The 112,620-nt window shown below is 42.3% G+C and overlaps 1 protein-coding gene across 1 annotated transcript; it reads right to left on the bottom strand.

Moving 5' to 3' along the window:
- Positions 1 to 2,005: 2,005 nt before the first annotated feature.
- rab18a (RAB18A, member RAS oncogene family) lies at positions 2,006 to 53,509 on the bottom strand. Its single transcript, XM_063042404.1, has 7 exons — positions 53,318 to 53,509; positions 49,616 to 49,671; positions 35,049 to 35,110; positions 13,196 to 13,268; positions 12,967 to 13,085; positions 7,844 to 7,910; positions 2,006 to 2,803 (listed from the first exon to the last, which is right to left on the bottom strand). Exons 1-7 carry the CDS (start codon positions 53,383 to 53,385, stop codon positions 2,628 to 2,630), a joined length of 621 nt encoding a protein of 206 aa, XP_062898474.1. The 5' UTR covers positions 53,386 to 53,509; the 3' UTR covers positions 2,006 to 2,627.
- Positions 53,510 to 112,620: the final 59,111 nt, after the last annotated feature.

The following is a 112,620-nucleotide window of genomic DNA, read 5'->3' as shown; positions in this document are numbered from 1 at the left end:
TTCAACATAAAAAGAGACCTATTCAGAGCAATCCTATTTCTCCACTAGATTCCCCTAATCTCCACAGATCCCACTTTGCTACATACTGAGTGGTAATTTACAGTAAACAATTGATCCACCAACCCTCACATCATTGGGCTAGGAGTGAAAACTAAAGATATGGGGAAAACACAAGTGGTCACAAGAAAATTATGTAAGCTCCACACAGACCGCACTAAACGTCCGGTTTGAACCTGCCTCACTGGAGTTGTAAGGCTCTACTGTGCCTCCAGTTTCTTTAACTGATTGCCAACTAAGTCTATGAATAGTTACCATGCTTGTAATTTGTATGGCAATGCAATCTTTGCAACTTCTTTCCAGTAACAAAGAACATTTAGACACCATGTGATGAAAAGAAATTGTAGGATGCTTTCAGTTTAATTTATGATTTTTGGTTACTGAATGATTCTGATGTCCAAAATATACAAATATACAACTCAATTTAACTGATTGAAACACTTTTGTGCATCTTGAACTTTACCATGAGGCAACTGCATCACTGTTGTTTTACACCTGTGGGAAACTACAGATTGAAATACATCTTGAGAAAATAATGTTCTGTTACCATGCTTAGTTCCTCAAATTGAGGAAATTTTATGTCCATGCAGTTGGTTCTGGAGAACTCAGGAGAGAAGCGGAGAAATTGGTTGGTGTGGTGGCTTGTAAATTAGCTTAACCCATATACCATTGTATCTCCAGCATTTAAAAATAAATGAACACATTTGTCTGGAAAATGTCAATTAGTTATGAAGAACAGAAACATTTAAAATTATTAAGAAAACAAGTATTTGGAAATTGCCTCCGATTTTTTATTTATATACAGTATATACTTTGATGTAATACCTTGTATCATTGTTGTAAAACTGTAAAATACTTATCCAAATTGTGCTCACACTATACTTGCATAATGTAATTTACAGCACTTTAATTTCTCATTCACTGCTCCCAATCTTCACATTTCTAATTGCAGTCATAATTAAACAGATAATTTAGCTTCTTTAAAACTTGGGAAATACCCTATACAAATTTAAGATAATCATTTCCTCTCCTCGTTCAGCAATCTTGCTCTGTCTCCCTGTTTTTTGAAGGTAAAGTCTCCAGAGGACAGTTCCAAATCGGCTGCCTGTCTGAAATAGAGACTAGCCTAGAAAAGTGCTGTTCACACTTGGAGTAATAGACAAATCTTGCACATTTAATTAACAATTGCTTATGCAGTAGAGGCCTTTAATAATAATGCCATTGTGAAGCACTTTGGCACATTTTAGTAAGTTACAGGCACTATATAAACAAAGCTTTATTTTTACATTTAATTTTCAACCTGCTCAATTCCAAATATTTAGCCTTTTATTTACCTTTGGAGATAACAAATGTTCTACCATAAAAAAAGATAGTTGTGCAGCTCATAAGATACAAGAGCAAAAATTAAACAGCACTGGGAATATTTCTTTAATTTCATTTTATGATAGCTACCTTTAAGCATTCAGCAAATATGTATAAGATAAAGCAATAAATAAACACTAGAAGCATGCAGTAACAACAGACTTTACATTTTAGTTTTGACTGAGCTTTAAGATCCCAGTCTCTACAATTCCTATTCAACCTTAAATCTACATTTCTTAAAAAACAATTTTCAGTATCACCACTTAAAAGAAAAATTACATAGATTGCATGAAAATGTAGCTTGCACAATACTTTCAGATATGTGAATATATAATAGTCGGGTTCTAAATGAATGAGACTGAACCGAAGTATTAACATACAAGGTAAAATAAAGCTAGAATGTTAGAAGCGTATTCTGGTAATTCGTTAAAGGATTAACTTCATAAACCACTGAGAAGCATTTTCAAATGATTCTAATCATTTGGTTATTATGGAAGATGATAGGTCTAATCTTTAGTGTCAGTAGAGTAAACTTTAAAAAAAAATCATATTTTTCAACAATTAATGTTACATGCCAATCATAATCTGTTTAACACAACTGTGGAAATGACAGCTAAAAAATACTGATGCTGTGAAAAAAACTCAGCAAGATTTTACCAGAACAATGTGAAACAGTAGTTTATGAAGAAACGCTGATACTTTAACATCTGATACAAATTTACTCTCGTGCAGTTATGCTTAGTCAGCTAGATTAACAGCAATGGAAATATAGTTATCTTAAAACATACCAAAATTTGCAAACCATATTAAATATTTGAGGCTGGGGTAAGGGAAATACAGCAATGTGGTTCAGCAATGAAGTGTGAAAATACAAGAAGAATTATTTTGAGTCTGCAGTGAATAGTCAGTTTCTAGATGAAGCTGGCCAGTATAAACACACACACATGAACTGTAACTCTCAATGATTAGAATTTTTAAATGTTATTTTCAAATTACAAGGAGATTTGACATTACAAGAGATGTGTTTCTGAACTCTAACTATGGATTTCAAAGATCTGTATGGCTACAACTGACTTAGCCTTGAGGAATTACAGGGACAGTTTTATACAACATGAACAAATTGTGCAAACTGCAATGTCAACTCTAGAGTTTATACAAATGATTCACCAATTATTTAAAATTGGCTTAAAGCAACTGCATCAAGAGTCTTACAGTACTGAACAATATCCACCACAAGAACCTCCACTATTAGCATCAGATGAGTCCGATAACCTAAGTTTACTATTTTGACTTTCACTCTCCCACAATCCGGGTGTCTGAATAATCTTTTCAACGAGTTCTTCAAATGCACACTGCACACCATCACGCGTCTTTGCACTTGACTCTGCAAAATGTTTTAAAATAGTTTAGAGAAAATGTGGTGTGCTATGAAATCAAGACAAACAATAAAAAGACTGGAGGAAAGGATGCTGAATTGAATCACTACTCATCAATTCATGATGCATTACATTCATTTCAGATTTTTAAGTTTTTAAAAAATCTGCAAAAGCATAACTTATTTAGACTTACAATAATCAATTTAAAATTGAAAATAAACCAATTAATTAATGATAGAGTCTTAAAACCCAAACATACTACCCAAACACAAATACAAAAATGTTCAAAAGGAGGACATTTTGAAAATAAAACAGTACAGCACAATACAGGCCCTTTGGCCCACAATGTTGTGCAAACCCTCAAACCCTGCTCCCATATAACCCCCCACCTTAATTTCCTCCATATACCTGTCCAGTAGTCGCTTAAATTTCACAAGTGTATTTGCCTCCACCACTGACTCAGGCAGTGCATTCCAGGCACCAACCACTCTCTGAGTAAAACACCTTCCTCTAATACACCCCTTGAACTTCCCACCCCTTACCTTAGCCACGTCCTCTTGTATTGAGCAGTGATGCCCTGGGGAAGAGGTGCTGGCTGTCCACTCTACCTATTCCTCTTAATATCTTGTATACCTCTATCATGTCTCCTCTCATCCTCCTTCTCTCCAGAGTAAAGCCCTAGCTCCCTTAATCTCTGATCATAATGCATACTCTCTAAACCAGGCAGCATCCTGGTAAATCTCCTCTGTACCCTTTCCAATGCTTCCACATCCTTCCTATAGTGAGGTGACCAGAACTGGACACAGTACTCCAAGTGTGGCCGAACCAGAGTTTTACAGAGCTGCATCATTACCCCATGACTCTTAAACTCTATCCCTCAACTTATGAAAGTTAACACTCCATAAGCTTTCTAAACTACCCTATCTACCTGTGAGGCAACTTTCAGGGATCTGTGGACATGTACCCCCGATCCCTCTGCTCCTCCACACTTCCAAGTATCCTGCCATTTACTTTGTACTCTGCCTTGGAGTTTGTCCTTCCAAAGTGTACCACCTCACACTTCTCTGGGTTGAACTCCATCTGCCACTTCTCAGCCCACTTCTGCATCTTATCAATGTCTCTCTGCAATCTTCAACAATCCTCTACACTACCCACAACACCACCAACCTTTGTGTTGTCTGCAAACTTACCAATCCACCCTTCTATCGCCTCATCCAGGTTGTTAATAAAAATAATGAAAAGTAGATGTCCCAGAACCGATCCTTGTGGGACACCACTAGTCACAATCCTCCAATCCGAATGTATTCCCTCCACCATGACCCTCTGCTTTCTGCAGGCAAGCCAATTCTGAATCCACCTGGCCAAACTTCCCTGGATCCCATGCCTTCTGACTTTCTGAATAAGCCTACCATGTGGAACCTTGTCTAATGCCTTACTAAAATCCCTGTAGATCACATCCACTGCACTACCCTCATCTATATGCCTGGTCGCCTTCTCAAAGAACTCTATCAGGCTTGTTAGACACGATCTGCCCTTCACAAAGCCATGCTGACTGTCCCTGATCAGACCATGATTCTCTAAATGTCCACAGATCCTATCTCTAAGAATCTTTTCCTACAGCTTTCCCACCACTGATGTAAGGCTCACTGGTCTATAATTACCCAGACTATCCCTACTACCTTTTCTGAACAAGGGGGCAACATTAGCCTCCCTCCAATCCTCCGGTACCATTCCCGTGGACAACAAGGACATAAAGATCCTAGCCAGAGGCTCAGCAATCTCTTCCCTTGCCTCGTGGAGCAGCCTGGGGAATATTCCGTCAGGGCCCGGGGACTTAACCGTCCTAATGTACTTTAAGAACTCCAACACATTGTCTCCCTTAATATCAACATGCTCCAGAACATCAACCTCACTCATATTGTGCTCACCGTCATCAAGTTCCCTCTCATTGGTGAATACCGAAGAGAATTATTCATTGAGGACCTCGCTCACTTCCACAGCCTCAAGGCACATCTTCCCACCTTTATCTCTAATTGGTCCTACCTTCACTCCTGTCGTCCTTTTGTTCTTCACATAATTGAAGAATGCCTTGGGGTTTTCCTTTACCCTACTCGCCAAGGCCATCTCATGCCCCCTTCTTGCTCTCCTCAGCCCCTTCTTAAGCTCCTTTCTTGCTACGCTATATTCCTCAATAGACCCATCTGATCCTTGCTTCCTAAACCTCATGTATGCTGCCTTCTTCTACCTGACTAGATTCTCCACCTCACTTGTCACCCATGGTTCCTTCACCCTACCATTCTTTATCTTCCTCACCAGGCCAAGTTTATCCCCAATATTCTGCAAGAGATCCCTAAACATCGACCACATGACCATAGTACATTTCCCTGCAAAAACGTCATCCCAATTCACACCCACAAGTTCTAGCCTTATAGTCTCATAATTTGCCCTTCCCCAATTAAAAATTTTCCTGTCCTCTCTGATTCTGTCCTTTTCCATGATAATATTATTCAAGGCCAGGGAGCGGTGGTCACTGTCCCCCAGATGCTCACCCACTGAGAGATCTGTGACCTGACCCAGTTCATTACCTAATACTAGATCTAGTCGGTATTCCCCCTAGTCGGCCTGTCAACATACTCTGACAGGAATCCGTCCTGGACACACTTAACAAACTCTGCCCCATCTAAACCCTTGGAACTAATCAGGTGCCAATCAATATTAGGGAAGTTAAAGTCACCCATAACAACAACCCTGTTATTTTTGCACCTTTACAAAATCTGCTCTTCTGTATCTCTGCTGCTACCAGGGGGCCTATAGAAAACTCCCAGTAGAGTAACTGCGCCCGTCCTGTTCCTGACTTCTACCCATACTGACTCAAAATAGGATCCTGCTACATTTCATACCCTTTCTGTAGCTGTAATAGTATCCCTGACCAGTAATGCCACCCCTCCTCCCCTTCCCCCCCCCCTCTATCCCTTTTAAAGCACTGAAATCCAGGAATATTGAGAATCCATTCCTGCCCTGGTGCCAGCCAAATCTCTGTAATGGCCACTACATCATAATTCCATGTATGTATCCAAGCTCTCAGTTCATCACCTTTGCTCCTGATGCTTCTTGCATTGAAGTACACGTACTTTAGCCCTTCTACCTTACTATCTTTACACCCTTTATTCTGTTTCTCTTTCCTCAAAGCCTCTTTGTATGTTAGATCTGGCTTTACTCCATGCACTATACTTGCAGTTCTCGCATGACCTTTATTCTCCTCCACCTCACTATCTGCTCTAACACTCTGGTTCCCGTCCCCTGCAAAGTCTAGTTTAAACCCCCCAGAGCAGCACTAGCAAACCATCCCGCAAGGATGTTAGTCCCCCTCCAGTTCAGGTGCAACCCGTCCCGTCGGAACAGGTCCCACCTTCCCTGGAACAAGGATCTTATTTTCAGCATATGTTAATTTTTCTCTCTCTAATAGTTACTGAATGATTTTGTTAAAGCAAACAGCTCTGTTAAAATCTGGTTAGAGCACACTTGAAGTACTGCGTTCAGTTCTGGCCACCTCATTATAGGAAGTATGTGGAAGTTTTAGAAAAGGTGCAGAGGATGCTGCCTGCAAGTCTTCAGAGGATGGGTTAAGTGAGCCAAAGCTTTTTTTTTGGAATGAAAGAGGATGAGAAGCATCTTGATAGAAGTGTATCACATTATAAGAGGCATAAATAGAGGGGACAGCCAGAATATTTTATTAAGGATGATGATGGCTGGAGGATAGCAGTTTAAGGTTATGAGGAGGAAAATTTAAGGAAGTCAGAGGTAAGTATTTTTTAAAAAACACAGAATGGTAAATGCTTGGAATACACTGCCGGGATGGCTGAGTTCTGATACATTAAGAGACTCTTAGGCACATGAATTAAAAAAAAAAAAGGGTTTTGGGCTATGTAGGAGAGAGATGTTAGATTGATCATGGAGTAGGTTAATACAGGTAAGCAAAACATCATGGACAAAAAGGTTGGTTCTATGTCAGGCAAATAATCTCTTCCCCAATATGAGTAAGACAAAGGAGATGGTTCTTCCCTCAGGAGCAACTCATACAAAATGCTGGAGGAACTCCGCAGGCCAGACAGTATCTATGGAAAAGAGTAAACAGTTGATATTTCGGGCCAGGACTCATCATCAAGACCGCAAAGGAAAGGGAAAAGTCAGAGTATGGAGTTCTCCTCAGGGCAACTCACAGCATTCACACCCAACTTTACATCAGTGGTACAGCAGAGGAAACTGCAAGCAGTTTCAATCTCTTGGGAGTGACCATCTCACACAACCTCTCATGGTTCCAGAACATATTCTACACTATCAGTAAAGCTTACCAATGCTTCTACTTTCTGAGAAGGCTGAAGAGAGCTGGACTATGGATATCTATACTTGCATCATTCTACAGATGCGCAGTAGAGAGCACCCGAACCTGCTGCATCACCGCATGGTGTAGAAACTATACTGTGGCTTACAGGAAGGCTCTGTAATAGGTAGTCAAAACTGCTCAATGCATCTACCAGCACCAGCCTATCCACTATCAAAGACAGACAGACAGAAAGGTGCTGGGAGAGGGCTAGCAATATCTGTTTTTTCCACTCCCATCAGGGAGGAGGCTTCATAGCATCCATGCCAGGAACACTAGGTTCAAAAGCAGTACTTTACCCAAACAGCACGGCTGATCAACACCTCCACCCACTAACCCACTGGTCCACACCCCCCCACCACCACCACTACTTTATCATTTGTCAGTCACCTTATGACTGCTGTGCCTAGTGTCACTAAATGGACACATAACATTGCATATAACAATTTTATGCATTTATATTTATTGTGTTTCTTTTATATTATTGCATCCTATTATCTCATTGTGTTTTTTGTTGTACTGCATTGGATTTGGAGTAACAATTACTTTTGTTCTCCTTTACAGTGCACTGGAATTGGCATTAAACAATCTTGAATGTAAATGTATAATTTTAAAAAAGCTTTGAATGAAAGCCCTTCACTGGTTAAATTTTCTTCTGAAAACATACCTATGAATAACATGGAATGTTTCCTTGCAAACTTCAGCCCTTCATTCCGGTCCACTTCACGATTGTCCTTCAACAAAATAATTGTGTTAATAACCAAAATTACCACTTTTATAAATTTGTACACAGGGGAAAATCCACATTCTAACAAAAAGGTTGGAGGTTGGGAGAGAAAGATGGTGAAGAGTCTACTTTTAATTTTGCTGCAATACATTAAAAAGTCAGAGATGCATCACTTTGCAATGTAAATTGAAAGTTGTTGATAATTAACAGTTTTTGTTGCTTGATTAACTTGGAAAATATTGCAAAAGAAATGATAAACTAAAGCAAGAACTGAATAAAGATAGGTGGAGTCAGGCCAGAGGTTGATATTGATGTGGGGTAAAATGGGTTGGTGGAGTTCAATCCAGATAAATGGGAAGTGATATATTTTGGGAACACTAATGAGGCTGGGACATGAATGGCATATCAGTACAATGCACATAATTCCTATACCATTTGGAAGAATAAGATGTAATATTTTACAAACTTAACCAAATGAAATTCAAGCAATATCTTAAACTGAAAATGACTAAGAAATAGCTGCTAAATGATCCAGAGATTTTCAGTGGAAGAAATACAACTGTCAATGAATATTATGGCAGTTTCATACATTGAAGACAAAGCCTTCTGCTAAGAATTTGGGGAAAATAATTATATTCAAAGTCCTTAATGGCACCTGTTGATCTACAAAGGATTGTTAACTCTGCAGCTGCAGTTACATACCAGAGTAAAAAATAATTAATTTAAAATTCAACTATAAGTGTTCATGAGATCACCATTGCTTAAACTGGAGCTTAAGTATTCACTACAAAAACTCAAGTAAGGTATACAGTAGGGATGATTTCATTCCAAGCAAGGTAGTCAGGTGAGAACCTTCAGATAACCATTGCAGGAACTACTTTAATAAGTCCATATGCCTTGTAATGGTTTGCAAGAACAATTACCAAACAACACACCACTCAATTGAATAATATCTTGGAAATCTGAAATAAGATCGATAATCATTAAAAGTTTACAAAGAGTGCTGATCAAAATGCTAGCTCATCTATTCGACCAGGCATATCTGTATACTTCCAGCATTTCAAATCTGTTGGGTTTGCCAGTTTGAGAGTTGTTTGCAGCAGATGGATAAAGTGATAATCTTACAAGCTGCTGTGCTTCATTAAAAAAAGAAAGCAGTTCCACAATCCATCAATGGTCCCAATAAGGCTGAAGAATTTAATATGCCAGAATGGAAATGTTTTCCAATCAGGCAAGCTGAAAAGGAAAGCATCCAAAACAACAACACACTCCATGTAATCTCTTGGAAGTGAGTAACAAAATTTAACACCACATCACAATTCTTGTAAAAATGTTATATTTAAAGAAACAAACTTATAGTCTCCATCATACATTTTTAATTTGTTGAAAATATACTCATAAGCAAGCATGAGTATTTGGCTTGGTTAGTGGTAGAATCTTTTGCTGTCAGGATTTTACAACAAATAAAGTTTAGAATTTTAAAAGTATCCACTAGGTTTTTCAAATTTGAGAGTCCAGGAACTGAAGTCTTTGAAACTGTTTAGCCATTAAATGGAATTATGGTTGATCTTTGTCCTAATTCCATTTACCAACTCTCTCTCAATACCATTTAATAATTTCGGTTAATAAAAAGATCCATCAATCTCATTTTAATTCCTTTATAATGGTACTATCAAATAATTTGTTAGACCTACTTTCCCAAATAGTGGAAAAAAATCTAGGTGCACTCTCATTTGAATCCATCAAATCTTCTACTAGCATTTTAAATCCAGGGGATATGATCCTGGTCTATCAATCTGTCCTTGTAGTTTAACCTTTCGGTTCTTGGTACCATTCTGATGAATCTACACTGTGCTCACTTAAAGGTCATAACTCTTTCCTGAAGTACAAGGTCTAGTTAATCTCACCATAGCAATACCGAGTTATCAACTAGAATTTTATAAAAGCAATAAATTTTGTATAATTTATATGAGAGGATGAGAGGTGACCTGATAGAGGTGTATAAGATGATGAGAGGCTTTGATCGTGCGGATAGCCAGAGGCTTTTTCCCAGGGCTGAAATGGCTAACCTGAGGGGACATAGTTTTTAGGTGCTTGAAAGTAGGTACATGGAATGCACTGGCAGCGACGGTGGTAGAGGCAGATACAATACGGTTTTTTAAGAGACTCTTAGGTAGGTACATGGAGCTTAGAAAAATAGAGGGATATGCAGCAGGGAAACTCTAGGCAGATTCTAGAGTAGGTTACATGGTTGGTATACATTTTGGGCTGAAGGGCCTGTAATGTGCTGTAGCTTTCTATGTTCTACATTTTATTTCAGAAAACAGCAAAATAATAGCAGGGGAAAATCAATATCAGAAATTAATACAACAGCAAGGTGATCCCTGAGTGGTTTTGGCTGCTTCACTTATCTAACAACAGAAGACATGAAATCTAAAACAATGGAAGGAAACATTGAAAAGGTCTAATATATAAAGATATGCAACAAACCACAGAAAATCATTTTGGTTTATCTGGACACAAAAATCTCTCTATTCACTGACAGCCAGTTCACTAGCAAAATGTAGTATTCTTCCTTGCACACAGATTGCACTCTATAATGTACTGTGCACCATCTAGTGGTCTTGGCTTACAGTGTACTGGTAAAAGCACAATATGGGCAGATGGTTGCCTTGAAACAAATGAGAACTAAATTAAAATTCTACTTTTGATCCAATTTAAATACAAGTTCACTACACTAAAGGCTAACCAATTGCCAAATGAGAACATTAGAACAAGGAGTTACAAGAAATATATTCCAGTTCTACAATGGAAAGGGTACTTGAGGTAAAAATAATACTGGAAATACTCAGCAGATTAGGGAATAACTGGAGGAAGCCCATAATTTAAGCATATGATCTTTTATCAGAACTGATGACCTTTCATGGTTATGATGAAAGCCAATCAGCCTGAAACAGAGAGATAAAATGACAAATCACTTAATTTTATGTTGTGGATTTTTAAAATATGTACAATTATTAATCTCTGTAAAAACATGTGGTTTGATAAATAAAAGAACATTTTAAAGTAATGTTTTACATGTGTTACTATCAGTTTTTAATCAAGCAACTTGGTATTACTCAGGTTCCAATAATTAGCATAAACAGCAATAGGGTTGGATGGAGTGCTGAACTGTAACCTGCCACAGCTGCTGACTCAGATGCACAGTAGCCTCACTACTGCAGTTTGCCCAGCAGCTAAGCTTGAAGCTAGGGGGAAAAAAACTCTACTGACCGCAGAATATCTACATCATTACTGCACCACATCCATTCTCCTCTCTAGTTCAGTGGTCCCCACCCACCGGGCCGCAAAGCATGAGCTACCGGGCCGCGAGGAAACGATATGATTTGGCGATATGAGTCAGCTGCACCTTTCCTCATTCCCTGTCACGCCCACTGTTGAGCTTAAATGCACGCGAGGTCATCCATGTCAGCGCGGGAAGAAGATCAACTCCTCCAGCTTGCAAATGACGACGGGTTGAAAAGTATGTTTGACATAACATCTCTGCCGGCATTCTGGATCAAAGTCAAGGCTGAATATCCTGAGATAGCCACGGAAGCACTGAAAACGTTGCTACCATTTCCAACATATCTCTGCAATGAATGCAACGAAAACTAAATTGCGGAATAGACTGGACATGAGGAACGTCCTTCGAGTATCGCTGTCTCCCATCACTCCTCGATAGGACCGTGTTGTTGCAGGAAAACAAGCCCAGGGCTCCCACTGATTCAGCAATATTGGTGTGTTGCAATGATTTTATATGTTCATACGGGGAAAATATGTGCTGTGTGTTTAAAATCCAAACGTTACTTAAAATGTTATGATGCTATTGACATATAAGTGACTTATATAACCATATAACAATTACAGCATGGAAACAGGCCATCTCTGCCCTTCTAGTCCGTGCCGAACGCTACTCTCACCTAATTCCACCGACCTGCACTCAGCCCATAACCCTCCATTCCTTTCCTGTCTATATACCTATCCAATTTTTCTTTAAATGATAATATCGAACCTGCTTCTACCACTTCTACTGGGAGTTCGTTCAACACTTCAAGCTCCCCTGATAATTGGCTTATCACTATATTCATGCGAGGAAAATATGCGCTGTGTGTTTAATATTAAATTCATTAGATAAACCCTCTTAGAAACAAAATTGAGTGTATTAGCCACTTATCACCTATATTCCGCCCTGAACAGAATCGCCAAAAACTATTTGTAGAAAAAAAAATCGGCACGTACATGCATGCGCACCGGTGCCCACGGAAGGCTTCATGGTCATTGTAGTCTTTCTCGGGGTAAACACAACGTATTTGACTGCTACTCTTGTCTGTTGGCAACACTACCCTACCCCCCCTCCCCCCCGGGTCAGCTGGTCCGCAAGAATTTTGTCAATAATGAACTGGTGCGCATTGCAAAAAAGGTTGGGGACCCCTGCCCTAGTTGAACTGATCTAGTTGAGCTAGATCAGGAACAGAACCAAACTTCACAGTACTGGTAAAGAGTGGGAGTGTAAGTAATGGCATAGTGAGCATCTCCCACATCTTTGACTTGCTGATGTTTAACTGGCAAGGACTTCAGTAAGAACATTCTTCAGATTTCCAATGTTCCTCATTACCATTCCAGTCACTGCCTGTTATATTTACTGGCTCTGTATATATTCACATCAAACTCTTAGTCATCTATCTCACTTAAAAAAAAACTCTTCAGCAGGGATTATAATTAAGCTAACAGATAATAAAGAGCAGGGTTCAATGCTTGGATGAAGGAAAATAAGTTGGAATTGTTAGAATAAAAGAACCTGGAAAAACGTAGGACTGAATAATGTTACACAAATATAGATGGGCAAGTCCACAGATGGAAAGGTAATTAAATCCCATCATTTGAGGTAACATAATCAAGGCCCTTTCTGTTGGATTGTTCAAAAATTTTAATCTTCAATTATGATCATTGAGTTGATTTAAGTTAATTACAGATTTAAGAATAGATTGATTCAAAATATACAACTTTATTATATGACTTACTTTATCAATTTTGTTTCCAACTAACATTTTCACAATATCATTCCTTGTGCAATATGTCTCCAATTCATTCAACCAATTTTCTAGTCTTATAAAGGTCTCTCTTCTGGTCACATCATACACTGAAATGAAAAATAAACAAGTTTTCCAAACTTACAGATGCATTTAAGATTGAAGACAAAAAATTTCAAGTCATAAGACATGGACTGGATTTAAATAATTTTATCCATACCCAGGATAACACCTTGTGCGCCACGATAATAGCTAGGAGTCAAGGTCCTGAACCGCTCCTGTCCAGCAGTATCCTGAAAGTAATGAACAATGACATTTATTCTGAGGAATTTTGAATGAGTGTGCATGAAGAATAATAATTATATTATTACTTAGCTATCCATATATTCATTTTCAAGGTTTATATTGCTGGCATTATAAAATACTTTACAAACTTAGGTTTATTGCTGAATTTCTGGAAAAAAATGCCATTCATCGGTCTTAGCTACTTAAAATTTTCTTTCAATGCAGAGAACACAAGATTTTATCTATATATTAAATTGAATTTGATGAAGTACGAAACAGGAGTAAGCCATTCAGCCCTTCAAGTCTGCTCCACTATTCATTATGATCATTGCTATTCTTTCAACTCTGCACCAATTTACAGCACTTTTCCCATAGCTCTTGATTCCCTCAAAATGTTAAAACACCTTTGGAATTTTGAACTAAATATCTGAACATTCATAGCCTCAAGGGTTCACCTGCCACGCACCCCTCCCCCCAAACCAAGTGAAGAAATTCCTCCTATCAGTCCTCAACAGCCAATATCCTATTCTCAAACTGTGTCCCCATTCCTAGGCTCCTCCAGTGGGAAACATCTTCCCTGCATCTGGCCTTTAAGAATTTTGGATCTCTCAGCCTTCTATTGATAGTGATAGTCTATTCAGTCTTAACTCATTAATGCTAGCAAATGCTTGTCATACTTCCTCAATGTCAAATACACCTTTTCTTAGGTATTGTGACTAAAGGCTACTTGAACTCCACCTGGAGTTCTTCAAAATGGTAGATTACACATTATTTGAAAAATTAGTTCTTATAAATAGACAAATTTACCAGTTAGTCTATTGTGGAATTTTTTTTTGCCTGCTGCATTTAAATGTTTTGATTTCTTTAAAATTTGTGATCTCATTACTTGAAAGCATTTCTTGCCATATTTGAGAACCTGCCCTTGTTAATCAGATTCATCAAGTAAATTTTAAGAACTTTCTTGTAAGGAATGCTAATCTTAAAGTGCTTACATGCAGAACAGGCATTTTACTTAGAAAGTATTTACAAGTGTCTGAAAAAGACAATCTTGAAAAACTGTTTAGCAAAATCATTCCTGCATTCAGAGTGTAGGTAAGAAAAAAATCACAACGCTATTACAAGGTGGAAAGTTCTGATAAGCAAGGTTAGATTAAGTATGGAGGTGTGCCTTGAAATAAATTGATTATGCATGCTTCACAAACTGAAGACCTTCTCACTTAACTATAAAATCCACTATCATAAAACCTAATGGTTTCCACTGGTCACAGCAGCAACAGCATGAAGATTTCTGATCAGGCACAGGAGCAACAAATCTCAAAACTTAGCTGCAAGCGCCACCCTATGGCCAAAAGTGAGCAACCGTGAAAGTCAATGTAGATAAAAACCAGCCAAAAACAAAATCAATAACTTAACCTCACCCAAACAGCCAGTGGCATTATAAATATGCCCTAATAGAGGTTCCAAACTTATTTTTATAATATGAATTGCAACGGTAAAGATGGCATTGAGAAGGAAAATGGTCCAAAAGTTTATTAGAAGTAACTGGAGTGATGTGTGTAGCCGAGTTAAACCAAGAATTTTACTTGCAAGAACAAAAAACCTTTAAACCTAGGGATGGATGGATAGAAATGACATCTCTAGACTCCCTACAATTCAGAGAATAAAGGAATCCTGATAGTAATATATGTGGTTCCAGAATATGAAAGAAGATTTTAAAATATTAAGGCAAGGAAATCATTACAGCTAAGCTATTACATGTGATCTTAATTCCAACCAGTCCCAAGATTAAAGTGGAATTCAGCAACTGTATCCAGATTTTAAAATAGTCAAAGGAAATAAATATATGTGCAAAGATAAACAATAAAACAAATCATATTCTAAATCCAGAGCTGCAAGAAACTATTTCCTTTAATGTGCCTTGTATCTATACCAGGGGTATTAATTTTACAGAAAGAATTAGGGAACACCTTGTCAAAAGGTTCATAGGCATGGGGGTATGTACAGTGACATGCAGAAGTTTGGACACCCCTGGTCAAAATTTCTGTTACTGTGAATAGCTAGGCGAGTAAAAGATGAACTGATTTCCAAAAGGCATAAAGTTAAAGATGACACATCTCTTTAGTATTTTAAACAAGAAAACTTTCCATCTTTTACAGTTTCAAAATAACAAAAAAGGAAAAGGGCCCGAAGCAAAAGTTTGGGCACCCTGCATGGTCAGTACTTAGTAACATCCCCTTTGGCAAATATCACAGCTTGTAAATGCTTTCTGTAGCCAGCTAAGAGTCTTTCAATTCTTGTTTGGGGGATTTTCGCCCATTCTTCCTTGCAAAAGGTTTCGAGTTCTGTGAGATTGTTGGGTCGTCTTGCAAACACTGCTCTTTTGAGGTCTATCCACAGATTCTCGATGATGTTTAGGTCAGGGGACTGTGAGGGCCATGGCAAAACCTTCAGCTTGCACCTCTTGAGGTAGTCCATTGTGGATTTTGAGGTGTGTTTAGGACCATTATCCTGTTGTAGGAGCCATCCTCTTTTCAGCTTCGGCTTTTGTGCAGACGGTGTGATGTTTGCTTCCAGAATTTGCTGGTATTTAATTGAATTCATTCTTCCCTCTACCAGTAAATGTTCCCTGTGCGACTGGCTGCAACACAAGCCCAAGGCATGATCGATCTACCCCTGTGCTTAACAGTTGGAGAGGGGTTCTTTTCATGAAATTCTGCACCCTTTTTTCTCCAAACATACCTTTGCTCATTCCGGCCAAAAAGTTCTATTCAAAAGGTTCAAAGGAACATCTAAACAAGCCTAATGCATTTTGGAAACAAGTCCTGTGGACTGATGAAGTTAAAATAGAACTTTTTAGCCGCAATGAGCAAAGGTATGTTTGGAGGAAAAAGATGCAGAATTTCATGAAAAGAACCGCTCTCCAACTGTTGAGCACGGGGGTGGATCGATCATGCTTTGGGTTTGTGTTGCAGCCAGTGGCACAGGGAATATTTACTGGTAGAGGGAAGAATGAATTTAATTAAATACCAGCAAATTCTGGAAGCAAACATTACACCATCTGTAAAAAAAAAGCCGAAGATGAAAAGAGGATGGCTGTAAAAGATGGAAATAAAAAAGTTTTCTTGCTTAAAATGTTAAAGAAATGTGCCATCTTTAACTTTATGGTTTTTGGAAATCAGTTCATCTTCTACTCACTTAGTTGTTCACAGTAACAGAAATTTTGACCAGGGGTGCCCAAACTTTTGCATGGCAGTGTATATGGTTATATGGTGGGGGGTGGGGGAAGAAAAACGTGAAGCAATATTTTTTTGCGTTAAGTATTGTTATGATGCAGCACTCCCTATAAAGCAGGGGTCCCCAACCTTTTTTGCACCGTGGACCGGTTTAATATTGACAATATTCTTGCAGACCGGCCAACTGGGGTGGGTGTTCAAGTAGGGTTAAACTCACCTCAACATGCCTTTTACAGTTAGGGTTGCCAACTTTCTCCTTCCGAAATAAGGTACAGAAGTAGCAGTCAAATCCCAGGACACTTTACCCCAGGAAAGACTACCATGACCATGAAGCCTTGGGCGGGCACCTGTGTGCGCATGCGCGTACGTGCCGATTTTTTCCCCACAAATCAGTTCTGTCTTCATCTTCCTGACTATACTGTACATTAATTATTTCTACTTTATATAGGCTGTGTATTTCTCATATCATTCCTGCTTTTACTATATGTTAGTGTTATTTATTTTCTGTCTTATGTGTTATTTGGTATGATTTGTTAGGTTATACTCTGGGGTCTGGGAACGCTCAAAAATTTTTCCCATATAAACTAAAGGTAATTGCTTCTTTGCTTCACGCCATTTTGGCACAAAAGGTTTCATAGGAACACACTACCTTAGCTGGGGAAATACGGGACAAGGGCGGTCCCGTATGGGACAAACCAATTTAGCCTAATATACGGGATATCCCAGCAAATAAAGGGACAGTTGGCAACCCTATGTTCAAGTTCAACAGCGCGTGACAGGGAATGAGGAAAGGTGCAGCTGACTCATATCGTTCGCTCACAGCCCGGTAGCACACGCTTTGCGGCTAGGTACCGGTCCGCGGCCCGGTGTTTGGGGACCACTGCTATAAAAGAGTGACAATAGGATTACATTAATTCAAAAGACAAATGGATAGGCACTTAAAAAATAATCTGAAATAGCCTTTTTGCATGTCATAACTCCATGATTCTAATCTGTTCATACAATTAATTTTGCCAGTCAAAATTCTCATAATCAAATATTTAGCAATGATGACCTTTGACACAAGATAATGGCTTCAATTATATTATATTCCATACTTTGGTTGGGTAAGCTTCTTATCTAAAACAAATCATTGAGTTGATCTGTATAATCAGGAGAATTGCCCTAGCTCCAAGATAATCTAAATTGCTTAAATGAGCCAAAAAATTACATTAGAATTTTCTTACATTTTCAGAAAACCCCTGATGACTTCAATGCAGACCCACCAATAGTTCTGTAGATTTGCATCTGGGCTTATAATTGATCTTAATTTGGAGGCATTTCAGTGCTATAAATTGAATACCATGTTCATCTGCTCAGGAATCATATACTTGATACTCAGATAGCAATCAGTGAATGTTTGGTGTGGATCAATTTTGATGACATCAGAATTCCCTTCTTTTTGGTATACCCAAACCCCACATAATGCTACCCTGCATAGAGCTGATTTGTTATGATGCGGTTATTCAATTCATTAATGACATTTTTTGAAATGGCAAAAATTCATCCAAATAGTAATTAAGACTTTTCAAGAGCAGATGCTATTACGGAAAACATTCCATTAGCCAATGAGAGTGCTTTACATAGGTTCTGAGCCACTCACAGCCAATCATGAATTAATTCACGTTCTGCCTCCCGTGTGTGTAAACATTCTTGCTCCCTTGCCCACTTATTCCTTTTTTCTCCCCCCACCCATAATGTCTGCAAAACAACCTGCAACTTCCAGTGAGGGTAGTACATCTAAGACATTTAGGAAAAGCATTAACATGGATGTGAAACTGCAAGTGATATGGCAATTGGAAGCTGATGAGTGGAGTGTGGAAGAAGCTATAGCCAGAAGCACGCAACGACATTCTAGGATTTCAGGCAGAATCAGTCATCCAAAACATCACTGAACTGGCCAGTGAAGCAGGATTAGAGGATGTTAATGATGGGGATGTTGAAGAGTTATTGCATTCTCATGGGTGAGAGCCTTAATAATGAAGAGCTTTGAGAATTGGCAGAGCAACGCCTCCTGGGTGAATCTGAGGGCACGGATGGAGAACAGGAAACACCTGCAACAAACCTCACCACAAAGTTCCTCAGCACTAGCATCACCATGATCACACAAATCATGGACTAGTGCATGGATAATGACCCTGACTGGGAATGAAGCAATAAAGTTGTCTGAACATGATTTCCTGCTACCAGCAACTGTTTGGTCCCACAGCCTGGTTCCTCCTCTAACCACCACCCATTTCTCTCCACTGCTGCTGCTCCATTGAATATATAAAATAATATATCATACACCTCGGGTTTGATTTTTTTTCAAGCACACATTCTATTTACATAATGTTATAATGACCCCGCATAGCATTAATTTCCATAGCGCTCCACCTCAGAGGAACGCATCCTCAGCGTTAAATAGGGTCTGAATGTATTTTAAAAATCACATGAAGCAAAGTAGTAATTTAACTGGGACTCATTCTCATAATTTCCATTTAAACAGCCTCTATGTCCTTAAAATCAAAATAAATGTTGTCACTTCATAAAGACATGCTTGCAGTTTCATAATTGCGCTTCAATAACCTCCAGTTATTGACAGTTAAAATAACTCTTCCTCAAAGTAGAATTTAATTTAATGCTCAATCATAAAGCTACAATTATTTTACAAGAGTGGATAACAGAATCGCTCCTAAAAGATCAGGCAAGTCTTCTTCTGCTCTTTTTATGTATTTGATTTTGTGGTGCTGTTGTTATTCAGCTACATTACTGAGACTGGAAAATTTAGTCCACAGACTTTGATGGAAGTAGCAAAAAATACATTTTTTATTGTAATGGTATTAAGTGGAAACAAAAATAGAAAACATTTCTAACCACATTAATGATAAAGGAAGAGTGACCACAAGCATGAATGGCAAGAATGCTTCATTATCAGATGAACTCAACACCTTTGATGCACGCTTTGAAAGGAAGAACACAACTATAACTGTAAAGTTCCCTGCTGCACCTAATGACCCTGTGATCTCCATCTCAGAGGTCCATGTTAGACTATCTTTAAAGAAAGTGAACCCTCGCAAGGCAGAAGGTCCTGATGGAGTAACTGGTAAGGCTCTGAAAACCTGTGCCAACTAACTAGCAGGCGTATTCAAGGACATTTTCAACCACTCACTGCTATGGCCGGAAGTTCCCACTTGCTTCAAACAGGCAACAATTATACCAGTGCCCAAGAAGAATAATGTGGGCTGCCTTAATGACTATTGCCTGGTAGCACTCACATCGACAGTGATTAAATGCTTTGAGATGTCAGTCATGACTAGACTGAACTCCTGCCTCAGCAAAGGACGTGGACCCATTGCAATTTGCCTATCGCAACAAAAGGTCAATGGCAGACGCAATCTCAATGGCTCTCCACATGGCTTTAGACCACCTGGACAACTCGAACACCTACGTCCGGATGCTGTTCATCGACTATAGCTTAGCATTTGATACCATCATTCCAACAATCCTGATTGAGAAGTTGCAGAACCTGGGCCTCTGTTCTTCCCCTCTGCAACTGGATCCTTGACTTCCTAATCTGAAGACCACAATCTGTGCGAATTGGTGATAACATATCCTCCTCGCTGACGATCAACACTGGGGTACCTCAGAGGCGTGTGCTTAGCCCACTGCTCTACTCTCTATATACACATGACTGTGTGACTAGGTACAGCTCAAATTACATCCATAAATTTGCTGACAATTAAACCATTGTTGGTAGAATCTCAGGTGGTGACAAGAGGGCGCACAGGAGTGAGATATGCCAACTAGTGAAGTGATGCCACAACAACAACCACGCACTCAATGCCATTAAGACGAGAGAGCTGATTGTGGACTTCAGAAAGGGTAAAATGAAGGAATACATACCAAATCTCATAGAGGGATCAGCAGTGGAGAGTGTTCCTGGGTGTCAAGATCTCTGAGGATCTAACCTGGTCCCAACATATCGATGTAGTTATAAGCATAAGAAATAGGAGAAGGCCACCAAGTCTGTCCCGCCATTCAATAAGATCATGGCTGATCTGTCCGTATTTCAGCTCCATCTACCTGCCTTTTCCCCATAACCCTTAATTCCCCTATGTAAAAATCTATCTAACCGTATCTTAAATATATTTAGTGAAGAAGCCTCAACTGCTTCCCTGGGCAGAGAATTCCACAGATTCACCATTCTCTGGGAAAAACAGTTTCTCCTCATCTCCGTCCTAAATCTTCTCCCCTGAATCTTGAGGCAATGTCCCCTAGTTCTAGTCTCACCTACCAATGTAAACAACTTTCTACTTCTATCTTATCTATCCCTTTCAAAATTTTGTATGTTTCTATAAGATCCCCTCTCATTCTTCTGAATTCCAAAGAGTATAGTCCCAGGCAACTCAATCTTTCCTCATAAGTTAACCCCTTCATCTCTGGAATCAACCTGGTGAACCTCCTCTGCACTGCCTCCAAAGCCAGTGTATCCTTCCTCAAGTATGGAGACCAGAACTGCACACAATACTCCAGGTGCAGTCTCACCAGTACCCTGTATAGTTGCAGCATGAACTCCCTGCTCTTGAATTCAATCCCTCTAGTAATGAAGGCCAACATTCCATTTGCCTCCTTAATAACCTGTTGCACCTGCAAGCCAACTTTTTGCGATTTATGCACAAGCACTCCCAAGTCCCTCTGCACAACAGCATGCTGCAATTTTTCACTATTTAAATAATAATCTGCTCTTCTATTATTCCTTCCAAAGTGGATGATCACACATTTACTAATGTTGTACTCCATCTGCCGGACCTTGGCCCACTCACTTAACCTATCTATATCCCTCTGCAGACTCTCCACATCTTCTGTACAATTTGCTTTTCCACTCAGTTCAGTGTCATCAGCAAATTTTGCTACGCTACACTCAGTCCCCTCTTCCAAATCGTCAATGTAAATGGTAAACAGCTGCCAGCCCAGCACCGACCCCTGTGGCACCCCACTCACCACTGCCAACCGGAAAAACACTCATTTATACCAACTCTCTGCCTTCTATTGGTCAATCAATCCACTATCCATGCCAATACACTTCTTCCGACTCCATGCATCCGTAACTTATTTATAAGTCTCTTGCGTGGCACCTTATCGAACACCATATGGAAATCCAAGTATATGACATTCACCTGTTCCCCTCTATCCACTGCACTCATTATGTCCTCAAAGAACTCCAGTAAGTTTGTCAAACAGGACCTGCCCTTTCTGAATCCATGCTGCATCTGTCTAATGGACTGTTTAATAAAAATGGCAAGACAGCGGCTATACTTTATTAGGAGTTGGAAGAGATTTGGCATGTCAACAAATATACTCAAGAACTTCTATAGTTGTACCGTGGAGAGCATTCTGACAGGCTGCATCACTGTCTGGTACGGAGGGGCTACTGCACGGGACCAAAAGAAGCTGCAGAAGGTTGTAAATCTAGTCAGCTACATCTTGGGTACTAGGTACCAGCCTACAAAGTACCCAGGACATCTTTAGGGTGCGGTGTCTCAGAAAGGTAATATCCATTATTAAGGACCTCCAGCACCCAGGGCATGCTCTTTTCTCACTGTTACCACCAGGTAGGAGGTACAGAAACCTGAAGGCACACACTCAGCAATTCAGGAACAGCTTCTTTCCCTCTGCCATCTGATTCCTAAATGGACATTAAATCTTTGGGTACTACCTCACTTTGTTTTAATATACAGTATTTCTGTTTTTGCATAATTTTTAAAAATCTACTCAATATATGTAATTGATTTACTTGTTTATTTATTATTATCTTAATTTCTCTGCTAGATTATGTATTACATTGAACTGCTGCTGCTGCTAAGTTAACAAATTTCACGTCACACGCTGGTGATAATAAACCTGATTCTGAGAAACCAAGTCACCACTTTTCCTGCTGAAATGGAGGAAGCAAGAGTTGTCTTGCTGATACAACGAATACTAAAACTTGAAACATTAGATCATAGAAATTGATATAGACTTAGTCTCAGAAATTTGGTAAAGCTGCTACCAAATCTTGGACACACAAATCATCTAATTCAAATTAGGAACAATCGCAGATACATATGAACTGCTAAGTATGCGAGCCACTAGCTGGAACAGCATAATTCTGACCTTTCTGTTAGAAGAAATACTATTAGGGACATCCAATCTACTTCCATACATAACCTGTACACTCTCTGGGAGCAATACATATCTAAGCATGAAAGTAAGCTGATGTGTGAACTTGCTGATGATACCTGAAGGATCACTAAAACACTATATTGTCAAAGAAAATTACTGGACATTAATTAGGCTGCTTGTATTTCTCCTTGCTTTCTTCTCCAGTCAAATTATATATCCAGTATACCCATCCTTGAGTTTGTTCTTCAAAATGTGTAACATCTCTTTTGTAGATAATTCATAGGATGTAAAATCATGTGTAGAACAGCATTTCCCTACTGGCACATAGCAGTCAATTTTCTTCATGGATTACTGCAGATACTATAGTGACATAGTCCCACAGAGTTGTTCTACAGAGATATTCAGGGTTTTGCCCTAGCAGTATTTAAACCTTGAGAATATAGTCCCAAGGCAGGATGGCATGCATTTGACGTGGGACACTTGTGGTCCAATGCTGGATGTCGGGACCGCAGACCAACGTGGATGAGGGTTGTTGAAGAAGCTTGGACATATAACATTTAAGGTATGCCAATGGTGAACATTATGAATAGTTAAACAAATGGATTTAGTGCCAGTTAAACAAATTGGTTTCCCCAAATCTATCTAGGCTAGTAGAGAGAACACCATCAAACTGATCTATGCTTCGTAGGTGGCAAGAGGCTTCTGGGGAGCAGAGGGTTATTCAGTTGATGTCTATTTTTCTTAAATCTACTAAAATGGCAACAAGCCTTATCATGCCAGTTTAGAGTGCATGTGAAATCCATATATGACAGAAGCATTAACTTTTGAAAACCGCTGGATAAAGAAAACATTTCAAAAAGCTAGAGAATAAGCAATCGTGCTTGAGAGTCAAGTTAAAAGCCAACTTGGAACAAACTTCCCAAAAGACTGAACTTAAGATTTTTTAAAAATAAAATGTACAGGACATGGATGACACTAGGAAAGTCAACAACTGCCTTCAAGGAGATGATGATGAACTGACGTTGAGCCACTGCTGTCTTTTTGATGAAGGAATTTACTGCTGTGCTATTGGGGAAGGAATACCATCAGTTACAGCTACAAACAATAATATATTTTTGAGTCAGGATTTTCTACAATTTAGGGGGAGCCTGCATGCAATACAAACAAAATTTTAAATAAAATTCATTTTTTAATATTTTAGACATGGAATTTAATTTTAAAATAACATGCACTTCACTTGAAGTACTATAAAACCACAAATAAAATCACTAGCTTTGCCAGCAACTGATGGAATCTTCAGATATCTTTAAAGAGGCTAAATATATGTGATAAGCTAAAAAGATTCTGAATTTCTGAATACAAAATACACAAGCAGTTATTGAGAGATTTGCACAAGTAATATAGAATACTAAACTTGAAATGTACTGTAACCATATAATCTAAAAGATTGGTACTTACTGCTGTGCTAAAAATTCATACTGCAGTTGATGGATCAACAATCTTTTACATTTATGGCGTACATTCAGTGTTTACAGATGTGAATTATTATTGCTGATTGTGACCTCTCAGCAACTGCTTGTTGGAATTAATCAAATGATTTTGTATGAACTTGTCAAACTCAATTAAAGACATCAGGGAAAGCTCGATGCAAGAAAAAGTTACATCGCTTGCCAAAAAGACTAAAATGGCATGAATTATAGAAAATGGTTGTTCCAGTAGATTAAGTTTAGAATTTTGTTTACATACACAAGTAATTTCAAGCTTCACAACAGACCACATCAAGCATTTAAATTCTTTACAGTTTAGTATGTAAAATTCATGTCTGGAGTAAAATGATCCCAACGTAAAAGGTGAAGTAATAGTGACAAAGGAACAATTTTCCCCAAATGGTGAAAAGGAAAAATTGGCAGAAAGAAAGGAAAACCTATCATGCTTTCCCATGCAGAGTCAGTCATAGCTTAATCCAACAAATAAAACATTTGAATGATTTTCTGTGTTCTATGTACAAACAAAAATATTTCTTTGGAGTGAGGGAAATTAGCAAAGCAAAGATAAACACACAAAATGGAGCAACTCAGTATGTCAGATAGCATGACTGGGGTTGACACTTTGGACTGAGGTGGTCTGAGTTCCTCCAGCATTTTGTGTTTGTTGCTCTGGATTTCCAGCATCTGCAAAATCTTATGTCAGAGTAAAGACAAAAATACAAAGTAGAGGATAACTATTTTTAGCAAATGTTAAAAACGAAGACCTATAATTCACTGTAAAAGTGATAGAGATGATGAGCATCACAAGCTGGACTTTTGTGCTCCCTTTATCATAATGATGTGTTATAATATTATTGTAGCCTTCCAAGACTATGCAACAATGAATGAGTCAAAGGGTCATCGACATCTAAACAGATCCATCCACCAGAATTTCTTGCAGTCACTTAGAAAAACTAGCTTCGTGTTTGAAACGGGGCAATTTGCTTAAGCTATTGTTGATGTTGATGCTTCCATAAGTGATTAAAAGAAACTTTAAATTCTCTACATTTGCTGACATTTAATCATAATCCTGAAAGTAATGTGACGTTCTGGGTAGGGGTGCGGTTGACAGCCTGCCCCTGCATTCCTAATGACTAGCACTGTTTACTGTTCTTAAAATGCTTTTTTTGAGATTATGGTGGGAAGCTCCAGTTCATTTACTGTTACATTTTAGCTTGGGTTATATAGTTATTTGCTTGTGTATTTGTGGGTCACCCTAACTGTAACTGGGGTGTATGATGGTCACCTCCCCCGTATGTGTGAGACTGGTTGGGTTCACTCCCTGGGTCATGGTGCCCGCTCTGTTTTGTGTCTATCACAATAAAACCGTTATTGAGTGAAAGAGCTTCCTCGTCTGTCATTATAGACCAAATGCTCACCACAGCAAGAAAAATATTTCAAACTGGACAAAGTCATAAAATGAATGCAGCTAACTTACGGTTCTAATTGTACCTGGTGAATTATATTAAGATTGCCAATATATTTGTGATCCATTTTAAATGCATGCAAGTTTCTTAATCAGTGTTAAGTTATAAACACAACTGCAGATGCTGGAAACCCAAAGTAACACACACAAAATGCTGGAGGAACTCAGCAGGTCAGGGAGCATCAATGGAAATGAAGAAACAGTTAATGTTTCAGGCAGAGACCTTTCTTCAGGACTGGAGAGGAAGGGGGAAGATACCAGAATAAAAAGGTGTGGGGAGGGGAAGGCAGATAGCTAGAAGGCGATAGGTGAGGCCTGGTGGGCAGGGAAGGTAAAGGGTTGGAGAGGAAGGAATCTAACAGGAGAGGGGAGTGGACCATAGGAAAAAGGGAAGGAGGTGGGGACTCAGGGGGAGGTGATAGGCAGACAAAAAGAGGTAAGAAGCCAGAGTGGGGAATGGAAGAGGAGAGGAGGGGGAAGGAACTATTTTTATATACCGGAAGGAGAAACTGATATTCCTGCCATCAGGTTAGAGGCTACCCGGATGGAATATAAGCAATTGCTCCTCCACCGAGAGTGGTCTCATCTTGGCACAAGAGGCCACAGACCAACATGTCAGAATGGGAATAGGAATTAAAATGCTTGGCTACCAGGAATTTCTACCTTTGGCAGATGGTGTGAAGATGGTCGACGGAGTGGTGTCGCAATTTAGTACAGGTCTCATCAATGTAGAGGAGGTGCATCAAGAGAGGTGGACACAATAGACGACCCCAGCAGATTTGGACATGAAATACTGCCTCACCTGGAAATACCATTTGGGGGCCTGAACGTAGGTGAGAGAGGAGGTGAATGGCCAGGTATAGCACTTAGGCCACCTTCAGGAATAAATGCTGGGAGAAATTAATGGGGAGGAGTGAATGGACAGGGGAATCGCAGAGGGAGCGATCCTGTGGATAGTGGGGGTGGGGAAGGGGGGGTGAAGGTAAAGATGTTTGATGGTAGGATCAAATTTTTAGTTATAAATAATTATTTTCTAGAATTTCTCAGAACTCAATTCTTTGAATTTGACTTACAGCAATGAACTTATGGATTTTATTTTACAGATTTAATACTATGTGGATCATTTTTATTTACTCACTTCGTGTTGGTTCAGAGAATGAAGGGATATGAGGCAGAAGTGCATAAATTAAGGATAGGTCATCCATAATCTAATCGAATGACTACACAGACTCACAGAGCCGAATGGCATTATAGTTTTTATAATTGGTAGTTGTAATTTTCTGAGTCATTCCAAGATGTTTGGAGATAAAGCCTTCAAGCATACAACTTAATTTCAAGAAATGCTCTGCAAACTCTCTTGCACAACTGGATGTCATTATAAAAATATCACCTGTACTATTAACTTTTGAATTATGTTAGTCCCTTAAGAAAATGTTTTATGATCTGCTAATGATACATCGCTATGGAACTATGCTTGTCTCGTGCATTTAGATCAGTCCTGTTTAATTGCCCTTAAGCAGCAAATCAAACTTCCCCTAATATAAAGAGTATTGTCCTTGCCAGGTGCAAAAATAAGTCATGACCTTTTAGAAAAAGATATGTAACCTTCCCACAAGAGATCTATCTCATTGATGTATGCTAGAAACTCTGAAGAGTGGATAATCTTTCCTCCTCTGGGAAGAGCATCAGCTGATAAGACTCTAAATTATCTGCGCAGAAAGCCAATTGTGTTGTTAGCATTTATACTCAAAAGTAATTTTCTTGGCTTTGGCTCACATGCCTGCAAGAAATACTGATTGCATTCTCAATACCCACTTGCTAATTTACAAACTAGCAAAATGGCATTTTATACAGCTAGACACTTTGTCTATATACAAGTACAATGAAATAATACAATTCACACCCTATTCATGTATCTGAATCAATCATACCTTTGCCATAGCTTGCTCACTGTCCTCAAGATGCTTAATGTACAATTGGATCAATTGTGCGATCAGATCACAATGCCCTTTACCCTATTCAGGGATGTTCTGCCAGACAGCTTAAGTCATACTTCAACAGCTCCCCTTTGGATAACAGCATTCTTGTTTCACATTACAAATCAAATTGCCATGTTCTTGGAAAACAACCATGAGGAGGGAATTTTGCCAGCTCTCCTATGAATAGTGGCCAAGGCAGTTATTAGAGGCAATATTACATCTACAGAAAGAAATTAAATGTCTTGGCCTCACAAAACAAAAATCTGGAGGACTAAACCAGCTGGAGTCATCAAGAGTTCAAATTACTTAATTACAGGCTTGAATAGAGGATGTTCGGCTGATCATACAGGTCTGTCATTTAGTTCACAAATACTAATTATGAGCAAACAGTCTAAGCAAAACACTTTCTGGCACATGTATTGTGGAAAAAAGATCTAGTGGGACTACTTCACTGATACACTGTTAGGATAATCAGGCTACTACAGAATCCAAGGCAATCTCTATGGAATTTTAGTAATTCAATTGTATTTTAGCCTAATCTGTATCATGTGCTACTATAGCCATAAATTATTACTTTTAATTAAATTGGAAGTCACCAAAAGATACATATTGAATAGTATTCTCTCACTGGACAACCTCCAATAGACATAATGCAGACAGGGAAAGCCCCTAGTCCAGATCTATTCCCCAGGGTCTATGATAAATATTTGCTCCTGAACTGGCTCAGTTACTTACATGTGGTGATCCAAAATAGCAGCACTAACAATATTCGATCTTAGTCGGACTAGCAAAAGAATTACCTCCCAAATCCATGAAACACCTCCAAAAAAGGTGCTAAATACCAGTAAAAAAAAATAAAGCTCATTCTTAGAGACTTGTTTTATTGCTGAAGGTAAGAATAGGAAAAGAACATTGCAAATTAAAGCAAAAAAAGACACTAAAGAAAAAGCAAAAATTGGAACACTGAGGGTTAAAAACAGCAAGTAAGAGCAATAAATAAAACATAATTCTACTAAATTAGTGCAGACCTGTTTTGTGAAATGTACAGAAATTAAATTTGATGGAAACTTTGAACCACATTAGTTTATCAAGAACGGTTAAACAACTATTGTAGGTACAGAGTTCAGCAAGTGTTAAATTACACATCTTGGCTGTTGTTATTTTTTCACTATTTACTCACAATCTGCAAAGCAAGTATTTAACGTCCATTCCTAATTGCCTTTAGAACTGTGAGGATGAGCCTTTGGTTTGAGGCACTGAAATGAGCTTAATCCACTGGAGTCTGCAGCAAAATCGTTCTCAACTTTTCATCAGTTCAAATCTAACACTACAGTGCAAGACAACAAATTTACTATCAGTTACAATACAAAATAGGTCAAAAGAGGAAAAATAAGGAGGTAATGTTTATGGACCATTCAGAAATCTGATGGTACAAGGAAAAAAACTGCTCTGAAAATGTTGATTGTGGGTCTTCAGGCTTCTGTAGGTCCTCCCTGATGGCAGTAATAACAACAGGGCATGGATGCCACCTTCTTGAGCCAGTGCCTTTTGAAAATGTCCACCATGATGCCCGTGATGGAACTGACCATGTCTAAACCTTCTGCAGCTTCTTTCAACACTGTGATTGAAGCCTCTGTATCAAGCAGTGATTCAGCAGACAGACTGGTTCTCCCAGGAACAGTTGTCACAAAGCCCACATTAAGAAGTGCCTCCTGATTACTTGGCGAGTCTGGCTTCAGCTAGTACCCTACCACTGTCGGTGGCTCCCAGTAACATTAGTTCAGGAGGCAGTGATCATAATATGATGGGTCTCACTCTGCAGTTTAAAAGGGAGAAGATAAAATCAGATGTATCAGTAAAGGGGATTAGAGAGCCATAAGAGAGGAGCTTGCCATAATTGATTGGAAGTGGGCACTAGCATGGATGACAGCAGAACACCAATGGCTGAATTTTCTGGGGGCAATTTGTAAGATACAGGCTAATCACAAGGATGATGTATTTTTCTAAAGGAAGGACCTGGCTAACAAGTGAAGCCAACGACAGCATAAAAGGAAACGAAAGGGCATATAAAAAGCAAAAATTAGTGGGAAGTTACAGGATTGGGAAACTTAAATACCAACAGAAAGCAACTAAAAAAGCATTAAGGAGCAAAAAGATGAAATATGACGATTAGCTAATCAATAATATTAAAAATTGGAGCTTTTCAGATATATAAAGAATAAAAGAGAGGCGAGAATGGTTATACTAGACCATTGAAATATTACGCTGGATAGGTAGTAATGGGGTACAAAGAAATGGCAGATGAACTTAATAGTGTCACTCTTCACTGTGGAAGATACTAACAGTATGTCAGAAATTTGAGAGTGTCAAGGGATAGAGTGGGTGTGGTTGCTATTTTCTAAGGAGAAGGCCCTTGGGAAGCCAAAAGGCCTGAAGGTAAATAAATCACCTGGATCTGATGGGACTACATCCCAGGTTTTTGAAAAAGGTAGCTGAAGAGATTGTGGCGGCATTAGAAATTATCTTTCAAGAATGACTAGATTCTGGAACGGCTCTGGAGGAGTGGAAAACTGTAAATACCACTCCACTCTTTAGGAAGGTGGGGGGGTGGAGGCAGAAAAAAGGAAATTAAGGCCAGTTAGTCTCACCTCAGTGGTTGGGAAGACATTGGAGTCCATCATAAGGATGAGTTTTTGGGGTAATTGGAGATGCATGATAATAGACCAAACTAAGCAAAGTTTCCATAAGGGGAAATCTTGCCCGACAAATCTATTGCAATTTTTTGAAGAAATAATAGACAGGATAAACAAAGTTAGAGGATTTTGGATTTTCAGAAGGTATTTGAATTTATGTAAGGTGACATACATAAAGCTACTTAATAAGATAAGAGCCCACGGTATTACATGAAAGATGGATAGAAGATTGGTTTACTGGCAGGAGGCAAAGACTGGAAATAAAGGGGGCCTTTTCTGATTGTCTGCTGATGACTAGTGGTGTCCTGCAGGGGTCGGTACTGGGACTGCTTCTTTTCACATTATATGTTCATGATAATGGATGATGGAATTGATGGCTTGTGAGTAAGTTTTCAGATGATATGAAGATAGGTGAAGGGGCAGGTAGTGTTGAGGAAGTAAAGAGGTTACAGACACATAGATTAGGAGAATAAGCAAAGAAGTGGCAGATGGAATACAGTATTGAGAGTTATGGTCATGCACTTGCTAGAAGAAATAAAAGCATATAAATAAAATCTAGTAAAGTTTCAAGGAAGTGTTTTCTTCACACTGTAGATTGGCAAAAAACACAGTACTGTACAAAAAGCAAAGACATTAATATGTAGACTGCATGTGTAATATATTGCAGAAGTATTTCAGATTAACCCTAGAGGCAGAGATGTCAGTCTCAATAAATGTTATTGTAAATAAGTCACAACCCAGGTAGTGTAGCAGTTAGTGCAATTGCTTTACAGTGCCAGTGTTCACCGATCGAGGTTCGATTCCCACTGCTGTCAGCAAGTTGTTTGTACATTCTTCCCCGTGATTATGTGTGTTTCCTATGGCTACTCCAGTTTCTTCCCCAATTTCAAAGACGTACAGTTAGGTTAATGAGTTGCGGGCACACTATGTTGGCGCCAAAAGCATGGTGACACTTGCAGGCTGCCACCAGCAGAATTTTGGATTGTGTTGGTTGATTATGCAAAATGACCCATTTCAGTGTATGTTTCGATGTACATGTGACAAGTAAAGCTAATCTAATCTTCATCTCTTTTAGGTTAAAGGAGTTGTATCTATTACTCGTGTATGATGAGAAGAGCTAAGTAAAATTGTGACTGTTCTACAATATTGCCACAGGCAACTACAACAACAAAGGATTAAAACTGTTAAGGGAAATGAGGACACTAAGGCTATGTCCACACTACGCCAGATAATTTTGAAAACGCCAGTTTCGAGTAAAAATGACAGGCGTCCACACTAAGTATTTTTCAAAATATCTCCGTCCACATTAGGCGGATATTACGGCGAATCTCCTCCTACTGGGCACGCGCAGGACACACAGAAAACAAGCAAAGAGGAAATGGTATACTTGGTGCACGTTTGTCTAGTTACAGAGTAGAAAAACTTTAAAGGACTTGCTCTTGGCTTTCGCGCAGGAGGACTTAAAACTAAAAAAAATAATGGAGCATATGGAGGCAACCAACAGGGAGTTCATGGACAGTATGACCCAGCTGACGACGAACATTGAAAAACTGACCAACTCTGTTGCATTAACAAAGCACCTTGTTAAATGTATAAAATGTCTGCATCAGTGTTATCTTGTATTTCCATGCAATGTTACATTAGGCTGTTACACATTTATTGTCAGAGAAGTACTTGCATAAATAGGTAAACCACCTTCATAGAAGCAAGGACAGAAAACAGGGCAAAGTGAGTATACTTATTTATTCAGTAAGCTATAGGTCAAAGTATTTGGTGAGTACATTTCTAACCCTTCTGGCTTCAGTCTCGTTGCCATCTGTTCTGAAATTGTTAGGTGGTTGCTTTCAAGAAAACAACGAAATGCCGCGCTGCGGCTATCTGTTCCGGCACGTCATGACAGCATTTTTAAATAGTCAAAGAAGCTCACTTTACTATTTAACTCTCATGACGTTCACATCGACTGCGCGTTATAACAGCTTGTGCAGTACCAAGCAGAAGCAGAAAAAGCATTGTTGTGGTGTTGTCATGACAGCGTTTTTAAATCTCTCCGGTTACCCCGTACACACTACAACGGATATTAGGCCTTTTCAGATGTATTCACTCTGGAGATTGTTTCTGAAAATCTCCGTTTTCGGGGGATGATAACGCCGTTTCAGTGTGGACAGAAGGTCAAAACGAAAAAGCTTCATTTTCAAAATTATCCGGCGTAGTGTGAACGTACCCTAATGGTGTGAGTGCTGGAGACTCCCCGGACCACTCCATTATAACTGCTAGGTAATATTGTACATAGTTTTAAAAAGTAGTGACCGTTAACCAACAGAATTTGAATGTTATTTTAACTTAATAGTTATCTTTTATATTTAAGCTAAAATGACAGTGACCAAGGTTTGGCTAATCAGTACCAAGTTAACTTCTGTTTATAATTTCACTGTAAACTTAGTTTTAACGTTATCTGCTTTTGGCTCGTGACTGACTTGTAACTGTGCAATAATTAAAGTGACAGATTAAGCTACTAAGCATGAGGAATTTCAGAAAACACTGCAGTCGTGCAGTATGTGGGAGCACTTTGGACCAGATGACCAGATTCTTTTCCATAATCAAGAGGGAGATGTACTCTTACATTTCCAGTTTGTTTTACCTTGGCTACGTTCTCCACCAAGTTGTTGATGCTATTTATACAGGGAGACTTTGACCAGCACACCTCTGCTGCCTGGGATCATCACTCAGACTTATCCTTCCCTAAGGGTTCAGCAAAAGGGTCAATATAACTCACAAATACGATAGCCTTGGAAATATATCAATGGTCTAATTATCCCCAGGAAACTAAATGAAAGTATGAAAGTTGAGACTTAAGGACAGATGTACCACTCACGAAAAGGAGCAATACCAATTAAAGTTGTCTCAACAGAAACAAGTTCTTCATCCAGAGGGAAAGTAATGAAAAATAACGAAGCTGCATTAAACTCATAAGAAACTCCATTTACAATCATGAATATTTTCATCTACGTATATTACAAAGATGATGCAGGGGCACAGTACAAGCTTCAGAGAAAAGGATTTAATTGAACATGGGTCTTTTCCTGATGGGAATAAGCTCCATTAAGACTAAGGTATATTTTGACTCTAAATAAAAGTTAGAGAATGAGCAGCTGGAGGTCTCTGATTACAGAAGAGTTTGAAAAGATAATGGACAATGAGGTAAGCAGAGGCCAGAATGCACCCATACAGACACAGTCACCAATAAGTCATATTCAGGAGATTGGGGCTAAGAGGAATATTGCATCAGCCATGATGAAATGGCAGAGCAAACTCAATGGTCAAATGCTACTCCGATATCTTACAGTCTCAGCAGCTTTTGCTCAGTGGACTACACAGTACAACTACTACCACAAAACAGATCAGGCATTTAAGAATAGCTCTGGTAAACCATAAACCCTGGTAAACATTAAAAAAAGAACAGAAAGATAGACAAATGAGGTGGCATTGGTGAAGCTGCATAATTATATACTATAAATATTACTGAATTACATTAGCAAAATATCTGACTGTATAAAAAAAATTCAAGTTTTGATCCATTCAATTACAAGCTCTATGTAAAGTGAACTGAAATGAAAGGGGGGGGGGGGGAGAGAAGAGGTTGAAGTGCAGCAATTAAACTGTAAGACATTTGATGGTTGTTCCAAAACCATCGATATAGATTTAGCGCCACACACACAAAATGTTGGAGGAACTCCGCAGGCCAGGCAGCATCTATGGAAAAGAATAAACAGCCAACGTTTCAGGCTGAAGAATCCTGATGATGACTCTCGGTCTGAAATGTCAACTGTTTATTCTTTGCCACAGATGCTGCCTAGCCCAGTGAGTTCCTCCAGCATTTTGTGTGTGTTGCTTTGGATTTCCAGCATCTGCAGATTTTGTGTTTGTGAATATAAATTTAGAACAGCCATTCAAGGTACAAGCCAAGTGCAAGACAAATAATTTACCTTCAGGTGTGCATGTTGGAGGCATAGACCAAGCAACATCCAATGCCAGGGCAACAATACAAGTCAAGACATTTCCAGCAAAAGCTATTTCAGGAGTAGCTCAAAGATTTTAAAAAGGTTTCCAATCTAATCTTAAAGTAACAATTCCTAACCTATGTACCTCAAGCTTGACTTTTAAGAAACAGACCCTATTAAACAGGCGTTCTCAATGCTTAAGGGTTAAAATATGTGTATGCATTTGCTTACTCAAACAATACCATGCTCTCTTTTCTCTTTAATAGTCATGACCTCCAAGAATTTTGCTACGAAATTCTTTATGCATCTGCTGCCAGACTTAAGCCACTACATCTGAAGCTCATAAATCTCTTCCCTCTGTTCCCTCCTTTAAGGTGACTCCTTGCTACCATTCATGGCAAATGTTTTGATTACTAAAGGAACAATTTAGGGAAACTACCTCATGGCTTTTTCCAACATCATAAATGTACAAAGTAGACTCAATAAAGAGATCAAGGAAATTTTTTTGTAAACTTAGTAACATACCACTTAATTACAAAAAATAGGAGCCAGTGTGTTTTGCTTAGGGTAGCACTGTTTGCACTAATATTTAATTCAGAGTCATGATATTGCCTTTATGCACAAGTCTACAGAGTAATTTTAGGGACTCAGCTGCTTACTCTATTCCTCTAGAATTCACCTTTACCATGCTAGTCTATTTCCAGAGTTTAAGTGCAATTTAAAGACCTGTTATTCAAATTCTTTACTCACCCATATGGCAAGTTTTGCTTTATTTCCATCAACAGCAATTGTTTTCACTTTGAAGTCAACACCTACAAAAGAAAAAAATACTTAATTTCCAAAGCAGCATTTAGACAGGCAAGGGAATATGCAAAGAATGGAGAGATACAGATCATGTGCAGGTAGATAGGATTAGTATAATTTAGCATCATGGTCAGCTCAGATAGGCAGAAGCTTCAAGTTACTTTGGAATTTATCTGCAATCTGATCAACTTGCCCTGAATCTTTTTGCACCGTTCTTACTTAAAAGCACTTGTATTGAACCAAAGAATCCTGATATTTTATGGAATCATAACTTACTGTTCACCTTATGAAAACTCCCTCCCTCTATGTGCCTGTAAATTCCCCCCTCTCTAGATATATAATTTAGCAACTAAAATAAGGAATTTTCCAATGCGAACTAACATAATGCGAACATTATAGAGTTAAAATTGAACTACCATAGTGTATAACAATTTTGCAATATGCCCACAAACAGAATATCAGACTTGGCAGAACCAATATCAGGGATATGGTATAATGATGAACAGAATAACAACTATAAATGACTATACCTAGCCAAGTTAAATCTGTTTTCAGTTGTATTAAGTCATGTAATTTTGTTTGAATTGTGTTTTGTGGCAATTATGCAAGAACTGGTTAATAATGAAGGATATATGGCAACAGCTGTTGCTAACGCAAACGAATCTGAAAACAGACTTAAACATTTATTCAAGCACGTACAAACTCAGAGCCTTCAAACACTTATCTTCAGCTTAATACGTTTATCGAACAGGAATCAGACAGCAAGGAAGAAGCTCCTGTAAACACACTCTCATTGTCAAGGTGACTTATTTTTGTGAGCTGAAAGGTGACTGATGAAACCAAAATGGGGCCTAGAGTCTGTATAATATATAAGCTGGGTGGCAACTGATAGAAAGGTGGGTGGTAGTTTATGACACAGTGCAATCTTTCAACTATTTGTGCAGAGCTTTTGCTTGTTCCTGATGTATGAACTCAAAAGTTCTCATTCCAATCTGAACACTCCTTTCTTACTTTGAGCAAACGTGGAATCAGGGATTCCCAGGAGTCAGCTGGGATATTTCAAATTTTCCAGGGAGAACTTGAGAACATTGTTGAATGCTTTCCTCTATCCATCTGGTACCTGCTTCCCAAGGCAAAGCTCAGAATGTAGAGTATCTAGAGCTGCCTACGTTACTAGGGTCTCAGTGCTGGGAACATTTGTCTGAGAGAGGATGCTAATATCGATTCACTCATCTTTTCAATGGATCTGGTGGATTATATTAAGACAGCATAGACAATATCTCTCTGGTGCAGTGATCAGAAGTATAAAGGAGAGCAGAATTCAGGATTTGAATATTTATTTTTGTTCATCAGGAACAAAGGTAATGAACTGAGAGCTTGGATACAAACATGGAATTATGATATAGTGGCCATTACAGAGACTTGGCTGGCACCAGGGCAGGAATGGATTCTCAATATTCCTGGATTTCAGTGCTTTAAAAGGGATGGGGGAAGGGAGGAGGGGTGGCATTACTGGTCAGGGATACTATTACAGCTACAGAAAGGGTGAGTAATGCAGCAGGATCCTCTTTTGAGTCAGTATGGGTGGAAGTCAGGAACAGGAAGGGAAATGTTACTCTATTGGGGTATTCTATAGGCCCCCTGGTAGCAGCAGAGATACAGAAGAGCAGATTGGGAGGCCGATTTTGGAAAGGTGCAAAAATAACAGGGTTGTTATCATGGGTGACTTTAACTTCCCTAATATTGATTGGCACCTGATTCGTTCCAAGGGTTTAGGCACGGCAGAGTTTGTTAAGTGTGCCCAGGATGGATTCCTGTCACAGTACGTGGACAGGCTGACCAGGGGGAATGCCATACTAGATCTAGTACTTGGTAATGAACCGGGTCAGGTCACAGATCTCTCAGTGGGTGAGCATCTGGGGGACAGCGACCACCGCTCCCTGGCCTTGAGCATTATCATGGAAAAGGATAGAATTAGAGAGGATAGGAACATTTTTAATTGGGAAAGGGCAAATTATGAGGCTATAAGGCTAGAACTTGCGGGTGTGAATTGGGATGATGTTTTTGCAGGGAAATGTACTATGGACATGTGGTTGATGTTTAGAGATCCCTTGCAGGATGTTAGGGATAAATTTGTCCCGGTGAGGAAGATACAGAATGGTAGGGTGAAGGAACCATGGGTGACAAGTGAGGTGGAAAATCCAGTCAGGTGGAAGAAGGCAGCACACATGAGGTTTAGGAAGCAAGGATCAGATGGGTCTATTGAGGAATATAGGGAAGCAAGAAAGGAACTTAAGAAGGGGCTGAGAAGAGCAAGAAGGGGGTATGAGAAGGCCTTGGCAAGTAGGATGAAGGAAAACCCCAAGGCATTCTTCAATTATGTGAAGAAAAAAAGGATGACAGGAGTGGAGGTAGGACCAATTAGAGATAAAGGTGGGAAGATGTGCCTGGAGGCTGTGGAAGTGAGCGAGGTCCTCAATGAGTACTTCGGTATTCACCAATGAGAGGAAACTTGATCATGGTGAGGAAAATATTGGTGAGGAAAATATGAGTGAGGTTGATGTTCTGGAGGATGTTGATATTAAGGGAGAGGAGGTGTTGGAATTCTTAAAATACATTAGGACAGATAAGTCCCCGGGGCCTGACGGAATATTCCCCAATCTGCTCCATGAGGCGAGGGAAGAGATTGCTGAGCCTCTGGCTAGGATCTTTATGTCCTTGTTGTCCACAGGAATGGTACCGTAGGATTGGAGGGAGGCGAATGGTGTCCCCTTGTTCAAAAAAGGTAGTAGGGATAGTCCGGGTAATTACAGAACAGTGAGCCTTACATCTGTGGTGGGAAAGCTGTTGGAAAAGATTCTTAGAGATAGGATCTCTGGGCATTTAGAGAATCATGGTCTGATCAGGGACAGTCAGCATGGCTTTGTGAAAGGCAGATCGTGTCTAACAAGCCTGATAGAGTTCTTTGAGGAGGTGACCAGGCATATAGATGAGGGTAGTGCAGTGGATGTGATCTATATGGATTTTAGTAAGGCATTAGACAAGGTTCCACATGGTAGGCTTATTCAGAAAGTCAGAAGGCATGGGATCCAGGGAAGTTTGGCCAGGTGGATTCAGAATTGGCTTGCCTGCAGAAGGCAGAGGGTCGTGGTGGAGGGAGTACATTCAGATTGGAGGATTGTGACTGATGGTGTCCCACAAGGATCTGTTCTGGGACCTCTACTTTTCGTGATTTTTATTAACGACCTGGATGTGGGGGTAGAAGGGTGGGTTGGCAAGTTTGCAGACAACACAAAGGTTGGTGGTGTTGTAGATAGTGTAGAGGATTGTCAAAGATTGCAGAGAGACATTGATAGGATGCAGAAGTAGGCTGAGAAGTGGCAGATGGAGTTCAACCCAGAGAAGTGTGAGGTGGTGCACTTTGGAAGGACAAACTCCAAGGCAGAGTACAAAGTAAATGGCAGGATACTTGGTAGTGTGGAGGAGCAGAGGGGATCTGGGGGTACATGTCCACAGATCCCTGAAAGTTGCCTCATAGGTGGATAGGGTAGTTAAGAAAGCTTATGGGGTGTTAGCTTTCATAAGTCGAGGGACAGAGTTTAAGAGTCGCGATGTAATGATGCAGCTCTATAAAACTCTGGTTAGGCCACACTTGGAGTACTGTGTCCAGTACTGGTCACCTCACTATAGGAAGGATGTGAAAGCATTGAAAAGGGTACAGAGGAGATTTACCAGGATGCTGCCTGGTTTAGAAAGTATGCATTATGATCAGAGATTAAGGGAGCTAGGGCTTTACTCTTTGGAGAGAAGGAGGATGAGAGGAGACATGATAGAGGTGTACAAGATAATAAGAGGAATAGATAGAGTGGACAGCCAGCGCCTCTTCCCCAGGGCACCACTGCTCAATACAAGAGGACATGGCTTTAAGGTAAGGGGTGGAAAGTTCAAGGGGGATATTAGAGGAAGGTTTTTAACTCAGAGAGTGGTTGGTGCGTGGAATGCGCAGTATACTGAGTCAGTGGTGGAGGCAGATACACTAGTGAAGTTTAAGAGACTACTAGACAGGTACATGGAGGAATTTAAGGTGGGGGGTTATATGGGAGGCAGGGTTTGAGGGTCGGCACAACATTGTGGGCCGAAGGGCCTGTACTGTGCTGTACTATTCTATGTTCTATGTTATCACTGATATATGTTCTGAAATTTGATGCTTTATGGCAGTACAGCACAAGACATAAAAATTACTATAATTTACAAGAGAACCAAAAATAAATTGTGCAAAAGAGGTACTTTGAGGATTCATGAACAGTTAAGAAATCTGATGGGAGAGGGGAAGAAGCTGTTGTTAAAATGTTGAGAGTGCATCTTTAGGCTCCTGGATTTCCTCTACGGTGGGAGTAATGAGATAGTAGTACTGAGAATTAAGAATGAGAAGCAAGAACTCACTGTCCTAACATTGGTGGATTTCTGTTTTTATTGTAGATTCTTAATATCAGTAGTTTCTTTTTCATTCTCTGTCCTGCATTTATTCAAACTCTAAGCTGAACTGGGGCAGCACAGATGCATAGCGGTTAGTGTAACACTTTACAGTGATCAGTGATTGGAGTTCAATTCCCACCGCTGTCTGTAAGGAGTTCATACATCCCCCTTTGACTGTGTGGGGTTCTTCCATGTGCACCAGTTTCCTCCCACATTCCAAAGATGTACAGTTTAGGAAGGCGTGGGCTTGTATGTTGGTGCCAGAAGCTTCGCGACATTTTAGGACTGTGCTGGCTATTGACGCACACAACACATTTCACTGTATGTTTCAATGTGCAAATAAAACTCATGTTTATCTAATTACAACAAAATCATGTCACTAAAGAAAATACAGAACAACAGTCATGTTGCGTAACAGATAAAACTAATCCAAATGACTACCCAATAGTTAGAAACACAGATTGACAGAAAGGAACACCAACCCGAGATATATGAGCAAATGACATTTCTTTATGCCAATAGCATACAATTCACGTTCTAGTTCCAACATATTATGCACAAAACAGCATGACAGTTAATTCATAGCGTTGTTTAAGATTCACTCACTTCCCTTCAATTTCAGAATGATTTGAACCATATATTTTGTTCAATGATGCATTATAACTCATTTAACCTACCTGAACTGGGAAAGTGATTATTCATATTTATCCTAACAAAGCCTTTTTTCAGTTTATACATTGGTGTTAAGCCTCCCATTAGCCATGGAAAGCAATCCAAGACTAGCCAATTTTATACTGAAAATTATTCCAGTCCTAATAAAATCATCATAAATCTGCTTTCTACCCTCTGCTGTACAGTGACATCTTTCTTGTGATGTGGTAGCTAGAACTATACATGGTAATAATGTTATGGTTTAACTAGCATTTCTTAAAAGTAATTAGTTTACAAAAGAAAAAGGAAGCATATTTAAGGTTTAGGAAGTTAAAATCAAACAGCCTTCAGATCATGAAGACAGGAAGGTCTCAAGAAGGGAATTATGATACCCAGAAGGGGCCACAAAAAGTCTTTGGCAAGTAGAATTAAAGAGAATCCTAAGACATTATATACATGTACTCAATGGCCACTTTATTAGGAACATCAGTTCATTAGTATAAATATCTAATCATGTGGCAATAACTCAATGCATAAAAGCATACAGACATAGTCAAGAGGTTCAGTGGTTGTTCAGAGCAAACATCAGAATGGGGAAGAAATGTGATCTCAGTGACTTTGACCATGGGATTGCTGGTGCCAGATGGGGTGGTTTAAATATCTTAGTAACTACTGATCTCCTGCAACTGTGGTGTGCAGAAGAGGATCCCTGAATACACAATATGTCAAACCTTGAAGTGGATGGGCTACCGCGGCAGAACACCAACCCGTTCCACTCCTGTACCTATTAAAGTGGCCACTGAATGTACATAAAAAAGGTGCTTAAAGTTGAATGATTTGATAGGGTCCTACAGAAGAGTAATTTACATCAGTATTTACCAAGAAGAATGATGTGGAGGATAGGAAGGGCAGTGTGAAGCATGCTAATATGCTAGGGCATTTTGAGATAAAGGAGGTGGTAGTGTTAGGTCTCTTAAAGAACATTAAGGCAGATAAGGATGTTGTGGATAGCACAGAAGATTGTCAAGGATATAGCATAATAAAGATCAGTTGTAGATGTGGGTAGAGAAATGACATATGGAGTTTAATCCAGCCAAATGTGATGTGTTGCACTTTGTGAGATCAAATATAAAGGGTCAGTATACTGTTAATGGCAAGTCCCTTAACATTGTTGATGCGTAGAGGCATCTTGGGGTTCAAGTTTACAGATCCGTGAAAGTGTCTACACAGGATGATAAGGAGATAAAGGCAGCATATAGTATGTTTGCCTTTGCTAGTCAACGAATTGATTCAAAGTCAGGCAGTTATGTTGCAACTTACGTTGCTCTAGTTAGGCTACATCTTGAGTATTACATTCAATTCTAGTCACCCTATTTATTTTAGTCTATTTATTTAGATATATAGTGTGGAACACGCCCTTCTGGCCCAAATGAGGGCCCAGCAACCCACCTATTCAACCCTAGCCTAATCACAGGGCAATTTGCAGTGACCAATTAACATACTAACTAGTACGTCATTGCACTGTCGAAGTAAATTGCAGCAAATGGATGAAGCCCATATGCTCACGAGAAGGACATACAAATTTCTTCCAGAAGGCGCCGGAACTGAATTCTGACACTCCGAGCTGTGATAACTTCACACTAACCATGACACTCTACTTAGTATTATAGAAAGAATGTGAAGGCTTTGGAGAGGGTGCAGAAGTTACCAGAATGCTGCCCAGCACTGCTATAAGAGACTGGACAAATTTGCATTGTGAAGCCTGGCAGTGAAGTGTGTAGCATTGAGAGGCAGAGATCTAGTAAACAGCCGGTGTCTTTTTCCCAGGGTTGAAATGTCTAATACTAGGGAGCATGCATTTTGGGAGAGAGAGGACACAAGTTCAAACAAGACATACTGGGCAATTTTTTTTTTAAAAACAGAATGGCAGTACCTGGAATGTGTTGCTAGGGTGATACAGACATGCAAATACTACAGGCATTCAAGAGGCTCTTACATGAAATTTCAGGAAATTGGAAAGATATGGGCATTCTGTAGGCTGAAGAGATCAGTTTATTTGGGCATTTGACTTCATACCCAAGGAAGCAGAGGCATTGGTGAGCTTTCTTCATTGTGGCATCTATTTGGTTGGACCAGGACACTTTATTGATGATGTTCACATCTAGGAACTTGAAGCTCTCAACCCCTTCAACGCCAACATTGTTGATATAGACAAGAACATGTACACAGACCATCTCCCCGCGCCCCCCCGCCTCCTTAAGTCAATGATCAGCTGTTCTGTTTTGCTGACATTCAGAGGAACATTGTTGACTTGACACCACGTTACTAAGATCATTATCTCCTTCCTGTACTCCAACTCATCATTATTTCTTATACTCTGACTTGTTGTTTTGAGCAGAATCTGGCCATATAGTCATGACTATACAGTAGAGTAGAGGCCTGATGATACAGCCTTGTGGGGTCCCAGTGTTAAGAAGAATCAGGATGGAGATTTTGCAGCATATCCTTATTATTGCAGTCTGGTGGCCTCCTGGTCTAAGTTTGGTGATGGGTTTGTTTGGAATTATAATATTGAAGGCAAATTGTAATCAATAAAAAAGTCTAATATTGATGGCTTTACTGTCCAGATGTCCTAGAGATGAGTGTAGGGTGAGAGAGATGGCATTCACAGTAGACCTATTTTGGTGGTAGGCGAATTGCAGTGGGTCAAGGTTGTCTGGGAGGCTGAATTTAATGTATGCAATGAACAGCCTCTCCAAGCACTTCATGACAGTGGATGTCAAACACATTATCTTGTTTTTTTTTTAGGTACTGGAATGATAGTGATCTTCCGCAGTATTTTGGTTTTCCTTTTCTGAAGTTTGGACTGCTATGTACATCCGACAGTCCTGTTGTAACAAAACATTACACAGACAAAGCAGCACAATAAACTTGTAACTATTATATAGGCTCATCAGGACTCACCATTCAGAGGCATTTTCTTTGTTCTCCAATGCTTCTCACACTTTTACTGCTACTGAAAATTCACTCAATTTCTCTCTTCCCAAGCACCACAACCAGTCTCAGACCCAAAACATTAACTGCATTTCTCTTTCCACAGATACTGTCTGACCAGTTCAAGATTCACATTTTCTGGCCTTTCTTTTCAGATTTCCAGCACCTGCAGGTTATTTTTTTGATTTTCAGCATAAAATTTAGTTTTCCTTAGGTTCAAGAAAACTTAAAATTAAAATTGCTGTGGTCAGTAAGGCCTGTTGACTTTTATAAAAATTTTTTAAAAATCACATAACTTTTCCACTGTTTTTAATTTTCTTCCCTTAGACATTTGGGGGCTCTGTACCAAGAAACAGAACATTAATGCATTTGTTTTTAAACTGGCAACACAAAGCATTCCTAGGTAAACTTATATTTAAAAACTACTCTGCAAAAAAACATTTGAACCACTACTCAGCAGAGCAACCCAAATGCACTACTGTAATTTTTTTGCTTACCATTTCAACAATTGTTATGGCTTAAATAGGATTGACAGTTTGTCTTTTACTGCCAAATTTTTCAATCAAAATACTCTGCATTCACACATATTCAGAACTGAGATGCGATTGCAGACTCTTTTCATTTGCATCTCCTGTAGCCAACAAGAAATTAATTCCTTCAGTCTGCTTGAGATCTGATCCATTTTCCAGATGTGAAAGGATACAACTGGCATTGCACCAATTGCGCTCAGGGGTTTCTTGCTTCATTTATGAGCAGTTGTACGCCAATTCCAAGTCATTTCAGCAATTGATTTTCAAAATAGAATAGTATAATACTTCGCTTACAACACGATGCACAACAGGATGCCTTACAACGGGGACATCGTCAAATGATGGACGCAAGGATAAATGGAGGCAGGCATGAAAATGCACAGCAAGTCGGGTTATAAATCAACAACTACCAAATGAATTAAGAGTATAACGGCATCGTACATATAGGTTACAAAAACAACCAGGAATAGGAAAGATGTGTTGCTGGAATAATACACAAAAGACCAACTGGTGAACTGAAAAAAAGTTGCAGTGGAGTAAAGCAAATTCAAAAGGGCTAATTTTGAGCACTGCCTAAGATTTCCAGAACAGAGAACTATAGGATGTCATTAGGAGAGAAGCAACGAATATTTTTTAAAAGGTCAAACACATGAGGCAATGCCAAATATCTTGGTGATGGACCTGTGCTTAAAGTGATACAATTCCTATTGCAATGGTGCCTCTACAGGTTGATCTGGGGCAGGAAATTGGAAGGTTCTGAACCAATGACAGAAAAATTAGTGTAGTTAGTTGTGAAGCAGTGGTGTTCAGGTGAAATGAAACAAAGTAGTTTAGACCTGCCAATCAGTAATGATTTCAGGCCCCATTTAGTATTGCAGACGCCGAGCACATATTTCACAATTCATTTCTGACAATTAGGTTAACAGGGCAAGGGCAGCAGTTAATAAATCAACTTTATTTATAGTAGCGTTACATTCTTAGTGAGGTATTCTACAGCACTGTTAGATCGAAAGTTCAAGGCTCTTGGCCTAGCAGCAATGAAAGATAAGCAAGTAATTGTCAAGTCTGGATGATGTGTTTTGGATGTCACTTACCGTAGCAGATGTGGCATTCCTACAAACCTATTTCTCTTGTGCTTTTAGGTATTAAAGCTAGCCTGTATGGAAGGTGGTGTTCAAGAACCTTGGTGAGTTACCGCAGTGCATTTTGTAGATGATACAGTTTGCAACCAGCATGTAGCTGAGTAATTAATGGCACAATGTTTTATCCTAATCAATCCAAACACTATCGTTTTGAGTTTATTGAGTAACACAAATTTGCCATGCTATATTATTTTATGGCTCTGATACTCATCTATACTAGCCCCATTTGCCCATGTTTGATTCATCCTTCTAAACTTTTTTCATCCAGGATGCTGCCTGGATTAGAGAGCATGTCTTGAGGAAAGGCTGAGCAAGCTATGGTTTCTCTCTTTGGAACGGAGGAGGATGAGAAATGATTTGATTGAGATATATAAAATAATAAGAGACATTTAGCATGGACTCCTCAATCCAAATAATAAAAGACATTTAGCATGTCAATCCAAATTCTGGTAGATCCTGTCCCTCATAATAACCTCCAGTAATTTCTCCAACATAGATAATAGACAATAGGTGCAGTAGGCCATTCGGCCCTTTGAGCCAGCACCGCCATTCACTGTGATCATGGCTGATCATCCACAATCAGTATCCAGTTCCTGCCTTATACCCATAACCTTTGATTCCGCTATCTTTAAGAGCTCTATCCATCTCTTTCTTGAAAGCATCCAGAGACTTGGCCTCCACAGCCTTCTGGGGCAGAGCATTCCACATATCCACCACTTTCTGGGTGAAAATGTTTTTCCTCAACTCCATACTAAATGGCCTACCTCTTATTCTTAAACTGTGGCCTCTGGTTCTGGACTCACCCATCAGCGGGAACATGCTTCCTGCCGCAAGTGTGTCCAATCCCTTAATAATCCTACATGTTTCAATAAGATCCCCTCTCAGCCTTCTAAATTCCAGAGTATACAAGCCCAGTCGTTCCAATCTTTCAACATATGACAGTACCGCCATCCCGGGAATTAACCTTGTGAACCTACACTGCACTCTCTCAATAGCAAGAATGTCCTTCCTCAAATTTGGAGACTAAAACTGCACACAGTACTCCAGGTGTGGTCTCACCAGGGCCCTGTACAACTGCAGAAGGACCTCTTTGCTCTTATACTCAATTCCCCTTGTTATGAAGGCCAGCAAGCCATTAGCTTTCTTCACTGCCTGCTGTACTTGCATGCTTGCTTTCAGTGACTGATGTACAAGAACACCTAGATCTCGTTGTGCTTCCCCTTTTCCCAACTTGCCTCCATTTAGATAATAATTTGCCTTCCCGTTCTTACCACCAAAGTGGATAACCTCACATTTATCACATTTATCCACATTAAACTGCATCTGCCCACTCACCCAGTCTGTCCAAGTCACCCTACATTCTCATAACATCCTCCTCACATTTCACACTGCCACCCAGCTTTGTGTCATCGGCAAATTTGCTAATGTTACTATTAATTCCCTCATCTAAATCATTAATACATATTGTAAATAGCTGCGGTCCCAGCACTGAACTCTGCGGTACCTCACCGGTCACCGCCTGCCATTTCGAAAGGGACCCGTTAATCGCTACTCTTTGTTTTCTGTCAGCCAGCCAATTTTCAATCCATGTCAGTACTCTGCCGCCAATACCATGTGCTCTAATTTTGCCCACTAATCTCCCATGTGGGATTTTATCAAGGACTTTCTGAAAGTCCAGGTACACTACATCCACTGGCTCTCCCTTGTCCATTTTCATAGTTACATCCTCAAAAAATTCCAGAAGTTTAGTCAAGCACGATTTTCCCTTTGTAAGTCCATGCTGACTCGGACCAATCCTGTTACTGCTATCCAGATATATCGTAATTTCAACTTTTATAATTGACTCCAGCATCTTTCCCACCACCGACGTCAGGCTAACCGGTCTATAATTCCCTGTTTTCTCTCTTCCTCCCTTCTTGAAGAGAGGGACATTAGCCACCCTCCAATCCACAGGAACTGATCCTGAATCTATAGAACATTGGAAAATGATTACCAATGCGTTCATGATTTCTAAAGCCACCTCCTTAAGTACCCTGGGATGCAGACCACCAGGTCCTGGGGACTTATCAGCCTTCAGACCCAACAGCCTATCCAACACCATTTCCCGCCTAATATAAATTTCCTTCAATTCATCCATTACCCTAGGTCCTTTGGCCACTATTACATCTGGGAGATTGTTTGTGTCTTCCCTAGTGAAGACAGATCCAAAGTACCTGTTCATCTCGTCTGCCATTTCCTTGTTCCCCATAATAAATTCACCCGCTTCTGTCTTCAAGGGCCCAATTTTGGTCTTAACTATTTTTTTCCTTTTCACATACCTAAAGAAGCTTTTACTATCCTCCTTTATATTCTTGGCTAGTTTACTTTCATACCTCATTTTTTCTCCGCGTATTGCGTTTTTAGTTACCTTCTGTTGCTCTTTAAAAGTCTCCCAATCCTCCGGCTTCCCACTCGTCTTTGCTATGTTATACTTCTCTTTTATTTTTATACTGTCCATTACTTCCCTTGTCAGCCACGGCCTCCCCTTACGATCTTTCTTCCTCTTTGGAATGAACTGATTCTGCAACTTCCCCATTATTCCCAGAAACACTTGCCATTGCTGTTCCACTGTCATCCCTGCTAGGGTATTGTTCCATTGAACTTTGGCCAGCTCCTCCCTCATAGCACCATAGTTCCCTTTGTTCAACTGTAATACTGACACTTCCGAGTCTCCCTTCTCCCTCTCAAATTGTAGATTAAAACTTATCATATTATGGTCACTACCTCCTAATGGCACGTTTACCTCGAGGTCCCTTATTAAAATCCAGTTCATTGCACAACACTAAATCTAGAATTGCGTTCTCTCTGGTAGGCTCCAGTATAAGCTGTTCTAAGAATCCATCTCGGAGGGACTCCACAAACTCCCTTTCTTGGGGTCCAGTACCAACCTGATTCCTCCAGTCTACCTGCATGTTGAAATCCCCCATAACAACTGTAGCATTACCTTTGTGACATGCCAATTTTAACTCTTGATTCAACTTACACCCTACATCCAGACTACTGTTTGGGGGCCTGTAGACAACTCCCATTAGGATCTTTCTACCCTTAGAATTTCTCAGTTCTATCCATACTGACTCTATGTCTCCTGATTCTATGTCCCCCCTCGCAAGGGACTGAATATCATTCCTCACCAACAGAAGCCACGCCACCCCACCCCCTCTGCCCATCAGTCTGTCCTTTCAATAGGACGTATACCCTTGAATATTCATTTCCCAGGCCCTGTCCACTTGAAGCCATGTCTGTTATTTGCCAATTTCCAACTGTGCCTCAAGCTCATCCACTTTATTTCTTATACTCCGTGCATTCATATACAATACTTTTAATTCATTACTCCCCTCACCTCCCATATCAATTCCTATTTCACTTGGCCATACTGTACGATCCTTTCTTGAGCTTTCTGCTCTGTTGATGTCAGGCTAACCAGCTGTAATTCCCTGGTTTATCTTTGCAACCTTTCTTAAACAACAGAATGATATTAACCACCTTGCAGATTTTGTGAATAATGAAGCAGAAGTCTCCACAATGACTTTGCCCCATTCTCTGAACATTCATGTGCCCATCTAAAAAGAGTCTCTGAAGCATCTTTCATATATGCCTCCATCACTACTTCTGGCAGTACACTGCAGGCACTCATCACTGTTTTAAAAAACTTGCACTGCACATCTGAAATGTAGCCCTCCTCCCCAAATGCATGCCCTTTATTACTAAAGCAATTATCTATTAGAGCATAATGCCCTAGTTTTCCTGCAATCACATAGAAATTGCTTCATTCCAAAGCATTATGAATGAAAGTGAACACAATGGATTCATCAGCAAGTATCTCCACTTTATGGGGGAAAAAAAACAGAAGTTACAAAAAATATAATGGCTAAACTTGAATCTAATTGAAGCAGGGGATATTCTTTTTAAAGGGTGAAGAGGCTGAAGGGAAAATTTGGGTGAGGTATTCAAAATTTTAAGATGATTTGAAAGGAAGGGGAAGAACCTATTTCCATTGGCAAAAGGGCCACTAGCTACAGTAAATTAAGGTCATTAGCAACATCACAAAGGTGGAGATTTGGAGAAATTATTTGTATGCAATGCCTCCAAGAGCTGTGGAAATAAATACAATTGTAACTTTAAAAAAGAAAACAGATTAAGTATGTGAAAAGGAGTAAGCAGGAATATGGGGTCAACTGGATAACTGGGAGGCACACCACATGAGTGATTTCCCTCTATGCTCTATGAACTTTCAGTGCATTTGGCTGTTTGCCAAAACCAACCAGAAATTCAACAAAATATTCCACTCTATCTAGTGAAATTCAAAGTTCAGTTAAAACAGTAAGAGGCTGCTTTTAAACAAGGCAACATTTGGAATTTAAATCTGCATTGAATCTTACTTACAACTAGTGTGCAAACTTATACTAGATACCAAAAGTGAAGATGTCCCATTTCTACAGTGCTATCTACATTTAGACAAGTGCAAAGAAATGGCAAGATTTGAGAAATTCCTTAATTTTCAGAAGCAAGCTTCTAAATTCCCAGGTTGCTAATTTTTCACATTTTAGTTTTATTAATATTGAGGAATAATTTTGGCCTCTTTTCTGTGAAAGCTCCAATTCATTTACTGCATGAAGTACAGTAGATTCAACGACGTTGCTCACAAGAATAACTTCACTAATCTACTGCAAGGCAAACTTACCAATTGTTGCAGCAAGTTCTGGGTCAAAGGTATCATCTGTGAACCGTAACAGTAAGCTGAAAATGGAGAATAACAAGTCACATGATAAATAAAACTGTGATTTTATTACAGATTAAAAAGAGGACATATCAGAACATTGTGATTTAACATGTGTAATGAATTATGGATGGATTGATAAACAAGTCTCCTTGAGGGAAACCATTCAGTAAAATGAGTACTTTCCCAAATGTAATTACTGCAGTTGAGTAAAGTACTTGAGTCATTCACAGGTTCTTAACAGTAAGGAAATATTTTGTTGAGTAGCGTGATGCTGTTTAAGTAAGCTGTAAAGCTGTAGTTTCTCGATGCTAAAGTACTTTAGAGATCACAAGACAAGAACTGATTCAGTACATTACGATATAGAAGCAAACATTAGTGCACAAAAAAGGCAAATAGTTTTTTTTTAATGATTTAACAACCTGAATTGAGAATAGAAAAAAATCCTGGGGATAAACTTTTTTTTAAACTACAGATGTTTACATGTTAAATATTGCAATTAAATAAGATGTAGGCTTTCTCGTATACTCTTGTCAGTGCTGAATAGAGGCAGATATGTTTGTCATTAAGCTAAGGGGCAAACATTTAAAAAAATGCGATTTTGTTATTTATCACAGCACACTTCTATAATCATACAATTAATTTAGATGTGTCTAGAAGTGCAATATTGCATTGTAGAGTACAGGTATATACAATCATCTAACCATCTCCAAGTATGGTAATAGTAAAATATACTTTGCAGACACTGGGTAACCACAACTTTTTCAGTGCAGAATCAATGAATAAACACAACAGAACTTTTTCACCAAATCCCATTTCCTATCTACTTATGTATTGTAACTCAGCAATTACAAAATCTCCACTGCAGTGACTGCTTAAACACAAGTCTTCTGACCAGGTCACTGCACTGGAAACTACAAAATTCCTCACTATCTAACACTGGATAACTGCAACTTCTTTCCAGTACAACATCAATGACTGACTTCAACACTCTAACCTGCAACATGTCATGTTTTAAACACAAGGAACAGCAAGCATATGGAATAGTTTTTCAACTGATCTCCTCATACACCCTGGCTAGGCGAAAGTTCCAATCCTCCGGTATTGCCGGGCCGATTCCACAAGCTCCCAGCTAACAGCATTGTGTAAGTACCTTCAATGTTCATGCTTACCAAACACAGAGAAGTAACACACCATAACTGAAAAAGAAATAAAGGATAATAAACATTGGTCTTCCCTGTATTAAATTTTTATATTAAAAATGAATCCCCTGCAATGTAATATCCTATCAGCAGGTAATTACATTCCTTTTACAAAGTATGCTCACAGAATAATCAGAACACTTTCCAAAAAAGCAGCACCGGGAAATCATATTTTCTCTAGTACACTGCCAAAGTGAGCAAAAGGCTCTCCATCTGCCACCACGCAGCGCCAATGTTTAATGCCGACCTCTCATTCAGAGCAGCGTTATTTGGGTGGTGGGGTAGAGATACATCAAGGCGCAAGGTGCTTCTTCCCTCCCCTATCCTGCAAGTCACCCTTGGGCAGAGTGTAGCACCCTGATCAAGATCATGTGAAGCCAGTGGTGGATGGCCGTATGAGCAGCTGGTGCACATCACAAGACCTGGTTATGTGATCACTGATGCCGGGCAGATAATCTCTGAAGAGTATTGATAATGGCTGGGGTCTACTCCATTCCTATCCGGGTACTTGACCATTGTAAACATTGTAATTGTATCTGCCTCCATCACCACCTCTGCTACCTCGTACAAATATTCACCACTCTGTATGTGAAAAGCTTACCCCTCAGATCTCCTTTAAATTTCTTCTCTCTGAACCTGGACCTGTGCCTTATAGTTCTTGCCTCCACTGGCCTGCATAAAAAATTCTGACTATCTAGCCTATCCACACCCCTCATAAATGTCAGGTCATCCATCAGTTGCCCATGTTTCAATAAAAATAAACCAAGCCTTATTCAGTCTTTTATTGCAGCTAAGTCTTCCATTCAGCAACAGTTTGGTGGATCTCTTCTGCAATCTCTCTATTGCTACTCGAACTTTCTTGTAGTGTAGCAACCAGAACCACACACAATATTCCAAGTACAATATAACCAGCACATTGTACAACTGCAACATGACAACACAATTCTTATACTCAACCTCTCAGTACCGAATGCCTTTTTCACTACCCTACCTTTTTGTTATTACTTCCAGGAAGCTATGGACTTGGATCTCAAGACCTCTATGTACATCAACATATACATCTAAAAACCCAACAAACTGTAAAACACTAATGAAAATAATTTTATTTCAGCTGATTCCTCAATCAAAAGAATTGGCTGCTCAGTCTACTTGTTCTTTTGGTTGCCAGAAACTCCTTATGGTTGGAAGTCTTCAGCAACCACCAAATTCGGGAAAATTAACACTAATGAAATTGCTAGATTCATGCACAGCTTTCTTCAGGGTCAGAAGCAATCATCATCATTTATATCCAATACCAAGATCTGAATGCTTAGATGGATCACTGTTAAAATTTGCTGGATAATTCTGTTAAACATCTTGGGATGTCCAATACGTTGCAGGTAACTACCATTGCTGCAATTCGTTTGTTGTCTTCAACTTGGTACATTGTTAGCCTCTTTACTTCAGGCAATTTTGACATTAGTTTAATTACACCCCAGGGTATAAATCCAGAAATATGTGTTTCTTACATGAAGATATGATATCAGTATTTATTCTTAGATTACCAACCTTGGAATTCAGAGTGAAATGGTAAGTATTAAGTTAATAGATAACAGAAATGAAGACTGTCACCTCTGGTTATTAGCATTTAAGATCGTGTGCCCTTAATGCTAGGTTAGTACAATAATGGTAAAATGATGGAACTGTTTGATATAAATTTGGGCATTAAAAGGGATACATTGACAATACTATAGGCAAATATTAGAATAATTTAGCCAAGATATGAAGTGACAATCAGGATTAAAAATGAATGTAGGAGCTCAGAGATAAGGACCACCATCTTGGGGCCCAGTTATTAAATTTTGAGATTGCAGGCAGCGTGCTCCCTGTGTTATTGCATTCACCTGTTTTTTCCAGTATTAGCTCTTATTTTCAATTTGGCTCATGTTAAACTGTACAGTAGTGGTTGGAATGAGACATTTTGAACTGCTGAAACAGGGGTAAATATTATTTAGGTTTATAGTCAGGTTAGGTTCTATACATAATGATTCGAATACCCTGCCGAAGGGTTTCGGCCCGAAATGTCGGCCGTACTTTTTTCCATAGATGCTACCTGGCCTGCTGAGCTCCTCCAGCATTTTGTGTTTGTTGCTTGGTTTTCCAGCACCTGCAGATTTTCTCTTGTTTGTGATGAGAATATAACTACTTGGAGAGGGGTACTGTAAGAGGCAGCAGCGAGCTGAGCTGAGTTGAGCTGGAACAGTTCTTTGTATTTCTATATACGTCAGTTCTGTGTATCAAATTCTCTCACACTCTGCCACCTATGGTATTGTTTGGGGGGCCGGGGGGATGACACCCAAAGAGGTGTAGGCTGAGACCCGAAGGGACCGCGCTCTGCCGGCTGTGCTGCGTCAGGGAGGCCGCGGCCTACGGCGCAACGCCCGTATCCCGACCCAGGACCAGTAGGAGCACGGCGCTGCCTCACCTCGACTTGCCGACGCCGCTTTCGCCAATGATTAAGATCTTGAGGGTGGTCAAGATGTCTTCGTCCATCGCCCCCTCCTCCTCTCACACCGGCGCCTAACAAAATCGCAGCTCCGAAATGACCCTCTTAATGGTTTACGACACTCCTCCCGGCAAACAAAGCATCACAATTTACGACGACGCCCTTTTTCGTCTGGAAGCCGCGCCCCTGGAGATGTTAAAATGGGCAAGAAACAGAAGCGGTTCATTCTTTGGGTCAAAGGACACAGAAACAAGCCCTTCGGCCCGTCTAATCAAGGCCGAACTGTTATTTTGTCTGGCCCCTCTATAAACCAAAAAAAAATCAAAGTTAGGACGTGAATACTTGTTATCAGAAGAAGCACCGCAGTAAGAGTAGGGGTTGGTTGTTTACGGTAAGTGTGGCCTTGAATTGGACGAAGTGAATCCGGAAAATTCACGAAATTACAGAGACCAGGATATGATTTTTCACTTAAATCAGTAAATGCTGTGCTTAAGTCCTTTCAGGTGAAAACAGAATATAGCTGTGGTGGTGTAATGCAGGAACATACCAAAACTGATTCTATAAAAGGACTAACAGCATTTTTCTGTTTCATATCCCCCCCCCAAAAAATGTTTTATAATTTTACCCTCGTTTATGTAAATATTTTTTGTGATCTTACATTTTATCATGTATAAAATTGATATAGCAGGAGCCTATTAGGCCCACAGGTCCAAATTGGCTGGTGAACAATACAATTACTGATTAATACAGCATAGAAACAGCACCTATGGCCCAACATGTCCATGCCAACCAAGATGCCCATTTCAGCTAGTCCCATTTGCTTGCATTTGGGTCAAATCCCTCTGAACTTTTCCTTTCTATGTTCCTGTACAATGTCTTTTAAATGTTATCAGATCTGCCTCAACCACTTTCTCTGGCAGCTTGTTTAATGGATGCACCATGTTCTGGGTGAAGAAGTTTTAGATTCACAGTCTCTGGGGAAAAAAAAGACTATGTATACACCTATCTTTAACCCTCATGATTTAATAAGTCACCCCTCAATTTCCTATGTCCAAGTGAATAAAGTTCAAGCCTGCCCAACCTCTCCTTATAACTGGGGTCCTTGAGTTCTGGTACCATTCTTGTAAAATCATAGAAGTACAGAACAGACATAAAGGCCCTTTTGAATTAGTTTTGTGCCAGCCATTGTGCCCATCTACACTATTATTGCCTTATTTCTCTGCAGCTGTGCAATTTACTCTTACACTCCAAAGTAACCTGGAGTAGCTAATTAATCTATCAGCACGTCTCTGATATGTGGAGAGAAAATCAGAGCACTTAAGGGGAATACCATGTGGTCACAGAAGGTACAAACTCCCCTCAAATAGCATCCGAGATCAAGATTAAATTGGGGTTGCCTGGAGCTGCAGGGCATTAACATCAACTACTGCATCAGTGTCACTGGGTGGCAGGGGTCTTACTGGCTGCTTTCCGAGGCAGCTGGAAATGTAGATGGAATACATGGAGGGAAGGCTGGCCTCATGATAGACTGAGCCCTCAGGAGGCTGAAGAAATTTGTCATGTCCCCTTTGAACCTTACCAAATTTCATCGATGCACCATAGAGAGCATTCTGCCTGAATGCTTAACAGCTTGGTATGGCAACTGCTCTGCAGTGACTGTTGTGGACACAGCTTAGCATATAACAGAAACCAGCTTTACCTCCATGGACTCTGTCTATACTCGCTGTCTCAGAAAAGTAGCCAGCATAATCCAAGACCTCCGCCCACCCCAGACATTCCTTTTTCCCCCCTCTTCAATTGGGAAGAAGATAAAAAAGCCTGAAAGTTGTACCACCGAGCATACGTTCAGCTTCTTCCCCACTGTTATAGGACTATTAAATGATTCCCAGTATGATAAAATGAACTCTTGACCTCACAATCTACTTGCTATGATATTGCACCTTGTTTACTTTCTCTGCAGTTGTTTGCTTCATTCTACATTGTTATTTTACTTTGTACTACCTTACATGCACTGTATCTCAGTACATGTGACAATAACAAACTAACTCCAATTCCCATGTCCACAACTCTGTAATGTCTTATGGTCTTGTGCAAAGCAGTTGTCATGCCAAGTTGTGATAGGATGCTTGCTATGATGCATCCATAAAAATCAGTGAAGGTCACTGGGGACACATTGAATTTCCTTAGCTTTCTGAGGAAATGGAAGAACAGATGTGCTTATTTAGCCATAGTATCTTTGTGGTTGGATTACCGCAAGCTATTGGCGATGTTTACACATAGAAACTTGAAGCCCTCAACCATCTCCACCTCAGAACCACGGGCCTGTATGCCACCACACTTAATAAAATCAATGACCAACTAATTTGTTTTGCTCACGTTGAAGAATGGGTTATTGTCTTGATTCCATGCCACTAGGCTCGCTACGTCCTTCCTGTACTCTGTCTCACCATTATTTGAAAACTGGCCCACTGCAGTGGTGTCACCTGCAAACGTGTAGGTGGGGTTAGTGCAGAATGTGGCCACTCAGTTGTGAGTATTTCCGTAGTAAAGTAAGGAGCTGAGAAAGCAGCTGTGTGGGCATTAGTGTTGAGGATATTTTTGGCAGAGGTGTTGCTGCCTATTTTAAGTTACATCCCAAAAATGTACCTAAACAACAATCACCAGTATTTCAATATGATTACCCAACCTCTTGTTCTGCAGCATCATTAACCATACACTTTATTGCAAACGTTTATTGGAAAATGTAATACAATAGAATTTCATGAAAAAATGTACATAAACAAAGACTGACAAGCCCCAATGTGCAAAAGACAGAATGCAAATAAAAATATTTGAGAACATGAGTTGCAAAGAGTCCTTGAAACTCTGTAGGTCATGAATGGAGTTATCCATGCTGTTTAAGGAGTCTGGTCGTCTTATATTCAACACCACTACCAAAAAGGGCAAGCATACCATACGGCTTCTCTACTACTTTATTCCAATCCACCTTCTGTGAACTATGGACATGGATCAGAAAATCTGTTTGTACCTCAATGCTATTAAGGGACTTAACATTACCCGCCTACTTCTTTAATTTGACTTCCCAAAGTGCAACAGCTCACATGTAACTGGAGTAAAATCTATTAGTCACTTCTCTGCTCATGTCTGTGTCCGGGATTGGATCTACTGGTATGCTGTGTGGTTGCCCTGTTTAAATCAGTAATGTGTGTCTCTGTGGGTTATTTGCTGGTTATTGCTGCATGCGTGGTGGGTGAGGTCTTTGTTCGAGTTCAGACTAGCATTGACGAGTTGGAGGTGGAACTCGGGGCTGTCCATGCTGTTGGGAGAGAGAGGAAATAGTGGTCTGATTTGGAGGGAGTGTCTGCGAATAAATGTTCTAGCTCTGGCAGGCTCCGCCTGGCATTTGGGATAGTGTCCACCCCAAGAGGGGTGGAGGCGTGCGAGACATGGGTGGAGCGGATCTCTCAGTTGTTAGATGAGTGGCAGTGCTCGGTTGAGGGAGAGCGACAGGGATTGGTTGAAAGTTTAAGTAGGCGGGCTGGGAAAGGTGTTAGAGCTGTCAGGTTCACTTACACCGTAGTGACAGCTGTCAGTTATTTGAAAGAGGGGGGAAAGTTTTCAGTGTGTCTTCTCTGGCTAGGAGGGCGGCTAAATTGCTTGCAGTGCCAGGGGGATCATTTCAGGGGATCAGCCCTCCTTCAGTTGTTCAGCTGATCAGAGAGGTGTTGGGAAACTTAGTGGAGGCCCAGTGGCGGAATGGCTTGGGGTCTCTGGGGAAGCACGTTCCCAGCAATGTACCAATGTACTTCCGAAAGGAAAAGACCCTATTCCTGAAGGCTTAGAGGGACAACGCCCCATGGTGTCGTTATGGATAGAGGGAAGCAATGCTAAAGCCATCCTCGACCCCGGGGCACAGATCAAGTTGTTGTACGGTTCGTTTTACAACCTGTGTCTGAAGCATTTACCCTTGACAACTGCAAGGGCACTGGAGATTTTGGGTACCAGTGCCAGTAGTTATCCAGAAGACGATGATCCAGAATGACCCTGGAGTTCATGGAGGCATTGTCTGGGTACCCAGCGTGTCGAGTTGCTTCTGAGGACGTGTGTAGCAGCCTTGAGCCGGTACCAAATTTAAACGAGACCCAGCAGTGGTACGGCCTGGGGAAAGTAGCTGAGGGTGAGACCCTCAAAACTACAAACTACCACGAGGGAGGGGAGTTGCCCGCTGAAGACACCTCAGTGAGAGAGAGGTTGCGGCAACTGGACCCTGGCACCATGGAAGATGTAGGCAGCGTGTGTGTGTGGATTATGCGACGTGGTTTAATGTGCTGCACCTGAGGAGTGGATATTGCCAGATCCCTAGGATTCTTCTGATCCGAAAAGATGCCCAAGGGCATATCCGGAGCCCCTGCATCCTTCCTGCGGGGCATGAGGAAGACCATGGGGGAAGTGAAGGTGAGTGGAGTTTTGGCATATGTGGATGACTGCCTAGAGCTTGGATTCGCCTGGGGGGGACTATGAGGCAGGGCGAGTGGCTGATCCTGGGCGACAGAAGCGAAGTGTCAAATGTGGAGGAGTTTTTGGCCGGAGGAGTTTGGTGCAATGTGAGAAAAATGACCCGACATACCAGTTGAACTTCCTGGTGTTGGAACAGACGGTGGTGGACCTGGGGATGGAAACCCAGGTCGTCAATCTGAATGAGACACAGGGGAGAGAGGGGATTTGCACCGCTGAACTGAGTGCTCAGAAATGCCGACCGGAGACTGAGTGCCGCACTTGTGGGACGACCATTGCAGACTTGGAATTCACGCTCATCAATGTGGAGAAGGAGCATCGGAATTCCAAGACGACATTGCGGTCATGTACTGATGAATTAATCCAGCGAGAAGAAACAATGACCCACCTTCGAAGGGATCAGCAGAAACTCAAGACGTCGATTCAGAAAAGATTGGAAGACTTACAAGTTGGGGAAGATCAAGGAAGTGTTCTGACTAAGGCCAACAGAAAACCGAGAGCCCAGTGAGGGGAGTTGGACTACACTCCCGAGGAGGTGACGAAATGGAGGACAGATCTCGGAAAAGGGAGGCGGACGCTTGAAAGGAAACTGAAGACGACTATCGACAGTTTAAATGAAGTGGAAAAGTTGAAAGTTGACCTGGAAGACGTCCTCAGGAAGAAACAACTGGAGGCTGAACATTCTTTGACTGCTGCTTTTCAGGTCAGGGTGGAAGAAGCTGGTGGGGTAACTGCGTCCCAGATTGAGATGGCCAAGAACCCTGAGTCAGAACTGCGGAGGCTGTGGCGAGAGTTGAAGGAGTCCCCGAAGAAGCTGAAGTCTCGACTGCAGGAGGCTGAAGGGGTAGCCCCGGCTAAATGTTTCAGTTTGGAGAAACTCAAACAGCAGCTACCGATCGAGGGAATGAGGAAGGATACGGATTCAAAGGATGATGTGCTGGACATGTGGTACATGCTGCCTTTCGCTAACTTCCCCGTGATTGAGGAAGAGACTTTTGGCCCTTCTCCCACTGGGTCAGGTGTAGTGGGGAGGGCTACCTGTGGGCAGTCTGAGTTACGGCAGGACCAGGAAGGAAGAGAAGCAGGGCTCCGGACACGGGACAAGGGGCTCCGAGTTGTAGTGGTGGCCTGAGTGAGAGAGGAGTTGGCAAGCGGCCTAAGATATCCCTAGTAGTGTCTGAGCCTTTAGGGTTTAGGTGAGGAAGTACAGAGGTCTTGGAGGATTAGGAAGCTCTCAGATGGGTTGGCCTATGTAGCTCCCGTGGACGGGCGGAAGGTCTACTGTTTGGGGAGCAATGTCACTGTGTGTATCTGGATGGGTTTCTGTGTCTGTAGGACTGGTTGGCGAGTTATTTAGCAGTCATGAGGACATGACTTTATTTGGTGGGGGGAGAGTGTAAGGGGTTTCTTTTTCTTGATGTCACTGCGTAGTCTAATTAATATTGCTTCTTTGTTATGTTAACTGCTGAGAAAGTCCTCCTGCTGGCAGTTTGTTTGGATCACGTTACTGATAAGAAGATGTTATGAACCAATTGGGATAGTTGTTATGCTTTTGGTGTGTCTGTAAGATATTGTATTCACGGGGTTTTGGGGGAGAAGGCGGGAGAGAGAGACAGAGGATGGACCGGGTGCTGTGAGTCCGCTAACGGGGTCGGACCCCGAGCCGGGGCGTTCGGTGAGGAGAGGAGATGGACTGGTGCGGAGCGTCTGGTCAACCACCGTTGTTGGTCCCAGGCGGCCGGTCGAGGTGGTCCGAGGGGTCGCAGAGTGAAGAAGAAGGGTCCTAAGCTCCAACTGTTTGTGCACGAAGAGATTGAACTTTGATAAGTGTGGTGCCTTTTATTTTCCTTTTATATTTTATTCTCTATTAATTATATAGTTCCAGTAATATCTATAAACTGTAAATCATTTATTCGTATCTGGTGTATTGTCTGTTATTTGGGTGGGGTGGGATACATCACACAGCATCCACACAAACTGATTACCAGTTTGGCGGGGCCGAGGGCTGTTTCCCTAGACGACAGCGAGCCGAGTGACCCTGAGGCTGGCCAGGGGGCTACATCTGTAACTGATCTATATCCGACCATATTATTTGGTAGTCCTTTATACTGTTCACAATTCTATCTTGTTTCATTTGTAAACTTGCTAATCCATTCACCTATACTTCCAGATCATGGACACATATCACAAATAACACGCATCCTTGCAGAACTGTACTGGTTACAGATCTCCAACCAGAATAAGACCATAAAACAAGAGCAGAATTAAGTAATTCAGCCCATCATCTCTACACCATTGCTGATTTATTTTCCCCACTCAACACCATTCTTCTGCCTCCTCCCTGTAACCTTTGACACCCTTACTAATCAAGAACCTATCAACCTCTCCTTTAAATTTACTGAATGACTTGGCCTCCACAGCTGTCTGTGGCAATGAATAAATAGCCTCCCACCCTTACTCTTTCTTCTGTGACCAACACAGTTCCTAATCCAATCTTTTAATTCACCATGGATCCTATACACCTGTAATGCCCTAGGAAAGGTTTCACTGCTAATGTAATGGTTTCTGTGTAGCAGCAGTGTTTAGGTTATGTCTAGAGATAACAGGGGCTTTGGAATGTGTGGCATCCAATGAGGGGAGGTTTTTCTTTCTTGTGTGCCCAAAAGCGAGGGATTCACAGGCTTTTTGTTCGGCAGAAGATGGAGAGAGAAGATGCCAGAACGGAGAGGTTGTAGACTATAGGACAGAGTGGACTTGGAATGAGGTTGGGAGTCGACAACGCCTGGGGAAAAATCGATGGAGAATGAACGGACAGGAAAATTGTGAGCTCCAACATGCACATTAGACCATTTCCTTAAAATGGGCCCTTTTTCTTTTTGTTTTCTTTACTAACCCTATAGTCAAATTAGGAATTATAAAGCTCAATTGTTTAATTGCATATGGTGCATTGTTTCAGGCAACACACGTCAAAGTTGCTGGTGAACGCAGCAGGCCAGGCAGCATCTCTAGGAAGAGGTACAGTCGACGTTTCAGGCCGAGACCCTTCGTCAGGACTAACTGAAAGAAGAGCTAGTAAGAGATTTGAAAATGGGAGTGGGAGGGGGAGATCCAAAATGATAGGAGAAGACAGGAGGGGGAGGGATGGAGCCAACAGTTGGGCAGGTGATTGGCAAAAGGGATATGAGAGGATCATGGGACAGGAGGCCTAGGGAGAAAGAAAAGGGGGAGGAGGGGAAACCCAGTGAATGGGCAAGGGGTATAGTGAGTGGGACAGAAGGAGAAAAAGGAGAGAGAGAAAAGGAATGTATGTATATAAATAAATAATAGATGGGGTATGAGGGGGAGGTGGGGCATTAGCGGAAGTTTGAGAAGTCAATGTTCATGCCATCAGGTTGGCGGCTACCCAGACGGAATATAAGGTGTTGTTCCTCCAACCTGAGGGTGGCTTCATCTTTACAGTAGAGAAGGCCATGGATAGACATATCAGAATGGGAATGGGATGTGGAATTAAAATGTGTATTGTTTGTTATTTCGTCGTACTGATTTGTAACGGAAAATGTCACGCAGCAGCCACACAAATGAGATTTCTCAAGTTTGGTGGGGCTGGAGACTGTCTTCCCCTATCACCATCGGCTAAACCTGAGGGTTACAATTGTCGGGGTTCGTCTGGGATCGATTTCGTTGGATGCTGTGTGATTGCACTGAGCATTGAACCAGTGGGTTGTATGTTTTAAGTCTGTGCTAGTATGGATGCTGCTGGGGTGGAGCAGTGGTGTTCATCCACGGGGGTTACCCGTAATTAATGCGTGCATGTTGCGTGGGGTAGATATTCGGACTCCGGAGGAATTGTTAATTCGCTTGTTAAGTACCGCTAAAGTTGTTGGCAAAGTTACGACTGCCAGATGGAGGTTTGATAAAATGGCAGGCACAGCCCTTGTTTTACTGCAGACTAGTGCTAACGTAATGGCAGTGGAGCGGGCCGAATCGCAAGTCGAGTTTTCCGTAGCTGGGGGCAGAGACTTCAAAGACAGGGATCTATCATTTCTGAGGAGTGAAGGGAAGGATTTAGAATGTTTAATTAGTCCCCGTCCCCCAGGGAAGAGTGAGAATTCTGAGTTAGTACCTCTCTGGCGAACAAATGGAAAAATGCCCAGGTCCAAAGTCCCAGCTATGGTAGGCTCCGCCTATGCTCTGGAATAACACCGATCCCTAAAGGGGGAGAGGAGTATGAGACTTGGGTGGAGCAGACCTCTCAGTTGCTAAATGAGTGGCAGGGCTCTGATGACATAAAGCGACAGAGATTAGTTGAGAGTTTGAATGGGCAGGCTGCTGGTGTGGTTAGAGCCGTGAAGACCTGTTACCCCCCAGCCAATGCCACAGATTACATGGGAGCATTGGAAAATGCATTTGGCACGACAGGGAGCCCAATGGAGCTCCTGGCGGGGTTTCAGAACATGCATCAGGAAAAGGAGGAGAAGCTTTCTGCCTACATCTTTTGGCTAGAGAGGCAGCTACATTGCTTGAGGTGCAGAGGGGCCATTCAGGTGGCTGAGGTGGATCAGTTAAGAATGGACCAGATAGCAAAGGGCGCCCACTCCCAGGACCTGATCGCTTGGGGTCTCAAACTGTCTTGTAAGATGCACCCCCCCCCCCGTTTGTTGAGCTGATTGGAGAAGTATGAGAGGAGGAGAACGCGTCGGAGGTTCGGGATTCCTCCGTCAGCAGGCTACAGTCCTTGGTAGTGGTCCCCTGTGGTGAATTGACCATGGATAGCCAGCCCCAGGAGTGGTAGAGGAGATTGTGGCAGAGTTGAGAACTGAGATGTCCCAGTTATTATCAGCGGGTGTGAGCCCCCATATGATGGAGCTGATAGGGAAGCAGATCCTCTCGGGGGACGGACTATGCAGAGGGCTGCTAGCAGCCAGTATCACGCGAGAAGGGCAGTGGCCGGTATTATCTGTTATAACTGAAGTGAAGAGGGACACGAGGCGGGAGTGTAAAAGACAGGAAACCCTTCAGAGTGTGAGCCCCTGGGGACCTAAGCAGAGAGAGTTGTTGCAAAAAGTTAAAAAAGACCCAGTGCGGGGATGGCCTGGTGTATCGGGGGGGGGTGGGGGGGGGGAGGAATACACACTCCCAGCAATATATCAAGGATCACCCTAAAACAAAGAACCCTATTCCTGAAGGCTTAGTGGGGCCAAGCTCCAGTGTATCACTATAGATAAAGGGTATCTATGCTATAGCCATACTTGACACAGAGTTGCAGGTCACTTTGCTGTACCGTTCATTTTACAACCAGTATTTGACACATTTACCATTGACGCCATTCAGTGTACTAGAGACCTGGGGTCTTAGTGCGGGTGATTATCCGTATGATGGTTATTTGTCAGTGAAGCTAGAGTTTTCGAAGGCTGATGTGGGAGTGGCTGAGGCCCTTAATATATTAGCACTAGTTTGTCCGGACTCTGTTAAGAAGGGCAGTGTTTCAATTCTTGTGGGGACCAGCACTCCTGTTGTGAGGAGGCTTATGGAAGCCTGCAAGGAGAAAGCTGGAGAGAGCTTCCTGAGAACATTGTCTGTTAACCCGGTGTTTTGAACAAGCTGCTTTTGGGGAAGTGCATGGCTGCACTGGGCCAGATAAAGAGTTTAGACGAGGGACTGCGTGGTTCACCCAGTCCAAGCCAATCATGTTAAGGCCCAGGGAAGTAGCGAGTGTAGTGGGAAACCCTCTTGGTGGATGCTCCGGAAGACCATGGAGAGGAGTCGGGAGTGCCTGCTGGGGTACTGGTGAGCCCTGAACTGTAGAAGCCCTCGGTTGTACAGGCCATACAGGATGGCAGTGATTGTCAGGAACACTACGAAGGGGGAGGTCACCCTCAAGTGGTGGATGCCCATGGCACATCTTTCCCTGGTGACTGTAATGTCTAGTGTCCCTGTGAGACAAGCAGGGGAGAAACTAGTGGAAAACGGGGGAAAATTGACCGCTGAGTCATTCAACTTTGAGGACTCCCCAGTTCCTGCGGGTTGGAAGAGGAGGTTGGTAGAGAAGATGTTGAAGCTGCAAGGTGTTTCTTCTACTGACGAGTTTGATATGAGTTGTTCCAAGAGCACTCGTCACTATCCAGGTGACCGAGGACACCCTGTTCCGAGAGAGGTCACGGCAACTGGCCCCTGCAGAGGCAGAAGATGTTCGGCAGCATTTGTGTAAGTTGAAGGAAGCTGGGATCATCACTGAGTCCTGAAACCTCTATGCATCCCCAATAGTAGTGACCAGAAAGAAGAATGGGAAGGTACAGATGTCTGTGGACTATAGGATTCTGAACAGGTGTAAAGTCCCCGACCAGTATATGGTCCCAAGAATTGAAGAGGCACTGGCCTGTCTGAGTGGTGCAAAGTGATTTAGTGTGCTGGACTTGAGGTGTGGATATTACCAGATCCCCATGAGTGAGGCTGACAAAGAGAAGATGGCATTTATATGTCCACTGGGATTCTTCCAGTTCGGAAGGATGCCCCAGGGGATATCAGGAACCCCTGCAACCTTCCAGCAGGTCATGGAGAAAACGGTGGGTGATATGAACTTGCTTGAGGTATTGGTGTATCTGGATGACCTCATAGTGTTTGTGTCCACCTTGGAGACATAAAGTGAGGCCACTGAAGGTGCTGGGCTACCTGAAAGCCGAAGGGTTAAACTTTCCCTGGACAAGTGCAAGCTCTGTAAGTGCAAGCTCTGTTAGCTATGTTGGGCACATAGTTTACCGGAATGGAGTAGCTACAGATCCGTCTAAGGTAGAGGTGGTGACCTCCGGGGCAAGGTCTCAGACTGGGACCGTATTGCGCCTGTTCCTGGGGTTTTGTAGGTACCGGAAAGTGAGTCACCTGTTGAATCAGCTTCTGTGTGGTTACCCTCCTTTGGAGAAGAAAGAGAAGGGGACGAAAGGAGAGGAGGATAAATAGTATCTTAGCCCTTCAGAGCCTTTTGGACCAAAGTGGGATGTGAAATGTGAAGAGGCCTTTCAGTCTCTGAAATAGATGCTGACCCAGGCACCTGTGCTGGCTTTTGCAGACCCACGATTGTCATATATATTGCATATGGATGCCAGCAGAGAGGGCTTAAGGGGTATCCTGTATCAGGATTAAGGCAGCGGGTTGAGACCTGTTGCGTTTGTAAGCCGGAGTCTGTTGCCCTCTGAGAAAAAGTATCCCATGCATTGAAATAGGCTGTGGTGAATAAGCTGAGAGACTATCTCTATGGTGCCAAGTTTGAGATGAGGATGGACAACAATCCCCTAACTTATATCCTGACCTCGGCAAAATTGGATGCCACAGGCCGTTGGTGATTGGCGGCATTGTCTGCCTGTGATTTCAGCCTGACGTACCTGCCAGGAAGCAGGAACATTGATGCTGATGCTTTGTCCCAATGTGCACACAAAGGGCGAGACAGGGATGAAGAGTGTTAAGAGTGTTGCTGCCCTGGGGGTGAAAGCCATATGTCAGTTTGCCATCACAGTGAAGGCAGACGGAAAGCAAGGGCAGGATCAAGCGGTAGATCAACTGGGAGTTTCGGATGATGCCATTCCACAAGTTTACTGTAACCTGACTGCTCTGAAAACAAACCAGTTACTGGAATTGAGTTCCGGGGAAGTGGCAGCTGCTCAGAGAGATGACCCAGGCATCGGTACCATTCTTTCAGGTGGAGAAGATGAAACACTCTGCGGTGCCTCTGTTACTGAGAGAATGGCCCAGATTGGAGTTGAGGAAGAAGAAGAAGAAGAAAAAACCCCTTAACTCCAAGTGGAGTCATTGGGACGCTGTCGTGATGACATTTTTTTAGCATGCTTTCTTATTTTTATGAGGCCGAGTTGCTAGCTCGACGCTCAACCCAGCACGGATGGAAAGCGTGCAAGGGAGCCTGCTGGATTCAAACTCGGGAGCCTTTGCTCTGAAGTCCGGCGCTAATGCCAATACGCCACCAGCCAGCTAGGAGTTGAGGAACCAGAGATTCTATATTGGGTCACGTCACCTCCAGACCGACCTCGGCAGTATCAGCTGGTTCTGCCTGAGAAGTATCAGAGGATGGTGTTGAAGTTACTTCATGATGATTCTGGACTTTGGGGGTTGAAAAGACCTGTGGATTGCTCAGAGATTGGTCTTACTGGCCCTGAATGAAGATGGAGGTCAAAGAATATTGCAAGTTGTGCATTCGATGCATACGGAGTAAGATGCTGCTTACAAGGGCAGTTCCCTTGTCCCACTTGCAGAGTGTGGGGCCCCTGGACCTGGTGTGTATGGATTTCTTATCAGTAGAGCCAGATGCCAGCAACATGGTGAATGTCTTACTCATCCTGGATCACTACACTAGATATGCGCAGGCTTTCCCTACCAAGGACCAGAGGGCATCCACAGTGGCCAAAGTGTTATGGGAGAAGTATTTTCTTTATTATGGCTTTCCCAGGTGGATACGTTATATTGGGACAGGATTTCGAGAATAAGCTCATCCATAAGTTACTGAGCTTGCACGCTGTCGAGAAGTCGAGGACTACTCTCTATCACCTGCAGGGTGATCCCCACCTCGAAAGGTTTAATCAGACCTTGCTAGACATGCTCAGAACCTCTGATATCAGCAAGAAGAGCAGGTAGAGTCAACATATTGGACATCTGGTCCATAGTTACAACTGTACACGAAATGAAGCTACCAGGTACTCACCATATTATCTAATGTTTGGGCGTGAGACGAGGTTGCCCATTGACTTTTGTTTTGGGACTGACAAGGATGACCTACCACCAAAGACTCATCTGAAGTATGTGTCTGATATGAGAAGGGAGCTGAAAAAGGCTTATGAATAAGCTGAGATCACGGCTGCCCAGCAGAATTAGGGAAATAAGAGGTATGATCAGTTGGTTAGGTTCTCCCAACTCATGTCAGGATACAGAGTCCTTGTAAGGAATTTGGGGCTGCCTAGGAAGCATAAGTTGGCCAACCACTGGGCAGCTATGCCCTATGTGATGGAGAGTCAGATGCCAAACGTACCAGTTTTCCAGGTGAAACCAGAAGATGGGAATGAGTCTGTCAAGATTCTCCATCGGAACCACCTTCTGCCTCTGGGACAAGAGGTGCAGTTTGACCCAGAGCCTACACCTAGTAAGAGGACTCTGCAGTGACGTGGGGCGACTGCAGGACCAAGAGCAGGAGAGATTAGACCAGTCCCCGCCCCTGAGTGGGATACTGATTTGGAAGATGGGGACATGGGGTTGTGGTAAATAATGCCGTTTGCTAACTCCCCATTGATTGAGGAAGAGACTCCCAACCCTTCTCACACTGAGTAATGTGAAATTGTTGGGGGTGGGGGGGGGTGTGGGGTGCTATCGGTGGACAGCCTGAGTTGCAGCAAGACCCTGCAAAAGATGAAGTGAGGCTCAGCCAAGGGACAGAGGGGTCCGAGTTGTAGGTGAGCACGAGTGATAGGCCGGGGGAGGCCTGGTCAGGTAGACCAGAAGTATCCCCAGTTGTGTCAGAACTTGAAGAGATAGATGAGGGGGTATGGTGGTCGCACAGAATCAGGAGACCACTGGATAGGCTGGCCTGTGTAGCACCAGAGGAGCAGACTGTGGCCCTACCGCTTTGGGGAGCTATGTCACTGCCTTTTACACCTGGGTTGGACTTTGTGTTCTGCAGGATGGGTTGGCAAATTATCTCAAAGTCATGAGGACATGACTAAATTTGGTGGGGGGAAGAGTATAACGCCCTGGGAAAGGTTTCACTGCTAATGTAATGGTTTCTTTGTAGCAGCGATGTTTGGGTTATGACTAGAGATAACGGGGTCTTTGGAATGTGCGATGTCCAATGAGGGGAGGTTTTTCTTTCTTGTGTGCCTGAGAGCGAGGGATTTGCGGGCTTTTTATTTGGCAGAAGTTGGAGAGAGAAGATGCCGGAGCGGAGAGGTCATAGACTACAGGTGGAGTGGACTGGGAATGGGGTCAGGAGTTGACAATGCTTGGGGGAAAATCAATGAAAAATGAACGGACAGGAAAATTATGAGCTCCAACGTGCGCATTAGACTGTTTCCTTAAAATGGCCCTTTTTTGTTTTCTTTACTAACCCTATAGTCAAATTAAGAATTATAAAGCTCAGTCATTTGATTGCATATGGTGTACTTTGTTATTTCATGGTACTGATTTGTAACAGGGGAAAACATCACACAGCATCCACACAAACAAGATTTCTCAAGTTTGGCAGGGCCAGAGACTGTCTTCCTCTGGACTGATGCCATCGCCCGAAACTCAGGGTTACACACCTTTATCTTCTAAATCAACATGCCATAAAGGACCTTATCAAATTTCTTATTAAAATCCATGTAGGTGTTTGATTAGACTGATTAATTCTTAGATTAGACTGTTTAATCATTTTTTTCTTTGCAGCTTAACAATTGTCGGCTGGTGTTTTTTTTTATAAGTAATTATAACTGCATGTAACTGGTATGTTTCCTACTGGCCACAGTATGCATATGCATTGTTCACTATGTCCCCTAGTGGTTATATTTTGTATAATTCTGGAAACTGCTGCATTATTTGAACAGGGGATATCTGATTGGCTGACTCTTACCTGCAAATTTGATTGGAATATTTCTTATCTATGAACTATAAAAACAGCTGACCACATGACAGCACCATCTTTCATTTTTTTGCTTCTTTCTCTCTTCTGCTACTAGCCTCTGCTCCCATTACTGTCCATTTTCAATTTTCTTTGTTCTATTAACACTTAGTGGGAACAGCCTGAAGAAACAAGTTTTGTGTTTCCTTCCTGACTTCCAAATTAACTTTGGATTGAAAACATCAGAATTCAACGATTTGCGTAGTTGGTGAGAATGGTTGCGAAGATTTAAGGACTTGAAAATCGCAGATAGAGTGAAAATTTTTTGGCACCTAAACTAAACAGGAGTTAAAAGCTTTCTCTCTAATTCCAAATTGTTTAAGAGAAAACCTAATTTTGGCTTCAATACATCATCGGACAAGATCTAAAAAATGCCTGTGGGAAAGGAAAAGCCTGGAATGTGTGAGTTAAAGATAAGATGCTTGGTCGGTTTGGTTAAACATGTGAGTTAATGGAAAAAGTTAATGGAGTGAATAAAGACATCTACTAATTGAAAGATACACAAAACTTCTAATAGACTACAAAAACAGCATGATAGAGACAACAAAATGTCTAAAGAGCAAATTCCAGCATTTACCAAACCAGAAAAAAACATGATAGCTGTCATTGAATTCAAGTGCAATGTACAGAGCTTCAAAGTGGATGGAATTGACTTCAAGTGACAATCCTGCCAATCATATTACAGGTGTCCCCCGTTTTTCGAACCTTCGCTTTACGACACCTCGCTGTTATGAAAAACCTACATTAGTTATCTGTTTTTGCTAACAGAAGGTGTTTACAAAAAAAGGCAGCGCACGAAAAAGGCAGCACGCGATAAAAGGCGGCGCGCGCCCCAAGCAGCCAAGCTCCTCCCCTGGAAATACATTCTAGCCGGCATTGCTTAAACACGTGCCTGTGAGCATGAGTGCTTTATGTCGATTTATTTTGAGCATCCGTTTACCGCTGTACCATTCAGAGCATTCTCACCAACTGCATCTCAGTGTGGTATGGCAATTCTCCGGTATCGGACCGCAAAGCACTCCAGCGTGTGGTGAAAACTGCCCGGTGGATTATCGGCACCCCATTGGCCACCATTGAGAACATCTACCATAAACGCTGCCTGGGCAGGGCAAAAGTATTATCAGGGATGCATCTCACCCTAACCATAAACTTTTTACTCTCCTCCCTTCCAGTAGGCAGTACAGGAGCCTCCGCTCCTGCACCAGCAGGCATGGGAAGAGCTTCTTCCCTGAGACTGTGACACTGCCGAACCTCTCATCACAGCGCTAAGCAGTATTGCATCCGTATTGTACTGTCTCAGTACTTCTATATTTGTGTGCTATAGCACTTTTTTTTATTCGCAGTTATTTTGTAAATAACACTATTCTTTGCATTTCTGGTCAGATGCTAAATGCATTTCATTGGCTTTGTATCTGTACTCGGCACAATGACAATAAAGTTGAATCTAATTTAATCTAGTCTAAGATGAGTTCTAAGGTATCAGAAAAGCCTAAAGGAGCTCGTAAGTGTGTTACACTTAGCGTAAAACTAGACATAATTAAGCATTTCGATCGTGGTGAACAAAGTAAGGACAAAGTGAGTTTGGCTTGTGGAGGTTGACATCCCATGACCAAGAACTGATAAATGAAGAACTGATACAATCGGAAGAGGAAAGGATAACAATCGAAACCAAATGCAGTAGCGAACGGACCGAAAGTGAAGTCGTCCAGGAACTGAACGTGAAGCAACTGTGTGAGATTTTCACTGCAACTGACAACACTGCAATGATTGCAGAAAAGTACGACTTTAATTTTGAAAGGGTACATAGGTTTAGGGCATATTTGCAGGATGGTTTGAGTGCTTACAAAGATAATGGTAGATGTATGATAGAAAAATGCGCGAGGCTAGCAGTCAAGCATATTGTCGTTTTTCAAGCCTTCCACATCAGCCTCAGCAGATGACGAACCTCGAACTTTGACATCGAGGCAGGCAGCCATAGAAGAAGATGACCTACCTGCCCCGATGGAAGCAGACGACGATGAGATGACACCTCAGTGTCCCACCACCCCAACCTCCAACGACTCAGTCTAACACACCATCATCAGTGTGCTCGCTGTCTTCCCGATTCCAGTGTAGTAAGTGATACTACACTGTACATACATTATTTCTACTGTATATAGGCTGCGTATTTTTATGTGTTGTTTGGTATGATTTGGCAGCTTCATAGCTGAAGGTTACTGGAGAGAGTGTTCCTGCCGAGAGCGCTTGCGCTGAGTGTTTCGCTACAGTGGACAGCACAATGATTGCAGAAAAGTATTTCTACTTTATATAGGCTGTGTACTTATCATATCATTCCTGCTTTTACTATATGTTACTGTTATTTTAGGTTTTATGTGTTATTTGGCATGATTTGGTAGGTTATTTTTTGGGTCTGCGAACGCTCACAAATTTTTCCGTTATAAATAAATGGCAATTGCTTGTTCACTCTACGACATTCCGGCTTACGAACCATTTCATAGGAACGATCTACCTTCGGATGGTGGGGGAAACCTGTACTTCTGATGCCATTACAGTCCCCTGAGACAGTGATACCATCTGAACTCTGAAGAATGGCAGTCTACTTTGAACAGTCCTCAGAGACAACCCCACCATCTGAACTCCAAGAGTTATAAGATTCAAGATTATTTAAGAAGTGTATAAATTATACAATCTTGAGATTTGCTTGCTCACAGGTAGCCATAAAGCAAGAAACACGAAAGATCCCAATCTTTTCTGGTTGGCTGCAGTAACTAATAATGTTCTACAGGGGTCTGTGTTGGGACCAATTCATTTCACAATTCATGTTAATGATTTGGATGTTGGAATCGATGGCTTTGTTGCAAAGTTTGCAGACAATAGGCTAGGTAGAGGGTGATGTAGCTTTGAGAAAGTAGAGAGCTACAGAAGGAGCTAGACAGATTAGGAGAATGGTCAACGAAGTGGCAGATGGAATACAGTGTTGGGAAGTGTATGGTCATGCACTTTGTTAAAAGAAATAAAAGTGTTGTGTATTTTCTAAATGCAGAGAAAATACAAAAACAATGAGGTGCAGCGGGACCTGCGAGTGCTTGTGCAGGGCTCCCTAACTTAATTTGCAGGTTGAGTTAACTTGCAAGGCAAATGCGATGCTTGCATTCATTTCAAGAGGACTAGAATATAAAAGCAGAGGTAATGTTGAGACTTTATAAAGCACTAGTGAGGCCTCACTTGGAGTATTATAAGCAGTTTTAAGCCCCTTATCTTAGGAAGGATGTGCTGAAACTGGAGAATTGAATGACTTTTCGTATGAAGAGTGTTTGATGCCTTTGGGCCTGTATTCACTGGAATTCAGAAGGATGTGGAGTGACTGTATTGAAACCTATCAAATGGTGAAAGGCCTTGATAGAATGGATGTGGAGAGGATGTTTTCTATGTGGGAGAGTTTAAAACTAGAGGACGCAGCCTCAGAATAGAGGGCCATTCTTTTAGAAAGGAGATGAGAAGGAATTTCATTAGTCAGAAAGTGGTGATCTGTGGAATTCGTTGCCACAAGCAGCTGTGGAGGCCAAGTTTGTATGTATATTTAAGGCAGAGGTTGATAGATCCTTGACTGGTCAGGCATGATGGGATATGGGGAGAAGGCAGGAGATTTGGACCGAAGGGAAATTTGGATCAGCCATGATGAAATGGTGGAGTAGATTCCATGGGCCAAATGGCCTAACTCTTCTCCCATGTCTTATACTCGAGAGATGCAAGCTCAGTGATCTAACTGGAAGAAGTAGTTTTGGATGAGGAACGGCGGGAAGTTAAACAGGGATGGAGTCCGGTGATGTGGCAGCAGTCGTTGATTAGTAGCTCCAACTACGTTGCTTCCTTATCTGGCACAGAAGATACATTCCCAAGGCACAATGAAGTGCAAAAGATGATCAACAGATTCTCCCCATGGTGGCAGAATCCAAACTGCCGAGCACAAACTCGACAAACGCTTGAAAGATGCATGACATGCCAGAAAACGAATGAACCTTGGAACAGCACATTTAAGTGCTCCTGCTCCACCTGGTCAGTTTTTATAGTTAAATGTGGACATTTCTATGCTGAAGTGTCAAGGATCCTTACCAAGTTTTCAAGATGTTTGGAAGCTATTCCAGCAAGGAAAACTGCTGCCACACACACAGCAAAAACTGATCAAGGGCTATATTCCTCAATGGGGATTGCCATGTCACATCGACTCTGATCAGGGAACACATTTCACTGGGAGTGTTTATCAGGATTTATGGCGACTGATGAACATTGAGTGGTCTTTACATTGTCCACATCAAAATCGAAGTAAATTTATTATCAAAGTACGTATACCATGTACAACAGGAGGGGAGGAGAAGATGGCGATGCGACGCAGCATGTGCAGCCGCGCCGAAATGATATCGTATTTGTTAAGTAGGGGCCCTGCACAATCCTGATTTGATGGAGACAGACATGAGAAGCATGGAGGAACATCTGAAGAAACTTCTGAAATGCGAGCTTTGCTGCTGCTGCTACTGTGTGATCGAGAATTTCCAGAGGGGAAGGCCCCAAATCCTCAGCTTTGCCTATTGCCTGTTGCCAGGGCTGGGGTCGTTGCGCTCGGCAGAGATAGTGCTCGGTGCTCAGTGTCGGAGGGCTGGTCGGAGGCGCGGAGTTTTCGGACAGACTGAAGAGTCAGCTGTGGTCAGGTGCTTCCAGGGTGCTGCATTGGCAGGTTTGTGGCACTGGAGATTCATGGCAGGGAGAGTTTTTTTTCTTCCTTCTACTGTCTGCGTGAGATGATGGGACTTTCGAGAGACTTTGAGACTTTTTTTTACCGTGCCCATGGTCTGTTAGTCATAGTCATAGTCATACTTTAGTGATCCCTGGGGAAATTGATTTTCGTTACAGTTGCACCATAAATAATAAATAGTAATAAAACCATAAATAGTTAAATAGTAATATGTAACTTATGCCAGTAAATTGTGAAATAAGTCCAGGACCAGCCTATTGGCTCAGGGAGTCTGACCCTCCAAGGGAGGAGTTGTAAAGTTTGATGGCCACAGGCAGGAATGACTTCCTATGACGCTCTGTGTTGCATCTTGGTGGAATGAGTCTCTGGCTGAATGTACTCCTGTGCCCACCCAGTACATTATGTAGTGGATGGGAGACATTGTCCAAGATGGCATGCAACTTGAACAGCATCCTCTTTTCAGACACCACCGTCAGAGAGTCCAGTCCCATCCCCACAACATCACTGGCCTTACGAATGAGTTTGTTGATTCTGTTGGTGTCTGCTACCCTCAGTCTGCTGCCCCAGCACACAACAGCAAACATGATAGCACTGGCCACCACAGACTCATAGAACATCCTCAGCATCGTCCGGCAGATGCTAAAGGACCTCAGTCTCCTCAGGAAATAGAGACAGCTCTGACCCTTCTTGTAGACAGCCTCAGTGTTCTTTGACCAGTCCAGTTTATTGTCAACTCGTATCCCTAGGTATCTACAATCCTCACACTGACCCCCTGGATGGAAACAGGGGTCACCGGTACCTTAGCTCTCCTCAGGTCTACCACCAGCTCCTTAGTCTTTTTCACATTAAGCTGCAGATAATTCTGCTCACACCATGTGACAAAGTTTCCTACTGTAGCCCTGTATTCAGCCTCATCTCCCTTGCTGATGCATCCAACTATGGCAGAGTCATCAGAAAACTTCTGAAGATGACAAGATTCTGTGCAGTAGTTGAAGTCCGAGGTGTAAATGGTGAAGAGAAAGGAAGACAAGACAGTCCACTGTGGAGCCCCAGTGCTGCTGATCACTCTGTCGGACACACAGTGTTGCAAGCTTACGTATTATGGTCTGCCAGTCAGGTAATCAAGAATCCATGACACCAGGGAAGCATCCACCTGCATCGCTGTCAGCTTCTTCCCCAGCAGAGCAGGGCAGATGGTGTTGAACGCACTGGAGAAGTCAAAAAATATGACCCTCACAGTGCTCACTGGCTTGTCCAGATAGGCGTAGACATGGTTCAGCAGGTAGACGATGGCATCCTCAACTCCTAGTCGGGGCTAGTAGGCGAACTGGAGGGGATCTAAGTGTAGCCTGATCATAGGCCGGAGCAGCTCCAGAACGAGTCTCTCCAGGGTCTTCATGATGTGGGAGGTCAATGCCACCGGTCTGTAGTCATTGAGGCCGCTGGGGTGCAGTGTCTTCGGCACAGGGACGAGGCAGGACGTCTTCCCCAGCACAGGAACCCTCCGGAGCCTCAGGCTCAGGTTGAATACATGGCGAAGTACTCCACATAGCTGAGGGGCACAGGCTTTGAGCACCCTGGTACTGACACCATCCGGTCCCGCAGTCTTGCTTGGGTTGAGACGTTTCATCTGTCTTCTCACCTGTTCAGCTGTGAAGCCCACCATGGTGGTTTCGTGTGGGAAAGGGGTATAGTCATGAGAGCAGGGTGGGGGACTGTGAGGAGGGGTAGGAGGGGAGAGTGGAATATGTGTTGGTTGGGCTTATGTGGGGGATGGGCAGGGGCCACAATGTCAAATCTGTTAAAGAACAGCTTCAGTTCGTTGGTGCTGTCCACACTGCCTTCAGCTCCTTTGTTGCTAGTTTGCCGGAACCCAGTGACGGTCCTCATCCCCCTCCAGACCTCTCTCATGTTGTTCTGCTGGAGTTTCCCTCAAGCTTCCTCCTGTACCTGTCTTTAGCCTCCCTAATCCTGGCTTTCAGGTCCCTCTGTAATGCCCTCAGCTCCTCCCTATTTCCATCTCTAAACGCCCTCTTTTTAGCATTCAGGATGTCCTTAATGTCCTTTGTTACCCATGGCTTGTTATTTGAATAACAAAGGACAGTTCTTGTCGGAACATTGCAGTCCACACAGAAGTTGATGTAATCAGTGATGCACTCTGTGAGCCCGTCAATATCCTCTCCATGTGGCTCACAGAGTGCCTGCCAGTCTGTCACCTCAAAACAACCCTGGAGCGCCTCATAAGCCTCCTCCAACCAGTTTCTCACTGTCCTCGAGGTTGCAGGTTTACTCTTCACCAGAGGCACGTAGCAGGGTTTTAGATGCACCAGGTTGTGATCGGACCTTCCCAGTGGGGGGAGGGGAGAGGAGCTGTTTGCATCCTTAACATTAGCGTACATCAATTCCAGAGTCCTCTCCCCTCTGGTTGTACAGCTCACATACTGCGTGAAGTTGGGCCGTGTTCTAGCCATGGTAACATGGTTGAAGTCACCCGAGATGGTAATGAGGGCACTCGGGTGCTGGGTTTGTAATCTGGCTATGACGGTGTAAATGATGTTACACGCCAACGTCGGGTTGGTAGAGGGAGGGGTGTACACAACAACCACAATTGCATGTGAGATTTCCCTTGGCAAATAATATGGCCGGAGTCCAACAGCAAAAAGTTCAATATCCGGGCTACAAACACGTTCCTTGATCATAGTGTGCCCAGGATTGCAATATCTGTTGTTTACCAGAACCGCAAGCCCTCCTCCTTTACGCTTACCGCTCTCAGTGTAATTCCGGTCAGCTCGAACGGTCTGGAAGCCCTCTATGGAAACGCTTTGATCGGGTATGTCTTCGTATTACTGTATTGCTTTGCACTGTTGTAACTATATGTTATAATTATGTGGTTTTAGTCAGTTTTTCAGTCTTGATATCATTCTGGAGGAAGATTGTATCATTTCTTAATGCATGCATTACTAAATGACAGTAAAAGAGGACTGTGTGTCCTCATAATCTAATCTAATAATCTAATCTAACCTTGAGATTCAACTTCTTGCAGGCAATAACAAAACAAAGAAACACAATTGAATCCATGAAAAAAACTCACAGAACAAAGACCAAATATCCATTGTGTGAGAAGAGATCAAATCGTGCAAGCAATAAAAAAAAACAAATAACACACAGAACGTGAACCACAGAGCCCCCGAAAAGTGAGTCAACAGCCACAGAGCCAACTCAGCGTTGAAGTGATTGCCGATGGCTGCAGGCCACACTTGCAGAGTTAGTTCACGGCTGAGGCGAGTAAAGCCTCAAGGAGTAGTTTGCCCACCCAGAATCATCAGGACAAGTCGAACAAATGAATGGAATCATCAAACAACGACTGAATATGTATCATGAGGAAGGTGTACCATAGCCTATGACTCTTCCTGTAGTCTTATGTAGCATCAGAGCAACCCTAAACAAGAAAACTATACTAAGTCTATTCAAGGTTTCTGCTACTTGGAGTGATACAACTGGAAGAGGGCACACTCAGATTTCTGGTGATTGGGTCCTGATTAAGAAACCACATAAAGAACCACTGGAAGTTCGATGGGAAGGTCAAATGCTGTTAGTTACCAACTAGACAGTGAGAGTAGAAGGTAAAAGTAAGTGGATACACACCAGCCGCTGTAAGAGATCTAAAATGGTCCCCGATGAGGACAACATGTGTTGTGGTTAACATGCCTACATTGCTAGGCTACAGTGAAAAAATCACTAAGCCAGAAGACTTTGACAAGTCAATAATTACTGGACATAATGAATGTTTTTCTAATAGTATTTGTTGCTGTTATATTTTTTGCCATTTTTTCCTACTCACAATTAGCCAGTTGAGATGACTTGTAATGTATGCTTGTGAGTATCACACGCACGATATCCATGAGAAAAATTACAATTCAACAAGTTTCCTGTTGAGTGATAAGGAATGGTCTAAGTTCATGGAAGAATACATGTGCAGAAATGGAGCCTACACCTCCTCTCCAAGTAACTGGTTAGGATATTGGGGTAAGTTTTTTCCTGCTATGAGGTATACACAGACATTAACTTTACCTTCCAAGTCTAGCGGTAAATGAGAGATTTCGGAAGGAGATATCTGGCATCAATTTTATTCCCATTTTATGGTATTGCAAGGTTGTACTTACATACCTGATGAGTCTGAAGACATAATTGATTTGGCTGATCATATCCATAAAGAAGCAGCTAAAATACACAGATCTGATGGATGGGATTTATTTGGTTAGTCTCAGAAGTTTGTTACTCAATATTATGAGTCATATTATTTGTCTTGATATTCCTTATCATAATTTACATTTTTTTTATTTGTTTAAGGGTGATCATTAATAGAATAGTTCAAACTCATGTAAGTGCCTAGTAATCTGCCTAACTATGGCCTAATCCTCTGAATACTTTGAAGAATATATTCCCTTTGATATATCTTAACTTCAGTAGTTTTTGATTATCTTATACTTAACATAGATTCCACAAGTTTTTCTCCCTCTAAATTTTCAGATGTAATGATTCTAAATGTGTGATTTAGGATTGGGGGGGGTGGTGTGGGAGGTTGTTGGATTAGACTGTTGAATTATTAAATTACAGGTTTCTCCCGCCATCCGAAGGTAGAGCATTCCGATGAAACGGTTCATAAGCCGAAATGTCGTAAAGTGAAGAAACAATTACCATTTATTTATATAGGAAAAATTTGTGAGCGTTCGCAGACCCAAAAATAACCTACCAAATCATGCCAACTAACACATAAAACCTAAAATAACAGTAACATATAGTAAAAGCAGGAATGATATGATAAATACACAGCCTATATAAAATAGAAATACTTCTCTACAACGATTGCCTGCACGGATCTCCGAAGCGAAAATCTCAGCAAGCACTCTTGGCAGAAAATCTCACGCAAGCGCTGTTGGCATAAACGCGCTGTCCAGTAAGCTTTAAACTATGAAGCTGCCAAATCTACCAAATAACACGTAAAAATACACAGCCTATATAAAGTAGAAATAATGTATGTACAGTGTAGTATCACTTACTGGAATTGGGAAAACAGCACCGAGCACACTGATGATGCTGTGTTAGACTGAGTCGTCACAGGCTGGGTGGTGCAGTGGCCCCCACCCTCCGGTCTGCCGACCCGATACATTACTGCGAAGAACGCAGCGGTGGCCGGGATGCACGCAGCTCATCGTTAAGAAAAAAGCCGAAATAAACATGCTAATTAATTAGGTGCTGCCCGGCACATAAATGTCGGCGCAGATCAGAGGTGATTGCCGATTGCATCACCTCTGATCTGGGCAGACAATTATGTGCTAGGTGGCACCTAATTAATTAGCATGTGTATTTCGGCTTTTTTCTTAAAGATGTGCTGTGTGCCTCCCGGCTACCAGTGTTCTTCGCGAATCGGTACAGTATCTGTCCGGGGCCCGGGTGTTGGGGTGATGGGACACGGGGGTGTCATCTCATCGTCGATCAGGGCAGGCAGCTCATCTTCTCCTATGACTGCCCGCCTCGATGTCGAAGGTCGAGGTTCGTCGTCTGCTGTGGCTGATGTGGAAGGCTTGCTTGACTGGTGAGCCTCACACATCTTTCCATCATACAGTTGTTTGTAAGCACTCAAACCATCCCGCAAATATCCCCTAAACCTACGTACCCTTTCAAAATTAAAGTCGTACTTTATCATTGCAGCGAAAATCTTATGCAGTTGCTTCACTTTCTGCATTCGGTTTCGATTGATATCCTTCCCTCTTCCAATTGCATCAGCTCTTCATCTATCAGTCCTTAGTCATGGGATGCCAAAACCTCTTCAACATCGTCTTCATTAACTTCTACAAGCCCAAACTCACTTTGTCCTTGCTTCGTTCACCACGATCGAAACACTTAATTATGTCTAGTTTTGTGCTAAGTGTAACACCCTTAACTCTTTCAGGCTTTTCCGACACCATAGAACTCATCTTGCTAACGGCTGCTCAATGCAACGTTTTTCAGCAATGCCGTTCCGAATCCGAGGGAGAGCGACTGCTCAGGGCACGCGCTGCCTTTTATTGCGCGCTGCCTTTCTTCGTAACAGTGAAAACACCTTCTGAAAGCGAAAACAGGGTACTAATGTAGGTCTTTTGTAACAGTGAGGTTTCGTAAAACAAACGTTCGAAAAGCGGGGGACACCTGTTTACTGTTTAATTGTTATTTTCTTTACAGCTTAACAATTAATTGTCTGATAGCACAGCCTATTTTAGAACTGATTATATACATGCAAGTGTTCAGTACATTTCCTAGTGGACATAGGAACTTATACATATCTGCTACTAGCCTCTGCTCCTGTTACTGTCAGTTTTCAAGTTTTCAATTTTATTTGTTCTAAAGAAAAAAACTTCCGAAAGAACATTATTTTAAAAACATCAGAATCAAACGTAGATAACATCCACTGCCTTGCTCTCATCAAGCCCTTTTGTCACCTCCTCAAAAAGCTAAGAGTCATGCTGACAGTCCCTAAGTAGTCTATTCCTTTCCAACCACACATAAATCCTATCCTCTAGTATCTACTTCAATAGCTTTCCTACCACTGACATGAGACTCAGTGGCCTATAATTACCTGGATTACCTCCATTTCCCTTCTTAAACAAAGACACAGCATTTGCTACTCTCCAGTACTCCAGGACCTTATCTGTTGCTAATTTTTTGTCAAAACCGCAGCAATCTTCTCACTTGCTTCTTTAAATATTCTTGGATATTTGTCATTAGGCTCTGGGGATTTATCTACCTGTATGCTTTTCAGAAAACCCAGCACTACCGCTTCCATATTTTCAAAATGTCCCAGCATATTAGCATGCCCCACTCTGTTTTCATTATCCTCCAAATCTTCCTCCTTGATAAATACTGAGAATTGATGCAAAGTATTCATTTATACCTCAACCACTTGCTCTGACTGCAAGCACAAATTCTCTCCTTTGTCCTTAAGTGGACATACCCCCTCCTTAGTTATCCTCTTTTTCTTAATGTAAGTATGAAATGCCTTGGGATTCTCCTTGATCCTGCTTGCCAAGGATGTTCCATGGCCCCTTTGGCCTTCTAATTGCCTGCTTGAGCACTTTCCTGCTATCTTTACATTCCAGAAGGGCCCAGATTGATTTTAGCTTTGTAAATTAATATGTAAACCAACATAATACCTAAACCAATGTAGGCTTCTTTTTACTCCTTGACTAAATTTAGGACCTCTTGGGTCACCCAGGCTCCCTTACCTTAACATCCTCACCGTTACTCCTCAATGGATCTTGCCAATCCTGATCTGCTAGTCTTTAAACAATCCTCCACATTAGATGTGGACTTGTCTGACAGCAGCTGCTCCCAGTCAACACCCCTAGGCTCCTGTCTTACCCTGTTATAACTTGCCCTCCCCCAATTTTGTACCATGCAATAAGATCTAATTATATCCTTACTCATAACTATTGTGACGAAAGAGGGTTACAAAAGTACACATCGACTAAGATGTTAACTGTCCTGTGCTAGCACCAGTGGGATCAACAGTTGATCTGCCACCTGTCTTCAGGAGAGAGAGACAAGTAAGACAATGGAGCAGCATTTGGAAATGTTAATGAAGAGACGAGAGAGTTTAACGGAAGGAGACACCGGTCTGAATATTGTCAAGAACGGCTTCTTTTGACCCTGAACTGTTTGAAGTGTGATGGACAGGCGATACCCCAGCAGGGGGATAAAAAGGGGCAGGTTCGCTAAGACACCACACACACGACACCACGAGGTAAAGAGACCCTGGAAGCGGTGCGCCCCCACAAATCGGTGGGAGTTTTGGAGGTCTGGTCGCGGGACTAGCCATAGACGCACAGGGTGGAAAGATATGGTCAGCGGGAACCTGGTGTGTGTCTGCTCTTGCCTGGGTGCCGGGTTCACTGCTGAAGAACGATCGTGTCTGGAACGGAGGGGTCACAGTCGGTGACCTCAGAAGACATTACCAGGGACTTGCCCGAAAGCTAACTGCGAGGAATATCAAAGGTCTGTGTGGAATCCGTTTTGAATATTCATTCGCTTTCGCTCTCTCTCCTTTTCCCCGCCCAATGGCACAACAGTGATTACTGCGAACTAAACTGAACTCAATTGAACTGAACTTTGCGTCACTTGAAACTGGTCATTTACCCCTAGACTGCGATAGAGCTTGATTGATCCTATTATCCTAGTTCTGTGTACATGTGTGTTTTATCGTTGCTGAACTGTTGCATTTATTATCCTTGTGATTAGAGTACTGTGTTGCTTATTTCTTTAATAAAACTTTCTTAGTTCCAGTAATCCAGACTCCAACTAAGTGGTCCATTTCTGCTGGTTTGGCAACCCAGTTACGGGGTACGTAACACTATCTTAAAATGTAATGAGCTGTGGTCACTGTTCTCCTTTGGTAGAGACATATCTCCACCCTGACATTGGAATTGTATCTCCAATTCCATAAGTATTAAATTGTCCTCATTTATATATTTAAGTATATAAATATCTATATATTTGAAATATAAAAGTAAGTACAATTCAATTTCATCTGTGGAATTCTCTGCCACAGCAAACTGTTGAGGCCAGTTCATTGGCTATGTTTAAGAGGGAGTTAGATATGGCCCTTGTGGCTACAGGGGTCAGGGGGTATGGAGGGAAGGCTGGGTTCTGAGTTGGATGATCAGCCATGATCATAATAAATGGCGGTGCAGGCTCGAAGGGCCGAATGGCCTACTCCTGCACCTATTTTCTATGTTTCTATGTTTCTATGTTATCTTGAATACAAAAAAGTTACCTGATTCTTCAGTATAATATGTAGAGATTGTCACCATGCTTCTGGCCTATGTTACTCATTTGCTACTAAAATTATTAGTAAAACTGGTAAAATAAGTTATCTGGCCATTATTGCATTGCTGTTTGTGTGACAATTTGATTGTTTTGAGGCTGTGAAGGACACTATATAAATGCAGTCTTTCCTTTTCTTCCTTTGCTTCATCTGTGGGATAGAAAACCAACAGCATACACAGAGCCAAGTCTCAGAAATTTTTAATTTGATTTTGATAACATAAACAAATCATCCAGATCATCCATTTTCTGTGCATAAAAATCAACCCACATATCTTTCTGGATTTATCTCAGAGAGGTTTGAAGAACAGGAAGTGTAAATATAGAACACAAGAGATTCTGTGGCTGCTGAAAATCTATCGGTAACGTGGCAGTACTTTCGGTGGCAGCACGTTCGATCACAGCAGCTTGTACAGGGCCAACCAAAGGTGTTACTATTGTTTTTTTAACATATTTGTTGTGATTGGAAGACCCTACAAGACATTAAGCGTGTTGCTCGTTGGCAGGGAAACTGAAGGAGCTGGACTTGGTTTGAATTGTGCTGCTGCCTGCATCAGAGAGGCATCAGAGGTGCACAAGGCAGTGTGCGGTGTGGCAGTGAGTGACCATCTTAGTCACTATTCTTGTGATCGCAAGACTCTGTTGGACATTGTTAATGTGAAATGCTGCAAGCCCAGTTCACTGGTTTACTGGCAGATGGTGGGAGAGCTGCGTGGCCACAGTCGTGGCAAGGATTAGACCTCAAGCCGTGGTGTCACCTGTATACAGCCACCCTGCAGAGAGGGGTCTGAGTTGGTGTACTTCACTGGAGGCGGTGTGATGTGGTGTCCAAGCTGGAGTCATTGCTGACCCCAGTGTTCATTCGGCAGAAGACAAGCTGTATTGTGTTCGATTGCAGATTATTGCAACTTTATGGATTCAGGGTCTTGGACTAAATGTTTTTGTGTGACTGTATTTTATTGATATCTTATATGTGCTTGCTATCTTATATGTCTATTGATATCTATGTTTATTGATATCTATATTTGCCTTGTGCTGTGCATGACTGTTGGTACTGTGTTTTTCATCTTGGCCCCAGGGGAATGCTGTTTTGTTTGGCTGCGTTCGTGGGTGTTCATATATGGCTGAATGACCATTAAACTTAAACTTGAACTTGGTATCTTAACGCAGTATCCCTTTGCAAGCCTTCTCATTAAGTTTCTTCAGTGAACAATGTGACCAAAGGTGACGTTCTTCAGACATTTCATGAAATTACTACTTTTTCTTCTTCCTTCAAGTATGGTTCTGCTACTATTGGAGCCTTTGGTTTACATTTTGATGGTGTGTTTTTGGGCCAATTGAGCAATATGGCACTTTGCTGTCTCCGAGGGAGTTTATATGATTATGATTATGAGGACACGCAGTCCCCTTTTATTGTCATTTAGTAATGTATGCATTAAGAAATGATAAAAATGTTTTTCCAGAATGATATCACGAAAACACATGACAAACCGACTTAAAAACTAACAAAAACCACATAATTATAACATATAGTTACTACAGTGCAAAGCAATGCCGTAATTTGATAAGAACAGACCATGGCACAGTAAAAGTCTCAGAGTCTCTCGGAAGTCCCACCATCTCACGCAGACGGTAAACCCCCAGCGCCGCCAACTTGCCAATGCAGCATCCCGGAAGCATCCGACCACAGTCCGACTCCGAGTCCGTCCGAAGAACTCTGAGCCTCCGACCACCTCCCGACACCAATGCACCGAGCACCATCTCTGCTGAGCGTTTCGACCCCGGCCCTGGCAACAGGCGATACACAAAGCCGAGGATTTGGGGCCTTCGTCTCTGGAGATTCTCGATCGCACACTAGCAGCGGCAGTGAAGCAGGCATTTCAGAAGTTACTCTAGATGTTCCTCTGTGCTTTCACGGCTGTCCCCATCAAATCTGGATTGATGAGTTTGGTGAGATTTCGAGTGAACTGTGCAGCCTACAAGCCAAAAGGCCTGGAGATGGGGCACAAGCCCATCATCAACTCCATTTCGTGCTGATCTTAGTGATTAAAATGTTGAGCAAGATTGAAATCAACAAGTGCGAGCAGGTGTTCAGTGTCTCTGTCTGACGGGTTTCTTTCTCTCTCCCTCTCACTCGCTGCTCCTGGAGGAAGGTGCTTGCGTTTGACCTGTCTCCCTCTCCTTCTCGCTCGATGCTGGAGGATGGTGTCAGAGTCTTGGGTCTTGGACAAGGTTTAATTGACGTGGTTTGTGGATTGGACTCTGTAGTTCATGTTATGATGTGTTTCTCATTTCTGATTACTCCTGTTTTTATTACTATATTGTGTAACTTTGATTGAGGTGGACTGGCTCTGACACGTGTGGTCAGTGAACAACACAGTGCTAAACTGAACTGAACTGAACTAAAATAAACATTCATAGACTCTTCAATGGCTGTCTGGTTTGGTGTTTTGTTATCTGTGTTTTTTGTTCAGTTTTTTGCTGTTTTTTTTTGCACGTATGGTGTTTGATGTTGACTTTGAACAGGTTCCATGGTGTTTAGAAACATAGAAAACCTACAGCACAATACTTGCTTTTCAGCCCACAAAGCTGTGCTGAACATGTTCTTACCTTAGAACTACCTAGGCTTACCCATAGCCCTCTATTTTTCTAAGCTCCATGTATCCATCCAAGAGTCTCTTAAAAGACCCTATCGTTTCTGCCTTCACCACTGCCACCAGCAGCCCATTCCGTGCATTCACCACTCTGCGTAAAAGAACTTAACCCTGACATCTCCTCTGTACTTACTTCCAAGTACCTTAAAATGACGTCCTCTTTGTTTCATGGCTGTCTGTGGGAAGACAAATCTCATACTTCGATGGTATATGTACTTTAAATCTATGAAACTCTAGAAACCACCAGAGGGCAGACATGCAGCAGCACAATAATTAAGGATATTTTATAAAAGACTTAATAAGATTTTATGAGAAAAGGTAGTGTAGATTTGTAGAGAATGAAAGGCATGTTTGATGATGACTGCCACATATGGAAAAGAATCAGTTCAACCTAGGTTTTCTGTACAGTCTTGCAAACTCAACAAGTGAGAGCAAAGAGCAAATTACTGTTTTGGTAAACAAGGCTTAATTATGAACATATCTGTCAGCAGTCTTTTGTGATTCACTTTTGCTACATAGCAATTTTTATTTAAAATAGTTTAAAATATTGGATTGTAATACTATGGAGATCTTCTTTACTGTTCCTGTTCATTTTTCAGGGTGAGTGTGTTATTGACAAGGCCAGTATTTATGTTCATCCCTAACTGGCCTGAAGAAGATAGTGATGAATCACCTTCTTGAATTGCTGCCATCTTTTCAGTGAAGGTATTTCCTCAATTCTGTGAGAAGAGATTTCTCTGATTTTACCCAGTGACAATGAAAACATCCAGTTGAGAATATTAGATAGATTGGCGGTGAATCTGTAGGTGGTGATCAACACACACAAAATGCCAGAGGAACTCAGCAGGTCAGGCAGCACCTCTGGAGGGAAATGAACAGTCAATGTTTTTGATCTGAGCCCCTTTATCAGGACAGGAAAGGATGAAGGTAGAAACCAGAACAAAAGGGTGGGGGAGAAGGTGGAGCCAAGCTGGTAGGTAACAGGTGATTCCAGGTGAGAAGGGGAAGGCAGGAAACTGGGGGAGTGGGGATAAAGGGAATGATGTGAGAAGCTGGGAGGTGATGGGTGGAAGAGGCAAAGGCTGAAGAGGGAATCTGATAGGAACTGACAGTAGATCATGGAATAAAGGGAAGGAGATGAGGAACCAGAGGGAGGAAGGTAGGTGATGGGCAGGTCTTGAGGGTGGGGAAGGGGAAAGAGAAGGTGCAATAAGGCCACAAGGATAAAGGAAAACCAAAGGGAGAAGGGGCAAGAACAGAGGGATGTGATAACTGGAAATCTGTGTAATCAATGTTGTTGCTGTTGATATCAAAATAAATATATAAGGTTTTGCTGCTCCAACCTGTAGCTGGCTGTGGGCAGACATGTCAGTGTGAGAATGGGAAGTGGAATTAAAATAGTTGGCCAACGTTATGTTTTGGAACTCCAAATTATGAAACTAATCAAAAGAAAAACACGGAGCCAGGGATAACGTGTTTACTTCATTCTTACCTTAGTGTGGCGCGTGCATGTGATGTAATGACATGCCAATCACATACTTCTTACAGATAACCCTTAATGAATTATGTAAACACCAAAGAATGCTTAATCAAACACTATATTTACTATATTACTCAAATATTACTGAAATATTAAATGCACAACCACTCCTCCCTGCTTAGCTATAAACTCCAACACAATATAGAAGGCATCTGAATTTATATACATATATACGCAGTATACTATATAATACAACTGCTATATAGACATCCATAGCATAGTAAATTTTAAGCTGCTCTATTCAGGCCTAATGATTTAATCACTGTGGAGGATTGCTTAATTTTGTGGTGGCATGATGTCTTTCCTGACAAGGGCATTGACTCTTCTTGGCAGATGAGACATGTGGTTGTGAAACAACCTCAGGTTCTGGGGCCTCCTCCATGGTGTTTGTAGCAGTTGACTCTGGGACTGCAGGAAGTGGCTATCTTTCCTAACAACTGACTCTGATCTCATCAAATGATTCATATATCGTTTTCAGACATGAGACATGATCTCCATTGTGTGGAACAGTGGTCCATTTCTGTCCTTAATCTTTCCAAGTACTCACTTTTAATCACCTCTGCAGTCCCTCACCAGAACTGCTTGTCCAGGAGCGAAACACAGAACTTCCTTATTTGAAGAGCCCTTAATTTATCTCAGCTGTTTGTCTTGCATCCTCCTTCTGATATTGGGTTTGAGGAGATCCAAGAGTGAGTGCAAAAGATGACCCAGGATAGTAAGTTATTGGTTGTGGAATGTGTTAATTCCTGTTAGTGGAATACCATTCTGTGGTTTGAAAATGGACGCTAGTGGACACAATTTTGAACGAGGTTGGAGGCAATATCAGATGCACGGCAAGTCTGGCAGGGACTGCAAGACATTACTTCCTACAAAACGAAACCCAATAGTATGAATGGCAGTAATGCTTCACTACCAGATGAACTCAACGCCTTCTACGCACGCTTTGAAAGGGAGAACACAACTACAACTGTGAAGATCACTGCTGCACCTGATGACCCTGTGATCTCTGTCTCAGAAGCTGATGTTAGACTGTCTTTAAAGAGAGTGAACCCTTGCAAGGCAGAAGGTCCGGATGGAGTACCTGGTAAGGCTCTGTAAACCTGTGCCAACCAACTAACAGGAGTATTCAAAGACATTTTCAACCTCTCACTGCTACAGGCAGAAGTTCCCACTTGCTTCAAAAAGGTCAATGACAGACGCAATCTCCATGGCTCTTCACACAGCTTTAGACCACCTGGACAACACAAACACATACGTCAGGATGCTGTTCATCAACTATAGTTCAGCAGTTAATACCATCATTCCCACAATCTTGATTGAGAATTTGCAGAACCTGGGCCTCTGTACCTCACTCTGTAATTGGATCCCTGACTTCCTAACTGGAAGACCACAGACTGTGTGGATTGGTGATAACATATCCTCTTCGCTGACGATCAACACTGGCGCACCTCAGGGGTGTGTGCTTAGCCCACTGCTCTACTCTCTGTATACATATGACTGTGTGGCTAGGCATAGCTCAAATACCATCTACAAATTTGCTGATGAGAGGGCGTAAAGGAGTGAGATATGCCAACTAGTGAAATGGTGCCACAGCACTCAACGTCAGTCAGACGAAAGAGCTGATTGTGGACTTCAGGAAGGGTAAGACGAAGGAACACATACCAATCCTCATAGAGGGATCAGAAGTGGAGTGAGTGAACAGTTTCAAGTTCCTGGGTGTCAAGATCTCTGAGGATCTAACCTGGTCCCAACATACTGATATACTCATAAAGAAGGCAAGACAGCGGCTATACTTAATTAGGAGTTTGAAACAATTTGGCATGTCAATAAGTGTACTCAAGAACTTCTATAGTTGTACCATGGAGAGCATTCTGACAGGCTGCATCACTGTCTGGTATGGAGGGGCTACTGCACAGGACTAAAAGAAGCTGCAACAGGTTAGGGAGCAGTGTCTCAGAAAGGTAGTGTCCATTATTAAAGACCTCCAGCACTCAGGGCATGCCGTTTTCTCATTGTTACCATCAGGTAGGAGATACAGAAGCCTGAAGGCACACACTCAGCGATTCAGGAACAGCTTCTTCCCTTCTGCCATCCGATTCCTAAATGGACTTTGAAGCTTTGGACACTATCTCACTTTTTAATATACAGTATTTCTGTTTCTGCACATTTTTTAATAATCTATTGAATATGTAATTGATTTACTTGTTTATTTATTATATGTTTTATTTTTTTTTCTCTTTGCAAAATGTGTGTATTGCACTGAACTGCTGCTGCTAAGTTAACAAATTTCAAGTCACATACTGGTGATAATAAATCTGATTCTGATTCTGATAGTGGTTAATGGTCAGTGATGAGAGTAAACTCTCTCCCATGCAAGTATTGTCTGAGATGTTTTACACTCCAAACTAGACTCAAGACCTCCCTGTCAATCTGTGCGTAATTTTTCACTGCAGTAATAAAGGGAGCATAATGCAAAGGCTATCCATCACTTCCATCAATCATAATGTGACATGACTGCACTGATACCTTAAGGCGAGGAGTCACAGGCCAACTTCACTGGACAATGTGGATCAAAATGTGTGAGTACGGGTGTCTGATGTCACTATTTCCTTTACCTTATGGATAGTCACCTCACATTGCTTTGTCCATTGCCATTTCTTTCTGATCTGTGGTAAGAGGGTTTGACAGGAACCTGTTATAATATTGACAAATGCTAAAAAGGGCTGCAATTGTGATATGTCCTTTGGCCTTGGTGTATCCACCACTGCTTGAATTTTCTCAACACACTTCTGTAATCTTTGTGCATCAATAGTGTGACCTCAGTGAATGATAATTGGTTTAATGCTTGTTGCATCTTGCTCTGAGCCCAAAATCTTCTAATTTTTTTTAACACTGTTTTGAAAATTTGGTGATTCTCCTTGTCATCCTCATCAGTAACAATAATGTCATTCAGTAACACTGAGTTCCTGGGCAGCTTTGAAGCTCGTGGTCCATAATTTTCTTCCAGAGTACAGATGCAGATGCTGCTCCAAAAGAAGTCATTTATAGCAATAAAGCCCTTTGTGAATGTTTATGGTGAGAAGTATTTTGGACTCTTCTTCCATCCTCATCTATAGGTTGTCCTCAGCTTAGTTCACTTTGCTGAAGTGTTTTCCTCTAGAAAGATTTGCAAAGATATCCTCTGTCCTGGGCACAGGGTATTGAGCTACTTTCAGTACTGGGTTGATGGTGATCTTAAAATCACCACAGATCCTGATCTACACATTCTTCTTGTCTTCTGGGACCACTAGTATTGCTGATGGTCTCCATTCAACCTTGGAAAGAACTCCTTCAGCCTCCATGTGACTTAGCTCACTGGCTACTTCATCATGGATGGTATAAGGAATGGGTTTGTCAGGCATTTTCTTTTAACACTATTTTTACCTTTGATATGTTTGGGTTTTCCAGTGCCATCCTTGAACACTGCTGTGGCATCATCCAGTATCTTTCATCCAGGTGGTGGAAGGGAACTGGTTGGATCTGTTGTCAGAAAAGAAACAGACAGGCCTGAGAACTTCCTGATCGGGAATGGAAGTGTATAGAGTCTGGAAATCCATGGTGAACATATGTGGGTGGTGAATGTTCGTTGTTTTATTGTAGTGGTTTAATATAACTGAATTCCCTTATAAGGCCATATTGCAGCAGGTCATAAGTCAGGGTGTCATATTTTAAACTTTGAAGGCTAAAAATACAGATGACTTTCAACACCATTCCATAGCTTTCGTGGTTGTCATTAAGGCCACGTGTGCATTATTTCCAGATTATTAACCGTGTAAATCCTAAACCTAACAAAATAGGGTTTTAATTCACATCTCTTGACTGTTTAGATATCCACCATCTTCATATTTCACTTTCAGTTGTCTGTAGCAGAACAGTGAACAGACAGCAGGTTGTGATGCACTGTACAAAAAGTCTCTGGGAATACAACTGTGTAACTACTGGATCATAGCAGGTTAATTTTTATTGCTCGTAAATTAATTCATCTTTGGCACAAAGCAAACTGCTGGGGGGAGGCTCAAGCAGCATCTGTGGAGGCAGAGTAACACTTGATGTTTTGGATAAAGACCTCAGATCAGAAAGCTGCACAGATGCTGCTCAACTAGCTAAGTTCTTGAAGCACTCTCACTCTAGAATTCCAGCATCTGTAGTCTATTTTGTCCCCATTATTGATCCTAAGATCACAACTGAATCAATGTCAGCATATCATGCCGTGAAACTGATAGCAGCTTCTGGAATGGACGTACAATGCAAAAATCTAGAAGTTCCTATTATGATTCCCTGTGCCACCTAAGGTAGTATTAGTTATAGCCTCTCCATTTCCAATCTTCAGAATCAATGATCTGTTAAAAAGTTCAAGTATTTAGAAATCATTTTTAATGAAAATGTTATGTTTACTTACCTGCAATTTTATAGAGTTTTAATGGCCTACAATGCCACAATTACTTTTTAATGCATATTCTAGTCTCATAAAACAATATTGATCTTATTTCTACATAATGTATGTTTAATTTGAAAAGTTTATTTATGATTTTTCCTTCACCATAACTTACATTTAATCGTTTCAGTCTTTATTTCATAGTCTGTAAAATCATTAAGAGGTTGGTTAAAAATTCTTCTCTATCTTTTCTGAATTGCTGACTGCAAATTAGAGTCATAGAATTACAGAACATGAAATAAACCCTTCATTCTAACTTGTCCATTCCGATGAACTCATCTACCTGAGCTAGTCCCAATTGGTTGTGTTTGACCTCTATCTCTCCAAGTCTTTCCTATCCATGTAGCTGTCTCAATGTTCTTTATGATTAATTGTTTGGCTCATTTGGAGGCATTACTTTTGCTAAATGCTAAAAAAATAAACTAATATTTGACAGCAATGCAACACAGTAAAAGGGAAACTTGCATCACAGAGGTCACAACATCTTTGTGTGCAGATTTCTTCAAAGTCAACACTTTGTACAGTTAATAGTCTAGTGCACATTTGTTTTGCAAGATGTGGATATCACTTGACCATCCCTAAGTGCTCATTAAATTACGGAATTTAAGAACCAATCACTAAGGGGTTTGGAGTCGCATGTCGACCAAACCGGCAGATTTCTTTCTTTAAAGGATGTTAATAAACAAGATAGATTTTTCACAATAAGCTGGTAGATTCATGGTCATAATGACTGAAGTTATCTATTAATTAAATTTAAATTTTCGATCTGCTCAGAATTACCCAGTACTTCCATCAACTGTGCAGTTCTATGGGGCACTAGCTTCCAGCATGGTAACCTAACCACAATATTTTCATACTTGACACTAAATATAGGCCTATATTTTATCTTTGCTCACTTACCTAACTTTATGTAAACTTAAGGGTACATGTTAGGCGCAGGAATAGATCATTTGGTTTCTCAAGCCTGCTTTGCCAGTCAACAAGATAATGACTGATTTTCTATTTCAGCCCTATTTTCCTGCATTGTCAGCAGATCTGTTTAACTCATTACAGTTCAGGAATCTGTTGATCTTTGTTTTGAAAGAACTGAGTGGCTGAGCTTCCACAGCTCCCTGAGCTAAAAAATTTCAAAGATTTGCCAAATTCTATGAGACAAAATTTTTCCTCACTTCTGTAATACTGTAAGTTTGTGACATTGTTTCTCTCCTTCTCACCCAGGAATCACATTTTCTATCCTCTAATCTGCATGAATCATCCCTGAGTCATTAGAATTTTGAAAAATGATAACTAATGCATGCTCTATCTCAATAAATACCACCTTCTAAACTGTATAATATAGATAAGATCTTTGGATTTTCATGGCTCACAATGTCAGAGATGTCTCGAATACCTTTTTTTAATTATTACTTTTTCATTTCTCAAACCTTTGGTTTTCTTGTATTTTTGAATTATTTTCGTGACATTTTCAGTAAGAAACACAAAGTATTTGCTTAATTTCTCTGGTAATTCCTCATTTCCGTAATAATTTTCCCTATCACTGTTCATAATAGTTACTGATAATAGTGTTCAAAATATCAACAGAAATATGCATAGGTGCAATAGTGATAAGGTTCGTCCATCGTCATCGATGAAGACCTTGACACCATTAGTACTTTTTACGAGGTCGAGTTGCTAGCTCGACACTCAACCCAGCACGGATAGAGAGCAACTCGGGACCTCTTGCCCCAAAGTCCAGTGCTGATACCACTACGCCAGCAGTCGGCTTATGGTGTCGAGACTAATGCTTGATTTGGATTTAAGTGAGGGAGAGTTGCGCCGCGTCAGCCTCACTTTCTCTTCCCAATTCCCATCTGGATCCAGTGGCAAGACAAGAGTTGAGACGGCTGGAGATGGGACTAGGCATAGTGGATGACCAGGACGTCTTCAGTGTCTTGTCGTGCTCTACACGTTCCACGACGCTTGCAGAGACCGCCTTCTTGACCGTTGGACCTTCCATTGGTCTCATTTGCTCAATCCACCGGAGACTGTCTTCACATGCTGGGATAGACAACTCCCTATCTCACCGAGGGTTTGAGACCTGTCGGTTACCCCACCTGGTTTAGCTGGCTTGTCGAAGCCATTGCCCGGGGTGTAGCCGCTGTCGCATGCAAACAGCTATGAGGAGCCACAGGTGAGAGCTGAGTGCCAGGTGGGGACTAAAGGTGGACTAACCACCTTGAAAAGGACGTGACATATTCCCCCACCAGAGGTGCTACCCCTCCCTGACACCCCATACAATAGTGATACTGCAACATTGTATGATAATTTGACCTGGAATATTAATGGATATTAATAGCAGGAGTGAAGCAAAAGGGAAAAGGAATGATAAGGAACAACTGAAGAAATTTCAGAGTGGAAAAAAAAATGCTGGATATTAATTTAGTGTTTAATTGGTTGGCTGAACAAAACAAATACTCTTATTGGAATATCTGTCTGTATTAGGGCCTACATACAATTACAAAGATGATGTTATAATGCTAAAAACAAATGTGCATATCTCTGGAACATTTCATTACTACTAAATTGCTTAGGAAAACGATGATTCATTTGTAAACTGCAATGGAACAATGGCTATATAATCTGCCTAGTTATGTTGGTTCAGAAAGGGTAAGATGAAGGCACATTCACCAATCCTCATTGAGGGATCAGAAGTGGAAAGGGTGAGCAATTTCAAGCTCCTGGGTGTCAACATCTTTGAGGATCTATCCTGAGCCCAACACATCAATGCAATACAAAGAAGGCACGACAGTAGCTATATTTCATTGGGAGTTTGAGGAGATTTGGTATGTCACAAAACACACAAATTTCTACAGATGTACTATGGAGAGCATCCCCACTGGCTGTATCACTGTCTGGTATGGGGGCTGAGGATCACTGCACAGGATTGAAATAAGCTGCAGAAATCTGAAAACTCAGACAGCTCCATCATGGGCGCTAGCCTCCGCAGGAGCCAGGACATCTTCAAGGAGCGATGTCTCAAAATGGCAGCATCCATCATTAAGGACCGTCATCACCCTGATCATACCCTCTTCTCACTGCTACCATCAAGGAGGAGGTACAGGAGCCTGAAGGCACACACTCAATAATTAAAGAATAGCTTCTTCCGCTCTACCATCAGATTTCTGAATGGATATTAAACCCATGAACACTACCTCACTACTTTTTTCCCTCTTTTTGTACTCCTTATTTAACTTTTGTATTATGTATTGCAATGTACTGCTGCTACATAATAACAAATTTCATGACATATGCTAGTGATATTAAACCTGATTCTGATTCTGATTCTGAAATTCAAAAGAAAGGAATGTATACTAAGCTTATTTTGATCCTTTGGTTATACCAGGCAAGAAACAGTCAATATAAAATAGTCACCAACAAAGTTAAAAGAAGAATATCTTTAACTAAGTAGATGGAATGTGGACACCCTAAGTAATAAATAGTTAAAATAAATGGTGTAGTTGAATGCAAAGGGAGACTGTAGAAGCTGAGGGATAAGAGAATGGAGCGTAACATTGATGGAAAACCAAAAGCAAAGTATTGCAAATGCAGGAAGTATGAAGTGAAAGCAGTAAATCTTGAAAAGATCTAGGCCCAGCAACATTTGTGGATAGAAGGTTCTTTGATCTGAAAGATTAACTCTGTTTCTCTCTCTGCTGATCTGATTGATCCATTGAAGACGTTCAACATTATCTGCTTTTATTTTGCTGAAAAAAATCTATATGGTAGGACAGAGGTTCATATGGAGCATGAGAGTTTGCATGAACTTTTTGTGTTTAACTCACTCAGTGGCCACTTTATTAGGTACTTTCTGTACCTAATAAAGTGTCCACTGAGTGTATGCTTGTGGTCTTCTACTGCTGTATCTCATCCACTTCAAGGTTCAATGTGTTTTGCATTCGGAGATGCTCTTCTGTACACCACTGTTGTAATGTGCGATTATTTAACTTACTGTTGCCTTCCTGTCAGCTTGAACGAGTCTGGCCATTCTTCTCTGACCCCTCTCATTACCCAGGTGTTTTTGCCCACGGAACTGCTGCTCACTGGATTTATCTGTTTTTCGCACCATTTTCTGTAAATTATGGAGATGTTTGTGCATGAACATCCTAGGAGATCAGCAGTTTCTGAGATACTGAAACCACCCTGTCTGTCACCAACAATCATTCTGTGGTCAAAGTCACTAAGAACATACTTCTTCCCCATTCTGATGTTTGCTCTGAATAACCAAACCTCTTGTCCATGTCTGCATGCTTTTAGGCATTGAGTTGCTGCCACATAATTGCCTGATAAGCTATTTGCTACAGATCCATCTAAGATAAAGGTGGTGACCATCTGAGCAAGGTCCCAGACTGTGAATGAATTGCGCCTGTTCCTTGGGTTTTGTGAGTACCTGAAAGTGAGTCACCTGTTGAATCAGCTCCTGTGTAGTTACCCTCCTTTGGAGAAGAAAGAGAGGGGGACGAAAGGAGAGGAGGGTGAATAGTATCTTAGCCCTTCAGAGCCTTTTGGACCGATCAGGGATGTGAAATGTGAAGAGGCCTTTCCGTCTCTGAAGTAGATGCTGACCCAGGTGCCTGTGCTGGCTTTTGCAGACCCTCGATTGTCATATGTATTGCATATGGATGCCAGTAGAGAGGGCTTAGGGGGTGTCCTGTATCAGAATCAGGGCACCGGGTTGAGACCTGTTGCGTTTGTAAGCCGGAGTCTGTCGCCCTCTAAGAAAAACTATCCCACGCACAAGTTGGAGTTTCTAGCATTGAAATGGATGGTGGTGGATAAGCTGAGTGACTACCTATACGGGGGCCAAGTTTGAGGTGAGGACGGACAACAACCCCCTAACTGATAGCCTGACCGCGGTGAAACTGGATGCCACAGGCCATCTTGGTTGGCGATGTTGTCTGCCTATGATTTCAACCTGAAGTGCCGGCCGGGAAGCAGGAACATTGATGCTGATGCTTTGTCCCAACAGGTGCATGAGGGACTGGTCAGGGATGAGGAGTGGGAGTGTGTTCCTGCCCTGGGGTGAAGGCCATGTGTCAGTTTGCCACCACTGTGAAGGCAGAGGAAAAGGAGAGGCAGGATTGAGCGGTGGATCAATTGGGAGCTTCTGGTGATGACATGCCCCAAATTTACCGCTCTGACGGCAAATCAGCTGCCAGAATTGAGTTCTGGGTAAGTGGCAGCTGCTCAGCAAGATGATTTGGACATTGGTACCATTTGGGCAGTGGTAAAAAATGGAGGTATGGCTCAGGTGGAGAAGCCGATACATGCATTGGTGCCTCCATTACTACGAGAATGGCCTCAGTTGGAGTTGAAGAACCAGATCTTATATCGGGTCATGTCACCCCCAGACCGACCTCAGCGTTGCCAACTGGTTCTACCTGAGAAGTATCAGAGGATTGTGTTGAAATCACTTCATGATGATCTGGACATTTAGGGTGGAAAAGACCTATGGATAGCTCAGAGACCGGTTTTATTGGCCCTGGTGAAATCGGAGGTTGAAGAATACTGCAAGTTGTGCATTTGATGCATACGGTGGAAGACAGCACCTATGCAGGCAGCACCCTTGTCCCACTTGCAGAGTGCGGGCCTCTGCACCTGGTGTGTATGGATTTCCTGTCAATAGAACCCGATGCCAGCAACACAGCGAATGTCTTAGTCATCACGGACCACTACACCAGATATGCTCAGGCTCTTCCTATCAAGGACCAGAGGGCATCTACAGTGACAGAAGTGTTAAGGGAGAAATATTTAATCAATTATGGCCTTCCCAGGTGGATACATAGTGATCAGGGACGGGATTTCGAGAGCAGACTCATCCGTCAGTTACATGGGCATGCTTGGAGTCGAGAAGTCGAGGACCACACCCTATCACCCGCAGGGTGATCCCCAGCCAGAAAGGTTTAATCAGACCTTGCTGGACAAGCTCGGGACCCTGGAGATCAGCAAGTCAAGTCGTCAAGTCAAGTCACTTTTTTTGTCATTTCGACCATAACTGCTGGTAGAGTATACACAGTAAAAACGAGACAACGTTTTTCAGGACTATGGTGCCACATGAAACAATACAAAAACTACACTGAACTACGTAAAACAACACAAAAACTACACTAGACTACAGATCTACCCAGGACTGCATAAAGTGCACAAAATAGTGCAGGCATTACAATAAATAATGAACAAGACAATAGGCACAGTAGAGGGCAATAGATTGGTGTCAGTCCAGGCTCTGGGTATTGAGGAGTCTGATGGCTTGGGGGAAGAAACTGTTACCTAGTCTGGTCGTGAGAGCCCAAATGCTTCAGTGCCTTTTGCCAGATGGCAGGAAGGAGAAAAGTTTGTATGAGGGGTGCATGGGGTCCTTCATAATGCTGTTTGCTGTACGGATGCAGCGTGTGGTGTAAATGTCTGTAATGGTGGGAAGAGAGACCCCGATGATCTCAGCTGACCTCACTATCCGCTGCAGGGTCTTGCGATCCGAGATGGTGCAATTTCCGAACCAGGCGGTGATGCAGCTGCTCAGGATGCTCTCAATACATCCTCTGTAGAATGTGCTGAGGATGGGGGGTGGGAGATGGACTTTTCTCAGCCTTCACAGAAAGTAGAGGTGCTGCTAGGCTTTCTTTGCAATGACGCTGGTGTTGAGGGACCAGGTGAAATTCTCCGCCAGGTGAACACCAAGAAATTTGGCGCTCTGAACGATCTCTGTGGAGGAGTCGTTGATGTTCAGCAGAGAGTGGTCGTTCCATGTCCTCCTGAAGTCAACAACCATCTCTTTTGTTTTGTTCACATTCAGAGACATTCACATTCATTGTTGGCTCTGCACCAGTCCGTTAGCCGCTGCACCTCCTCTCTGTATGGTGACTCATCATTCTTGCTGATGAGACCTACCACGGTCGTGTCATCGGCGAACTTGATGATGTGATTCGAGCTGTGTGTTGCAGCACAATCGTGGGTCAGCAGAGTGAACAGCAGTGGACTGAGCACACAGCCCTGGGGGGCCCCCGTGCTCAGTGTGATGGCGTTGGAGATGCTGCTTCCAATCCGGACTGACTGAGGTCTCCCAGTCAGGAAGTCTAGAATCCAGATGCAGAGGGAGGTGTGCAGGCCCAGTAGGCTCAGCTTTCCAATCAGTTTCTGAGGAATGATTGTGCTGAATGCTGAACTGAAGTCTATGAACAGCATTTGAACGTACGTGTCTTTTTTGTCCATGTTGGTTAGGGCCAGGTGGAGGGTGATGACAATGGCGTTGTCTGCTGAACGGTTGGGATAGTACGAGAACTGCAGGGGGTCCAGTGAGAGGGGCAGCAGGGTCTTGATGTTCCTCATGACGAGCCTCTCAAAACACTTCATAATGATGGATGTGAGTGCAGCAAGAAGAGCAAGTGGGGTCAACATATTAGGCAAACAACAGGAATTCTGCAGATGCTGGAAATTCAAGCAACACACATCAAAGTTGCTGGTGAATGCAGCAGGCCAGACAGCATCTCTAGGAAGAGGTGCAGTCGACGTTTCAGGCCGAGACCCTTCGTCAGGACTAACTGAAGGAAGAGTGAGTAAGAGATTTGAAAGTTGGAGGGGGAGGGGGAGATCCAAAAAGATCCTTTTGGATCTCCCCCTCCCCCTCCAACTTTCAAATCTCTTACTCACTCTTCCTTCAGTTAGTCCTGACGAAGGGTCTCGGCCTGAAACGTCGACTGCACCTCTTTCTAGAGATGCTGCCTGGCCTGCTGCATTCACCAGCAACTTTGATGTGTGTTGCTCAACATATTAGGCATCTGGTTCACATTTACAACTGTACACGAAATGAAGCTACTGGGTACTTGCCATATTATCTGATGTTTGGGCGCGAGGTGAGATTGCCCATTGACCTTTGTTTTGGGACTGACGAGAGTGATTTACCCCCCAAGACTTATCTGAAGTATGTGTCTGATATGAGAAGAGAGCTGAAAAGGGCTTGTGAATTAGTTGGAGTTGCTGCTGCCAAGCAGAATCAAGGAAATAAGAGGAGGTAAGATCAAAAGGTGAGGTTCTCCCAACTCCTGCCGGGAGACTGAGTCCTCAGAAGGAACTTGGTGATACCTGGAAAGCGTAAGTCGACTGACCGCTGGGCGGCTGTACCCTATGTGGCGGAGAGTCAGATACAAACCTACTAGTTTTCCAGGTGAAACCAGAGGATGGAAATGAGCCTGTCAAGATTCTCCATCGGCACCACCTGCTGCCCCTGAGACAAGAGGAGCAGGTAGACCCAGAGCCTGACTTGGAGTCTACACCTAGTAAGAGGACTCTGTGGAAACACAGGGCGACTGCAGGGCCCACAGCAGGCGAGGTTAGGCTGGCCCCCACCCCTGAGAGGGATACTGATTTGGAGGATGAGGACCTGGATGTGTGGTATATGCCTCCTTTTTCTAACTCCCCATTGATTGAGGAAGAGATTCCCGGCCCTTCTCCCACTGAGTCAGGTGAAGTGGGGCGGGAGGGGAGGCCTCTCTGTGGGCAGCCTTTGTTGCAGTGGGACTCTGCAGGGAGGAAGCAGGGCTTGGCCACGGGACAGAGGGGTTTGAGTTGCAGGTGGTCACAAGTGATAGGTTGGGGGAGGCATTGCCAGGTAGACCGGAAGTATCCCCAGTACTGTCTGAACCTGAAGATTTAGGTGAGGGGATGCAGAGGTCTCAGCAAATTAGGAGACCACTGGATAGGCTGGCCTACATAGCACCAGGGGAGCAGAGAGTGACCCCTACCGTTTTAGGGAGCTATGTTACTGTCTTTTTCTCCTGGATTGGACTTTGCATTTTGCGGGAAGGGTTGGCAAATTATCTCAACGTCATGAGGAGATGACTAAATCTGGTGGGGGGAGAGTGTAACACGCTGTAAGGTTTCACTGCTAATGTAATGGCTTCTCTATAATGTTCCACTGCTGAGGTAATGGGTTCTCTGTAGCAGCAATGTTTGGGTTATAACTAAAGATAACAGGGCATGCTAGCCAATGAGAGGAATGCTGTTCTTTCTTGTGTGTCTGGGAGCCAGGAATTTGCAGTCTCTTGCTGGGGAGAGATGAGGAGAGAAAAAGTGAATGGTGAGAGTTGGTAGACCTCGAACGGAGTGGTCTTGGAGCAAGGGTCCAAAGGTCAGCGATGATTGGAGGAGATCGATGGTGGATGAATGGCCTTATCAGTGAGTTCCAATGTTGCGCATTAGACTGCTTCATGAGAATGGGCCCTTTTTCTTTTTTGTTTCTTTACGAACCATATAGTCAAATTAAGAATTATAAAGCTCAGTCGTTTAATCGTATATTGTATACTCTTTGTTATTTTGTGGTACTGATTTGTAACAGGGGACATATCATGCAGCATCCACCCAAACGAGATTTCTTAAGTTTGGCCGGGCCGGTGGGGGAAGGTGGGGAGGTTGGCTATCATCCCCTATATTAAGCCGCTAGCCGAAGCGAGAGTTACAAAAGTCTTTTGAGCATTTCTTCCTTCCTTGCCACCTTTGCTCCAATTCCATGCTAAAACAGACTACAAAACAAAATTGGGCTGCATCACTGTCAACAGAATATACATTCCCAATGATCTTAACACATTCTATGTACGTTTTGAACAGTAGGGAATGGATATATCACCACCTTCCCTGACAACTTCCAGTGCACCTGAACACAGTCACCATTGCAAAGGCAAGGGTCTGAACATGTGCTTAGATTCTGTGCACATCAACTGTTCAGAATCCCCCTTCCTTTCCAGTCCTGAGGGAGGGTCTTGGACCGAAACATTGTCTGTTTCATTTTTGTAGATGCTGCCAGACCTGCTGAGTCACTCCAGTATCTTGTGTGTGTGTGTGTGCTCTAGATTTGCAGCATCTGCAGAATCTCTTGCATAACTGATAGGGATATTTCTGCATTTTAACCTCTCCATGCTTCTGCAAAACGGTAATGCCTAAACCCAGAAGACATAGATTTCAGATATGGAGGAGGATCTGAGAAAGATTTTTTTCATCTAAAGAATGCTTGGAATCTAGAACTTAATTATGTGAGGGAATTAGGGAAACAGAGGTTCCCAGAACATTTAAGAAGTATCTATGTGAGCTAAGACGTAAAGGCTATAGAATGTTTGCAGGAAAATAGGATTATTATAGATGAGTGTGATAGTCAGCTTTGATATAGTGGGTGAAAGAATCTGGTTTTGTGTTCTATGATACAACATCTTGGGAATTAACCTTGCCATCAAACTTGTCTAGAGTAGTCACATAAATATTGAAACTGGAAGAGTAAGGAGAAACGGGGAGTCATTCATCAGTGAGTCATTCATCTCTTGGCTCATTCAAGCCATACCATTTTCTCAAAGCACAAGGCAAGTGTATGATGAAATTTTCTCCACTTCAATGGAAAATGATAAACAAGAACCAAGAGGTTTTGTACTGTTCAGGATATAGTAACATGCTTGACGGTGTAGAGAAATAATTACCAGTATAAATAGGAGACAGGAAGGGTAATGTAGAGTCTGGTAGGTGACAGGCGGAACCGGGTGAGGAAGGGGATGATAGACAGATGGAGCCATAGGGGAGCAGGAAGGATGGAGTTGGGAAACAGTGGCTGCTATGAAGAGAGAAAAAAAGAGGGTGGTGAAGAGCGATAGCGGAACTGGAAAGTGATGTGAAGGCACGGAAGGCTGCAGATTCTGGAATGTAATAAGTGGAGTTGGAGAATGGAAGGACAGGAGACCCATTAAGCACAGTGTGTGGGTGAAAGGCTGATGGAAGCAGGTGGGAGAGAGAGACAAAACTGTGAGCTGGGGAGTTGGAGGAGGGAGGTGGGTGTTGGGTGAAGCAGGGTTGATCAGAAGGAGACATCAGAAAGAAGCACAGGGTGTGTAGGTCACCTGAAACTTGAAAAATCAATGTTCATGTCATTGGGCTATATTCAACCTAGATGGAAATTGAGGTATGCGTGTTCTCATCTAGGAATGGAGAAAGCTGAAAACAGAAAGGTGGGTATGGAAATGGGAAGTGGAGTTGAAGTGGCATTTAACCAGGAGCTTAAAATGGTCATTGCAGGACAAAGGCTGATTTTCATACATTAGGATTAATGTATGAATATAAAGCAGGTAAATGTTTGTATACCACTGGAAATGTGGCCAAATTGCTATTTCAGCAAGAAGGAAACTTATCAAATAAAATGGCTTAAAGTTTACTTTGCTTAAGATAATATAGTTTCTAATTTCCCTAAAAATGTTAAAATACAATTGAAAAACGTAGCAATAAGTATTGATTTCCCATTGTACTTTACTCAGGAAGCAACCTTTGAATCTCTTCTTTCCCATTTATAGTTACTAAGTGCCAATAACTGACTGACTAATTCATTTCTAGGTGTCAATGTGGATGATATGTTTGTTAATATCACCAAATGGCAAAAGAGAGCAGTTCAGGATAAAGTTGCAAAATGCTCAGCAAAAATTATAGCTGTTTCCAACATAATCACTAGCCTGACTGATATTTTAGCTTTTTATATTGATATGAGATCTCCATGCAATAATTTTATGCTTTGACTGGTACAGTTGTACTGTTCTGTATTATTTACAGCATTACATTCTCCGAAGCTGTTCTCACGCTGAATGATTGGAAGCCTGTGAGCAGCAACGTATCACCAGGATTGCTGCTGGTACCCTTGCTATTGTAATATTCTTTAATGACTTAGATGTGAATGTAGAGGGCATGATTTGTATACTTGCAAATGACATGAACATCAGTCGTGTCACTGATAGTGAGGAGGGTAGTCTTTGGGTCTAGAATGATATTGATCACTTGGCAAAGTCGGCAAGGCAATGGTAGATGGAATTTAGTCCCGATTAAGTGCAAGATGATGCATTTTGGAAGGATAATATGAGTAGGACATGAAGCATGAAAGCTAGAGGCCTAGGGAGCATGACAAACAAAGGGACCTTAATATCCAAGTCTAGAGATCCCTGAAGGTGGCAATACATTAAGCTGGAGTAAGAATAGGAAGGTTTCGAAACAATTTTTTAAAACATTAGGCTATAGCCATAATAATGTGTGTAGTTTTGGTTGCCATCCTGTAGTAGGGACATTATTGTATTGGGGATAATGCAGAGGAGATTCACTAGGAAACTACCAGGGGTGGAATGTTTCAAGTATAATGAGAGACTGATAAGCTGGGTTTGTTTTCCTCTGAGAGAAGCTAAGAAGCCTGATGGAGATATTCTTCTTCAGTTGTCCATCGAAATCTGAGGACGACGTCCATTCCTTTAACGGTGAGATCTTTGATGACTATACAGTCCTATCCTGGACCCAGAAGCTCTATTGCAGGTGGGACATGTATATGTAGTAGTGGTGGCAACCATGGCTGCATTTCTCCTGGCTCTCTTCTGCCGTCTTTTGGTTGTTCTTTCCATCTCCAGAATACGAACCCCGTCCCTACACAGCTGTTGCCAAGTGGTACGGTCAGCAGCAACCTCCTCCAGGCCGTCAGGTCTGATCTTGCACTTCCTTAAAGCATTCTGCATCTGATCCTTATAGAGCTTCTTCGGCCTTCCAGCTGAGCGTCGACCATGATGTAACTGGCCCTATAACACTCTGCAGGGTAACCGACATGGGGTCCCCAGCCACTGCAGCTGACGCTGGGCGATCATAGCCTCAATACTTCTGCAGTTGGTCTTTACAAGTATTTCAGTGTGAGGCACCCGCTCATGCCAGGTAATGAGCCAGGTAATTCCCAGGATGCGCTGGAGGCAGCTTATGTGGAAGCGCTCCAAGGACTTGATGTGACGGCTGTAGGTTACCCAAGCTTCACAGCTGTAAAGGAGGGTAGTGACACAGACCGCTTGGTATACGGCGACCTTTGTGGAGGGATGAAGGCTCCTATTCTGAAAGACTCTACGCTGAAGTCTCCCAAAGGCAGCTGATGCCTGTTTAATGCGACTCTGGATGTCATTGTCAATGCCGCTATCCTCAGAGAGAATGCTCCCCAGATAGTTGAAAGATGGCACTACTGACAGCTTTTCATCACCAACAGTGAAGGCAGGTAGAGTGGGTGGGACACTGGTACTCCATTGGCAAACTACTTCTGTCTTGGTGGTATTGACAGTCAGCCCCATACTGCTGTATGCTTTCACCACCACAGCAAGGACAGTCTGAAGATCCTCTGGAGTATGGGCCATAAGAGCACAGTCGTCTGCATACTGCAGCTCCAGGATCCACTCTCTACAGAGTTTGGTGGTTGCGTGGAGCCTCCTGACGTCAAAGAGGTTGCCATCTAATCTGACGTCCACTGCCACACACACTGCTGCAGTCTTCAATCTTGTTGTGGAGAAGCTTGGTAACACACAACAGGAAGATGTTAAAGAGCACTGGCGCTAGTACACACCCCTGCCTCACCCCTGTGCGTACAAGGAAGGGCTTGGACTCTTGTCCTCCTATGGTCACCTGAGCAGTCATCCCATCGTGGAACTGGCGAAGGATGTTAACAAATTTATTGGGACAGCCAAATCTAAGGAGGACATCCCATAAGAGCTCTCTTTGCACAGTGTCGAATGCTTTGGAGAGGTCAATAAAGGCCATAAACAGGTCCTGATGTTGCTTCCAGCATTTTTCCTGAAGCTGCCGGGCTGTAAAGATCATGTCAATCGTGCTCCTGCTCTTCCTAAATCCACACTGCGATTCAGGCAGCATTGACTCGGAGATGTTGCTAATGAGTCTCTAAAGCATCACCTTAGCCAGGACCTTTCCAGCAACAGAAAGGAGTGATATGTCCCTACTATTGCTACAGATGGCCTTGTCACTCTTGTTCCTATAAATGACAATGATGTTTGCATTTCTCCATTGCTGTGGGATGTTCTCATCAGTCCAGGCCTTGGTGATGTACTGGCCAAGGGTGCGCATACACATGTACCCTCCGTTCTTCAGTAACTCAGCAGGGATATTGTCAGTGCCAGGGGATTTGTTGTTCTTAAGGGAATGGACAGCTGATAGAACCTCCTGGAAGGCTGGTGGTAGACTGAGGTCGTGGATAGGAGGAAGTTCAAGCAATTCGTCCAGGATGGTGGGGTCTGCATCAGAGTTCTGATTAAGCAGGGTGTTAAAATGCTCAGCCCACCTCAGCAGAATAGTATTCTGATTCTTCAGAAGTGTTAGACCATCTGCTGTTTTCAGGGGAGTAACGCATCGATTTATTGGGCTGTAGATGGTTTTGACAGCACTATAAAAATTATGCATATCATTATCATCGGCAAAGGACTGGATTTCATGTGCCTTTTCAGTCCACCACTCATTTTGTATGGCCCATATTGCCTTCCTCCGAGCTGCCTGCCAATGCTGCCTTATGCTGGTGGATGACCGGTTGTCCAAAGTTGCCTGGTGTGCTTTGTGCATGTCCTTAAGCAAGTTGTGGATGGTGTCTGAGTTATCGTCAAACCAGTCTTGGTGGATCCTGCTCTTATGGTCGATGGATTGGGCTGCTGCCTCAGAGCGCAGAGCTGATATAAGTCCACTGTTATTCCATGGTATTTTCTGACTTCAGACAAGGTTCCAACTCCCTTAGTTTCTCAGCTAGGATGCGTCGAAACTCACTTTTTGCATCTGTATTTCTCAGGCGTTTGTAATTTAGCCGCTTTTTACTAGACCATATACATTTAAAGTGAGAGAGGGGAAGTTTAACAGAAATGAGCATAAGTTTTATTTTTACACAGAGTAGTAGGTACCCGGAGTGGTCTGCTGGAGGGATTGCTGAAAGCAGACGTGTTAGTGGCATTTAAGATGATGTTAGTTGGAATATGCAGAGAATGAAAGGATATACATCATGTACAGGCAGAAGTGGTTTAATTTAATTTGGCATAATGTTCAATGTAGAAATTGTGGGCAGCAAAGTCTGCTCCTGTGCTGCATTTTTTCTGTGTTCATATAGACTGTTATTTAGCCTCTTTAGAGTCCCATTTGCCATTGGTAAATCTTTATGATAGTTGGTGATCTGTTGGCAGTCCAGATTGCCAGCTAATTGTAGATGCAGATGATGGACACCTCCACTATATGGTATGAGGTATTTGAAGATTCTGTTGGCGTTACTGTAGCTCTGGGTTTTTACAGGATAGGGCTACTTGCTCCATATCCAGCCCTCCTCCTTTTGCTGCTGAGCTTTGAACTATCCTTGGTGGAGTTACTAAGGGCAGATGTTTGCAGGTAAAATGACAGCTGACAAGTCGTATTAAGAGTTAAGGGGTATTAAGAGTTAAAAGCAGGTTTGTTTTGGTAAGGGAAAATAGCAATGGTGGTATGATTAGAAAGCCTCGGATGACAGAGGACAAAGGAATAATCTAAGTGTGGAGCAAAGGGGTGTGGCAAGGTCCTAAGGAATAAGTCTTATCTGTATTCACCAAAAAATGTGAAAGATATCCAGGTTGTCTTGGTACATTGTAATTTTCTGTTTAGTGGGATGCCATGGAACATTTAATAGGGCTGGATGGGATGATATTTCTAAGGGACAGTGGTCTGATTTGGGGTCTTTTGGCAGAAAGTGTGGAGAAGAGCACCAGGAAAGATGCCTGGAGGGTCCCATCAGAAAGGGAGACCCTAATGCAAGGAGTGCTTTGCAAGAAGGAGGATTCCAAGAAGGGAAGTTCTACCTGTGGTTGGTGATGGTAATTCAGTGATAAGTAAAGACATACACCCAGCTACTACAGAAACGTTCTCCAACATTTATGTGCTCAGGCAATACACATCACAGTTGCTGGTGAACGCAGCAGGCCAGGCAGCATCTCTAGGAAGAGGTACATTTGACGTTTCGGGCCGAGACCCTTCGTCCGAAAGCCCTGGTGAGAGGGTTGCATTTGTGCGATGCTCATCCAGAGACTGGATGCTGTGTGAATGCTTGAATGCTTTTTTTGGATTGATTAAGCGGTTTATTTGTGCATTTAAACCAGTGTTTAAACTAGTGTTTATGGAAAGTGAGGTACATCGTAATTAAGGTACTTTATTATGGATGCCGTGTGGATTAAGGTTTGGTGTGATTCAAGGTGGATGTCCATAAGTAATGCTTGTGTTCTGAGCTGGGTGGATATTCGAATTCCCAGTGAAGTGCTAGTTAGAGTGCTAAGTTCTGTAAAAGTATTGGGGAAAGTTATGCTGATTAAACGGCATTTTGACCAATCAGCTGGTAAGTTTGTTGTGTTAGTCCAGAATACCAGTAGTGTGACTGAAGTCACGCTGCCTGATAAGATAGGGGCGGCTGGAGAGGCGGGGCCATGTGCAATCCATATTTTTAGAGAAGGTAGCTGAAGGTGAAGACTTTAAAGACAAGTTGTTTTCATTTCTGCGAAGTGAGGGAAAGGAGTTGTCTGATGTGCACGATCTAATGGGTCTTACAGCGGCTGATTCAAATTCTGAGCTGCTTTCAGCTATTACATCACTGTTTGATAGATTTTGAAGTGTATCTGTGAAGAGCCAAAGTTGTCGTAGGCTGAGAGTGTTCTCTGAAGTCAAGTCCGCCTCCGGATGTGGAAGAAGAATATGAGGCTTGGGCAGAGCAGACATCCTGATTATTGGATGAGTGGCTGTGCTCAGATAATATGAAAAAAAACAGCAACTGGTAGAGAGTTTAAAAGGTCCAGCTGCCTGATGTGGTGAGGCCCTTTAAGGGAGAAAATTTGTTGGTCACATCCATGTACTACATGCAAGTGTTAGAAAATGCTTTTGGCACAATGGACAGCCCAGCTTATCTTATGATGAACTTTAGGCACACGTTCCAGGAAAAAGGAGAGAAGCTTTCTGCCTACCTTTTCAAACTAGATAGACAGCAGCACTGCTTGTGCCGTAAAGGGGACATTCAACTGGCTGAGAGAAATCGGTTAAGGGTGGAGCAAGTTGTGAAGGGCACGCTGTCACATGATCTGATTACTCTACACATTCGAATGACTCACAAGATGTGTCTTCCACCCCCATCCCCCCAGTTTGTTGAGCTGCTTAGAAAGGTAAAAGGAAATGTGATGGAGGAGCAAAAGGCCTCCAGCAGTCAGGCAATGGCCTCAGTAGTACTTTCTGTTGCTGAAGCGACCCCTGATGCCACACAAGTGGGGACTTTGCAAAATGAAGTGAAAAACCTGCAAGCCACTGTAGCATGTACTAAGCAGGGGAATGCCACTGAAAGCGATCTTTTGACTAAAGAATCGACTGGTATATTTTGTTAAAACTGTGGTGAGGGTGGACATTTCAAGCAGGAGTGTGAAGGACAGGAGAGCTTCGGAAAGTAACCCAGCAGTTGCTTAAACAAAAAAGAAAGTTGGGAAAAAGTGGAAGGACCCAGTAAGGAAACAGCCATGCGTCTCAGAGAGAACAAGTTCTAATCGGTGTATCAAGGAAGATACTAAAGTGAAAAATCCTATTCCTGAAGGTTTAGTGGGAGCAAGCTTGGATGTATCCATATGGATTGAAGGTATTTATGCTAGAGCCATACTTGACATGGGTTCCCAATTTATTTTCTTTACTGATCCTTTTACAACCAGTATTTGATGCATTTACCATTGATGCCACTTGGTGCCCTAGAAATTTGGGGGGCGTAATACTGATGATTACCCATATGATGGGTACTTGTCGTTGAAACTGGAGTTTTCAGAAACAGATATTGGAGTAACACACACAAAGTGCTGGAGGAACTCAGCAGGCCAGGCATCATCTAGGAAAAGAGAACAGTCGATGTTTCGGGCTGAAACCCTTCGGCAGGACTGGAGAAAAAATGCTGAGGAGCAGAGTTAAAAGGTGGGGGCGGGGGGGGGGTGAAGGGAGATAGAAACACAAGGTGATAGGTGAAACCTGAAGGGGAAGGCGATGAAGTAATGAGCTGGAAAGTAAATTGGTAAAAGAGTCAGAAGGCCATGGAAGAAAGAAAAGGTGGGGGGGGGGAGCATCAGAGGGAGGCGATGGGCAGGCAAGGAGCTAAGGTGAGAGAGGGAAAAGGGGATGGGAAATGGTGAAGGAGAGGGGGTGGGGGCATTACCAGAAGTTTGAGAAATCGATATCCACGCCTTCACGTTGGAGGCTACCCAAACGGAATATAAGGTGGTGTTCCTCCAACCTGACTGTGGCCTCATCACTACAGTGGAGGAGGCCATGCATAGACATATCAGAATGGGAATGGGAAGTGGAATTAAAATGGGCAGCCACTGGGAGATCCTGTTTTTTCAGGTGGATGGAACATAGGTGCCCAGTGAAGTGGTCTCCCAAACTATGTTGGATCTCACCGATATACAGGAGGCTACACCGGGAGCACCGAACACAGTACATGACTCTAACAGACTCACAGGTGAAGTGTCGTCTCACCTGGAAGAGCTGTTTAAGGCCCTGAATGGTCGTGAGGGAAGATGTGTAGAGGCAGGTGTAGCACTTGTTCCTCTTGCAAGGATAAGTGCCAGGAGGGAGATAGTGGGGAGGGACGATTTTACAAGGAAGTCGCTTAGGGAGCGATCCCTGCGGGAAGCAGAAAGTGGGGTTGGGGGGGGGAGGGAGGGAAAGATGTGCTTGGTGGGGGGATCCCGTTGGAGATGGCGGAAGTTTCGGAGAGTTTTGTGCTGGATGCGGAGACTGGTGGGGTGGTAGGTGAGGACAAGAGGAACCCTATCCCTGAGAGTGGCGGGAGGATGGGGTAAGAGCAGATATGCATGAAATGGAAGAGATGCAGTTGAAGGCACCATTGATGGATGGGGGGGGGGGGAAGCCCCTTTCTTTGAAAACGGAGGTTATCTCCTTCGTTCTAGAATGAAAAGCCTCATCCTGAGAGCAGGTGTGGCAGAGGTGGAGGAATTGAGAAAAGAGGATGACGTTTTTACAAGTAACAGGGTGGGAAGAGGTATAGTCCAGGTAGCTGTGAGAGTCTGTCCGTCTATAATAGACATCAATGGATAAACTATCTCCAGAGATAGAGACAGTGAGATCAAGAAAGGGAAGGGAGGTTTTGGAAATGGACCAGGTGAATTTGAGGGCAGGGTGGAAGTTGGAGGCAAAGTGGATGAAGTTGACGAGCTCAGCAGGGGTGCAGGAAGCAGTATCAATGCAGTCGTCGATGTAGCGGAGGAAATGTGGGGGACAGACACCAGTGTAGGCTTGGAACATAGACTGTTCCATGTAGCTGACAAACAGGCAGGCATAGCTTGGACCCAGCTTGGAACCATGCGAGTGTCCATGGCTATTTGAAGGAACTGTGAGGATCCAAAGGAGAAATTATTTAGAGTGAAGACAAGTTCTGCTTGGTGGAGGAGGGGAACTGTGATCTGGTGTCCAGAAAAAAACAGAGAGCTTTGAGGCCTTCGTGGTGGGGAATGGAGGTGTAGAGGGACTGGATATCCATAGTGAAAATAAGACGGTAGGGGCCAGGGAACCTGAAATCATTGAAAAGATCCAGGGAGTGTGAAGTGTCACGGATGTGGGTAGGAATGGACTGAACCGGGAGGGATAAAACAGCGTCAGGGTATGCAGATACGAGTTCAGTAGGGCAGGAACAAGCTGAAAGAATGCTTTACCTGGACAAGTGAGCTTGTGGATGATCTGAGACCATTAATACATTCATGTTGGTCTGCCCGGATCAGGTCAAAAAAGGTGAAGCTTCCATTCTTGTGGGAACAAATGCTGCATATGTGAGAAGGTTCATGGGGGCATGCAAAAAAAAGAGAAATGGAGAAGTTTTTGAAAACCCTGTCCATTCACCCGATATTCAGAGCTGCTTTGGAGAACGTGCAAGTTCCTCTTAAGCAGGATGATGAGCATAAACAGGAACTGTACGGTACACTCAGTCCAAGCCTGTCATGTTGCGTCCTGAGGAAATAGCTATAGTGACGGTAAACCCCAAATTCCCGAAGGTCCTCCTGGTGGATATTCCAGAGGATCACGAAGAAGAGTCTGGCTTAGCAGCCAGAGTGTTGGTGAGACCTGAACTGCAGAAACCTTCAGCTGTCCACACAAACAGGATAACAGTGATTGTCAGGAATACCTCAGAAAGTGAAATTACCCTCAGACATGGGATGCCGGTGACACATCTTTTCTCTGTGACAGTAATGTCGAGTTTTCTGGTGAGAAAACTGGAGGAGAGTCAGTCCCTTGGATCGGGAAAGTTAACAGCAAAGTCATTCAACTTTGGTGCCTCCCTGGTACCGAGGAATGGTGAAAAAGACTAACTGAGAAGATGTTGAAGCTCAAAGAAGTCTCTTCACTGACGAGTTTGATGTTTTTTGCTTCAAGAGCACTCGCCACACTATTAGACTGATGTTGGACACCCACTTCAGAGAGAGGTTGCAACTATACCCCTACTGATAAGGGAATGGGACAAACTTGAGGCACAAAATTTTATACAGGATCACATCTCCTCCAGACAGACCTCAGCGTTCCCAGTTGGTTTTGCCTGAGAAGTACCGGAGGATTGTACTAAAGTCACTTCACGATGACTTGAGTCATTTGGAGTTTGACAAGACCCATGGGTTGGTCCAAGATCAGTTCTGTTGGTTCCGAATGAAGCCTGAGGTTGGAAAGTACTGTAAGTTGTTCATCCGATGTATTCAGAGGAAGACACTGTCCACAAGAGTTGCTCCATTACCTCATTTACAAAGTACAGAACCACTCAATTTAGTGTGTATGAATTTCCTCTCCATAGAGCCTGATTCTAGTAACATTGCGGATCTTGGTCATCACGGATCACTGCAACAGATACACTCAAGCCTTCCCCACAAAGGATCAGTGAGTATCTACAGTGCCAGAGTGTTATGGGGGAATTATTTTGTTCATGATGGTCTCCCAAGAAGGAGACACAGTGATCAGGGAAGGGATTTTGAGAGTCGGCTCATACATGAGCATGCTTGGTGCCAAGAAGTCAAGGACCAGGTCACATCATCCTCAGGGTGATCCTCAGCCTGAAAAGTTCAATTGGATATTACTAGATATGCTTGGAACCCTAGATGTCAACAAAAAGAACAGGTGGAGCCAGAATATTGGGCATTTGGTACACTGCCACAACTGTACACAGAATGAAGTTACTGGCTACTCGCCATACCACTTGATGTTCAGACACAAAGCGAGGTTACCTCTAAATGTCTGTTTTGAAGCCAGCGGTGAAGACTTGCTGCAGAAGGCTCATCTCAGGTATGTGTCTGACATGAGGAAAGAACTGCAAAACGCTTATGAACTAGCAGTGGTTTCTGCTACCAAGCAAAGTCAAGGAAACAAGAGGAGATGTGATCAAGATTAGGTTCTCTCAACTGATGCCTGGAGTCAGAGTTTTATTAAGAAATCTGGGACTGCAAGGCAAGCATAAGTTGGCCAACTGCTGTGTTTCAATGCCTTACATAGTGGAGAGCCAGGTGCCAAGTTTGCCAGTTTTCCAGGTGAAGCCAGAGGAGGGAAATGGTTCTGTCAAAATTCCCCTTCAGAATCATCTTTTACCTCTAGAGCAGGAAGTACATGTTGACACAGGGTCTGACACAGAACCTGCACCCAGTAGGAGAACTCTGCACAGGAGGATAACAGAAGGTCAACAAGCTGACAATAGTGTTATTGCAATGGAAATACCTGAAGAACCAATCACTGAATACTGTAAAGGCTCAGAGTATGAGGAAATGGGCATTTGGTATGCTATACCTTGTGCAAACTCCCCAAGAATTGATGAAGAGATGCCTGAATCTCCCAGCCCAATTTAGAAATAGCAGGGAGGACCACCAGTGAATAGTCAGATGTGATAATGGACAGTGAGGGGAAGCTGGACTCCAGTATAACTGGGGATGAAGCTGAGTTCTCATGTGGCGGGGGGACCCGAGTTGCTGGAAGGTACTAGT

This window comes from Mobula hypostoma, chromosome 3, assembly GCF_963921235.1.
Source record: "Mobula hypostoma chromosome 3, sMobHyp1.1, whole genome shotgun sequence".
Taxonomy (NCBI): Eukaryota; Metazoa; Chordata; class Chondrichthyes; order Myliobatiformes; family Myliobatidae; genus Mobula; species Mobula hypostoma.
This window is presented reverse-complemented; position numbering and strand designations above follow the sequence as displayed.

What these genes read in the sequence shown, in the direction of transcription:
- rab18a (XM_063042404.1), bottom strand. Translation starts at nt 53,385, where the DNA reads ATGGACGAAGACATCTTGACCACCCTCAAGATCTTAATCATTGGCGAA. An exon ending in AGCGGCGTCGGCAAGTCGAG is followed by an intron (nt 49,672 to 53,317) that starts GTGAGGCAGCGC and finishes CTCCATTTTCAG; the next exon opens with CTTACTGTTACGGTTCACAG. An exon ending in ACATTCCATGTTATTCATAG is followed by an intron (nt 2,804 to 7,843) that starts GTATGTTTTCAG and finishes AACATTTTGCAG; the next exon opens with AGTCAAGTGCAAAGACGCGT.